General features: G+C 35.7%; 2 protein-coding genes, 7 long non-coding RNA genes, 2 other non-coding genes and 1 pseudogene across 22 annotated transcripts; 8 read left to right on the top strand and 4 right to left on the bottom strand.

The window, feature by feature from the left end:
• Positions 1–1,470: 1,470 nt before the first annotated feature.
• Positions 1,471–3,391, top strand: LOC136999133 (small subunit ribosomal RNA). Its single transcript, XR_010889537.1, has one exon. It is a non-coding gene; the product is annotated as a small subunit ribosomal RNA (ribosomal RNA).
• Positions 3,392–3,948: 557 nt separating this feature from the next.
• On the top strand, positions 3,949–4,103 carry LOC136999171 (5.8S ribosomal RNA). The gene has a single exon (XR_010889572.1). It is a non-coding gene; the product is annotated as a 5.8S ribosomal RNA (ribosomal RNA).
• Positions 4,104–7,012: 2,909 nt separating this feature from the next.
• LOC136998351 (uncharacterized) lies at positions 7,013–7,789 on the bottom strand (annotated as a pseudogene).
• Positions 7,790–51,584: 43,795 nt separating this feature from the next.
• On the bottom strand, positions 51,585–53,339 carry LOC136998355 (uncharacterized). Its single transcript, XR_010888913.1, has 3 exons — positions 53,082–53,339; positions 52,883–52,979; positions 51,585–52,749 (listed from the first exon to the last, which is right to left on the bottom strand). It is a non-coding gene; the product is annotated as an uncharacterized lncRNA (long non-coding RNA).
• An 849-nt stretch (positions 53,340–54,188) lies between these two features.
• LOC136998353 (uncharacterized) lies at positions 54,189–65,490 on the bottom strand. 3 transcript variants are annotated; one of them, XR_010888910.1, is made up of 6 exons: positions 64,770–65,488; positions 59,894–60,061; positions 56,807–57,014; positions 56,319–56,622; positions 55,045–55,152; positions 54,189–54,955 (listed from the first exon to the last, which is right to left on the bottom strand). It is a non-coding gene; the product is annotated as an uncharacterized lncRNA (long non-coding RNA). The 3 variants fall into 3 exon arrangements; XR_010888908.1 differs by having other exon boundaries at positions 54,189–55,152; positions 64,770–65,490; XR_010888909.1 differs by lacking the exon at positions 59,894–60,061 and having other exon boundaries at positions 54,189–55,152; positions 64,770–65,485.
• On the top strand, positions 59,961–62,771 carry LOC136998356 (uncharacterized). 3 transcript variants are annotated; one of them, XR_010888916.1, is made up of 3 exons: positions 59,961–60,045; positions 60,416–60,669; positions 60,758–62,771. It is a non-coding gene; the product is annotated as an uncharacterized lncRNA (long non-coding RNA). The 3 variants fall into 3 exon arrangements; XR_010888915.1 differs by lacking the exon at positions 59,961–60,045 and having other exon boundaries at positions 60,090–60,669; positions 60,758–61,255; positions 61,631–62,770; XR_010888914.1 differs by lacking the exon at positions 59,961–60,045 and having other exon boundaries at positions 60,092–60,669; positions 60,758–60,953; positions 61,042–62,771.
• Positions 65,491–66,465: 975 nt separating the features above from the next.
• Positions 66,466–67,868, top strand: LOC136998354 (uncharacterized). 2 transcript variants are annotated; one of them, XR_010888912.1, is made up of 4 exons: positions 66,466–67,140; positions 67,208–67,394; positions 67,468–67,616; positions 67,759–67,868. It is a non-coding gene; the product is annotated as an uncharacterized lncRNA (long non-coding RNA). The 2 variants fall into 2 exon arrangements; XR_010888911.1 differs by lacking the exon at positions 67,759–67,868 and having other exon boundaries at positions 66,467–67,140; positions 67,468–67,709.
• A 2,538-nt stretch (positions 67,869–70,406) lies between these two features.
• On the bottom strand, positions 70,407–75,977 carry LOC136998340 (uncharacterized). Of its 5 annotated transcripts, none has more exons than XM_067350872.1 (10): positions 75,447–75,959; positions 74,695–75,304; positions 74,051–74,212; positions 73,388–73,480; positions 72,642–72,686; positions 72,401–72,544; positions 71,462–71,524; positions 71,160–71,374; positions 70,900–71,059; positions 70,407–70,808 (listed from the first exon to the last, which is right to left on the bottom strand). In XM_067350872.1, the coding sequence occupies exons 2-10, from the start codon at positions 75,281–75,283 to the stop codon at positions 70,660–70,662; spliced, it is 1,620 nt and encodes a 539-aa protein (XP_067206973.1). In that variant the 5' UTR covers positions 75,284–75,304; positions 75,447–75,959; the 3' UTR covers positions 70,407–70,659. The 5 variants fall into 5 exon arrangements, with proteins under 5 accessions (XP_067206973.1, XP_067206976.1, XP_067206975.1 ...); XM_067350875.1 differs by having other exon boundaries at positions 74,695–75,146; XM_067350874.1 differs by lacking the exon at positions 74,051–74,212 and having other exon boundaries at positions 75,447–75,952.
• A 41-nt stretch (positions 75,978–76,018) lies between these two features.
• Positions 76,019–78,418, top strand: LOC136998358 (uncharacterized). The gene is made up of 7 exons (XR_010888919.1): positions 76,019–76,889; positions 77,272–77,418; positions 77,511–77,614; positions 77,707–77,814; positions 77,907–78,014; positions 78,106–78,213; positions 78,306–78,418. It is a non-coding gene; the product is annotated as an uncharacterized lncRNA (long non-coding RNA).
• A 5-nt stretch (positions 78,419–78,423) lies between these two features.
• LOC136998342 (uncharacterized) lies at positions 78,424–92,176 on the top strand. Of its 2 annotated transcripts, none has more exons than XR_010888906.1 (9): positions 78,424–78,613; positions 78,706–78,813; positions 78,970–79,079; positions 79,585–79,650; positions 80,180–80,437; positions 87,431–89,436; positions 89,761–89,841; positions 89,997–90,230; positions 90,358–92,176. XR_010888906.1 is itself a non-coding variant. In XM_067350878.1 (9 exons), exons 1-6 carry the CDS (start codon positions 78,604–78,606, stop codon positions 87,814–87,816), a joined length of 942 nt encoding a protein of 313 aa, XP_067206979.1. In that variant the 5' UTR covers positions 78,424–78,603; the 3' UTR covers positions 87,817–89,436; positions 89,761–89,841; positions 89,997–90,230; positions 90,358–92,176. The 2 variants fall into 2 exon arrangements, 1 of the variants encoding a protein (XP_067206979.1); XM_067350878.1 differs by having other exon boundaries at positions 78,966–79,079.
• An 852-nt stretch (positions 92,177–93,028) lies between these two features.
• LOC136998357 (uncharacterized) lies at positions 93,029–95,369 on the top strand. 2 transcript variants are annotated; one of them, XR_010888918.1, is made up of 3 exons: positions 93,029–93,315; positions 93,747–93,922; positions 94,000–95,369. It is a non-coding gene; the product is annotated as an uncharacterized lncRNA (long non-coding RNA). The 2 variants fall into 2 exon arrangements; XR_010888917.1 differs by having other exon boundaries at positions 93,029–93,922.
• A 5,137-nt stretch (positions 95,370–100,506) lies between these two features.
• LOC136998619 (uncharacterized) lies at positions 100,507–101,732 on the top strand. The gene is made up of 2 exons (XR_010889205.1): positions 100,507–100,914; positions 101,156–101,732. It is a non-coding gene; the product is annotated as an uncharacterized lncRNA (long non-coding RNA).
• Positions 101,733–120,000: the final 18,268 nt, after the last annotated feature.

The raw sequence follows: 120,000 nt of genomic DNA, 5'->3' as shown, positions 1-120,000 counted from the left end.
AAGCAACACGCCGCTGGTCGACTTAGTCGCGCGTGAAGCGAAAGCAACACGCCGCGTTGGGACTTGGAAAATTTTGCCTCATTGACGTCGGAGGTGCCAACGGTGGATTCAGTGTTTCGAGACAACTAGTGTTTTTTGCATATTATTTTGATTTATTCATGCTTATATATTGCTTTCGTTTTCGTTGAAAGTCAATTGTTTGATCGCTGTTTCGTAATTGTTAAGTTTACTGCGTTTTGCTTCGTATTCGCGCTCAGCGCTTAAGTATCTTTGGTCTCGCCGTTTCACCGCTTTCGCCGTAAGGGACTGTGCTTCGGACCGTGCGTCGCCGACCGCTCGTCCGGCCGGTTGGGTACTATAAGAGATGCGTCGCGCTCGACGAGTCGAGCGGCATACAAACCATCTGATGCGTCTCGTGTCGATTTTCGGCACTTGCAATACGTTTCTCGCGCTTCGCGGAGAACGATTTGCCTTCGCTTGTATATTGAAGAGAAAAGCGTCATTCTCAATGCGAATAGAACGAATGGAGATTATGGTTTCTACGAAACGTGTAAAAGTCTTTATAGATTCATATGCTTGTCACATTGCGGACTTCTCGTCGTGACTTGTGCGCGACTATGCGAGTCCCGCAAATATCCGACTCTCGGCCACGGTTTAGACACGAGACCGTGCCTCCGTGGTTGTACGCAATGAATGAGATGCAATCGCACGGACGCGTCAGACAGTTTTATCGCTCGCGCCTCGTAAGAGGAACGTGCTTCGGACCGTGCGTCGCCGACCGCTCGTCCGGTCGGTTCGGTACTACAAGAGGTGCGGCGCGCTCGGCGAGCCGAGCGAGACGCTTGAAGCGTTTATAGAACGCTTAACACATTTTATTTTTATACCTACGTTCTTCTAGACACAGCATTGCCACGAGTCGGTGTCGAAAGACCGAATGGCTCATATGTGGCGCGCACGCTTAAGCGTGTTGGCCGCGTGATCTCCTCTCTTTCGGAGACGAATGTTGCAGGAGTAACGTCACGCGCTAACCGAACATCAACTCCACGGATGCGAGTGGCGGAAGGAAACGCAGTTTTTTCTTCCCGCTTTACTTGTACACCGTAGCGAAAATTCACGTTACGTGCCTCGATGCACGACGAATATCGTTCCTCGACGTCTCAGCATCGCACGGTCGATCTAGCGTCAGGGCGATGCGACCGAAAGGCCGCACTAAATTGGGAGAATGAGAACAAGTGTGATCTTTTACAGCAACGAGCACCGAAAAAGCCGGTTGTTCTCGACTTTTGAAAAGTCAAATATTATTATGTATAACTTCTCGAAGAGAGAAAATAGTGGAGTGTCGCCGACCGGATCGAAAGATACCGGCGGCAATGAGGACACGCGCGACAATTCTGTCGCTAGATGAAGTACGGCGTTTTCGGACACTCGTGTGAGTCTCTCCGCTCGCGCGGAGTTGACCGAACACGAAGCTCCCTGGTTGATCCTGCCAGTAGTCATATGCTTGTCACAAAGATTAAGCCATGCATGTCTCAGTGCATGCCGAATTAAGGTGAAACCGCGAATGGCTCATTAAATCAGTTATGGTTTATTAGATTGTACCCACATTTACTTGGATAACTGTGGTAATTCTAGAGCTAATACATGCAAAACAGAGTCCCGACCAGTGATGGAAGGGACGCTTTTATTAGATCAAAACCAATCGGTGGCGGACGGGTAACCGCCCGTCCACCGTTTAGTTTGGTGACTCTGAATAACTTTGTGCTGATCGCAGGGTCCTCGTACCGGCGACGCATCTTTCAAATGTCTGCCTTATCAACTGTCGATGGTAGGTTCTGCGCCTACCATGGTTGTAACGGGTAACGGGGAATCAGGGTTCGATTCCGGAGAGGGAGCCTGAGAAACGGCTACCACATTCAAGGAAAGCAGCAGGTGCGCAAATTACCCACTCCCGGCACGGGGAGGTAGTGACGAAAAATAACGATACGGGACTCATCCGAGGCCCCGTAATCGGAATGAGTACACTTTAAATCCTTTAACGAGGATCCATTGGAGGGCAAGTCTGGTGCCAGCAGCCGCGGTAATTCCAGCTCCAATAGCGTATATTAAAGTTGTTGCGGTTAAAAAGCTCGTAGTTGAATCTGTGTCGCACACCGTCGGTTCACCGCTCGCGGTGTCTAACTGGCGTGATGTGGGACGTCCTACCGGTGGGCTTAGCCCCGCGAGGGGCGGCCCAACTAATATCCCGTCGCGGTGCTCTTTACTGAGTGTCGAGTCGGGCCGGTACGTTTACTTTGAACAAATTAGAGTGCTTAAAGCAGGCTACCTTCGCCTGAATACTGTGTACATGGAATAATGGAATAGGACCTCGGTTCTATTTTGTTGGTTTTCGGAACCCCGAGGTAATGATTAATAGGGACAGATGGGGGCATTCGTATTGCGACGTTAGAGGTGAAATTCTTGGATCGTCGCAAGACGGACAGAAGCGAAAGCATTTGCCAAAAATGTTTTCATTAATCAAGAACGAAAGTTAGAGGTTCGAAGGCGATCAGATACCGCCCTAGTTCTAACCATAAACGATGCCTGCTAGCGATCCGCCGAAGTTCCTCCGATGACTCGGCGGGCAGCTTCCGGGAAACTAAAGTTTTTGGGTTCCGGGGGAAGTATGGTTGCAAAGCTGAAACTTAAAGGAATTGACGGAAGGGCACCACCAGGATTGGAGCCTGCGGCTTAATTTGACTAAACACGGGAAACCTCACCAGGCCCAGACACCGGAAGGATTGACAGATTGATAGCTCTTTCTTGATTCGGTGGGTGGTGGTGCATGGCCGTTCTTAGTTGGTGGAGCGATTTGTCTGGTTAATTCCGATAACGAACGAGACTCTAGCCTGCTAAAAAGGCGTACCTTATGGTATCGCGAAGGGCCCCGGCTTCGGCCGGTGGGTTTTTACTACCAACGTACAAACAAATCTTCTTAGAGGGACAGGCGGCTTCTAGCCGCACGAGATTGAGCAGTAACAGGTCTGTGATGCCCTTAGATGTTCTGGGCCGCACGCGCGCTACACTGAAGGAATCAGCGTGTGTTTCCTGGCCGAAAGGCCCGGGTAACCCGCTGAACCTCCTTCGTGCTAGGAATTGGGACTTGCAATTGTTCCCCATGAACGAGAAATTCCCAGTAAGCGCGAGTCATAAGCTCGCGTTGATTACGTCCCTGCCCTTTGTACACACCGTCCGTCGCTACTACCGATTGAATGATTTAGTGAGGTCTTCGGACTGGTGCGCGGCAATGTCTCGGCATTGCCGATGTTGCCGGGAAGATGACCAAACTTGATCATTTAGAGGAAATAAAAGTCGTAACATGGTTTCCGTAGGTGAACCTGCGGAAGGATCATTAACGTTCCGGAGGTCATGCTTTGTCGTCACTCGATACTCTCGGGGACGCGCAGCAGTCGGCAACTGTAAGGACGCGAACACGTTTTAACAGAAACGTTAAAGCGAAACGAAACGAAGAGAAAAAGAAACCGACGGTACGGACACCGCGCGCAAGCGCGTGCAGTCTGCCGAGTGCGAGAGAGAGAGATATTTTGGAATTGACGGGATTGATCTCATCGCGCGCTCTTTGTGCGATTCGGAGCGAGACGCCACGACGGGAGAGAGACGCGATGAATCTCGGCGAGGCGCGAGCCGGTGGTAACCTACGCGGCGAATACGCGACCCTCTCTCCCATCACGGAGAGAGAAGAGCGTTTGCTCGCGAAAATGGAGGGCCGCTCCGAAGTCACGCGCAAAAGAGCAACACGCACAAGCACACTACACACTTTGTGCCGTAGCCCCGCTCGCGGAGCGGCGGTCCGCGCGTACACTCGGGCGCGCGGCCAGGCTGATCAAAGGGCCAAACCTTTTGCAGACTACATAGCAAAGAAATAGCGTCTACAAACGCAATTAGAACGATTACCCTGAACGGTGGATCACTTGGTTCGTGGGTCGATGAAGAACGCAGCTAATTGCGCGTCAACTTGTGAACTGCAGGACACATGAACATCGACATTTCAAACACACATTGCGGTCCACGGATACAATTCCCGGACCACGCCTGGCTGAGGGTCGTTTAAGTACCCCGAAACTGCTTGCGCGCGTGTCGTAGAGACGCACGCGTACGACGGCGACGTTGGACGTTCGCCGAGGCTGCGAGCGCGGGACTCTCCTCGCGGAGTGTGGTCGTTCGTTACCACCGAGGAATCGGTCTTGCCCCCCTGGGCGTCGTCTGAAATGACACGGAGAGAACGCGTGTTAGGCGTGCGCGTGCCCGCGGCTTGAAAGAACCGCAGTGAGGAGGTAATTCGGAACGTGTGCGAGACGAGAGAATGATGACGACTTTCGCAGCCTATGTTGCGGGATGGTCGACGCGGTGCGTCTTCGTTACGCACCCGACATCTCGTACGGGGCAAGAGAGAAATCGCGCATTCCGTCTTCCTTTCCGTTTCACCTCCCGAGGGGCACAAACGCGTCGTGGCGTGTCGAGGCGTCCAAGTTTAGGACAAATCGGCACGTTGTGCCACGTGAACGAATCTGTTCGGTGGTGGGTTTCCGCGTGTCCGAGTCCACGGATTACGAAGCGGACGAAGAGAGATGAAGGAAAGTAAAGCTCCTCGTCGTTGCGTATCTCGCAGAGCGCGCGACGTATCGGAGGAGTATTCCGCCGCCCTTTCTCTCAGTCCGCCCTTCAGGACCGGCATGTTACGTGTCGTGCAATCGCGTCTGGATTTCCCGTTACACGTGCGAGAACCTCCTCTTTCTCCTTCTTCTTTCTCCTCCTAGTTTCTCACACTCTCTCTCTTCTGTCTCTTCTGTTTCTTTCGACGCGCGTCGTTCGTCACGCACGACGACTGCGGCGACGGGTAGAGCGCAGTGTAGAGTAAGAGCGCAGCAGTAGTGGTCGAGAGCAGCGGAAGAAAAGGAAGAAGAGGAATTTTTATTCTGATTTGACAACCTCAAAGCAGGCGAGATTACCCGCTGAATTTAACCATATTACTAAGCGGAGGAAAAGAAACTAACCAGGATTTCCTTAGTAGCGGCGAGCGAACAGGAAAGAGCCCAGCACCGAATCCCGCGGTTCCGCCGCAGGGAAATGTAGTGTTTGGGAGGATCCGGTGATCCCGAGGTGTCGCGTCCAAGTCCATCTTGAATGGGGCCGCTTACCCGCAGAGGGTGCCAGGCCCGTAGCGACCGGTGCGCGCACTCGGGAGGATCTCTCCTTAAAGTCGGGTTGCTTGAGAGTGCAGCTCTAAGTGGGTGGTAAACTCCATCTAAGGCTAAATACGACCACGAGACCGATAGGGAACAAGTACCGTGAGGGAAAGTTTAAAAGAACTTTGAAGAGAGAGTTCAAGAGTACGTGAAACCGTTCAGGGGTAAACCTAAGAAGCCCAAAAGATCAAACGGGGAGATTCATCGTCAGCGGCGCTGGCTTCGCGTCGGTGGGCGATGTTCCGCGGAGCCCTTGCGGATGATCCTACCGCGGACACGCTACCGTGCGTCGATGTCCTGCGCTCGTCGTCGTGCACTTCTCCCCTAGTAGGACGTCGCGACCCGCTGGGTATCGGTCTACAGCCCGAGTGCGGTGACTGTCGCGTCGCCGGTAAAACAGCACGCGGCAAACCGTCGGTCGCCCGGCCGGCTGCCCGGCGGTATCAGGCGATATCAGGCATCACACGCATGGTATCAGGCCGCACTCTTCTCACGTGTGCGTCTGGACCGTCGCAAGCGCGCGCCACGGTACTCGGAGGTTACGGACCTAGCGCCGTCCCCGGTCCTGGCCCGCTGTTGGTCGTACGGAACTCCTTCGATAGGCCTGCAAACGATATACCGGTCGGCGACGCTACTGCTTTGGGTACTCTTAGGACCCGTCTTGAAACACGGACCAAGGAGTCTAACATGTACGCGAGTCATTGGGACTAGCGAGACCTAAAGGCGCAATGAAAGTGAAGGTCGGCCCTGGTTGTCGACCGAGGGAGGATGGGCCGCGTCGCAATGCGGCTCCGCCCTCCCGGGGCGTCTCGTTCTCATTGCGAGAACGTACACTCAGGCCAAAGCGTTCACGTTGGGACCCGAAAGATGGTGAATTATGCCTGGTCAGGACGAAGTCAGGGGAAACCCTGATGGAGGTCCGTAGCGATTCTGACGTGCAAATCGATCGTCGGAACTGGGTATAGGTGCGAAAGACTAATCGAACCATCTAGTAGCTGGTTCCCTCCGAAGTTTCTCTCAGGATAGCTGGCATTCGGCCGTTCCGCCAGGAACGCGCGCGAATCTCATCTGGTAAAGCGAATGATTAGAGGCCTTGGGGCCGAAACGACCTCAACCTATTCTCAAACTTTAAATGGGTGAGATCTCTGGCTTTCTTGAATTATGAAGCCACGAGCATCTCGGATCAGAGTGCCAAGTGGGCTATTTTTGGTAAGCAGAACTGGCGCTGTGGGATGAACCAAACGCAGAGTTAAGGCGCCCAACTCGACGCTTATGGGACACCATAAAAAGCGTTGGTTGCTTAAGACAGCAGGACGGTGGCCATGGAAGTCAGAATCCGCTAAGGAGTGTATAACAACTCACCTGCCGAAGCAACTAGCCCTGAAAATGGATGGCGCTGAAGCGTCGAGCCTATACTCTGCCGTCAGCGGCAAGTTGGGCGGCCGCGCGCAAGCGCGCCGTCACGAAGCCCTGACGAGTAGAAGGGTCGCGGCGGTGTGCGCAGAAAGGTCTGGGCGTGAGCCTGCCTGGAGCCGCCGTCGGTGCAAATCTTGGTGGTAGTAGCAAATACTCCAGCGAGGTCCTGGAGGACTGACGTGGAGAAGGGTTTCGTGTGAACAACCGTTGCACACGAGTCAGTCGATCCTAAGCCCTAGGAGAAATCCTATGTCAATGACGGCGTACATACTCTGGTGTTCTCGACAACGAGACCGAGAGAGAGACCGTGTGACGAGAGACACACGCCCGTCGGGCAAAAGGGAATCCGGTTCCTATTCCGGAACCCGGCAGCGGAACCGCATACAATTCGGGCTCTCGTAAGAGTGTTCGTCGGGGTAACCCAAAATGACCTGGAGACGCCGTCGGAAGATCCGGGAAGAGTTTTTTTTCTGTATAAGCGTTCGAGTTCCCCGAAAGCTTCTAGCAGGGAGATAAGGTTTGAAACGCGAAGAGCACCGCAGTTGCGGCGGTGTCCGGATCTTCCCCTCGGACCTTGAAAATCCAGGAGAGGGCCACGTGGAGGTGTCGCGCCAGTTTGTACCCATATCCGCAGCAGGTCTCCAAGGTAAAGAGCCTCTAGTCGATAGACTAATGTAGGTAAGGGAAGTCAGCAAATTGGATCCGTAACTTCGGAATAAGGATTGGCTCTGAGAAGCGGGGCGTGTTGGGCTTGGTCGGGAAGCGGGTCTGGCTGACGTGCCGGGCCTGGACGAGGTGAACGGTCGGCGTTTTCGCGCCGGTCCCGGGATCTGAGCTCGGTCCCGTGCCTTGTCCTCCCGCGGATCTTCCTTGCTGCGAGGCTTCCGTAGCGGCGTGAGCCGTCGCGATCGTCCTCTTCGGCCGCCATTCAACGCTCAGCTCAGAACTGGCACGGACTAGGGGAATCTGATTGTCTAATTAAAACAAAGCATTGCGATGGCCCTCGCGGGTGTTGACGCAATGTGATTTCTGCCCAGTGCTCTGAATGTCAACGTGAAGAAATTCAAGCAAGCGCGGGTAAACGGCGGGAGTAACTATGACTCTTTTAAGTGCCGATCAATATGTGTCCAGGATGGGTAATGAGATTCCGTCAGGAACCACTCTGAGCCCATTTTTGAATTACATGATTCTGGCTATTTACGTCTTGACCGTTGACGCTTAATAGGAACCGAGAGTACACGCTCGGTTGCCTTATTATTTTTATTTTTTTATTGTTTTATTTTTTTTTTGTTGCACGCAGTGCTGGCGAAGTAACACGCCGCTAGCAACACGCTGTAAAGCAACACGCAAGCAACACGCCGCAAGCAACACGCTGCGAACTTAGACATAGCAGGCAGAGACTGGTAGACGAGAATGGTTACTCGGGCATGGATGCGCAACACAGATCTTTATGGTCTCTCAGCCTCTCCATGTCAAGTTATACACCTACCTCCTTGTGGTACCGCCGAGCGCAGAGCTTCGGCTGTGCGGCAAAATGGTGTTATAACGAGTGCGCCCTAAAGGGTCTTGAGCCTATGTGCCGAGTCCATGGTCAGTTGTAGGGCCAAGAAAGGATAGGCTTCTCGGGGACTCTCAGCCGTCATGCTGTTTGCTTCCCACACGCAGTTAAAATATGAATACAAGAAATATAAATGAATTTCGCCCTGGTTCTCGGATGGCCCGGGCACTGCGTGCTTATGACGCTAGCGATGCAGGTAGTGGATCAGCGTCTTCATATCACGGAAATGCCGGTGGTCTTCCCACGCGGACTCGCGTTGCCACCAATGCGGCGACTAACGATGGGCCAGCCATCTGCGAGTACTGCGGAAGGGAATTCCGGAACAAGCGTGGCCTGGGTGTACGCATTGTACATGCCCATGCCGAACAAGCTAACAGCGCGATCAATGTCGAGCGCGTTAAGGCCAGATGGTCCGAGGAGGAAGTACGTCTAATGGCGCGAGCTGAGGCTTCAGCCACCTCAGCGGGGGTTCTCTTCATGAACCAGTTCCTCCACGAGAGGTTCCCCCATCGAACCTTAAAATCAATCAAAGGTAAGCGTCGACAAGAGGCTTATCGCTTGCTGGTCCAAGAGTTCAGCCAAGAGGTCCCGTAAAACACAGACGGTGACGATGCTGGCAGAAACGGGGCCGATACGATGATGACACTAGTCGCCGGCTCTGCCGCCATTGAGACGGAAAAAGATTCGAATAACGAAGTCGATGTGGCATCGCAGTCCTCACCTCATATTCCCGCTACGGGTGATGAGAGGTTTCGGGAAGTAACGGAGGAGCTCCTTGAGAGGGTTAGACGTTACCGTTGCTATGAGGCTGACGATAGCACGAGATTTTTCGGAGGGAAGGATTGACGTCCATGCCATTGAGAGATGGCTGGGCAAGATCTTCCCGGTACAGACGATGCACTCTCCTCGACGTGCTAAGACTAGAAAGCGCAATCCTCCTGTCATAAGAGAGAACAGGAAGCAGATGAGGATGAGAGAATTTGCCATAGTGCAGTCTCTATACAAGAAAAACCTCAAAACCTGTCTTTCGCATATACTCGACAAAGACTCCACACGCACGCGTCCGTCCGCTGTCGAATTCCGCGACTACTGGCGTTCCGTTATGGAGGCGTCTAGTGTGGCGGATGGAGAGATGAAGGCACTGCGGGAGAGGTACGACGAGGCGAGGCAGGCGGCTGGTTCCATTCGGAGCCTTCCGTCGATTGCCAGAGGGATTCATCTCGAAGGCGTCGATGTGGGCGCGACTGAGGCTGGCAGCCCACCGGTCGATAAGTCCTTGCTCTGGAATCCGATTACGACTACCGAAGTCATGCGGATTTGTGTAAAGAATGGTTCTGCGCCAGGATTGGACGGCATTCAACCACGGGCTTGGAACGCTGTTCCAGCACCTATCCGTGCGTTGCTGTTCAATCTTCTGCTACTTGCAAGGGAGGCTCTCTCCTCGATTACCACTACCAGGACGATATTCCTAGAAAAGGGGACGATGCCAGAACGGCCCAAGTCGTCGGACTATCGACCTCTTAGTATAGGATCCGTCGTGTTGAGGCACATGCATAAGATCTTGGCTAAGCGTCTGTCGGTTCTCGATATTTTTGATAAGAGACAACGGGGTTTTCGGCCGGTGGATGCGGTCTGTGAGAACGTCACGGTCCTGTCTGCCGTGCTCGCAGACGACCGCAGGAGTTGCAGGTCACTTCATCTCGCCTGTGTGGACCTGTCGAAAGCCTTCGACACGGTCTCGCACGAGGCAATTTTTGCAACACTTGAGGAAATAGGGCTGTCGCTGACTTTCCGAGAGTACATAGAGGCCACGTATCAAGACGCATATACGGTGCTGCACGACACCGGTAGCAATGTGCCGAGGATACAACTGGGACGTGGTGTGAGACAAGGCGATCCTCTATTGCCCCTACTGTTCAATCTGGTCGTGGATAGAGCACTGGGGATTCTCTCTGAGGATGTTGGTTATCGTTTCGGCGGTCGGTTGGTCAATGCGCTGGGTTATGCTGACGACATTGTGCTTCTGTCTTCTACCAAAGTTGGCTTACAGGAGAATTTGACACGGCTTCACGAAGCTTTTGTGCGAAATAGGCTGAGCATCAATGTAAAGAAAACCGGAGTGCTTTCTATCGTGGCCTCCGGGATAGATAAGAAAGTAAAGGTGGAAACTCAATCTAGCTTCACCGTGGGGGGAGCGGTGATACCGCAGAGATCCCCAACAGAGGTATGGACTTACCTCGGCAATCCTTATCTAGATGCTAGGGAATACGCCTGCATTCCACCTTTAGCTCACACCATCGAGCTACTTACAAAAGCACCGTTGAAACCTCAACAGAGGCTACGGTTGCTGCGTGACTGCCTTCTTCCTCGGTATTACCACCGATGGATTATGGGGTCAGTCAGCGCCAAAATTTTAAAAGGTGCGGATGTGCTAGTGAGAACTGCGGTTCGTCGCTGGCTGCGTTTGTCCCATGATGTGCCTGCTGGATACTTCCATGCGCCGATACAGAGTGGCGGTGTTGGGTTGCCTCTCTTAAGAGCTTTAATCCCTATTCTGAAGTATAACCGACTGCGGAGGTTGTGTACGCGCTCGTTGCCGGCGGCATCGGCTGCTGCCGAATCCACGTATGTGGCTAGGCAGTTGGCCTGGTGTGAAAACCAGATGCGCGTCCGGACGTACAGAGTCACCACGACCGACGAGCTTCAGTAGCAGTGCGCCGCATGGCTGCACAAGTCGTGCGATGGGAAAGGGCTCAGGGAGGTCGCAAGTTCCAAGCTGAGTTCCTACTGGGTAACGGGTGGTGCCAACTCAATTCCCAGAGCTGACTATGTGCATTACCACTACGTGCGGGCTAACTGTTTACCGTCGAAAGCGAGATCTGCCCGAGGTCGTCCGGAGCGCGATGTGCGTTGTCGTGCTGGTTGTCCCGACACCGAGACACCGGCGCACTGCGTGCAGAGATGCTTCAGGAAGCACGGAGGAAGGATCCTGCGGCATAACGACCTGTGCTGTCAAGTCGGTGGCTTCTTAAGACAGAAGGGATGGCAAGTCGATGCGGTATTAGCGTACTCGATCACTGCCGGTAGGCGCCGACCCGACCTGACTATCGCCAAAGGTGGAGAGGCGGTAGTCGTAGACGCGCAGGTAGCGTCCAGCGAAACAGCGTTGAGTGTTGCTCACGAGCGCAAGGTCGAGAAGTACCGATCGAATGATGATCTAGTGAGCCGCGTGGCGGAACATACAGGAGTGCCTCGCAATAATGTTCGTTTCACCGCCATTACGATCTCATGGCGAGGTGTTTGGAGCCCGGAGAGTGAGTGTGAGATAAGGCAGCTCGGGTTAACAACAACTCAGCTGCGGACTCTCACTACTCGTGTGCTGTGGGGCTCGTGGATGAACTGGCGCAGATTTAACGGTATTACGTCCCGTTATAAAGAATAAGCGGTAACAGACCGCCAGTAGTGCCAATGAGCCATTGTCGCGTCTGTGCATGGATGCGCTGTTCCACGTGCTGTAGCGTATATGTGAATGTAAGAACCACTGTTGGTTTTGAATGTATGAGGGCGATTTGCGACCGCCAACAGTAAACTGTAAGTCCCTTACAATATCATTGTGTGCTAGCCGTGCACCTGAATAATGGGAGCAATGGTAGGCGCACGATGAAACATAGCCAAATGCCTCGTTATCTAATTAGTGACGCGCATGAATAGATTAACGAGATTCCCACTGTCCCTATCTTCTCCGGGTGTGCAAAGGGGTGGTTGCACCGGTCACGGCTGAACTGCTCATCCTGCGTGCGAACCCGCAGGCGCTGCTGAATTTTTCTATCGTCCGGCTTTTGGGGTTTTGCTGGATAGTGGAGAGTATTGTGGCGTTTAGCGTTTCCACGGGCAGCAGGGGTTTTGTTCCTTTCGCGGTTCAACACCCTCACAATGAATGTTCCTATCTTCTACTACTTTCCCCAAGGGCTGTAGTTGCCTAGGCAGCTGCAGTACGGGCCTAGCGCACCCGGGGTACCTGAGCTCGTCCTAATTTAAGGTGTTAGATACCGTGCCGATGAATGCGTGGCCGTGAGGACGTTAATATGCACGGTCTCAAACGGTTCCCTTGGGGCACCTGGCGCAACCCCAGGTGTATTTCAGTCGCCTTACACAGGTAAGGGGGCTCTGCCTGGGCGGACAACGTATACCCACCATTCTCGTGGGACAAATATGGACAAAATTAAAAATAAATTTAAACCTATACTTAAAAGTAATATTAAAACTAGCGAAAAGGAAGAGGACCCTTTCAAAAGACGCGGCTCAGTCAGTAGATCGCCACCGACAAATCCTAGGTTGAACACGCTAGTGACAACAAAATCTGGCTCTGCGTCCTCATTAGAACAAGCTACTGAGGCATATAAACCGCCGAAAACACGAAAGACGAGTGACAGTAGCATTGTTTCGTGCCGAGGACAAAGCATAGATGATGTCTGAGAACCTGGAAACTGCACAATCAAGCAATACGCAACAAAGAGAAAATGCTAACAAGGATAGTGAAATTCTCGTAAATAAAAAACAAAACTTTAATAAAAACATTTTTGAAAGTATCACTATGGAGGAAATAAAAAAAAAAAAAATTGGCATTGGAAGAATTTCTGTTTAACAAAAATAACAAAATTAGCAAAAGCGCTATTAGGTTCATACTCACCAAATAGATGCACCTGAAAGGAAAATTACAAGATGAAATAGTGGGAAGAACAAAAGTACAAAGTACTTACCTGAGCAATTACCTGGACCCGCTGAAGACACCAGAAAGAAGATCCTACGCCCAAGCAGCATCCGCCATGAGATCCAACCTTGCAGCACCTGAAAAAGAAAGAAAAAGAATTAGTAAAAAACAAGAGACATTATTCATAAAACCTATTAATAAAATTGAGGACAAAAAAACAAATGATGAAATTAAACTACAACTAATGGCAAGTCTAAAGGATGTCAAAAGCATGTTAAAGATAAAAGGAATAAAACAAATGAAAAGGAAAGGATTAATAATAGAATTGGACAATAAAAAAGACGTTTAATTGATAAAAAACATAAATTTGGCTAAAAAAGAGTTAAAAGTAGAAGAGCCTAAAAAAATACATCCCTTACTAATAATGTATGACGTAGAAATGGAACACAAAGGGGAAGACATATGCAACGATCTAATTAACAAAAACTTCGACTACCTAAAAGAAGAGGAAATTGTAGAATTAAAAGAGAATGCAACATGCAAATATCAAATAAAAACCAAGGATAACAAATGCAACTAAGTTATACAAATGCCAGGGAAACACGCAAGTAATTTAATTAATAAAGAAAGAGCATACATGCAGTGGAAAATTTACAAAATACGGGAATATAAAAATATAACTAAATGCTATAAACGTCATGCATTTGGCCACATAGCAAAAAACTGCAACTCTCCGGATCAGCTCTGCGAGACATGCGGCAGTGGGGACCACATAAAAAAGGATTGCAATAAAAAAAAATGAATTGCAATGTTTGAACTGTATGAGGATGAGAAAAATGGATTACAAACATCACATTAGGAGTAGGGATTGTCCGGAATTTAAAAAACAGATAGAGTGGTACGATAACAAAATAAAATGGGACTAAGAGTAGCTCAGATCAATGCACAAAGATCGAGAGCCGCAGCCACAAACTTGGAACTAATCATTAAGGAGTATAACATTGATATACTATGTATACAGGAACCCTATACATACAAAGGATTAGTAAGGGACTACACCACTCAAGGATTAAATATAATTCAACCCAATAAAAAAAATGTATGGGTGGCTGCGGTAATGCAAGACAAAGATGTGGAAATTTTCCATAATTCCAATCTAGATTCTGAGCATGTCATGTGTTTCCAAGTGTGCACCGCTGATGATCAGTTTTATGTTGTTAACGCATACTGCCAATTCTCTCTGCAAATTGACCCCATCCTTTGCGATATTGAAAGAATCATAAAAAGTAGCGGAATACAAAGTTCTAATAATGATGGATTCAAATGCCAAATCTAGTTTGTGGTTCTCAGATGTTGAGAATAATAGAGGCAAGAAAATTGAGGAGTTTATCTTGGAGTACGACCTACGGATATTAAACGAAACAAGTAACATACCTACATTTACTACCACCAAAGGTGAGTCCAATATAGACATAACTCTGGCGAACGTAAGAGCCGCCAATATGATCAAAAACTGGAAGGTTGATGATATAATTACTACCAGCGACCATAATCTGATAATTATAGACTTACAAGAGACAGTTAGAGCTAAAACTAGGTGGACAACACAGGACGGATATAATCTAAAAAAGGCTAACTGGGATAAGTTTAAAACGTTAACGGAAATTTATTTTAACGATGAGACAACAAATAAAATTAAAAATAGCAACATCAACGAAGCAATACAATTATTTAATAATAGATTAAAAAAGATATGCAACGGTTCCATCCCAAGAAAAAGATTAACCAGCAACGCGGTTCCCTGGTGGACTAATGAGCTCACTATATTAAGAAAAAAAACTAATAGAGCAAAGAAACAGGCGCTAAGAGCTAAAAAACTAAAACTAATAGATGCAGATGATTATGTGAGTGAGTATAAAAAATTTAGAAATGAATATGTCAAACAAATAAATAAGCAAAAAACTGAAGCGTGGCAGAACTTTGTTACTACTGTAGGGAACGAAGATCCTTGGAGCATCGTTTATAAAATTGTAAGTGATAAAATAAAGAAAAATAAAGGTATTGGGTCACTTACTCTACCAAACGGTCAGCGAACAAACAATTGGTCCGAAACTATGAACGCATTGCTCGAAAAATGTGTTCCTGTAGACGACAATAAGTTAGAAAATGAGTCACATCGAAAAATAAAACAGCATAACAACAGATACTTTAACAGTAACATCGAACCGGACATAACACGAAATTACAACAGCAATTAAGAGATTAAAAAAGAATAAAGCCCCTGGCATAGATGGCTTCAGTAACGAGGTAATAATGGAACTATGGAACAAAAACAAAGCAATTCTGCACATCCTTTATAATAAATGTTTAAGAGATCAAATTTTTCCAAAGGACTAGAAGATAGCGACGTTAAGAATAATCCTCAAAAATGGCAAGGATAAAGACAAAATTAATTCATATAGACCTATTGCTCTGCTGCCATCCTTGGGAAAAATATTTGAAAGAATTGTAATAGAATTACAGCTACATACGAAGAAATGGGCCTTGCTAACACCAGACAATATGGTTTTAAGCCCAAAAAATCAACCGAAGATGCACTTTTGGGTTTTAGAAGCAGCCTGGCGACAAACAAAAAATACGTCGTTGCGCTGTTTATTGACATCGAGGGCGCCTTTGACACCTGTAGTGGCCAGCCATAAAAAGCAGATTGATTGAAGCGGAATGCAGTAGCACTATAATCAAAATCATTGATAGCTATTTTAATAGAAGAAAAGTAGTCTGCAAGTCTAAGTTCAACACAATCAGTAGATTTATGCAAAAAGGCTGCCCCCAGGGATCAATAGTTGGGCCCACAATGTGGAATATCTGTATGGACGAGCTTCTAAATAATTTAAAAAAAAACTATGATTAGAGACGAGGCCGAAGCTATCGCTTATGCAGACGATCTTGTCATTACATTTAGAGGTAACTCTAGAGTCGAAATAGAAAGAATAGGTAATGCTACGATTAAAATACTGGAAACATGGTGTATAAAACATAAGTTAAAAGCTTCGATGTCTAAAACCACGGCCATGCTAATGAAAGGCAAACTGGACGCAGAAAGAATGCCTAGAATAAAAATGAGAGATAAAAATATAAAATTTTCTACGGAGGTAAAGTACTTGGGTATATTGATTGATAATTGCTTTAATTTTACAATGCATGCAAAATATTTAAGAGAAAAGCTAGGTATATTCATAATGATGATCAGAAGAATCGCGAAGGATGAATGGGGTCTTAAGAATACTATATAAAGCAGTTGTAATTCCTATTACCACGTATGGAGCAGCCCTATGGTTCGATAAAATTACACACAGTACAGTCAAGAAACACATAACTGCAGCGCAAAGAACATGCTTACTTATAATAACTAAGGCATGCAGAACAACTTCTACCAGTGCAATCCAAACGATTAGTGGCATGATGCCCTTAGATCTAGAAATTGTACAACGTGGACTAATCAACACAGTAAAACGTAATATCCGGACAAAGTGGAACAACTACACATATGACACAAAAGAAAATCTCAAAGAAATAAATATTAAAGACGAAATCAATTTAATTAACACTGAGGTGAAAGCAGAGGCAGAAAAGGTGGGACATGGATGCGCATGGTAGAACAACATACTTATTTGTAAAAAAAGTCGATTTCAGATTGAAAAATGATTGGTTCACACCCAACAGGTATTGCACTTACCTTATCATTGGATACGGTTCAATAAATTACACATTATTTGACAGAGGAGCAACACAAAAACCAAACTGCGACTATTGCGGTGCAAATGAAACGATGCGGCATATTATTTTCAAGTGCAAGCAATATGAAAAACAGATATCTACAAATAGAGGTATGCAAAGACTTAAATACAGACAATCTAACAAACTTAATAGGCAATAAAGAAAATTTTCTAAAATTCATGGAATTTGCAAATAACGCATTTAAAGTAAGGAAAACTCACCTGGATTCGCTGGGAATCGGGTCCGCCTCCACGGGGCTAGGGACGGGCAACGGCGGAATGGAACATGCCCAATCCGACGGCTAAGTTGACCCGAACGTATAAACATATAAATATGTCGTCTATATCTAACCTGAAAAAATAATAATATAAGATGATAAGACACAAAAAATATTAGAATACAAGCGGCAATAAGCGAAAGCTCGAGCTGCAATAAAATTGAGATATTAAATAAAAAAAAAAAAAAAAAAAATGTCCCTATCTACTAGTGATACTGAGGAAACATCTTCAGAGAGGACAAAGACGGCAGGAAAAACAAAAGGGAGGGAAAGGATAATTACTATGGATGATAGATTTGAAATAAATGAAGAGGAAAAGAAGAGAGAGGACGAGAAGAATGGAGTATCAACAATTGAGGGGATAAACAAGATACACAAAAAGAAAGGAAACAATTGGAGGAATACTTATTTAATGAAAATAATAAAGTGAATAGAATGACGATTAAATATGTTATGATGAGATGGAGAGAATTAGAAAAATATTTATATGAACAGCATTTGGAGGCTGAAAAATGGAAATCGGCTTACCTTGCGGTAAAGAACTCCGAAAAATCGTATGCCCAGGCTGTGGCAAGCGGATTGGCAGGCCCCAGGGTGGAATACGTTCCTGAAAAAGAAAAAGGAAATTAGTTCAAAAGCATGAAGTAATACTGATAAGACCTAAAGATGAAGAGAAGGACAAGCGAACGAATGAAGAATTAAAAACGGATTTCCTAAAGGAACTAAAGGATGTAAAAAGTAAAATAAAGATAAAGAGCATAAGGCAAATGAGAAACAAAGGGCTAATAATGGAAGTGGATGGAAAAGATGACAAGGAAATGGTCAAAAGAGCTGATTTAGCTAGTAAAGCGATAAAAGTCGAGGAACTCAAGAAAATTGACCCATCCATGATAATTTATGATGTGGAAAACAAACTTGGCATGGAAGAACTAAAGGAAGATCTCATAAAGAAAAATTTTCAAGAGTACGACAAAAATGACTTGCAAGAATTGTATAACGAAACTAAGTTTACCTATAGCTATAGAACCAAGGAAAACAGGAAAAACTGGATTGTAAAAATCCCTGGAAAATTTTATCAAAAGTTGATTGATAGAGGAAGAATATATATGCAATGGCGTACATATAGAGTCAAGGAGCATCTAAACATTATAAGATGCTTCAGGTGCTACGGATATGGACATTTCGCGAAATTCTGCAATGAATCTGGCCAGCTGTGTGAAAACTGTGGTGCAAAAGAACATGCAAAAGCAGAATGCACAAGAAAAGACAATCCACAGTGTGTAAACTGCATGAGGAACAAGCGGAGAGAAATTCTGCACAGCGTCAAATACAGGGATTGTCCGGAATATAAAAAGCACTTGGAGATATACAGGAAAAAAATATAATGGAGCTAAAAATTGGACAGATTAACGCACAAAGATCGATTTCGGCAGCGGCAAATCTGGAAATTATTTTAAAAGAACAGAACCTGGATATTCTGTGTATTCAAGAGCCTTACAGCGTCAAAGGCTCTATAAAAGGTTACAAAGCACCTGGGGGTCGATTCTGTATTTAAAATCTAGTGAAAATGTGAAAAGTGAGTGATTCAGGATCGCGCGATTCAGGAACTTTCATCATAGTGGGAATGTGAGTCATCTCGCGGGAGTTTGTTCGACAAAAAATTTCTTGTCGAATAGTGAAATTGGAGTGAAAAATACTGAGAATGCAACAAAACAATAACAGCGTCGTGACAATTTTAAGGTTAAATATCCTTTTGTAAGTATATTTTAAGTATAATTATCACTTTATTACATTTAGAATTATTTTATTAATTTTATTATATCATTGCTTTATTGAAATGACCAAAAGTTAGTGAAATGGCTGTATACATGACTGCTGTTTTATTGCTTGACGATGAAGAGGATGATGAACGCAATAACCGTAATAATATTATGAGAGTCACACGAAAATTACTCAGAGATGCTTTCGATCCTTTTTCGATCTCTAATCATGAATTTCGTAAGCTATACAGGTAAATTTTTATATTTAAAGTCCTTAATAGTGGCAAAGATTTTATATTACAGCACGTAATTATATGCTTTTTATATGTTTTAGACTGACGAAGGATGCAACTCGTGTCCTAATAGAAGAATTATTGCCATTTATGCCTCAGAGAGTACGACAAAATGCAATACCTCATGAATTGCAGGTATTGTATATTTTGAATTTTCCATTTATGTAACATCATTACATTTTTAATAATTTCTGTAATCTTTTTAATTCAATGTTATTTTAGATATTAGCATCATTACAGTTTTTTGCGAGTGGATCTTACCAAAGAAAAGTTGGCCAAGATTTTTTGTCCTGCATGTCGCAAACATCGTTAAGTCGTTCTCTTCATTCAACTGTGAATGCATTAAATTGTGTGATGGATCTGTTTCCCAAGAACAGCTGATAAGATTCAAAGAATCAAAGAAGGGTAATAATATTAATTATTAATTAGTAATTTTATGGTGCATATATAATAGAATAAAGATCGAATAAGTATTAATTTCTATTCAGGTTTATATTATAATTTTACAATTTATTTTATATAATATAACATTCAAAATAAGTTTTTATTGAAATAGATTTTTAAGGATAAAAAAAATGTTAACTTTTACAACAACTATTACAATAAATTTTTTTTTTAATTTAAGACTTTAATGATAATATAATAAATTGTTTTTCAGATTTTTTACAAATGGTGGTTTTCCAGGAGTAATTGGGGCCCTAGATGGCACACATGTGGCCATATTTCCTCCTGAAGCTGAAAGGGAATATTTATTTATAAATAGAAAGTTGTATCATTCCTTAAATGTATTAGTTGTAAGTATAAAAATATTTTATGCTGAAACATATATAAAAAATATACATATATAAAAAATATAATTATAGGCTGCTTTTCATTTAGATACGATATAATATAGTGTCCACTAGTGAGTTGAAAATACTGATATTTTTTTCTCACAATAATGGATACTATGGTTGCGTTCCGAAATTCACTGCCAGTACTAAAAATCTATAAGTTCACGTTACGTATATTATAGATCTTCAGTATTAGCAGTCAATTTTGGAGCACAGTTTTATGTTGCACTGTGCTTTTTTTTAGTGACACAAGTCGACACAAACATCATTCTATTCTTGTTATTCTTGGATGTTGAAAAAAAAAATGATACTTGTGTCAATTTGTGTCACTAAAAGAGAGGAAAGCAGCCTCTGCCTTGCTGGAAAGCAACCATAATAAATTACTATTAATCCAATTGCACCAACGTTATTTTAGTTTTAAGCGAGATTTAAATATGTCTATTTATTTGTAAAGGAAGATATATGACTACTTTTATCTTTTTTTCCAAATAAATAAAGACATATTTAAATCTCGCTTAAAACTAAAATAACGTTGGTGCAATCGGATTAATAGTAACATATATATTGTTTAAATCCGAAATAATATTGATGCAACCTAACTTAAATAACAGATGTGATTTTAGATTTGTGATTCTAATTACGAAATTCTCGCCGTAAATAGTGCTCATGGTGGTCGAACACATGATGCTCGTGTGTTACGATCAACGAGAGTATTTGCTCATTTGGAACAAAGATATAGAGAAGATGAAAGAGATACTTGGCTTCTTGGTAAGAAATTATATTGTCTAATAGTAATATTAATACACAGAAACAATCATTTTTATGCTTTCTTATCTTTTCTAACAATATTTATAATTTTTTTTTTAAATTTTACATTTATCAAACAAAAAAATTGATAATTGGTTAAAAATTGATATTGTACGTTTTAGGTGATTCAGCATATCCCCTTCTACCCTTCTTGCTGACACCAAAATTGAATCAAGTAGAAGGAAGTCCAGGTGCCAAATATACCAATCATCATGTGCAGACTCGCATAGCTATAGAGCGATGTTTTGGTGTTTTAAAAGGTCGCTGGCGTTGTTTGCGAAAGGAACGCGCATTACATTATACCCCACAATTTGCTGGTACATATAATCTCACTTTTTTAATTTTTTTCATTATTCTATAGTTATTCTTGACTAAGTTTATTTTGCTTTTACATTATTTTTTATGTAGATTTAAAGTTGCTATTTATATTTTTTAATATTAATTAAATATTTTCTGTTATACAGCTGTTATTGTTAATGCTTGTTGTGTTTTGCATAACATGGCAATCAAATGGAGGATTCCTGATGATGAAATACATCTGGATGAAATCGATATTGCAGCACCAATAGCAAATGACGGTATTGATGATGAGTGTGGAGAACAAACTCGAAATAGAGTAATCCAGTGGTATTTTACCAATTAATTCTTAACATGCCTATGCCATCCAGTAGCATCACGTTGGTAACTGTTGAGAGTTCAAATCGAGTCAGAATCAGGTCAGAGTATCATTCTATCTTTGTTGTTCACTAAAAATGAAAAAAAGATAGAACGATACTCTAACTCAACTCTGATTTAATTCGAACTCTTGGTGAAAACATAATCGGTGTCACCGAATGGCATAGTATGGATAGTATAGACATCAAAATGTTACTATTCTTACAATTGTTTAGCAGTACTATTTTTTTACAATTTTAAAATATCATTGTGTGGTTCGTGAAAAAATTGTAACTATTTTTATAGAAATATATGTTTACATTTATATAAAAGATACCCTTTATTTTTATCATAACAGTCTTTTCTTTTCAGCAATCACATGTTATATATTATATTGCATATGTAAATATATATTATATATGTATAAATATATATCATTTATATTTTTCATTGCACATATTATATGGACTGAGTTATGCTTAAACGGACCATGTGTCAGTTTTCAATGCCAATTTTTAAAATAGCTTATAAAAAAAAAATAACAAATGGACAATTGATCTGTTAATGCATAACGCATTCCATATATATTAAAAAAGTAGACTTTTTAATTATTCTAAATATTGCGGTGCGAAGGATCCAATAAGTGTTAATTCATCCATCTTGTCAAACAACGATAAAAACAACTTATAATGTTTTTCATAAATTTCTTTTTTAAATTGAAACTCTTCTTTCATTACAGTCAATTTTTCTTCTTTTAACTGCAACGTTCGCTCTTGATAATTACAGTAGTCCGAGGTGTGCTGTTCCAGTAAATTTTTTGCGTTTTGCTTTTTTTTCTTGTTATCTGAAGAAACTAGTTTTAAAAAAAATATTATAATTAATATTAATTTCCTTCAGTAATAAAATGTCGATGTCAAAAGACTGAATAAAATAAAATTAAATAAGATAGAGTTGTCATCAGTCGTTTTTAATAATTAGTTACCTGTGTTATCAAAAGATCTTTTTTTATGCGAGATTGGTTTTGTTGATGCTGAAGTTGATTGGAGTTGACTAGAGTTGACGCAATATACCTCTTTTGGAGTCTGTATATTTTCTATAGATGTAAGTACATTGGAGGATATCTAAAATAAAATTTTTATATATACACAGGAATGTCTTTTATATACTTGTATACTTATATTTTATATACTTATATACACAGGATAGGACTGAATGAAAGCCAGAAGCATTTGGATCCATCCTGTATATAATATTCCTGTATATATACTTATACAATATATATATACTTATATATACAGGAATATTATATACAGGATGGATCCAAATTCTTCTGGCTTTCATTCAGTCCTATCCTGTGTATTCTACACATTTGCAGGAAATAATACATATTTGCAATAAATAAATATATTATGTAAAAAAAAACATTATTACTCACATTTATTGGAAAATCCTCTGTATCAAAGTTTACATCGCTGTTAAAGTTTTGTGGATAATCCTAAAATTTATAAAAAATTTATATTTAAAGTGACAAAATTAATGTTATAATTTTTAAACTCTGTAGTAAAACAATATTTATTACTTCATTAACATCACTCTGCAAAGATGAGGAAGTTGCATCCTCCAATCTCTCGGTACACAGAGTTTTTTTAACGGTCAAGTGCGATTGAGAAGCAAAATTTGGTAACTTTAGAGAAGAGTTTTCTTTCAAAGAATTCTGTACAGATGTTTCGCAAATAGTTCCTCCTTCAGAAATGTTAGATATTCCACTGGCTTCAGATGTTAAAAACAAATCATCTTTGGATGGGTTTGTACTCAATATTGTTGACCTTTCTTCAATATTAGCTGCAAAATTTTTAGATGTTTCTACTCTTTTTGCAAAATTGGACTTCCAATCATACCATGTCTGTGTAAGAAAGTAAAAAATAATTATTAATGCCATATTGTTGTAAAAATAAAATAAGAATTATAATTATTATATATATAATACTACATTAAAAAATTAAAAATTTGGATGCAAACCCCAGATAGCACTACTGTTCAAAAATAATTCAAAAAAAATTTAGAATAGAATTTATTTGTATGTAATCAATTTTAAGTTATTTTTTAAATACATATGAAATTTATTTTATAAAATAAATTCCATAAATATTTAAAGAATACTCAGAATTGATGATATACAAATAAATCCTTTTTCTGTACAGTTGTACTGTCTGGGCCTTCCTTCCTTTAAAATAATTTACTAAAAAGTTATAATTTTCAAACTTTAATAAAACAATATTAATTACCTTATTAACATTATTCTGCAATGATGAAGAAGTTGTTTCCTGCAGTCTCTGGGTACACAAAGCTTTTTTAGCAGTCAAGTGCGATTGAGAAGTAAAATTTGGCAACCTTAAAGAAGAATTTTTTTCTAAAGAATTCTGTAAAGATGTTTTACAAAGAGCTCCTCCTTCAGGGATGTCAGACATTCCACTGGCTTCAGGTGTCAAAAATTCTAATAAATCATCTTCGGATGGGCTTGTATCCAAGGCTTTTGGTGGTCCTCCCCCAGTACCAGCTGAATAACTTTTATATGTTGCCACTCTTTTCAGAAGATTAGACTTCCAATCACGCCATGTCTGTAATAAAAAAAATTATTAATATGTAATTATGTAAAACATATTATTATGTAAAATAAGATCTATAGTATTATGAATAATACTAAATCACACAAAATTAAAAACCTTGAATAAAACTCTTCCCTCCCTCTCTTCTAAAAACAATGTATTAGTATTTTTGATATCTCATTAACATAATATTTGAAACCAGCGAATTGTCTCATATCTCCAAAGGATGAACTATTTATTAAAATTATATCTTGTATATATTTACCTTTGCCCATTCTTTGGGTAACTTTTGAGGACCGACTCCAGCAGAATTCAAAGCTGTTGTAACCTCTTCCCAAAATGCATCCTGTAAAAAAGTATATATATTATATTAGTTCGTAAATTTTATTTACAATTTATTATTTTTATTATTTAATATTTGTAAAAAATAGAAATTTTATTTAGTAACACAATATAACCTATAAAATTACTTACTATTTTTTTTTATTTTCGCGATTATATCGCAATCTGCCTCTCCTAAAGTCAGGATGAGATCTCATAAAGTTAATCAGTATCTGTTTTTGCTTTTCTGTTACATTCATTTTAATAAAAAAATCACAAAAAATATCCACAAAATCAGTTTACACATATAGGAAAAAAGATTTTTTCTTACACTCGCGTGATTCCATAACGTTAAAGTGAAAACGCGAAATCTAGTGATTTCGTATTATCACTATGAAGTTATAGAATCACACGAACAAATTCACATGAGATGGAAATGCGAAAAGTGAGTGCTCTCACATAAATTACAGAATCGATGCCCTGGTCTAAAGATTCTGCAACCAGTCACAAAGGAACCTTGGGTTGCTTCGGTGGTTAGAAGTAGAAACATTGAAATTTTCCAAAACACCTTTGAGGAAACTGAACATATAATGTACTTCCAAGTGATGTCTGAAGGTATAGAATTTTATATAATCAATGTGTATTGCCAATTTTCGTTACAAATAGAACCCATTCTGCAAAGAATTGAGACAATATTACAGCACATAAAACACGCAAACATCATAATAACTATGGACGCAAATGCTACATCCAAAAACTGGTACTCGAAAGAAAGCGACGAACGTGGCCGAAAGGTCGAAGAGTTTATAATTGCAAACAAATTATACGTTATGAACAAACCTGGGTACCCGGCCACCTTCTTTACGGCCAGAAGTGAATCAAATATTGATATAACATTGGCAAGCGGAAGTATGCTTAATAAAATTAGTAAATGGAAAGTCAATAATGAGTGTACTACAAGTGATCATAACTTAGTTATTTTTACAATAAGTATGAATGCTAAAAAGACAGGAATACACAGGACAAAAGAATTTAATACCAAAAAAGCTAACTGAAACCTCTTCGAGATAATGATTAAAGAAAAATTTAATGAAAGTCAGCTGGAGAAGCTAGGAAGCCTACACCCAAATAAAGTAGCTAGACTCATGAATGTTATATTAAACGATGTATGTAGACAAACCATGCCAAGGCGAAACACGTCAAGCCGGGACGAGTGCCATGGTGGAGTCAAGAGTTGTCGCAGCTAAGAAAAATAGCGAACAGGTCCAAGTAAAAGCTTTCCAGAGCTAAAAGGCTGAATCTACCAGATCTAGAAAATTTCATTGGAAAATACAAGGAAGCAAAGAACAAATACACTAGTGCAATAAAAATAAGGAAAAAGAAAGCGTGGAAAGAGTTCGTGACAACAGAAGAAAATAAAGAACCGTGGAGTATCGTGTATAAAATTGCGAGGAATAAAAACAAAAAAGAAAATGTGATCTGTTCACTTGTGAAGCAGGATGGGGCATACACGAAAACTTGGGGTGAAACAATTAACCTTCTTCTGGACAAAAGCATGCCAGAAGATAACCCAGAATTGAACACAGTAAGACACCTACATATTTTACATGAAGTAAGGACGTAAAGAAATAGCAATTTGGAAAACATGATAACTAGAGACGAAATCGTACATGCGATTAAAAGATTAAAAGAAGGAAAAGCCCCTGGACATGACGGATTTAATACCAAGATCATCAAGAATCTGTGGCGTTGCAGTGAGGACGTACTAGTCAATTCAATAAGTAATTGTTTCAGAGGAGCGATTTTCCCAGATATGTGGAAGGTTACTGCAATAAAATTGATACTAAAAAACGAAAATAAAGATAGAAAAATGATGAACTTGTATAAACCAATCGCCATGACTACTACGTTAAGTAAAATCTACGAGAGGATTATCCTTGATCAAATCTTGACAAATTATAAAGAGGCTGCATTAGACAACGAAAGGCAATATGGTTTTAAGCCTGAAAGATCAACAGAGGATGCTCTGATGCGCTTCAGTCACGGTGTCAAAAGCACAAATAAAAAATACGTCATAGTACTGTTCGTAGACATTGAAGGAGCATTTGACAATTTGTGGTGGCCTACAATTAAGGCCCGTATGATAAGGGCTGGATGTAGTAGCCACTTAATGAAAATAATAAATAGTTACTTCAGCAGGAGGCAAGCATTTGTGCAAAGCAAATTCGACAAAGTCGAAAGACGAATGCACAAAGGATGCCCACAGGGGTCGATTATAGGACCAATTGCTTGGAATATGTGCATGGACGAATTGCTTAATAAAATGAGTGATAATTTTAATGATCAAGACGTTGAAGCAGTAGCTTATGCAGACGACCTAGCTATCTTAATAAAAGGAAATTCGAGAAGGAAGATCGAAGAGCTAGGCAAAGGGACAGTAGCCGCTCTGCTGGACTGGTGTGTGCTTCACAAAGTAAAACCCTCGGCTACAAAAACGATGGCTATGACGATCAGAGGAAGATTTGACAAGGAAAGACAACCGATAATTAAGCTAGGAAATGACAACGTAAAATACTGCACGAAATTCAAATATCTGGGAATTTTGATTGGCGACAAGATGAACTTCATTGCTCACTCAAGATTTTTAAGAGAAAAGCTGACAAATTATATGATGTCCATTAGGAGAATGTCCAAAAATACGTGGGGAATTAAGAGCAATATGTTAAAGGTGTTGTATAAAGCGGTTGCTATACCTATAGTCACGTATGATGCCTCTCTGTGGTGGAAAAAAGTAGCTCACACACATATTAAGCGAAATCTGAGTGCAGCGCAGCGGACGTTGCTTCTCTTGATTATAAGGGCGTGTAGAACTACGTCTACAGGCGCCTTGCAGGTATTGACAGGAATGATTCCTTTGGACCTGGAAGTCATACAAAGAGGGCTAATAAATCACATGAAGAAGAACAAGGCATTAACATGGAGGGAATATAGCTATGAGGAAGTAGGAAACGAAAACGATAAAGACATAAAAGCAGAAACGAGGAAGATAAAGAAAGAGGTGCTGGACGAATGGCAAAACAGATGGACAAATGAAGAACACGGGAGACATATGTACAAATACATCAAAAGTGTGAGCTTCGTAAACAAAAGAGGCTGATTTAATCCGGGCAAACACATAATATATACATTAACTGGATACGGCCCGATAAATAGCACACTGTATAAAAGAGGAGTGGTTGACTGCCCGAACTGCCCATTCTGTGAAGAAGAGAAAACAGTGGAACATTTGCTGTACGAGTGCAGCCTGTATACAGCGCACCGAGACCCAACGGTACAGAACAACGAGGACTTGGCGAAGAGGATAGAGAACAAAGAAGGATACGAAAAAATAGAAACAATATTCGAAAAACATATTAAAAATAAAAAATAAAAACATTCAAAAAAAGAATACTCCTAACAGAGCTAGAGAATGAAGGGTCCGCCTCCACGTGGCTAGGGACGAGCAACGGCAGAGAACCCTCTGACAGCTAAGAGACTCTAAGTACAAACAAAAGGGAGGAAACAAAAAACAAAAACAAACAAAGCAGTGATGAGTTGACGCTCGAACTGCACAGCAAGAACAAATGAAAAAAAAAAAAAATGTCCCTATCTACTCCCCTCCAAGGCACCTTGTCGTGGTAGGGGGGCTCAGTACCCGTCGGGCATGTTTTGTCCGTTCCGACGGCGAAGCTAACGCACCCGCGTGCACCAGTGTGTTCTCCTGTGAGCAGATGGAGCTCCCGCCTGTGGGAGCAATGAAATCACTTCCCGGATGTGTTTGAGGAAAGGAGGAACTATGACTTCAGATTCACGAGAAATATGATAGAATGCAGAATTGCATTTCTAAATGATTATACTTGGAAAGCAAGTAGGGGAGAGCACTAGATCCCTATCCTATATTCCCCCTCCAAAATACTCTCTCTAACCTTTAACAAACTAAAACAACTAATATCCAACTAACTCCTCATACTCAAGTAGTTACTAACAAATGTGTCCAATTACTTCTAATTAACGCGTAGATATTATAGAGTAACTAACAAAATTTGAATAACTAACTCATATATGTAAATCTTTACCCGCTTTACTCTATTCTTTTCTGTCACTATTTTTTTGCCTAATTTCGTTTCTCTATCATAGTCGAGATGTGCACTATGTCCGACAAGGGTAAAAAGCCCCCATAACCATCATGTCCAGTGGTTGTCGGAAACAGGGGCATGTCTCTACCTCCTCTACAATTCTTCTTTTTCTTTCCCATCCACACTATAACCCACCTCCCCTGTGGTCTATCTCCCTCTCCGCTGCGCCTTCCCTCGTTCCGAAGTGTGGGTGGGTCTGCGCCCCGGCAGGGACCATGACGTGGGCCTGCTCTTGCGAATGCGCGGGGGAGGGGGCAGGGGCCGCAGAGTAGAGCCTACCGGGCCCTGCGTTGTCGGGCTAGGTTTCGGCCTGGTGCGGCGGCGACGAAACCGGAGGCTTTTTTTTTTTTTTTTTTTTTGTTCTGGGGGTGTGGGGTGTCCGATCGGTGGGCTCCCCCGTTTCATACTAGTTAGGATTTTTCACTCTAAGACCAAGGTGTAGGTGCCGTGCTCAGGGTCTGAATGGCTGCAGGAGTGTTTTAGTTAGGCGGTAACGCAGTCGCTAACGGTCCGCTTCGGGGTACCTGCCGACCCTTCGGTGTATTTAGGCTTAGTGTAGTATAGATGGCTCTACGGCGCTGGACATCCCTTTCACCACACTTGTGGGAACATAAATAAAGTTGAACAATATTCTAAATCAGGTGAGGAGGAGTGCCCGTTTGGCCAGCCGCTTCCGACTAGACAGGGCGGCTGTTAGGGAAGTGGTGGGAGCTCCCGCCGCTGAGTTCCGTGCGCGATTGCTCGTGGGCTCGGTGATGGCTACGCTTCTTCGAGAGCGCCTCACCGTGCTGTGCCCGAGCGAGTCCGCGTTGGACGCGGCGGGGTACAGTCCCAGGTTTGCAGTCTTCGTACTGTCCGCATCGAAATAAAAAAATGTGATAGGATAGCGCGCGTAATAAAAGATCTTCGTACAGCCCGCGTAAAATTAGAAAGGTGCGATAGTCTTGTAGGAACAAATAGTAGGTTAGGTAACGTTAAGCCACGCGAGACAAAAATTGAAAAGAAACGCGTTAGATTCGCGGACCCCATCCAGACCCACCTGGAAAACTCATTAAACGATGTTAGCTCAAACTCGGCGGAAAATTTAGTAACGGCTACGGAGCCAGCGGTAGTTTGCGCGCGGTCCACGGGAATTAGGATACTACAATTGAACATGCGTCGTTCACAAGTAGTATCAGGTGAGGTTGTAACCGGACGAAGCAACTTCGCGGCTAAATATCACTCTATCACTCACCGGTGTAGAATAACGTTTCTCATCTCAACGGTCGCCAGCTAATTTGATCCCTAATTAGCAAGGTTATCCGGTTCCTTGGTCCTGACGTCATCTATCTTGTCGGCGCCTGTTGGCAGCAACCCGTCCTGGCAGACATCTTTCCGCCACAGCGTTCGGTCCTTTGGACTGCGTGTGTCGGTGTTGCTAACCGTCGGAGATGATCTCTTGAGTAATCCAATTTGTGCACTCGCGCACTGGGTCTCAAGCAGTAACTAGGTTAACCGTAATTATGTCTCTTTTTATTTTCAGATGCTGTGCTTCCACCCGCTTCCGGATCCGCTGCTGCGTTCACCAGGTAAGTATAACGAAATGTCACAGTTTATTAATGTTTATTTTTATTTTTACAGCCCCTTTCGCTCATCCCGCTCGAGGAGATTGAGGATTGTTTATAGGAAGATTTAGAAATCACATACACCGCACATTTTTAATATAATAGATTAAAAATAAAATTTATTAAAAAACAAAATATAACAGCAATTTGTGTATTGATTTATAAAAATCCAGACTACGCTGGTCACGCCGCACATGATAATACATTGTAGCGCGCACTTAATATTAATCGCGATGACTCATTTGAGTCATGATTGCTTCGAATAAAAATGACTCGCCGAAAGAGCTCGATACTCTCTCGGTGAGAGTTTCGACATAAAAGCTTTTCTTGGGTTATTCCGGCTTCCTTTTATACTCGGGACCCGTGCGCTCCCTTCTCTTACTTCGTCGACCAATCAGAGCTGGTCGCTATCGAAGCCAGAATCTTCCAATGAGAAAACGAGTTCCTCGGTTACCGACTTTGGACACATGTCGGTAACATTATTAATGTTATTCTTAATTATTTATTTATTTTAGATTTAACTTATGTACTACGTTTCTTAACATGTATTTAATGTACCGTAAATGCTAAAATAAATTAATCGTTGTCAGATCGTATTCTTACTATCCGCTGACTAGCGTATGTAATAAACATAATTTGTTTATCAATTTAATTGATTAGTTTTATTTGGAATACATGCGGTTATGTTTCCGATTGGTAATTATTATCTTTTTTATTATACTTTTTTGTACTTATTTTTAACGACTTACTTGTCGAGGCTTGCCGCTACCTGTTGCGATTTACCTATTACTTATTTTATTTTATATTCTTATTTCTAAGGTAATAATTAGGTTACAGAGGTCTTTTAACGTGTAAATATACACTCACCCGAAAAAAAAGCGGTACACTGAAAATGTGGAAAAAATTCATCAAATTTTAACTGACGATAACTTTGTAAATAATAAAGATAGAAAGTTCTATAAAATATGAAAATAAAGCTTAGAATCTCTACTTTAAGAATCGATTTATTTCAATGTTGCAAGATAAATTTATTGAAAATGGCGGATGACAAAGCGAGAGCATGCAAAATTGAAAAATAATGGTTTGAGTTTGCGACGGTGCATGGTATAAACAAAAAATTGTAGCTTATTGGGATTAAAAGCGTATGAAAGTACAAAATCTCCTCTTTAAAATGCTTTTTTATGCATCTCGATACGATGATTTTTCGCTGAGAGATTCGCATTTGAAGAAAAAGGCAGGTTCTTACTTTAAATGCAAATCTCTGAACGAAAAATCATCGTATCGAGATGCATAAAAAAGCATTTTAAAGAGGAGATTCTGTACTTTCATACGCTTTTGACCCCAATAAGCTACAATTTTTTGTTTATACCGTGCACCGTCGCAAACTCAAACCATTATTTTTCAATTTTGCATGCTCTCGCTTTGTCATCCGCCATTTTCAATAAATTTATCTTACAACATGGAAATAAATTGATTCTTAAAGTAGAGATTTTAAATACAAATAATAATTGGTTATTGCTCTTCCTTAATTAAATTAAAAATCGTTTTAATATTTATAGCCAATAGAGCAAGAGCTGGATCGATTTGCTCAAAAATTCCTTTTATTTATAAATTTCTACAGACGTTTCGGCCAAGGTACGTGGCTATCTTCAGTGTAATACAAATTATAAAATTTAGTACATGATTAGAAAAGCGTTGGTACTATTTTTTGACTAAGGAAACGCATCCTGTTAAAGTGAAAAAACCAAATTAGGGGTATTCTCACGGCTCAAACAAATTATTGAAAAAATTCTGTGTATAAATACCTCTGATAAAACGTGTAGTACAATATTTGTGGTTAGTAAAATTATATACGTGTGAACCCAGCTAGCAAGCTCACGTGATAATAACGTGATTATGAAGTGATTTTGATGACAATGACGTCAAGTGACATAATTGGTACGTTATTTTGACGTCACCTACAGTACCAAAAGTTGACGTCGTCGATATAACATCATCTAGATGTTACATTGACGACATATATATGACTAAATTATTATTATAATATGATGTCAATATAACATTTAAATGACGTCCTATGAACGATCTTATTATTGTGTTAAATCTTTATATATTATTTATTGTTTTTTAAAATAATATAATATATTTAATGTAAGTACACTATTTAGGTAAGTATATAAAAGTATCTACCTATAATTGATAAATTGTTCCTCTTTTATATAATTAATTTGTTTATGATTATATGTATATAATGACATATATAATAATTAAATAATGATATATGACTGCAGTTTATTGTAATAATCTAAAGTTTTTATTATTATTATTATTATTAGACACTGAATAATTTTTATTATTATTGTAGTTATATATAAATTTTTATTTTAATAAAATTTTTAAGTTTGAATCGCAATCTACAGCATTTCGTTTCTTAACATAATAAAATCATTTTTTTACATTTTTTTATTTTTTATTTAAAAAATTAATGAAATAACTATATTATTTACGTCGATATATTATATATATATATATATATATATATATATATATATATATATATGTATAATTCGATTTTTTCGGCATGTTTAATCTATTACCTCTTAGGAAAATTTTGTGTTTTTTAATATTATAATACTTATTATTATATGTATATATTACTACTTGTGTGTCATAATGCAAAGTCGTTACCGTGTACCGTGTGCGCACGCGTAAGCGTGATGTAGGCGATTTTCGTTTGTCTGCGCACCTCTCCTATATCAGCGGTTTCGATCAGCGAGTTTGCATTACTGCACGATCACTATACGATATAATAAGGTGAGATCGGACTCAAACACGCGTGCATGTGGCAGTTAATTTGATTTCCATTTTAATAGTGAGTATAAACATATTGTACAGTGTGTTGCTTGAACTATTGTGTTTTATCTTCGACTGATTTCATGTAAGTAATGCGCCATTTTTGCGCCCACCGGCAAGAAATTTGAGAATAAAGAAACAAATAAAATATTAATTTTGATTATAATTGTTTCAATAGATTAGTTTGCAATTATTTGCAACAAGTCCATAATTATTATAATGGCTTTAATCGGCGTAGAATTTTTATCAGACGAAGAAGGTGGAGGTGGTCTTGGCATTGTGCACAAATCATGGTTAACACCGCTTAAAAAAAAATCATTTTGGCCACAACACATTAAGCAGCAGCATTTATTTGACAAGTGTTTGAAAAAGGGTGAGCAACCAGGTGACCAGTGGCAACTGTATAAAATCAAAAGAGTATTTTTTGAAACAGGTTAGTACGCTTTTATACCTAATTATTTTTTTTTTTTTTGTTCATATAACCTCACTTCCCAGACAGTATAGCATCCAAAAGATGTTCAGAGAGTATCGCGAGAACATTTTTGGGACGACAGGACATCTCTTTGGATATTCTTTTGAATCTGAACATGTGTGCTGTCTTGTTTAAATACTTTCATATACAACATACCTATAGACTATCAACTGTGCTATTTCAAGCAACTTAAAAATTTAATATAGTTGATTGATATATATAGGCGTATGGCCTAATGGATGTGTTCGACTTGGTTGAAATATTGAGACCAATTTCTTAGAAAAATATAATTTATTTTTCCTCGTCAGAGAAGTAGAGTAAAGTACAAGTTTTGTTTGATTTGCTGTTTGAAGTGCGCCAGAGGCGCTTTCTCGGCAAGAGTGTAAGGCCGAGAATCAAAAGAAAAATTGACGGGCGCGGTAAGAAATTACCGGCCGCGTCTTAGTGTGTTGAACGGGTCCTAAAAAGGACGGTTCAATTGAGTTAGCTCGTTGCAGCCCCTTTCCCGGCGTCGGTGGAACTCCGTTCGGGAAGTGGTCTTCCATCTGACAACTGCTCTCTGAGCAGGCTCTGAGCGGTGAAGTCTGTACTGCGATGGATCGAGTCTCTGATGTGCTGGTGGTGGCAACCGTCTCGGCTCTCGGAATTGCGGATTGCTCCGTGTACCGAGGAGAGAGAGGTCTCCGAATTCGGATGTCGCCTTGTGTGAGCGTGTCCCTTGGTGGTCGAGTCAACCGGACGCAGAACTCTAGTGGGATTAATTTCCACACTAGAGACTGAGGAGGTGACGGCGAAAGTGGAGTATCCGCGGGCCGCTTGGTTGAAATGTGCGGCCGATGCTGGGACTCTGTTTTCTTTTTACGCGCCTTGCGAGGCAGCGTGAGAAAAACTGCGAGACTATGTGTCTCTGGTTAGATTCTGCCGAGGCAGAGTACGACTCAGTTCAAGGGCCCTGGAGAGAGCTCGCCTTGAAGCGAGTGAGTGAGGAAAGATCTGCGGAGCAGCTCTTTTATATCTCGTCGATCGAAGCTTGATCGCGAGAAGGCTCTTCACCGCCTGCGCAACCTGGCGGTGGGTCCGCAAGCTTGTAACTGGTAGAAGGCCTGCGGCGCGTAGCGGCGCCGCGGTGTATTATACCGCGTCAGTGCAGCGGTGTGGCGGTGAGCCGCCACAATATATATTCTAATATATTTTTAATTTGTAATTATAAATGAGATTTAACATAAACACTAATCATCTATTTATTATTTTTATTGTTTGAAATATATAGACATCTATTAGATGTGTACTAGTATGTAGCTAAAATATATACGTTGGCTGTATATGCAGAATGTAAAATTACATCTACTCTATTCATATATTTACACATATATATATTGCACATATATAATATTTATCACGGAAATTACTGCGAGTTAGTTGATTATTTGTCTAAATATGTACATACATGGCATTTATATTTTATATTAATTAGCTGGCCTTTGTATGTAGAATGTAGCGATAACTTATCTTAAATTTTATGTATACATAGAGATTATATACATTAAAAATTATAAATGTATCAGGCTCTGATGATTGTTAAAATCAATAAATTTGATAGGAGCGTAAAGAGCCAACAGCCAGATATTCGTGCGAAGGTTATCGTGTATTAATTTATAACCATTGAACAATACATTAAAGAACAAACGTTTCAGCCTGTCATCAGGCCTTTATCAATGTTGTGGCGGCTCACCGCCACACAGCTGTACTGAAGCGGCATAATACGCCGCGGCGCCGCTACGCGCCGCAGGCCTTCTACCAGTTATAAGCTTGCGGACCCACCGCCAGGTTGCGCAGGCGGTGAAGAGCTTTCTCGCGATCAAGCTTCGATCGACGAGATATAAAAGAGCTGCTCCGCAGATCCTTCCTCACTCACTCGCTTCAAGGCGAGCTCTCACTAAGGGCCCTTGAACGGAGTCACAGCTCTGCTTCGAAGAGCGCAACCAGCAAGTCTTCTCGACTTTTCACAGTGCCTGGGAAGGCACGGAAGCGAAAGACTCAGTCTCAGCTCTGACCGCACACCTCACGTAGGATGTACAGCTACGGTCAGCTGACGCACCAGCATCGCCGTCGCCACCACAGACTCTACAGCGGAAAATAATTCCCTTAGAGTTCTGTGCCCGGTTGACTCGGCCCCCAACGTGACACTCACGTTCCGGGGACATCCGAATGCGAAGGCCTCTCCCGCCTCGGCTCGCAGACTCACTTGCGACTCACATCGAGAGCCGGACGGTCGCAGCGCATGGCACAACGGAGACATACTCCACCGCAACGCAAACCTCGCCGCCGGGATGCAACACGCACCCTCGCATGAATCGTCCTGTTAAGGACCCGATTCCAACCACGCAGACGCGACCGGTAATATCTTACCGCGCCCGTCACCTTTCATTCAAAACTCGCGGCCTTACACTCTGCCGCGAATGCGCCGCTGGCGCACTCAAGTTACACACACACCTGTACATACATACTTCTCTCTGACAAAGAAATAAACACATTTCTACACAATTGACTCTATCTCACTTCTCACCAGTCGAACACAATCCATTAGGCCATACGCCTATAAATGTTATTACAAAATCCAATAAATACGCAACGCAAAAATTAAATACAAAAAACGAAGTAAAATTGACATAATAAACTGAAGAGTAGTTAAAACCACGTTAAACTGTAATAAAAAAGAGCCAAATGAGAAAATTCCCGTTACAAATTGAGCGCAAACAGAAAAAACAGAAAAAAGAAACAATTTTTACATACTTGTGTTAAACATAGTAGAAAGCTCGTCCACACAAGATGGAACGAGGTAGGAGAAAAAACTTAGAACCATATAATGTGATGGTTGAAACCTCAATGTACGTGATAGAATAACGATAAATTCAAGCGATGAAAGATTAGTGAGAGGGCGGTGGAGATGGGGGGGACGGAAAGAACAAGGAGTATGGAGGGGAGGGTATAAGTACCTAGGAGGGGAAGACAGGAATTAATATATGAAAAGAAAAACGATACAATTATAACGGGGGAAACAAATTAATAATGGGGAGATAAGAGTCAGGTAACCGTTCTGTGTCATTTTGATTGTTCAAGCCTGCACGTTGTCTTTTTATGAACACCATTTCGGATATCAATCTCTTTCCATAAGGTTCTCCGTCCAGAATTCTCACATTGTCCCAGTCAAAATCGTGAGAAAAATCCAATTTATGTTTGGATATAACAGAGGGGGAACAGCTCTTTTTTATGTCATTCTTGTGTTCTTTAATTCTAGTATTAAGCTGTCTTTTTGTCTGACCCACGTAAGTTTTCTCACAATCTCGACATGATATCATGTAAACAACCTGACAATGTGAAAATTTATTTAAACTGTCTTTCCCCGTCCGTATGAATTGTGTTAGATTGTTAGGAATTGAACATGATAATTATAAATTGAAGCTTCTGGCTATGGAGTTAAAATCTTTATAAACCGAAGGAATGTAAGGAATGGTAAAAAAAGTCTTGAAGTCATTATTGTCATAAATATTGTTTGAACAATTACTAATTAAATTAAAGTCACTAGATTTTTTATGAATTAAAAACTTAAGCCTATTATGTATAGTCGAAAAAATAAAATTGATAGGAAAACAGTTATTAAGTAGGATATTGATTGCAATTGTAAAATTCTTGTTATGAAATTCAGGATGACTTCAAGACTTTTTTTACCATTCCTTACATTCCTTCGGTTTATAAAGATTTTAATTCCATAGCCAGAAGCTTCAATTTAAAATTATCATGTTCAATTCCTAACAATCTAACACAATTCATACGGACGGGGAAAGACAGTTTAAATAAATTTTCACATTGTCAGGTTGTTTACATGATATCATGTCGAGATTGTGAGAAAACTTACGTGGGTCAGACAAAAAGACAGCTTAATACTAGAATTAAAGAACACAAGAATGACATAAAAAAGAGCTGTTCCCCCTCTGTTATATCCAAACATAAATTGGATTTTTCTCACGATTTTGACTGGGACAATGTGAGAATTCTGGACGGAGAACCTTCTTATGGAAGGAGATTGATATCCGAAATGGTGTTCATAAAAAGACAACGTGCAGGCTTGAACAATCAAAATGACACAGGACGGTTACCTGACTCTTATCTCCCCATTATTAATTTGTTTCCCCCGTTATAATTGTATCGTTTTTCTTTTCATATATTAATTCCTGTCTTCCCCTCCTAGGTACTTATACCCTCCCCTCCATACTCCTTGTTCTTTCCGTCCCCCCCATCTCCACCGCCCTCTCACTAATCTTTCATCGCTTGAATTTATCGTTATTCTATCACGTACATTGAGGTTTCAACCATCACATTATATGGTTCTAAGTTTTTTCTCCTACCTCGTTCCATCTTGTGTGGACGAGCTTTCTACTATGTTTAACACAAGTATATAAAAATTGTTTCTTTTTTCTGTTTTTTCTGTTTGCGCTCAATTTGTAACGGGAATTTTCTCATTTGGCTCTTTTTTATTACAGTTTAACGTGGTTTGAACTACTCTTCAGTTTATTATGTCAATTTTACTTCGTTTTTTGTATTTAATTTTTGCGTTGCGTATTTATTGGATTTTGTAATAACATTGATAAAGGCCTGATGACAGGCTGAAACGTTTGTTCTTTAATGTATTGTTCAATGGTTATAAATTAATACACGATAACCTTCGCACGAATATCTGGCTGTTGGCTCTTTACGCTCCTATCAAATTTATTGATTATATACATTAATTTATAAATATTTATATACTAGCTGTATTAAGTCGGCGTTGCCCAGAAAAAGTTTATTATTATATCAAGAAAATTTATATATTTTTTAATCTATCTCTCATTATGTATATCCATATTATTAACTATCTATCTATCCATTGCTTTAACATTGATTTTTAGTGCATGTATTTTTTTTAGATGACTTAATTAAGGCCAATACCAAAATTAGAAAATTGCAGATTACGTCTGACATAGGCAGTGAAATAAAAGAAAATCAAGTAACTTTAAAACGAAAAAGAAAATGTCCGAAACGACTTCAAAGTAGTAGTGAAGAGGAAGAGGAAAATAATAATTATTTAAAAACGAAGAAGTCGTCAGCAATTCTTGCACATCCTCCGCCTGTGCAACCTCTGGTACAACAAGAGATTTTTATGTCTGGTAGGTTTACTAATATGTACTAAATTTATTAATACTCACAATTAATATCCACATGTATAAATGTTATTAATACCCACAATTTTTTATGTTTTATGTTTACCTAGATAGTGGAGAATCCTTGGAGCGTAATCTTTTTGAAGAAGCGGAGAACAACTGTAATGATAGTAGAGGTTTGAATTTTTTGTAATAATGCCTTCTTTAGTGTAATTAATAGTTTTATTTTACCTTATTTTATTTTTTCTAGTAACAGAAGTAAAAAGCACACCTACTCCTCGAAGATTACTGTCTGAGCTTAATTACCGTGGCAACTGTGATAATAGTGGGTTTAAATTTCTCATACACTTACCATATGTTTAATAACTATAGGAAACTCATCTAATTTTGTTCTCTCTCTCTCTCTCTCTCTCTCTCTCTCTCTCTCTCTCTCTCTCTCTCTCTCTCTCTCTCTCTCTCTCTCTCTCTCTCTCTCTCTCTCTCTCTCTCTCTCTCTCTCTCTCTCTCTCTCTCTCTCTCTCTCTCTCTCTCTCTCTCTCTCTCTCTCTCTCTCTCTCTCTCTCTCTCTCTCTCTCTCTCTCTCTCTCTCTCTCTCTCTCTCTCTCTCTCTCTCCCCCTCTCTCTCTCTCTCTCTCTCTCTCCCTCTCTCTCTCTCTCTCTCTCTCTCTCTCTCTCTCTCTCTCTCTCTCTCTCTCTCTCTCTCTCTCTCTCTCTCTCTCTCTCTCTCTCTCTCTCTCTCTCTCTCTGCGCGCGTATGTGTCCATCCGTCACAGCCTTTTTGTCTTGCTATTATATACCTCCGTAATTTGATTTAAAAATCTGAAAAAATTTATCAAAATAGCTCATTTAGTAAGTACTTTCGACTAAAATTATCTCGAAATTGCAATATTACATTTATATAACATATGTAACCATTGTTTTTAACTAGTAATTTTACGAAAAATTGCTTTTAATTACTTTCACACACACACACACACACACACACACACACACACACACACACACACACACACACACACACACACACAAGAGAAAAATTTTAATATTTTTAATTAATTTACGCAACTCTAAGCGCGTGAACTGAGCTTACACTAAAACATTTTTTTACTTTTACAAAATTTTTTTTATAGGAATAAGAATACCTTCAACTCCAAGACAATCTAGGTCTCACTATCATGACAATTCTTGTTTTGAAACTGAAGACGTGTTGACTAATGGTACGTGTTTTCTTCTGTTTAAGTAAAGTAGTGTCTGTTTTTTACGATTAATTACAATTACATTTTTTACGATTTTTACAGAAACTACAAATATCAACAACAAAATTATATTAAAATTAATTACATACGTCAAACGACAAAATGACCAAATTTTAAAACAAGGTGAAGAAATTATCAAATCTTTAAAAAATAAACAAGGACTGCTTGAATCTGCTATCTATGAGCTTCCAGAATTGCCTGTTAGTCTACCGATTAAAAGTTTGGAAGATGTTATTAGAATTGAAGAACATCTAATAGACGATGCCAATCTTTCTACTCTAGTAATTATTTTTATAATTATTTCCAGAATATTGTTTTGTTCTATTACTAAAACATTTTTTTACAGAACTTATATTTATCTACTCATGGAGGACACGACCTAACGACCAAAATCAATACCATTCTTCGCAAAATTTTCTCGAACGAAGTCGCCATAAAATATAGTTTTTTGGGTACAAGAAATGGGAAGAAATCATTTTCTGCATTACGGTTACATAGATTGATAATACGTAAGTTTCTCATTTGTTTTTATTTATATTTATTAGGACTAAAGTAAAATTTATTAAAACTAATAGTAAAACGGAATCTATAAGAAGACTTTAAAAAAAGAATTGAATTGATTGATTGTTTTACTGACAAATCTCAGCAATAATATAAAAATAATTATAAGAAAATTTTTAAATATTTATTATTAGGGATATTTATTACAACAGTTCACCTTATTGCAAAATTTTTACTTATATGTATAATTTTAAATTAATTATATAATGGCGACGATGGTGTTTACAAAGTGATAATTTTTAGGTGCAGTGCAATTTTCGTCACCAAACACTCCTGAAAGTAACATCAACGACAACATCAAGATATGGTTAAAACATTCTCCCCAACGTTTGTCTCTAGAAAGAAAGAAAAATGCTAGATAAAAATTTAATAGCATTCTAAAGGTTTGATTTTTGTTTGATTTTTTAAAATTTATTTTAATTTTATTGTTTTGTTATTATATTGAGATACCAAAATGTCTAAACGTAAAGTTTTTATTAGTAAAAGACAACTGTACCGAAGAGTTGCAAATGATATTAATGAAATTGTTAGGTCTAAGGCTACTAAAACTAAAGTAAAACTACCTTTAATTGATCAATCTATACGAGTAACAAATGAACAAATTAGTGCTGGAACTTCTCATACATTTTCAAGTGATGACGGTTTATCAGATATTAGTAATACAAACAAAAGTAGTAACAATTTTTCTGATTTGGATAATTCTGATTTTGATTTTGTCAATTTTAAATGTGCTGATTTTGAACAAGAAATAGATAATAATTTTTCAACATTTGAAAAATCTTCTACCAATTCTTTGCGGGATTCTTTAAGAAAATGGACTGTATCAAACGTGAATATTCCACATGTGGCCATTAATTCATTGCTGCAAATTTTAGTACCTTTTCATCCTGAGTTGCCTCTTAATGTGAGAACTCTGCTAAAAACTCCTTCAAAAATCAATGTGAAAATGATGGAAACAGGAGAATTTGTGTATATGGGACTTCAAAGTGCCATTAAACAACACTTAACGCGTAATCTAAAATTTTCGGATGCAGTTATTAATTTAACTTTTAATGTTGATGGGTTGCTATTATTTAAGAGTGCCAATACCCAGTTGTGGCCAATTTTAGGGCTTATTCAAAATTCAGACAATAAAACTCCTTTTCCTATTGGTGTTTTTTGTGGAACATCAAAGCCGAAGCCATTAGCTAGTTTTTTAAAGGAGTTTATAGAAGAGCTTTCTTTACTGCTTAAAAACGGTTTTGATTTCAATAATATTCATTACGGAGTTACAGTTCATTCTTTTGTATGTGATGCTCCTGCACGTTCATACCTAAAATGCATTAAATCACACGGGGGTTACTCCTCGTGTGAAAAATGTATTGTATCGGGGAACTATTTTAATGGAAGAGTGATATTTCGAAATGTTAACGCCGATCTTAGAAATGATGATACCTTTAAATCAAAACAAGATGAGGATCACCATGTAGGTGACTCTCCTTTACTTCAGCTTAACATTGGACTTGTGACTTCTTTCCCAATCGATTATATGCACAATGTCTGCTTAGGTGTGACTCGTAAGCTTTTGCAATGTTGGATTAATGGAAATTTGAAAGTTAGATTGTCTGCGAATGTGGTACAAACTCTTTCTGATAATATGACCGCTTTGAGTAATTTCATTCCTAAAGAAATAAATAGAAAACCAAGACCTTTAAGAGAACTAGCTCGGTTTAAAGCTACAGAATTTCGGACTTTTCTTTTATATTTGGGACCAGCTCTGTTGTGCAATGTTGTTGATAAGGCTGTGTACAAACATTTTTTATTATTACATACAGCCATTGTAATTTTATGTTCAAAGCGACATATATCGGTATTGGGTTGTAAGATAGCTTCGCAACTTTTAAGAATATTTGTTGAACACAGTGAACATCTGTATGGTTTGGAATTTTTAATTTATAATGTTCATTGCTTAATTCATTTACCAGCAGATGTCGCAGTGTATGGACCCTTGGATAATTTCGCAGCTTTTCCTTTTGAAAATTTTTTAGGAAAGCTGAAGCGTCTTATTAAGTCTGCAAAACAACCATTAATCCAGCTTTGTAAAAGGTTACATGAAGCGAATTTTGTTTCAAATATAAATGAAAACTTACCTGCAAGTCATTTGTTTGAGCATTGTCACGGACCGACAATCCCATTAATATCATTTTGCAAACAATACAAAAAAATTAATTTTAATAATTTTATATTGTCAATTTATAGTTTCTCTCAGGCTGATTGCTATTGTATAATTAATAGTAAAGTTATACAGATACATAACTTTGTAACACACAAAGATGGCAATACTTCAATTATTGGTAAAAAATTTTGTTCATATAGTTTGCTGTATACTTATCCTTTTAATTCAGATAACTTGAATATTTTTAAAATTGATGATATATCTGGTGATTTAGAACTTTGGCCAATAACAAATGTGCATTGCAAAACTTTTGTTTTTCCATATAATAATTGTTATCTTTCATTTCCTATTTTACATACATTATAGATAGTTTGTTATAAGCATATGTTACATTATTGTAAACTTTTGTAGCAACATTTTCGATAAACTTTGTTTCATTACAGCATTAAAAAACATTATTAGTTCGGACATTTGTAATTTTATTGTTTTTAAATACATTGATACAATTGTTCTTTATTTAATGTATTTTATTTTCCTTTTAAATTTACAATAACATCTCTAATGCGTCATGTAGAGATCTTTTGTTGATACTTTTTTAGTTATATTCACGTCTACCTGACGTAATAAAATGACGTCAATAAGATGTGACATAATCACGTGATATGTACGTTAGAATCACGTTACTTTTATGTCATAATTGACGTAATTGCGAACCAAAAATTCACGTCATTATCACGTGAGCTTGCTAGCTGGGAAGCCACGGACCGTTTAACTTGCAAAATTAGAAAAACAAACCAAATTGAAAGAAATTATAAAAATTAGTTAAAACAAGTAAAAGACATGAAAACATAAAAAAAAAGAAAATAAATTAATTTTGAATATCTATACCTTGAACGGTTCGTCAACGACTATGTAAAAGAAATTAAAACTGTGACATGTGTCCACGGCTGTGAGTGGGACTCGACTGGTAAAGATGTAGGATGGAAAGGAAAGAGGGGATAGGTTATAGACACAAACTACAGGGTGGGGAATTTTTTGAGTATTGGAAGATATGTATCCGGTAATAATTCTGTGTCCTCCTGTTTATTCAGTCCTGTATTCTGTCTTTTTATATGTAGCATTTCGGAAGTTAATCTTTTACTGTAACAAGGTTCTCTGTCTAATATATCAATTTCGTCCCATTTGAAGTCATGATTAAAATCCATTCTGTGGCACGAAATTACTGAGGGAGAGCCTGATTTTTTATTGATATCCGTTCTGTGTTCTTTCAGACACAGAAACTTATCACAAAGTTGAGAGGGACCCAACCAGAAAATTAACCGAAAACGTGCGAACTCTACTTTTAAGATGGAAGGGAAGGGGCTATATCGATAAGCACACATATTTTTATTTATTAAAAACTGACGGGATTTTACCGAGAGCTTATGGTCTATCAAAGATACACAAAACTGGTTTTCCACTGAGACTAATAGTTTCTTCTATTAACAGCCCTATTTACAATTTAGCCAAATACATACATGAATTACTGTACAATAGTTTAAAAAAACCAAACAGTTATATAAAAAATAGTTTTAGCTTAGTCAAAAAACTTAATGGAAAACATATCAATCCTGATACTTGCATTGCTTCACTAGATGTTGTTTCTTTGTTCACCAATATACCGATTGAAAATACGGCCGATAGCATAAAAAAACGGTGGAGTCAGATAAAGGGTCATACTTCCATACCACTCAATGAACTGGTTATGGGTATCTCTCTCATTCTAAATTCCACGTTTTTTAAGTTCAATAATAAAATGTACAAACAAGTTTTTGGTACACCAATAGGCTCTCCATTATCCCCCATCATAGCGGATATTATTCTGCAAGATTTAGAATGTTTAGCCATAGAACGTTTACCATGCATTCCGTCTTTTTATTACAGATATGTTGACGACATCCTTATTGCAGTCCCTAACGAACTTATAAATGAAACTTTTTCCATCTTCAATTCTATACATCCAAGATTACAATTTGCACTGGAAGTTAGTAATAAAAATCAGATTAATTTTCTCAACGTTTTAATTATTAATGACAACTCGAACATTATTTTTGACATTTTTCACAAATCTACATACTCGGGAAAATATTTAAATTTCCATTCACACCACCCTTTAACACACAAAAAAGGCGTTATTATTGGCATGGTTGATAGGGTACTAATGTTATCCCATCCACAATTTCAACAAAAGAATTTAGAAGACATAATAACTATTTTATTAAACAATAGTTACCCTTTAGATTTTATTTTCTTAACTATTAAAAATAGAATAAAATTTCATATACACAAGATTTTTAACAAAAAAGACAATAACAACGCAAATACGAATAATAATAACAAAAGAAAGATTTTTACTATGCCATATGTAAAAAATTTATCGGAACAATTTGTGCAAATCTCAAAAAATAACGATTGTATGTTGGCATTTTCGTGCGACAATAAATTGAACAAATTTATAAAAACTGGAAAAGACTCTCTAGATAGGATGAACCAGTGTGATATTGTCTATAAGATTTCTTGTCGAGACTGTGACGCTACGTACGTAGGACAGACAAAAAGACAATTACGGACTAGAATAAAAGAACACAGAACGGATATCAATAAAAAATCAGGCTCTCCCTCAGTAATTTCGTGCCACAGAATGGATTTTAATCATGACTTCAAATGGGACGAAATTGATATATTAGACAGAGAACCTTGTTACAGTAAAAGATTAACTTCCAAAATGCTACATATAAAAAGACAGAATACAGGACTGAACAAACAGGAGGACACAGAATCATTACCGGATACATATCTTCTAATACTCAAAAAATTCCCCACCCTGTAGTTTTCATTTATAACCTATCCCCTCTTTCCTTTCCATCCTACATCCTTACCAGTCGAGTCCCACTCACAGCCGTGGACACATGTCACAGTTTTAATTTCTTTTACATAGTAGTGACGAACCGTTAAGGTATAGATATTCAAAATTAATTTATTTTTATTTTTATTTTTTTATGGTTTTATATCTTTGTTTTATCTAATTTTTATAATTTCTTTCAATCTGGTTTATTTTTTCTAATTTTGCAAGTTAGACGGTCCGTGGCTTCACACGTATATAACTTTACTAATCACATTGTACTACACGTTTATCAGAGGTATTTATATAATTTTTTCAACAATTTGTTTGAGCCGTGAGAATACCCCTAATTTGATTTTTTCACTTTAACAGGATGCGTTTCCTTAGTCAAAAAATAGTACCAACGCTTTTCTAATCATGTACTAAATTTTATAATTTGTATTACACTGAAAATGGCCACGTACCTTGGCCGAAACGTCTGTAGAAATTTATAAATAAAAGGAATTTTTGAGCAAATCGATCCAGCTCTTGCTCTATTGGCTATATATATTAAAACGATTTAGAGATTTTAAGCTTTATTTTCATATTTTATAGAACTTTCTATCTTTATTATTTACGAAGTTATCGTCAGTTGAAATTTAATGAATTTTTTCCACATTTTCAGTGTACCGCTTTTTTTTCGGGTGAGTGTAGTATTTATTAAATATATAAATTGTCTTACAATTATCTTATAATACTAATCTTATTTTCTAATTTTCAGGTTCGGGTTGTCTGCGCCCCTTCTTCCCTGGTTCGGGTTGTCTGCGCCCCTTTCTCGATTGTCTCTTTCTCGGGCAGTTGTGATACTGGCTGCATACCCTCTTCTCCATTGGGGTCCATTCTTTGGTCAACCGACGGTTCTGTGCCGAGAATAGGAGATTCGGTCCTTTGTCTTTGACGTTTGGTTTTTTCTTGCTTCCAATGTTTGCGAGTTTTGGAAGATTTGCCGTCGCCCTGCTTTTTGACATTTCGGGTGCCTTTGACAATGTCTGGTGGTCCCTGGTATTAGATAGCTTGAAAGATAGGAACTGTTCCAAAAACGTTTTCGGAGTGCTCCGGAGCTACTTCAGCGATCGAAGGGTGCAGATAGAATTAGGGCACGGGAAAGTATCCAAGCAGGCAGCGAGGGGGTGCCCGCAGGGCTCCGTTCTCGGTCCCACCTGCTGGAACGTTATGTTCGACGGGTTACTAAAAGAATTAGAGGAAATAGCTCCGGGACAATATGCAGCTTACGCGGACGACTTGATAACGGTAATAAGAGGAAATTCGCGGAGAGAGTTAAAACTGAAGGGTCAAAGAATCGTTGATAGAATCGTAAATTGGTGCAAGTCCGCAAAGTTAGAAATCTCCGAAAAGAAGACAGAAGCAATAGTCTTGAAAAGCGAAGATATATGTAGAGCACCGATTAGTAGAAGGGGAGGAGACCGTTCGGATAGAAAGCGAAAAACGAACACAAAGAAGGTGCTAGATTTAGCAGGAAGACCCCCAACGATAAAGATAGGAGACAAGAGTATAAAATTTAAGAATTCCGTTAGATATCTCGGTGTCCATTTTGACAAAGGTATGAAAGTAGAGTCTCATTGTGAGTATTTGAAAAGTAAAGTAGAGTCACTATTCGCGAGATTGGGTAAGCTAGCTAGATCAACATGGGGTCTGAAGTATAGGGCGCTCTCGACTATTTACAGGGGAGTGTTCGCCCCGACTGTGGCGTATGCCGCAGCGGGATGGGCAGATCTCTGTACGGAGCGCGATATCAGGAAATTACAAAGTATACAGCGCAAGGTGCTTATACCGGTGGTAGGCGCGTATAGAACGTCGTCGCGGGAATCATTGTGCGTTGTCGCCGGTGCGACCCCTGTCGAAATCCTCCTCCAGGAAAGCAGGGCTAGATATAAAATTAGAAGAGTTAGGGACGCCGAGATAGTAGAAACTGTAGTCGCAGCAACAGATAAGGATGCGGTGAAACGCATTAAGGCAGAGGGTAGGAGGATGTGGCAGGCCAGGTGGAGCTCTTCAACAAAAGGCCGTACCACATTCGTTTTTCAGGGACATTTCTGGGAGGATGGGCGCGCGGTGGATTTAATCTGACCGTTGGAGCGCGCAGGTGCTTACGGGTCATGGCGATTTCCGAGCACGCCTAGCGTCGCTCGGACTCGTCGACAGCGGCGCCTGTGACTATGGCGGCGGTGAAGACACTGTACCGCACTTCCTTCTGGAGTGCAAAAGATTCGAGGCGCAGAGAGTCGCTCTGCGCGATATGATAGAAGCTGACAGTTGAAAATGGCCGGAGGTGGCACTTTTCTTGGTAGAGACTTCAGAGGCCTTTTCCCTGTTCAGCAATTTCTGCAGAGAGTCGTTGTGGATCAAGCAATCCGAATAATAGGTAAGCGGGAAAAAGTAATAAGCGCAGTGCGCGAATTGTAAATAGATTCTGGGCCATTCACTCGGGGTGCGTCAGAGCCTTCGGGCGTGGGAGCGCAGCCTCGTAAACCCCGGTCAACTGCGTTACCGGATGGTTAGGTATAGGAATTAGTTTTCTGTTAGGTAGGTTTTCCAACCTTAATATCCAATGACGTGTTTGTCATGTCCTTCCCATCCAACCATTTCATCCGATCCCATGATCCTCATCCTTATATTCCTTCCCAACAGGGTCAGAGCGCGTGTCCAAGTACGGGACACGAATAAGCAGGCTTCCCCGTGGTCCCCGTGGGCGTGGCTAGGGTGCAAGAAGCGGCGGCTGGGCGCGTCCATCACGGAAAAGTGGGTAGCGTGTCCTGTTCGCTTCCCCGGGTGTGCAAAGGGGTGGTTGCACCGGTCGCGGCTGAACTGCTCATCCTGCGAGCGAACCCTCAGGCGCTGCTGGATTTTTCTATCGCCCGGCTTTTGGGGTTTCGCTAGATAGTGAAGAGTATTGTGGCGTTTAGCGTTTCCACACTCAGGCAGCAGGGGTTTTGTTCCTCTCGCGGTTCAACACTCTCACAATGAATGTGTGCTTGTGATTGTCTTTGTTGCTCCATTATTTCATATAATTCAATCTCCTGGACAATTAAAAAAATTTTGCTTTTTGCCATGTTAAGTGAATATGGACTAAGATTTTTAAGAGTGGGAGCAAGTCCATTAAGAAAAGCGTCGACAGAAAATGTAAATTTTATTTTTGTTTAAGAAAACGTCGTATCTTATATCGATTGCTCCGTATCGACGTAAGACGCGGTAGGTCACACCTCGCAGCACTCATATCGATTTTCTATCGCGGAAGCGCGGAGCGCTTCACGCTAGTGCTTGACAGTTCCGCGCGCGTGTCGTGATTTCGTGCAATTCGGTGAGCGATCGGTCCGTCCTTTTTCGTCGGTCATACGAATGTCAATGTCGCGAAGAAAAAGTGTCGAAAAGTGACGCGACGATAGCCTCGCCACACACGTGCCCGAAAACGCGTTGCGCGTTAAACGCGAGATACGCGGATAGATAAGTCGTACGTGGAGTGCGCCCGTGCACTGGCCGGCGAGGTCTCCCGCGGATCTGATTCCATTCTTCCTGTGGAGTACTGTGAAACAGTAAACAGTGAATGCGTGAACAATCGCAAGAAATGCGCTCGATCGAATAAATCGTTGCGCGATGCACGGGGCTCCTTTGATGTGCGATGTCCCTGAGCGCCGGAAAATTCAGCGCATCGATTGGGGAACTTTTGCTCTTCATAACGCCGAAAGTACGACACCCTCCACATTTTGCCAAAGGAACTTTCGTCTCAGAACAACGTCAGGAGTCTACCCTGAACCGGTTATTCGGTAAGTCTGGGACACCCTGTATATACTTTATTAAAGTGGATGACATTCTACAGATTTTGGTTTTTCTTGCTGCTTTTTTCTTTGCAATGATATGGGCTTCCGTTTTATGGGATCAGATGTTTGTTGTGTTTCGTTTATCTTTATTGGAAAATGTGTCAACTATAATTTCATTATCATCATCTGAAGTTTCTTGTGTTTCCATATTTTTGTTTATTACGTTGGAAATAGTATCGCGTTCCTTTAAGACAGCGCTCAGAATTAGTTGCACATTTCGGGCCGATTTCCGAGACAACGCCTCCTGTTCCCCCACTACCGCTCGGCCGCTGGTGGCCGAGCCGCCGATAGCTCTGGCTCTGGCTTTCGATTTCCCGAAAGATGCCTCAACAACCCAGCCTATTTCTTATATAAAACGCTCCTGCGCCAGAGCTATCGGCGGCTCGGCCGCCAGCGGCCGAGCGGTAGTGGGAGAACAGGAAGCGTCGTCTCCAGTGTTCTGATTAGGGACCGGTTGTATGCGCATGTGCGGTAATGGAGATCCAGTGCCGTTATATGTTGTGTGTTGACCGTATGGCGGGACGTTTTGACATGAGGAGGTTAAGTGACTACAAATAAGGTAAGATTTATTTATTTACAAGCATGGAATCTACGGAGCCAGTAGCTAAAAAACCAAGAAATAGAAAATTTCAATCAATTTCAAAAAATTTTGAAATATTTTAAATGTAGGGGGGTAACGGTGCCTTGTTTAACTTGTATGAGACACTGTACTGACGCCGTATTGCCGCACATGCGCATACAACCGGTCCCTAATCGGAACACTGGTCGTCTCGGGAATCGGCCCGAAATGTGCAACTAATTCCGAGCGCTGCTTTAAGAAATTATTCAAAAAGTTTAATTGGTCTTCGTATTTGTATTTATTAATTTTTTTAGCAGATTGGCCACTTGTTACTTTTTTTTTTAAAAGATTTTCGAAAATTATTTTTTATGTTACTCCATCGAGTCTTACAGATACTGACTAAAAAAAATTTTAAGAATAATGTAGGGACTTGATAAAAACGACAGCGAAATAACTAATAAAAGTATAAGTATATTTGGAAATAATTACAAGTATGTGTTCACTGGCCGACGGACGAACGAGAAATCTGTCTCCGTGGCTCGCATCGGCGGTCAGCCTCATGCTTTTTGCTAAGTCATTTAGCTCGTCTTTCGTATCGAGAGGCGTTTATTGTTTATCAACTGCCTTATATCGGCAAATGTTTTGAAACGCCGATGTCTCGCTCGACCTAACCGTCTCGTTTTCTAACATTCGCAAATGTAATATTTTACTTCTACACTCGGCCGTCCTGCCATTGTAATCTGACCTTAGATTTCGTCTTGGCTGTCGGAATCCTCGAGAGAATCGACTGTTCCTAACCAGGGCTTTATACAATCGGCAGCCGTCGAGGTTTCGGATGGTCCCTCGTGATCACCTATCCTTTTTACCACATATTTATCGTTACGCAATGCTTGAGAATTATTTGATAGGGCCCTAGAAATTTAGCGGCGCATTTCAAGCCTGGACCTAATTGAGTTTTAATCGCTACTAAATCATCTTCGCGGTACTGTCTCGCTTCTTTCCAACGCATTTCTTATCATAAATTCGTTTATTTTCAAATAGATATAGTGGTAGGAGGATCTCAAGCCCAAGTAGATTGTATTTCTTGATATATATTTTTTTATTAAACCAATGTTTGAACAAACGTTTTGGCTGATCATTCAACTATCTTCAGTGTTTCTTTTTATCTGTACTTAAAACTATGTAGATTTAATTCACCATTATTAAGGTCTTTACTGGTGAAGTCACTTATGTGATTGTGAGAAATTGTAGTTGCGGTGTTAATCACAAGTCACCATGTTCTCAACAGATCTCAAGAAATACAATCTACTTGGGCTTGAGATCCTCCTACCACTATATCTATTTGAAAATTACAAGCCTAAACTTCAAGTTTATTCGTTTATTTTCTTCTAGTGTGCGTATTATACATTTTCGCGTTTGTTCTCTCAACTCATCTCGATTTTCTTGGAATATTGCTTCCCATTCGCCTTCGATCAATTCTTTTATCTCAGATCGTCTTTTAATCTCATATGTGTACCGAACATTAGTTGAAATGGAGTTTTACTTGTACTTCGATTCGATACCGCATTTAGATATTGTTGCGTTCGATCTAAATATTTATACCATTCCTCCGGCCGAAGCGCTGTCAATTTTGTCAGTATCGGTATCAAGGTTCGATTTATTCTTTCTACTTGGCCGTTTCCTCGCGGAACGCCCGTGGTAATAAGTATGTTTAATATTTTCCTTTTGACAATATTCACGAAATTTGTTTGATGTAAAAGCAATTCCCCTGTCCAAGATAATTCTTTTTGGATTTCCAAAAATAACGGCCAATTTATTCAATTTATCTAAAACTTCTGCCGAGCTAGTTGATCGCGTCCCGAATAACCACACAAATTTTGAAAATGCATCTACGACTACAAAAATATATGTATATCTTTTTTTAGTTGAAGGAAGTGGCCCAAGATGATCAGTATGATAAGTTTTGAGAGGCACATCACCTTTAGGTATAGGATTTAAATAGCCATTTAGCCTGCCTGCTTTCTTATTTGCTAAAATGCAATTCACACAATTTCGAATAATTTTTTCGATTGTCTTACGCATGTTGGGAAACCAATAATTTCGTTTCATAAGCGCTTCTGTTTTTTCGACCGCAAAATGCCCATTTTCATGAACACACTGTGCTATTTGAGATTGTAAGCATTTCGGCACTACCAATTGTATATCGCTGTCGTTTTCTTTGAATAGTAGTCCGCCTCTCACAACATATCCGTCGCATTGTCGCGTGTCCGCTAGCAAGTAAATATTTTGTAAGTTCGCATCCTCTCGTTGAGCCTTTCGAATTCTGGCTATAACGCTTTCTTCCGACTCATCTATTAGCATACTACATGGAAGGGCCTGCACAGCACATAATATTGCTGCAATATTGCTAAAATATTGCAATATTGCGATAATATTACGAAGATATATTGCAGTAATATTGCACTAATATTGATGCAATATATAATGTCCGCAAAAATTTATCACAGTAATATTGCTGCAATGTCTCTGTAATATTTTTGCAATATCATAATAATATTGTTGCTATGGCCTCATAATATTTATATAATATCATAACAATATTGTTGCTATGTCTCCGTAATATTTGTATAATATTACAGTGATATTACTACCATGTCTCTGCAATATTCCTGCAATATCACAATAATATTGCTGCAATGTATGCACATAATATATATATAATTATTTAATAAATATAAACAATTTCTTTATATTTATTTATTAATTCTTTAATAAACATAATAGCTTATTACATAATATTATTATATAGTATATATCGTATACGACAAAAATAAAAATATGTGTTTAAAATTATTATTTTTTACTTAATTATTTTTGATCAGCTCTGCTTTTTCCTTCTTAGCTCTGAAAAGAAAAAAAGAATCAAAAATGTATAAAACACATGCATAGGTGGTATTACACGTCAAGTAACCACTCTTGTTATAATTTTGACACATTTAACAGTTCACAGTCGTTAAAATGTATAACTGTATAATACCTGTTTCTCGATAAGCGAACAGGTGCATTTGCTAGCCACTTGCCCATTTGTTTATGAATGTAATCTTCTTTACTATTTTTGCTGGCCATTATTGCTTCTGTAAAATACAATATTGATGTTACAAATGAAAATGTTTCCCATATATTATTAAACAGAATCGTAAGTGAAGATTTCAAATAGATCAAAAACGGATACTTGCCAATAATGCACGAAGCTATTTTAAAATCCAGTAAGGTCTTTTTCTTTTGTTTACCCCGCATACTGAAATCTGATGCCAACTCATTTGTGAAAACTTTGGCCATAATATTGTTTGTTAAATCTTCTACATTTTTTCCTCCTCGTTTCATAAGTGCGTCTAGCTGCAAAAATTATTTCTTGTTAAAAATGTTATTTTAGAATTTTCTGTTGTAGTTAAAATTTATTATATGAGAAAAATTAAGCTCATAAACGTTCAATGCTTACAATGAATGTTTTATCTCAATTTTAAAATGTGTAATTTATTAATGACAAAAAATTTAACAATAATTTATTTGCAAAAGAAAATACTGTGCTTTACAATCGTTATCATCATACAAATGTTTTAAAAAAAGCCATAGAATCTATAAAGTGCTGAGGGAATATTTTGAGGATCGTACGTGATATATACTTATAAGAAATTCCAGAAATATCTTTGAATTTCGCAATAAGTTAGTGTATGTGCATATACATCATGCACGTTAATACAGATCCATGAAGTTGTTCACGCAATATAATAATTGAATATACTTTCGTATCATGTGCTTTTCAAGCTTTATATGCAGTTACTGTATTTTGCAATTGAGCAGCTTAGGAGTACGCGAAATACAGTTTTTCGTTTCCAAACACGTAACCAAAAGTAAACATATACAATACAAACGTTTATTATAACGTGATAATCAACTCATTCATATCAAATAAATAAACTTGTTTAAAAAATGAAAATTAATATTTTTTACGTTGTATTAATCATTATTGTCATTACAAAAGTGTAGCCTCTACGTCACATGCCCGTTAATTCAAAATTCTTAATTTTTATCGCGTTTATTGTTTTATAGCATCAAAACTGATTCTCCTTCTAAGTTTAAAATTTGATATTACAAAAGCGTTCAATCGCTTTTATTGTAAATATATATTACAAACGCTTACTATAATAGCACAATCCAAGTTAAATCAAAGTTTATGTAATTCTACATTCTTCTAAATTTTTATCCGTGTAACACATACAATGATGATACAACTGAAGCTAGCAGACAATTTCCAGCAAGCGCAATAGGAATTCTCAACAAAATTTGAATCTAAAATCGATCTCTTAATTTTGTGCGGTATAACACATTTCATTGCATGAAATTTTCTTACGCACTTTTTAAAGCGTTTCCGAGATATTCTGAATAGATTTAAAAAATGTTCAATTGTATAAAAACCTACTGCTTAATTTCCGTTTGCCTGCTATTCCCCTGCTAGTCCCTAGTATTCATTTTATGAAACTTGTTTTACACATTTTTTGAAGTGTCTTCGAGATATCGCGAATAAAATTAAAAAAGATTATTTTGTTTGAAAAATCAAACATTTTTTGCAATTTATACGGAATATCTCATCATCTTTAACTGCAGATATTTATATAACAAGATAATAAAAAATATTTTTTAAAAATTTTCTTGTACATCAAGAGTACTAAAATATATTTAAGAAAGTTTGAAAACGTTAAGTAAGTGTTTGTTTTACCAAAAAAAAAAATTAAAAAAATAAAAAAAATAAAAAGAGTAAAAAAAAGCACCAAAAATAGAATCAAATAACTTTAAAAAACCGTACAATGAATGAAATTTATATTTACCATCGCATTCTTGAAATCTTCTGTTTTCAATTGCTCCTCCAGTAAATCTAAGTCATTAGCATCTTTTAAAGGAATGAAGCTATTAATATTGTTGGCGATCTCAAATTGCCTTTTAGCGTTGGGCTCATGTTCATTCTTTTTCTCATCATCACGAATATGTTTCCACATGCGCCCCAAATCAGCTAAAATGGCGTTGTTCTTTTTCACATTTTCTTCGAGTAGTCCTACATGTACGTAAATAAATGTTAACACATATAAATAAATATTGTTAGATTAATATAATAGAATAATAGAAATGTAATGTATCATTTACTAATAATATAATTAAGTTTTTTGTCCAATGTTGTCCCGTACTGCTTCTTGGCATTCGTACATTTTCCAGTGGAATTTTTCGCCGCAGTTTGTGTGACAACGTGCGTTTCTGTAATAGCTATTATTTCTCAACAGGTAATTTTATGAAACATAAAATATAACAACATTATAAATAAAGAGGAACGTGATTTTTTCAAATTGAAAACGGATAAATCAATCGCGTTACAATAATTACATATTAAAAAGTATCAAATACGAAGATTATATACCAAATTTCATATAAATGTGTAAGAGGCAAAAATAATTGGTCAAAATAGAAGCGTCGAAAATTGTAAATAAGTCTTAATTTTGCGGATAGGCTTTTAGCTAGAATGATTAGCGTGAGTGCGAGACGAACGGAGAAAGTTCTTCGAAATTAGGCAGGGAATTGTGAGAAATCTCGAACCGTTAAGTAATGCAGATTAGATTGCAGATCGCGAGTAAAACATGGAGAGATATTCTAGATTCGAGTAGGAATCGTGTGGAAAAGAAATCTCGTGTTGTAGAAAATATATATATCAGACCAATTCTGTCGCCGCGCTTTTAGCCTAAATAAATTGATATTTTTAAAATTATTTGTTAAATTTTGCCCTCAACATCTTGCGTCAGAGTTTATATCGAATAAAATTAATTCAGAAGATTCAAATTACCTTTATAAACTGTTTTTTGCATATCTATTACTTTTCCATGTTTAGATCTAATGTGAAAATGCGCATCTTTCTATGTCTAACTAATGAGCGGTGCGCAAATAATTGTACGGTGTCCAAGTGAAAGCCACACAAAAATTAATTTGCGGTACTATTAAAATTACTGTAATCTTACAACCTTATTTTATTTGTAACAATTTGGAAATGTTCGAAATTCTTCATTCATGCAAAACTTTGTTTTAGTAATTACAATAAACGTTGACACCAAATTGTATGAAGATCTGATAAAAACTCAGGCACATTAACATTTTTTAACAATTAAAACATAAAAATAAACAATTTTTAGAAAAATTCACTTTTATAAAATGCTGTACATTTATTTCTATGGGAAGTTTATCCTTTAAAATGCGATTTTTCGTAGACAAAAAATTAAAATCACTACGTACTGTTTTTTTCTACTTTCAATAAGATTTAAGATACGTAAAACAATAGTAAAAAGAATCGATTTTTTAATGAAAAATCACTTTGGTTCCCCCTTAATTACATATCAACAATAGTGTTATTTACAAGTAAAGAACAATAAACTTACCAGGATTAAATACTTGTTCAAAAATGGATACATTCTCATTAGTATCTGTATTTTCCATCTTTTCACTCGAAGATTGCACAATACGTGACATGTTTGTAGGTAATTTATTCAACAATTTCTTGTTTGCAGACGGTGCATTTTTTTCATTTACTTCAGGTATTATCGTCGTCTTCACTGTTCGATTCTGATGAGACTTTCCTTCGCCTGCTTCTTTCATGTCTGCTTCTTTTTAACATTTCGTCATCGTCGCAATCGGACACGATCAACGCCAGTTTTACCTTTTCTTTCGCACTTGCCAAATCATCTAAAATGAAATATATTAGAGTAAAATTTTATATTTATAAGATGCCACAAGCATTATAAAATTCTTTTTATAATTTTTCTTAATCGCGATGATTTTTATTACTATAGAATTTCCAATGTTCCAACACTTCTTTAATATACGTAATAAATATGTTTATAAAATACAATAATAAATGCTACTTTACCGACTGCTTTTCCAAAACATGCTCGTATTGGCAATTCTAGCCAGCCACGTCCGACGTCCTCGTTATCTCTAATCGCTTCTTCAATTTCATCATTTTTATATGGTGGCCATTTGCAGACGCTTTTTTTAATATCTACCCATTTAGTTGGAACCGCCATTATTCCGTCATCGAATTCCACAACTTTATACATATTGATTTATCTGATACTCTGTAATTATTTCAAATATTTTACATTGAAATATAAAACTCTACAAATGTCGTACTATAATGAAATTACAAAATAAAAATAAAAATAACACTGGTCGACAAAATCGAACTGCGAATGCGAATACATTTTTATCGTACTTTTCGTCATTGAATCTAAATCCCGTACGCTAATGTAGCAGAGCTTAATTGAAAAGATACAGTTGTAACTATGGAAGTGCCCGTACATTTTTTATATTTTTTGATTTTTAAAGTTATATTATTTTATATTTCCAATTTATTTTATATTTTATTTTTCATTATTGATTAGTGTAATGAATGGAATGATTCGGATAATAACAATCAGATGCGTAGAAATATGTAAGCATATATGTATAATTTCTAGAATAATTATCTTTTGTGAAGTACTGCACATCGTACGTACATTGAAAGCACAACTTGTAAAATGTGATTTGTTTTAAAACAAATCAAATTATTTTGAATTTATTCCACATGCTGAAAAATTCAAAAACTATAAAACAAAAAATATTTACTAACGGAATTTATTACGAATAATCACTTCAGTTCTTAATATACAACACTACGCTAAACAAAATTGTTTTCTTCTGTTACACAGGTTTGAATGAGGATTGGGAACAATGACAGAACATGTTCAAAAGGTTTGCCCACTTTTGAGGCTTAAAAATCATAGATATCTTAAATAGGCATTTTAAAGGAAAAAAGATTCAATTAAATTGAAAATCTGTTACAATAAAAAACCTTTATTAATTGCACAACTTTTTCTTTATGTCAAAGTTTTTTTATATTGTTAAACTTACACCGCTGTGTGAAGGATCGGAAAAACGATTAATTTATTACGTTGATATGGCAACTTCATTAATTTCAAATAAATCCTATCACATGGCCAAGATTTAATTTGTTCACTTTTTTCAATCATTGTTATGCCGAGCTCTCCTGACTCTGTAGGATCTGAATATATATTACCAATCGGAATTAATTGCAAGCCAATAATGTATGTTACATTGTTAGATACCGCAAAATTGACAGCTTCGATCATGGTTCCATCGTTCAATAGACAGTAGCAGTTCTGTTTATTATCACAATTCAGAGAAAATAAATTTTTATGCATTATTTTGTATTGTTTTGTATAACTTTTAACGTTATCAAAAGGACCATCATGGTGGTGCTTTTCCAAATTATAAAGATTTGACTTTCTTACATCACTGGAAGTTATTGCACCATACTCCGAAAGCCTACGAGCAATTTGTTGTAATGGTTTCTCGGACTTTCTAATTAGTTTTGTCAAAACACCAAGGAAATTTTCAAACGGAAAGGCACTGAAGCCATCTACAGATCCGTACTGCCTGACATCAGCTGCGAGATGCAGCAAATTATGTATATTATGACTGACATATTTTTCTCCATATAATATTTCGAAGTTTTCAACAAACTTTTTTAGAAGTTCTTCCGCGTACGTAACATTAGCAACATCAGCACGAGTAAGGATTGGACTGGCTAGGATTGTTATTGCGACATGTAACGTTAAAAAGTGTTCATACAGAGCTGGTTGAAGTTTGGAACGTTCCTGGAACGATTTTTTAAAAATGATTTGTCGCTCTTGTCCTTTTGCAGGGAGGAAGTTTTGAGACCCACAAACAAAGTACAAAAGAGACCGATCCGATACATGCGTCGGAAGACACCCTTATACCCGAAAAACCATCCCCAAAATCACTTAAACCATTCTAGCCAAGCTAAAAATGACTTGTCGCTCTTTTCCTTCTGCATGGAGAAAGTTCCAAAGCCCTCACACGACATGCAAAAGAGACCGATTCGATACATGCGTCGGAAGACACCCTTATACTCAAAAAACCACCCCAGAGCGTCTAAAAAATCCTCGCCAAACAAAAAATAACTTGTCGCTCTTTTCCTTTAGCATAGAAAAAGTTCTGAGGCCCTCACATAACATACATAACAGACCGATCCGATACATGCGTCGGAAGACACCCTTATACCCGAAAAACCACCCCCAAAATCACTTAAACAATTCTAGCCAAGCTAAAAATAAATTGTCGCTCTTTTCCTTCTGCACGGAGAAAGTTCCGAGGCCCTCACACAACATGCAAAAAAGACCGATTTGATACATGCGTCGGAAGACACCCTTATACCCGAAAAACCACCCCCAAAATCACTTAAACCATTCTAGCCAAGCTAAAAATGACTTGTCGCTCTTCTCCTTTTGCATAGAGGAAGTTCTAAGGCTCTCACATGACATGCAAAAGTGACTAAACCGATACATGCGTCGGAAGACATTCTTTTATCCGAAAAACCACCCCCAAAATCAATTAAACGATTCTCCTCAAGCTAAAAATAATTTGTCGCTCTTCTCCTTTTGCATAGGGGAAGTTCTGAAGCCCTCACACGACATGCAAAAGAGACCAAACCGATACATGCGTCGGAAGACACTCTTTTACCCGAAAAACCACCCCCAAAATCACTTAAACAATTCTAGCCATGTTAAAAATGATTTATCGCTCTTTTCCTTCTGCCCGGAAAAAGTTCCGAGGCCCTCACGCGACATGCAAAAGAGACCGATTTGATACATGCGTCGGAAACACCTTTACACTCAAAAAACCACTCCAGAGTCTAAAAAATTCTTGCTTAGCAAAAAATAACTTGTCGCTTTTCTCCTTTTGCATAGAGGAAGTTCTAATTGTATATTAAATTGTACGTCAGTAAGTAATGCGAGGAAAAGAAAAATACGAAACCTAAAATATTCAAACGACCCGCCTTACTCGATTAAAAACGCTTGGCTTTTTAGCATTTATAGTTCGTAGCATTTGTCGCAGGCTGGGGAAGTGACAGAAAATATAGTATGCTACGCACACAGACGCGTGTGCACACGGACGCGGTTCTCGCATCCGTAGCGCCCGCATGGTGGGGGCCGTTCTCTTGATGTTGCTTTGTTGCAGGATGCGTGATCTTGCAGCACTGGGCATGTCCCTGCGGCGTGAACGTCGGTTTGAGCATTATACCAGGTAACATTTTTCTTATCTGTAATTATTCGAAAACTTTTTCAATGCGGACTGTTGAGCTGGTTTATGCATTAAAATTTAAAATATATATGCATTGTGAAGCAGATTTGAGTGCGAATTAGAATAGTAAGTTTGTTTCTCGCAACTACGTATTGCATCATGCTCTTAAAGCACGTGGCGCAGAAACGTGCTTTTCTTATATTGTTATTATATTCTTGTTTTAAATACTGGATTGTTTTTTGTTTTTTTATAAAAGTACGAAGTACATTTAAGATTGTCCGAAATAGTTTATTTATTGTTAAAAGAATTTGTATAAATTTTTAATACCTATAACATGGTTATGTTAATTAGGAAATTTTTATTTACAATTTAGGTTTTTCCAATGATCATAATGAAGGTGTACATAATTGATGCAAGGAAGAAGATATTTATTTTATTACTTCATTTTATATACATATACCTCATTTAATTCATAAATTTTATTTTGCGTATATCTCATTTAACATGAAAAACCTGTGCAACAATGATATATAAATTGCATTTGGGTGATCTAAACATACTGTATTAAATTTTTTTGAAGCCACATTTCATGCATTCAATGTTGACATGTATTACACATCAGAAAAGGTAAGTTGCAATTGTTGAAGCAGTAATTACCAATTTCTCTCATACATTTTGATTTCTTTTATTCTATCTTCTTTGCATGTTGTTTCAGATTCTGTTTAATTTTATAAAAAATGTACAAAGTGCTTCCTCATAAACTTTATTTTGCGTATATCTTATTTAACATGAAAAACCTGTGCAACAATGATATATAAATTGCATTTGGGTGATCTAAACTTACTGCATTAAATTTTTTTGAAGCCACATTTCATGTATTCAATGTTGACATGTATTACACATCAGAAAAGGTAAGTTGCAATTGTTGAAGCAGTAATTACCAATTTCTCTCATACATTTTGATTTCTTTTATTCTATCTTCTTTGCATGTTGTTTCAGATTCTGTTTAATTTTATAAAAAATGTACAAAGTGCTTTCTTATAAACTTTATTTTGTGTATATCTCATTCAATATGAAAAACCTGTGCGACAATGATATATAAATTGCATTTGGGTGATCTAAACTTTAGATCAAGCATTAAAGCCAAGCATTAAATTTTTTTGAAGCCACATTTCATGCATTTAGTGTTGACATGTATTATACATCAGAAAAGGTAAGTTGCAATTGTTGAAGCAGTAATTACCAATTTTTTTCATACATTTTGATTTCTTTTATTTTATTTTCTTTGCATTTGTGCAATTTATGAAACAATTTATAACTTTTGTAACGAGATACTAATTCAAATAACTTTTAACTTTAGTCAAAGATTTTTTAATTTAAAGAAAAAATTAAGTTGAAATTATTTGAAATAGATATGTATAAATTGAGAAACATATTTGTAGAAATTTTTAATATCAAGGAAATTGTGGTGTTAATTTTAAAATTGTTTTCATTTACAAATAAAGTATTTTTGCTGTTTGTAAGGAACTTTGAATGTGTATATAATTGATGCTAGGATGTAAAAATATTCGTTATATTTTTGTTTCAGATTGTTTTTAATTTTATTGAAAATAGCACGAAGTGCTTTCTCGTTACTGCCATTTTACATTTATTTCATTCAAGATGAAAAATCTGTGCTACACAAGAAGCATCTACACTCTGCATTTGGATGTTCTCAATTTATCGCGTCATTACATTTATTTTCGAGTCACACTTGAAGCATTCGATGTCAACGCATGTTACACAGTACTAAAGATATTGTGCTATCCCTAAAGTAATATTGTCAAATTTCTTTCATGCATCTAAATGACGTTAAGTCTAGGAACTTTCAAGGTATATATAATTGATGGTAGAATGTGAAAATATTTTTAACATTTTTATTACATTTGTGTTTTATATCCTGGATTGTTATAATTTCCATACAAAGATAATGGTTTCTATAAGATGTACTGTTTTTTTTAGTAATACGATTGAATTTTTTGAAGTTACATGCAAAAAGTTTTAAGAACAGCATTTAAACTAAAATTGTTGTTTTTTTTTATTATAGGATATTTAATATGCCGTCAACCATACATCATTTAGTTACTTTTTTTTACACTAATATCTGTATTGTCCTTGCTTGGGCTCTTCTGACCTTATATTTTCTCTCATAAAACTTGTAAATGTTTATTTACAAATAAAACAAAACAAAAACTAAAAAATAAATCTTTCTCATATTATTATGCCAGCTTCTCTCAAAAACTAAAATTGTTTTAAAAAATGAAAGGTTATATTATACGAATATGCGCTGAATTATAATAAAACATACTTTTGAAACGCAGATTAGTTACTTCTTGCATGGTAGAAATATATAAAAAGACGCAAATGATAAAAAACATGAAATTAAATATTATAAACATTATAAAATTAAATTCTTATTATCTGTGAAAAATAAAATTAATGTATTTTTTTTAATGAGAAGTATTTCTGAAAAAATATAGTTTTAAGGATAAAAATGATTAAAATGTGGCATAAAACAAAAGAAGTACCACTTTACAATAGCGATATTGTTTTATTTTGTTGCCGATGTTTAGCATTTTAGCCTCTATTACATTTTGTAGCATTAATACTTGCTTTTCTGTGAAAAAAATTTTTTTTGTCTTACAATACAGAAGAAATACTAAAACTATATACATATATACCTATCACGTAAACTTGTTTAGAAAGCGTATCTGAACATAATATCGGCCACATACTTTTCCCCGAGGATTTTCCTACTGTTGCTCCATCGATATTTATAAACAAATCAATATTCTTATCTGTACAACCTATTTCTTCACGTTCTTTTGCTACAGCTAAAACAACTTTCGCAAGACCATTATGCCAGTATTCTCCTTTACCCATTGAATGCACTTTCGTAATTCTAGGGGTCTTGAGGAGACTCCTGCAATCTGCAGGAAAATTTTCAGACGTGTGCTTTCTGAAAATGCGGAGAAGTGCATTGACGGAGTTGGCCGAGGGCTTAAATTCCTTTATCCATCTAATGAAAGCTGTTAAGAATGTCTCTGTATCTGACTCTTCAGTAATGTTTGATTAAAAGTCCAATAATTCGCTTCTATTAAATTCGATTAATGATTCCTCCGACGATTCGTCGTTACTTATATTAGACGCCGAATAATCATTAATATTAATTGTACTATCGATTGCATCATCAAGGAATCCGTCTGTCGCGGTTAAACATTGGGCGATGGAATCGTTATTACGATTGGAATTTGCATCATAAGGAAGTGCTTCTTGTACAGTCATTAAGTTTTGTCTGATATCTTCATTTTCAAAAAAAGACTCTTGTTTAGATGGAAAATGTTAATCTATGTTTTCGTCATCTCTATGAAATAATGCTTGTTCAAAAATTCTGCGTAAATCAGATGCGGTTTGTTGTTGAATTAAACGGCGTTTGTGCCGATCAGAATATAAACGACTAGGTTTCTGAATGCGATAACCATAACCTGCGAAAGAGTGTACTCCTTATTTTATTCAACTTTTTATTTACTTCTTTATTGCAATTATAATGAAAAAACGTTTAAATGTGTGAAACAATTAAAACAATTAAAATTAATGATAATAATCAAAGCAATTGCGAATTACAAAATATTATATTTGAAAGAATAAATGATGCATGAATGCATTGTTGGTTCATTGATTTTCACACTACATTAATTTTTTGGTAACATGAAATTAGTTTTCATACATTTTGAAATCTGTATCTTTTCAATTAAATGTACTTTGATTGCTTTAAAAGAATAATAGCGATATTCAAAATTGTTAATGTATCTTCATTTTTAAGTTCTTGGTATATTGTGGCATGTCTGTAGGGAAAGGGAGAAGAAGAAGTAGTAGTCTAATCATAAACATTTTAGGAAACAGTCAAAAATAAATATTTGTAGTTAACAAAAGATGCCTCGTTGCGATTTTTTCATAATTTTTTCAAACAATTTTCAATATTTTACTGTTTTTTCTAACTGAAGACTACTTCTTCCAAAATCCTGGAAAAAATCAACAAACTTTTTAATTATAATCTTTACAACTAATCAAAATTTTAGCCTCCGAGCAAAATCAACACAATACAAAATCCTCTTAAATAGTTAAAAATTTTTAGAAAAATGTCATTTTAAATAAAAAAAATTTAAAGAAAGATGCTATATATATAATATAGATAGAAATCTAAACAAGTCTATATTCCTGGCGAGTTCTAGTGCTAAAAAACTTACTAAAGATAAATTGAAGACATTCCAAAAGTCATATAAAAAATTATATATCGATTAATCGTGCTTTTATTGTGGCTGCATTATTTCATTATACATTGTCTATATTAACGATTTCTATTTTATTATTTTCTTTGTTGTACTTAATATACTATTGTAAGAGGATATGTAACATAAGTGAAAAATCTAGCAATAACATTGAAATAAAATCATTCCAAAGAACAATGCAGAAAAAACAAGAAATGAATGGAAGAGAAAGTATTTATTTATTAGGTGTTTCTAAAAATTACGATATTCTATTATCTACTGTAATATAAATATATCAATCTACTATATTATCTTGATTAAAAAACAGGTAACTCTTCTAACCTCCATCATCCTTCTAACCTCCTTTAACTTTACATCACTATAATCTTATTCAATTACCTATTTTCTATCTTAACTTACCTCTGTCACTAAAATTCACACGATGAAGGCTCGACCAGAACGACAGGCGCAGCAATACGATTATCTTTTCGTCCGACTTCTTTTCGTCTCATCAGCCTTTGTGACTCTCGTGATCGAATCACGCACGTAAACACACATACACACACACACATGGAAGTATTCGCATGCTAGCTTGGTCGATTGCTGCGCAGGCGCGCCCCGCATGGAATATAAGATATATAGTTACCGCGTTCAACAAAACAACTGCTAAATTGTCATCTTGTCGATATAACATAAAGGCGAAAAATATCTAGCAATATCCCTATAAGCGCACAATATTTTTAAAATATATAAATATTGTTGCGGAACGAATAGTACTGCGTCAATTCCCTGATAGCACAGAAGGTTTCGATTATATTGCAGAGATATAACAGAGATATAACAAAGTCTCTGTTATGTCTCTGCAACATAACGCAACATAACCGAAACCTTCTGTGCTATCACGGTTGGCATTCGTGATCCGCAATAAATAAGAACACAATTTAACAAAGAACACAAACTCAAGCGAATACAAAGAACGTTTAGTCAAATCTGAAAAAATATTGAGCTCTGTTGAAACACGTACAGATTGTGTGTAACGAAGAGAGCGAATATAAGTCATGCTTAAGACAATCTTGAATATTAAGAACGGACTGTGAATACTGCCCTTAATGTTGATTTGTTGGTTCTAAAAATAAGAGCCAATCACATTTGATTGCTACTAAGCGGTTTGTTCTGGGCATCAATCATGTTTTCTAAAAATTACTTTGATTCCCTGTAGAACACTTCCATTGTAATATTGTAGTAATGTTGCAATATTTCAAAAATATATCTTTCTGTAATATTGTTGAAATATTACTATAATATGACGGTATGATATATCTCACTGTAATATTGGAGTGATATTGCAGCAATATCACGATGTGAATATCTCGCTATAATTTTACTGCAATATCGCTATAATATTACAGTGTGATATATCACACTTTAATATTGCTGCAATACCATTACAATATTACGGTATGATATATCTCACTGTAATATTGTTGAAATATCACTATAATATTACATTGTGATACATCAGACTGTAATATTGCTGCAATACCATTACAATATTACAAAATCGTTATAATATTACTGCGATATTACAATATTGCTGTAATATTGCTGCAATATTACGTGCTGTGCGGGGGGGTATCGGCTTAGCGCATCTATATGTATCCCCATACAGCACACAAACGTTGAATCAATATCTAAAAAACGTAGAATTGTAACATTATGAATGTTTCAGCAACGTTGCAAAATATAGATTCAATGTTGAAAAAATATTGAAGAAATGTCTAATGTCCGCTGAATTGCAATGTCTGCAAGACAAGAAACATTAATTCAATATTGATTCAACATTTATTCAATGCAGAATTTATATATATTATGCATTATAATAATGTTTTGAAAAATTGAACGAAATAAATGTTTAAAATTAATTTTTATTTAAATATATATATATATGTATGTCAATCAGCTATTTTACCGACACCAAAAACTTCCATATATTATTGTATACATTAGAGTACATTGATCGTCTGACGTATACATCAACAATAGTTTTAAGACACAACATGCTAGAAAGTATGTATGAAGAATTAACTATAGATAGACTATTTTGACAACAGTACAAAATTATGTACTATGATATATTATTTGTTTAGTACGGCGACATTGTTATTTTATACGAAATTATTTTATCGGTTATTTTGACGACAATTCTATATATTTAATTTTTTAATGTATTAAATAATAAATATGTGAGCTCAGGATATCTGTCATATATGCAATGTAGAAAAACGCAATGTTAAAGTAGCTTTATTATTTATATATAAGTTTTGTACTTTTGCGTTTTTTGTACGGTATGCTTTTGGTAAACAATTAATCATTGTACTGTATTTTGTCAAAAAATCTTTCACAACGTCGTGACATACATGAAGTTTTACTTGCAAGAAGATACAGAATTATTAATTGTTTACAGACGGAATAGCACACGAAAAACAGAAATACATATTTATATAAATAATAAAGATATTTCACATTGCGTTTCTCTATATTGTATACTACATGTCAGATATCCTAACCTCACGCATATCACTGTGTTTTCTATTATGGCGATTTATTATCAAGCATATCTATAAGTTCCCTGAATTTTGTTCCTTCGATAAAATGACATTGAGTAAACACTTTCGTGTTGACATAAAGGAGCTTGATTTTAGCAAAATGGAGCAAGTTTTTAGGTGTATGTAATTAGATACGTTATAATTACCAGCAAGTACATTTTTGTGATAAGATTTATAATACAAGAGTACGTAAAGTATATGCAACATATGCTTAAGAGTATTTCAGCAATTAACCAATTTCTTTTTTTTCAGTGATGAGATCTTTATAGCTTTGCTAGAAATAATGCATTTCTGTGTCTATGCAACATGTATTAGTGCTGGAAAACTTGCTGCGCTGCCTATGCAACTGCAATATAAGATCGTATTTTTCAAAATTGTGTTTTCTGATTATTCACTGAACCTAAAGAAATACTGAATGCCGATTATGACAATTATTCTGGTAAGATTGCTGTACGAATGAGATCTTGTTGCGTTACATATTTGTATTATATGTTGTTTATTTTACTTTTAAGGAGGTGAAAGTAATATTGTTGTGCTTTGTAAGTGGATCCATAAGTCTTCCAAATCTTGTTCTTCCGAAGAAGTGAGATTGAATAAGTATCTCTTTGTGTTAACTTAAAGGAACATGGTTATTTTAATAACACGAAACAAGTTCTTAAGTGTACGTCATAAAGTACATTATAATTAGAAGCAAGTGTTTTTTTTATTGTTAAATTGTTTATAATAAACAAGTATATATAGAATATACACAACATATATGCCTAATAATATTCCAATCATTAATCAATCTTTTTTATTTTCAGTGTTGAGATCTCTACAGTTTTCTCAAAATAATGCATTTGTGTAATTATTTATGCAACACATACTAATATACTAGGAAGATTACGCAAATACAATATAAGATAGAGGAAAAGTTTTCGATGTATTTTTTGCATGGCCCATGAATGTAACCAAATCAGCAACATCGTTATCAGTGGAAACTAATTTAATAACAATAAGTTGCCACGCGTTTCCGTAACCGTGTAAATTTGCTGCGTAAAATTGATTAATTTCCATTGTATTCCTTTGCAAATTTGCTCAATTAAAATACAGGCTTTTTATCTTTTTGTTACAACCACGTAATTCAAAGACGTACAGGTTTTTTTGTGGCACTATGGCTTTTCTACAAAATTGTAAAATTATATTAATACATTTAAGCAGTTTATTTGTCAATAACATAGAAACGGTACATTCAATTATATGCAAAAAACAAGAGTACAAAATAATACATAAATAATAATTATGTTTCAAAATTTCGAGCATCTCTCTTTCTCTCTCTCTCTCTCTCTCTCTCTCTCTCTCTCTCTCTCTCTCTCTCTCTCTCTCTCTCTCTCTCTACCTTTGTCTTTCATTTAGGGCCACTTTTTCCAACGTCGGTTAACTTTAACCGACTGGTAACTTTTCAGAATAGCCAACTTAAAACTCGAAACTTGTATATACATATACATATACAAGTTTCGAGTTTTCAGTTGGCTATTCTGAAAAGTTACCAGTCGGTTAAAGTTAACCGACGTTGGAAAAAGTGGCCCTTACTCTTACACGCAGTCCGGCCAAGTCTACAATTGATGTCGTAAGCTTTAAGTCGACAGAAACTGACCAATCACAGACGAATGAGTAGAGAATAATCTGTGATGATTCGTCAACTTCTTATAGCTTAAGGATTACTATACCTATTGTATGTCCGATCTCTTCGTAACAGATTTCATAATTTCGTATAATATCACTGCCGTGTAACAAATTATTATTTCTTTTACAGAAAAAAATAAAATTAAAATTATCCAGAAAAGCGAAATGATCTTAACAATGACCCGATAATTAATTAATCTCTTTTGTTTACAGACATAAAACTTTCATATTATTGTGATTGCATAAGATGAACCAGTAAAAATTAACTATTTATTAACTATGGCTGCGTTCCGAAATTCACTGCCAGTACTGATAATATACAGTTTACGTGACGTTTATTGTAGATTTTCAGTACTGGCAGTGAATTTCGGAATGCAGCCATAGTTAATAAATAGTTAATTTTTACTGGTTTATCTTATGCAATCACAATGATATAAAAGTTTTATGTCTGTCAATAAAAGAGATTAAATAATTATCGGGACATTGTTAAGATAATTTCGCTCTTCTGGATAATTTTTATTTAAATCTTTTTCTGTAAAAGAAATAATAATTTGTTACACGGCAGTGATATACAAAATTATGAAATCTGTTACAAAGAGATCGGATGTACAATAGGTATAGTAATCCTTAAACCGTAAGAAATTGACGAATCATCACAGACTATTCTCTACTCATTCGTCGGTGATTGGTCAATTTTTGTCGACTTCAAGCTTACGACATCAATTGTATACTTAGCCGGACTGCTTGCAAGAGTATATGAACGATAGAGGGAATTTAACATATGTTTGTTTTTTCTTTCCAAATAAATCATTTCACATATTATGTATGGTTTTTCATTAGTTATGTTTTGCACTATTTCTTTTAAGATTTCTTTTGAGATTGTTTTATTATCTGTGAAAGTAAAATAAGATGAATTTGTTTTAATGTTTTTAAAACTTTCCAGTTGAATTATGTATTATGTAGTGAGTACATGCAGCGAACACTAACTAACAATAACATAACATCAATGTTATAACTTTCCACACAATAATATATTAGTAACGTACAAAACATATTATATTGCAGTAATGTTGAGTGGGAAATTATAATATTGATGTTATGTTATTGTTTGTTAGTGTTTGCTGAGTATATGCAACTTATTACAATAACGTAAGAGCCAAAAATGGAAAATATGATCCTTACCATTTCTTGCTAAAACATTTGCTGAGTATTTACGTCTATCACTATATAACGCTTTAGTAATATCTTTTTTAACAATAATTGTGTTTGACTCACACACATAACAAATTTTTTGATAATACTCAATAAAATATTATTAAAAAATTTGACTACAGCGTGCATTTTCATCAATTTTTATTCAGATTAATTGTAATAGAGGAGATTATCAAGATTAATATAGATTTCTCTCATACACAGCGTACGCATGCTCGCTCACGCACGCACGTCCATGTACGAACACATACGAACATGCACGAACAGACACAGACACGTATGAGTACCCACACAGCACGAGGAACTCCCGGGAAACTCCCGGGGAGCTCATAAAATTTTTTGTAAGCTTAAATTAACCTTCAAAAGAACTTGCATGGAGCTTTCTGGGAGCTCCTATGTCCGCTTTTAAGAGCTCACTGGAAGCTTTATTTAAGCTCAAAGGAAGCTCAAAAATCATGTTTTAAGAGCTCCCAGCGAGCTTTAAAGTAGTTCCCGGGCAACTTCCAAATAATAATTATAAATAATAATAACAATTATTATTATTAAGAATTATAAATATTATAAGAATAATGAATAGATTTCCAATAAATTTTTATTACAATATAAATTTATTTTTATTACAAAAATTTATAACATAAAATAAAAGGAACATTTTGAACAACATTTTGAAACATCGCATTTTAATGATAATAAATTATAATAATAAAAAAAATAAATCAATACATATATATATTGCTTGTTTCATGAAAGAGAGAGAGAGAGAGAGAGAGAGAGAGAGAGAGAGAGAGAGAGAGAGAGAGAGTTAATAAATTGCACATTATGTGGATTCAGTTCTTTTCTTGAGACGTAACAGCCGTGGATCCCACATGGATGATATGTTTTCTTTTCCATCTATCACCAGCATGGTGAAACCATACCATAATTTTTTTTTGTATCTCATTCTTCGTCGTATTGGGATATTCTTTTATAACCGTCTCTGTAAAATTATAATATATCATTCTTTAATGAAATATATACACAATAATGAGAATATATATGCATAACACATGTATAGATAAATTATATACCAATGAGAATTTTTGCCATTCTCATCCCTTGGAAGGCAAATGTATTTTTCCGTCCTGTCCATGAATAATCACGTGCCAACTCATCCGAAAATATGGCACTCAAAATGTTATTCACGTGTTTGGTTGCAGTTGTACCACCAATTCGTATTATAAAGTGTTTCTACAACATAATAAAATAAGTATTAATAAGATCGTTAATATATAATTTTAATTTTTAGCTGACTATAACATATCGACTGAAATACTTAAGATATACTCACAAATTGTTCACAAACAGCATTACATGATATTAGTTGGCTTTCGAATGCATCTACTGCATTTTTCGATTCAAGGTAGAAGTCCGGCATTGCATCTATTTCAGTCTGTCTTTGTGACAGGTTGCGAGTTTTACTTTCCGACCGAGCCACTTCAATGAGGTAATTAATTTTCTTTTCCAATTTCAAGAAGCGTTCCCTATGCTCCTGTCGGCAATATTCTGTAAATAGCGTGTAATCCAAAATAGCGTATAATTATATGTATCAAAAATGCTGTAGAAAATTGGAGGAAAAGCAGATATTCTTACCACAGCAGGAACACTTGGCTATTTCCTTCTGGATAATTTTCTGAGGCAAATTGTTAAATGACACTGAAAGGGGAAAAATATATATATTTAAAATGTTAATAACAGTTTATCCAGGGCTGAATTAATGAGTCTGAGAAAAAAGCACACAGAGAAGAAAAAAACATTAATTATGTGCTAATAATGGAAAAAAGGGACCATAGATAATTATAATTAAAATTACAATCTTGAATTACGGTTTTATTAATAACGGAATTACTGGTAATTTGAAATTATATTAGCAATTATCAAGTATTAATAGTAATCGTACATTTTTCTTCATATTTCATTGTCAATGTACTATAGTTTTAGATAGTTTTAGATAATAATTTTAACTATAATTACAGATATAATTCCCTAATGGTAAATTTAATTTTTTTTCTTTATACGTCGTTTTTTTATTTTCTCTTTTTTTTTTAATTTGTATTAAAATTTGTCATTTTATTAAAAAATTGTAACGTATATTTAGTTATAACTTTTAAACAAAATTTAAAAAAAATGGCTGAATGTTTTATAATTCTTTTCTTTACAAAGAGAATAAATTGTCACACGTCATAATTAATCTTATGGTCAGACCTGTGTATGCGCCAACCGTCGAAACAGCTAAAATTTTGTCACATTTTCTTTCATACACATCACAATGTTAATACCAAAAAAGTATACTTCTTAAAAATACTTTTCATGCAGCATATGTAGTACTAATAGTAAAAAAAATGTATGCCTAATTTCAGAGGAAAGTATATAAAATAAATAAATAATAGTGATCCAGGCCCCTTAAGCTGCAAAGTATCAAAACTATACATTTCTCAACTGACTGCAATTTCAATAATTTGCCAAAAAAGACATAAATAGCTACACCGGATAGCCACATACATTACCACAATATTATATAGTAACATATACCTTTGTTTTTGCTCAGGCTTGCCTGCACTTGAACCGGTCGGCGATCTTTGAATGATGTGTTTCCATCATATAATGTTTCCTCAAAGAGTTCTTTTTCTTTCTGATCATCTGTATCTGTATCTGCTGTATATTCTTCAGTTGTCACTATTAAAAAAATATTTTTATTATTTACACATATAACATGTCTAATTAATAAAATTGAAAAATAAATAACGTTTGTTAAAATAAAAAGTAAAACTACCTGATTCGTTGGAGTTATCCTTGACGCTTGACTTACTATTTGAATCTGCAAAAAGAGAATTTTCACTATACTACATCTATAATCACATTGACACATTTACGCGTATCCGCACGCATGCATGTATGTTCATAGTGATAAAAAAATATGCATATTATTTACAAACGTCGGTAAATAAATCGATTTGTTTTTGCAATTTTAATTAGTTAACAATGTTTCTTTTTTGAACCATGTTTATGTTCAGAAAAATTTATATATAATTTTTATTTTCAAACTTTAGCGTGATTCTTAAAATTATTTTTATTTGAATTTAAAAATTGTTAGAATCGTGAATCGTATAAAAATAATAAAAGTACAAATGATAAGTAGTTATAAAAATATAACAACAAAATAATACAAGGGGAGTGAAACGATAATATTTGGATTTAAATTGAAATAAACAAAATTCAGAAAGTATGTTAATTGAAATAATACGAATGTAATATTAGTACAAGAGTACCATTCAAAAGTTAATAAAAACAAATACAGGAATGTTGTTAAAATGTCTAAATTTAGGTATAATTATGGAATTTAAATAGATTATAATGATAAATATGTAATAATTGTAATATTAAAAAATAGTGGTTGAAAATAATTTGTTGTATGATATACTTATAATTTGTTGTATGATATATTTATGTAACGTGAAAAGCTTATGCATGTGAAAAGTTGCACATAAAGGCAAAGTGGAAAATAAATTTGTATTTTACCTAATTGTTTAAACCTTTTTTTCTTGTTTGTATCATTTATATAACCTGACGGAGGCAGAGTATTCAGTTTTTGCTTATAGCGTTTTTGCTTATCTGAAAAAAAATATAAATTACTTTATAGTCAACCAATATTTGAAAAAGAATATGTTCATTTCATTAACTAATTACGTAATTACCAATTACGATATTAATATTATATAAAATATTAATAATAAGTATTTCTATATATAACAATTGGATCTACGTATTTCTTAATTTTTAATTTTTTTCTCAGCGTTTTACAGTTTAGAAATATAAGAACTAGGTAATAAGGATTATGACTTAATTTATACCAATTGTTTGGTACGTGTACCAAGTATTAAATCTGTTTCTTTGATTGGTGTAGATTTTACCCTAAACGATTTATACCAATTGTTGAAATAGATTTTGTATTTGGTACATGTACCAAATGATCGGTGTAAACATAGTCTATATATGTCAGAAAATGGACAAAACTAAGGGTTATTGGTATTCATAGTCTGTTCTTACATTTATGATTGTCTTAAGTATGATCTTAAAATACTTTGTACCAATCAGAAAGCCATATTAGTACCTTAAGACAATACTTAAAATGATCTTGAAACAAAAACGGACTATAAATTCCGCCCATAGGTATAAGGATACCTGAGGAACTACTTTCTTCGTCGTTACTTTCATTTGAAAGAACTTTGCAAGACTTTGTGATTATTCTTTTTCCAAGGGGTTTTGGTGTCGTGATAACGTTTTCATCTCCTGTCGACCACTCTACGGAATCCTTCTCCGCTTGTTTCGCAATAGTATATGTCTCTACATAATTATATACCAAAAATATCTAATAATGTTTACAACAATAAATGTACGATAAGTGTACGTTTATTACACATAATTCATCGATTTTTTATATTTATCTTATAATGGTAATCTTATATCTATCGAATAATGGTAATCTATTTATTTTATCTATTTATTTTATTAATTGTTGCCAATCAACAAATAAATCGATTGATAATAATAATGCAAACTTCTTGACTCTTATTGATGAAATAAAACATTTAAGCTAAATTTCTCGGCGGAGACGCTTTAATTAATTACTGTTATTGCCCATAGATATCATTGACAATTAGAATTTATTGAGCTTCGTAATATACATAACGTATATTATTTGTACTCATTTTTAAAGAGTGGATAATAATACGCGATATGCATTAATTAATTTCAACCTAAATAGTTGTTATAAAAATCCAAATTTTATATCATATTTTTTCACTATTGTATAGAAATCGATTTACCGTATGGTCCCCACAATTTGTGAAAAGGATGTATGTCCCAATGGTCTTCATGCGCTATACCTTTAGCAATTGCTTTTGATAAATTAACGGTTTTTGGTGGCCACCAACACAGACGTGCAACCTTCCGTATTACAGTTTTTCTAGGAGTACACAGTAAAGTGCGTGCATCCTTTGGTAATTGTTCCATGGGTAAATAAATTCTTAATATTATTAGCAAAGCTGATAAAGCCACATGGCTTATTCCAAATAAAAGTGCCCAATCGCACAGTTTTGCGGCCAAACATTCTTCGTTACCAATAACATCTTCCTCATCTACATCCATATTAATATTGTCGTCTATATCTATATTATCTTCTATCTCATCCATTCTTTCTTGTGAAGAACAACTTGTACATGTTTCTCCAATACTCTCATTCTCAGATTCCGCGATTAATTCGTTTTCGACACTACGGCTTTCAACATTTATGTCATTATTTGTAACGTCAACCTCAGATACCGAAGCAGCATTATTAACATGTACAACTACGGCTGCAAGTCGTCTACGTTGCTGTCTCTCAGACAATTGTAAAAAAGGTTTACGTTCGTCCATTGCTTTAATGCTACAATGTTGCTTTGAAAAAAATATATTTCAATACATCAATTATTGCATAAAGAGACCTTGCACCGATATCTTTCATCTTTTTGCAATATATAAAGCTCTCTAACCTTAAAAAACTAACAAATGATGAAAATATTATAGTTATAGTACTCACCTTTTGAAAATCCCTGCCAAAATCCTTGTACCTCTTGCACGTCTTGCCTCACGCAGATTTCACACACAGGTAAATATATAATTTGGAAATAAATTATGATGAATTATCGAATATCTAACACGTGCTTGCGGCTCGTGGGATTGCGAAATGGCGGCGGCGAGCAGTGTTACTAGACAGGACGTCTTCTTTCGCGTATGCGCAACGCATACAATTAATTCCAGCGGCGCAATATTTAACACATTGGATTGCATATTATACAATTCAATATGTCAAAAAATGCTGAATAAAGTTAAATAGTCAAATTGAAACAAAATTTTTATTCTATAAAAATCTTACAGGTATTCCAGCTCAACAAAATAAGCTGCCTAAGAGTTTATTTTATCGAATTTTATAAGCTCTTCCGGAGCTCAGCAAAATGAGCTCCCTAGGTGCTTACTCCCAGGAAGCTTAAGGATATAAACTTCCGGGGAGCTTATTTTGTCGAATTTTGTAAGCTCCCCCGGAGCTCAGCAAAATAAACTCCCTGAGTGCTTTATCGGAGCATTGTGCTGTGTGGGTACGTTCCCTTAAATTTAAACGCAAATAACTACGACTGAGATTGAAAAATACCGGACATATAAGTAGTTAATAAATAGTTAATTTTTACTGCTTCATCTTATGCAGTCACAATAATATGAAAGTTTTATGTCTGAAAATAAAAAAAGATTATTTAATTGTCGGGATTGTTAAGATTATTTCGCTTTTCTGGATAAGTTTAATTTTAATTTTTTTCTGTAAAAGAAATAATAATTTGTTACACGGCAGTGATATTATACGAAATTATAAAATCTGTTACAAAGAGATCGGATGTACAATAGGTATAGTAATCCTTAAACAGTAAAAAGTTGACGAATTATCACAGATTATTCTCTACCCATTCGTTTGTGATTGGTCAGTTTTTGTCGACTTAAAGCTTATGACATCAATTGTAGGTTTGGCCGGACTGCGTGCAAGAGTAAATGAAAGATAGAAAGAGTTTAACATTAGTTCGTTTTTATTTTTTAAATAAATCCTTTCACATATGATGTATGGTTTTTTAGTATTTATGTTTTGCACTATTTCTTTTATAATCTACAGTTTACGTTACGTATATTGTAGATTTTCAGTACTGACAGTGAATTTCGGAACACAGCCTATTTATATGTCCGGTATTTTTCAATCTCAGTCGTAGTTATTTGCATTTAAATTAAAGGAAACGTACTCATGTGTATCCGTGCCTTTTCGTGCATGTCCTATGTGTTTGTACATGTACGTGCATGCATGAGCGAGCACGCGTACGCTCGTGACTGTGTCTGAGAGAAGTCTATTTTAATCCTGATAACCTCCTCTATCAAAATTAAGTTGAATAAAAATTCATTAAACTGTACGCTTTAGTCAAATTTTTTGATAATATTCATTATGTGTGTAAGTCAAACACAATCGTTGTTAAAATGATACTACTAAAGCGTTATATAGTGATAGACGTAGATACTCAGCAAACGTTTTAGCAAGAAATGATAAGGATCATATTTTCCATTTTTGGCTCTTACGTTATTGTAATAAGTTGCATATACTCAGCAAACACTCTAACAAACAATAGCACAACAATATTATAATTTCTCACTCAACGTTACTAAAATATAATATATTTTGTACATAACTATTATATTATTGTGTGGAAAGTTATAACATTGATGTTATGTTATTGTTTGTTAGTGTTTGCTGCATACACTCATTACATAATACATAATTCAACTGGAAAGTTCTAAAAACATTAAAACAAATTCATCTTATTTTACTTTCACAGATAATAAAACAACCTTAAAAGAAATAGTGCAAAACATAAATGATGAAAAACCACACATCATATGTGAAAGGATTTATTTGGAAAATAAAAACAAACTAATTAAATCTTTGGAAAACGATGTTCAAACAAACGTTCAAATACCTTTAGGTAAGATCTTTTAATATTGTTAAGTTTTTATGACTGTTATTTTACCATAAGCATTTGATAATATGTAGTCTTGTTTTTTACTTTTATATTAGATATTAATACAAAGGTAGGATCTGTCGATGAAAATACACAGAGACGGCTGCACAAAACGAAGGCTGTGAATCGTTTGAAAACGAAAACACTCGAATACGATTGGGTGAGTTTCTTTAAAATTGGCAAATTTCACGATTGTTATTTTATCGTAAGTATTTGATAATAATGTGGTCTTGCTTTTTACTTTTATATTAGATATTAATACAAAGATAAGTTCTGTCGATGAAAATACACACACAGAGACGGCTGCACAAAACGAAGGCTGTGAATCGTTTGAAAACGAAGACACTCGAATGCGAATAGGTGAGTTTCTTTAAAATTAGCAAATTTCACGATTGTTATTTTATCGTAAGTATTTGATAATAATGTGGTCTTGCTTTTTACTTTTATATTAGATATAAATACAAAGGTAGGATCTGTCGATGAAAATACACACACAGAGACGGCTGCACAAAACGAAGACTGTGAATCGTTTGAAAACGATGACACTCGAATGCGATTAGGTGAGTTTCTTTAAAATTGGCAAATTTCACGATTGTTATTTTATCGTAAGTATTTGATAATAATGTGGTCTTGCTTTTACTTTTATATTAGATATTAATACAAAGGTAGGATCTGTCGATGAAAATACACACACAGAGACGGTTGCACAAAACAAAGGCTATGAATCGTTTGAAAACGAAGACACTCGAATGCAATTAGGTGAGTTTCTTTAAAAGTGGCAAATTTCACGATTGCTATTTTATCTTAAGTATTTGATAATAATGTGGTCTTGTTTTTTACTTTTATATTAGATATTAATACAAAGATAAGTTCTGTCGATGAAAATACACGCACAGAGACGGTTGCACAAAACAAAGGCTATGAATCGTTTGAAAACGAAGACACTCGAATGCAATTAGGTGAGTTTCTTTAAAAGTGGCAAATTTCACGATTGCTATTTTATCGTAAGTATTTGATAATAATGTGGTCTTGTTTTTTACTTTTATATTAAATATTAATACAAAGATAAGTTCTGTCGATGAAAATACACACACAGAGACGGTTGCACAAAACGAAGGCTGTGAATCGTTTGAAAACGAAGACACTCGAATGCGATTAGGTGAGTTTCTTAAAAATTGGCAAATTTTACGATTGTTATTTTATCGTAAGTATTTGATAATAATGTGGTCTTGCTTTTTACTTTTATATTAGGTATTAATACAAAGGTAGGATCTGTCGATGAAAATACACACACAGAGACGGCTGCACAAAACGAAGGCTGTGAATCGTTTGAAAACGAAGACACTCGAATGCGATTAGGTGAGTTTCTTTAAAATTGGCAAATTTCATGATTGTTATTTTATCATAAGTCTTTGATTATAGTGTAATCTATAAAATATCAGTTTGTATTGCTGCTGATTTATAATAATTATTGCGTAATTACATAGTTTTTAATTTTATGTCGATATTAGGTAGCTTTATTAGAACGACAAACTTTGTCAATGAGAATGAAAACAACGGAGAGGCAAATACGCAAAGCAATGACTATAATTTTTTGGAAAATTCTGAAGTTCTAATAACTTTAGGTAAGTTTTTTAACATTAAGTAATACTTCCGTCTCTTATCTCTTATTTTTTATATGAAACAGATTCATTATTGAAATTTGCGTATGGCACTTAATATTTAGTAGTTTGTGTAACTGTACAGTATAGTATACAGTATAGTATACAGTATAGTTACAGTATAGTTACAGTATACAGAGTTTCTAATTTTAAATAATACAACTGAATATCTCAAAAAACTTTGGAAATATAAAAAGATGTTTTAAATAAGATTTGTATAATTTCGAGAGAATCAAGGAATAATGATATGTAGGTAGTTTATCTTCGATTGATGTAGAAAAGTTCTGTGAAAAGGTCATTTTTTAAATAAAATCACATTTCTTTAAATATTGATTCCAATTCCCGAGAAGTCAGTTATGTGAATTAAAATTGAACATCTTATACATATATACATATATGGAGAATGTATTATTTCCTATATCGTAATATTTATTTCAATCGTATTTGTAAGTTTTATTGCTATTTTCAGATATGTTTTATGATGTCACATCTACCAATTTTGATCATTGTGTGAAGAAATTAAATTTCAGCGATTGTATGTAAACTGTTCGATTGTAATTACCGTACGAGAAACATTTGAAAGATACGATACGTTTATTTGTAAAGAAAGAATGAAACGTTTGACAATCGTTACTGTTAAAATATTGCGTAGATTTTTCAGTGTATTTATTAATCATTTGATTAATCGATTAATCAATCAATTAATCAAGTTTATACGTTTGTAATAATCTTTGAGGATATCAAGCGTAAATTGTTTTTGCTTGTTTATTTTACATTTACAGTTTATAATTTAATCTGAAGCGCTTCAAAATTCAATACAACCGTTCGTTATAATAATGATCTTATTGAAAATACATATAAATATAATTTACAAATTTACAAACGTTTCGATCTATATCTGATCATCTTTAATGAAATTTAATGCTGTCGTTGTCTACTGGTGTCAAAAAACTCCTAAAACTCTTAAAAAAAATTTTTTTTCCAAATATTCCTCGTATGCTTATTGATTCATACAGTTTTTCGATTTAGTAATAAATTATATTTCTGTTTACAATATTTGACAGATGCAGCAGATGTATGCATACCTACCATTATTCAAAATACGACAACGTGCAATAAAGAAAATACGAGTATAACGTGCAATAAAGAAAATACGAGTATAACATGCAATGAAGAAAATACGAGTATAACGTGCAATAAAGAAAATACGAGTATAACGTGCAATAAAGAAAATACGAGTACAACGTGTAATAAAGAGAACATTAATCTAGTACCACTTTCAGTGCTATCTCCAATATCATCCCCAGTACCTGCATTGCATGGTATGTACATTTATGTTCTTTTTTAAAATTACTTTTGTATATTAGATACTTTTGTATATTAGTTTTTTAGTTTATTAGATAAATTATATTGACTAATTTGCACCCGAGAAAAAATGGTATAATATGGTCAGATGTAAATATATATGTAAAGAAAGTATACTTTTTTTAATGCGAATTGGCCGCGCTTCTCATGCTCCGCGCGTCTTCTGATTGATTACCGTTGGATGGAGCGATATGTACGATCACGAGGATGATTGTAAATAGACACGGACACACAGTTGGAGAGAGACAGATAGTCATTACGGAATAAAGCACACGTGCAATTTACGGATAATTAAAGTTAAGAGTAAATTAAGTAGTGTGAATAGAGAAGCGGTAATTGTAAACTTTAATTGTCGTTTCTTTGTTTACAGGTAAGATTGTAAATAGTGTAAATAACAATCGTTAAGTAGTGAATAAAATTCTCCTCTTTGTTTACAGAGAAACACACTTTGGTTGAAAATTTACCCCGTACAAATAGTTGTCTTATAAAACGACAATTTTTGTTTATAATGTCGAGAAAATTGCAGTTCGCATTTCAATATGTGGCATCGCCGAGGGACAAGAAGACAAGTATTATCGCCATAACCTCAATTAGAACAGAGGATGACAAGGAATATGTGTTGCCACAAGAAATGAGATTTGTAAGCGAACATGAAGATCTGATGAAGACAGATGTTTACAAAAGAGTAAAAAAAAGTTTGACTCAAAGAGGTCAAGACAGAACAGTGTGGATTACACTAACAAAAGAAATGGAGCAGACATACTTTGATGAAGAGGGTAATATAATGTTTAACGACTTATATTTAGAACAAATAATAAAAACAGATATAGTAGAATCCACTCAGAAAAAAGAAAGTCAACTTAATTTAAAACACATAGCAGAAAAATTCATGATTGAAAAATTTACATCTAAACACTCAAATGCAAAACAATGGCTGGAGACATTTGAGAAAGAATGTAGAAGGTTTGAAATCAATGAAGATAATACAAAAATCGAAATATTGAGACTATTCCTGGACAAGTCATGTTTAGATTGGCACTCAGCAACCCTCACATTATTGACAGTGGAAGCTGGATGGTCTGAATGGAAAGAAAGATTTTTAGAATCATTTGCAGACAAAGGATGGACTACAGGAATATATGCTATATATTATAGGTATAAAGAAGGTTCACACACATTGAGTGAATATGCTATGAGGAAAGAAAAGCTGCTACTAGATATGGACAAGGACATCAGTTCAAAAACCCTAGTATTGCTCATAGCAGCAGGATTACCTGAATTTGTTAGAAATAAGATAGACAAAGAAAATTGTAAGAACTCGACCGAATTATTGCATGAAATCAAAAAATGTGAAAATTTAGGGAATAAAAATAGTTTTACGAAAAAGAAAGAAGACAAATACGACAACAAGAAGAAATTTGAAGGAAAACAGCCATGCAAGAATTGTGAAAGCCTAAATAAAGGCATTAGATATCACCCTGAAGACTCATGTTGGTTTAAAAGGAAAGAAAGAAATGAAGGTAGAGTAATAGGCAGCAACTCAGTCATAGAAGTAAATCTAAACACAGAAGAAAAAAACGAATAATCACACCATTGATTAAAATAAAAATATTATTAGAAGATAAATTAGAGGTAAAAGGAACATATGATCCAGGTTCCCAAGTTTCCCTAATAAATCCAAAATTAATTAAAATAGAGAAAAAAACAGAAGATGTAAATAAAATATTTTTAAAAACAGTCAATGGTGTGACACATACAAAAGGTTTAGTAACTATAAAAATAAAAATCTTTGACATAGAAGAATACATTGATGTATTCATTACAGAGAGGGATGATTTTGAAGATTTCATCATAGGATTGGATATGATAAAAAAATTCAAATTAATTCAAGATGAAAATTTACAAATATCACAAAAAAAAATAATGATAGATACAAAAAAACAGAAGACTAAAATAGATAATAAAGATAATAAAACTAAACAGTGTTCAATAAACTTTAATGAACACATAGAACCAGATGAATTTCAGATAAAGCTAGAACATCTAGATAATATAAAGAAAATTAAGATAGAAAAACTAATAGAAAAATATAAAACTGTATTTGCGAAAGACAAATACGATATCGGCACAGTAAAGGATTATGAGGCAAGAATTGAATTAATAGTAGACAAATATTGCAGTAAAAGACCATACAGGTGTTCAATAGAAGATAAAAAGGAAATAGAAACACAAGTGGCAAAGCTATTAGAAAAGAATCTAATTGAAGAATCCTACAGTCCATTTGCGGCACCAGTGACACTTGCATATAAAAGAGATGAAGGAAAAAAAAATCGCCTGTGCATTGATTTCAGAGACCTAAACAAGAATATAGTACCACAAGCTCAACCATTTCCACTTATAGACGATCTAATAATTAAAACTAGAAACTGTAAATATTTCACAACACTAGATATAAACTCCGCCTTTTGGTCAATCCCACTCCGAATCGAAGACAAAAAAAAGACTGGTTTCGTAACGCAAGAAGGACACTATCAATGGACGTGTTTACCATTTGGTCTTAAAACGTCACCGGCAATATTCCAAAGAATCCTGAGCAACATATTAAGGAAACATAAATTAACAGAATTTACAATAAATTATATCGACGATATATTAATTTACTCAACAAATTTTGAAGAACACATCAGACATATAGAGCAGGTATTAGAAGCAATTATAAGAGAAGGATTTAGACTGAAATTCAAAAAATGTTCATTCGCTGCGAATTCAATAAAATACTTAGGACACATCATAGAAGATAACACAGTAAGACCAATAAAAGATAATCTAATTTCAATCCAGAATTTTCCAACTCCGAAAACTCAAAAAAATATCAGACAATTTTTGGGAAAGATCAATTTTTACCATGAATACATACCAAATAGCTCAATAACGCTAAATCCATTACATAGATTATTAAAAAAAGATATAGAATTTATATGGTCAGAAGAATGTGAGAAATCTTTTACAAAAATAAAGAAATTATTATGTGATCAACCAGTTCTAGAAATATTCGATAAGGATTTGCCAATAAAAATTTACACAGATGCATCGCTAGAAGGAATTGGAGCAATACTAAAGCAAGTACAAATAGATGGACGAGAAAAACCAGTAGCATATTTCTCGAAGAAATTGAATGAGGCTCAAAAAAGAAAAAAAGCAATATATCTGGAGTGCCTGGCAATCAAAGAAGCAGTGAAATACTGGCAACATTGGTTAATTGGAAGAACGTTTGAAGTATACTCAGATCACAAACCGCTTGAAAACCTGAACATAAAGGCGAGAACGGACGAAGAATTAGGTGAATTAACGTATTACCTGTCACAATATAATTTCAAAATAAAATATATACCGGGTAAAGATAACGCTGAAGCGGACTGCTTAAGTCGAAATCCGGTACTAGAACCGACTGAAAACACTGAAGAGGCTCTAACAATAGTAAATATGACACAAATAGACGAAATAAGAACGGACCAAGAAAAGAACGAAATAATACGAAAAATGAAACCAAAACTAATAAAAAAGAATGGAATATTTTATAAGAAAGTAAAAAATAAAGAGAAAATAATCTTGTCAGAAGAATTGAGCATCAAATTGATGAAAGACATACACAGGGAATGGTGCCATACAGGCATTAGACAAACTATGAACAGGATATGTCCCTACTATACATCAAAGAATCTGACAGAAAATATTTAAAAAATGTGTAAGAATTGCGACATATGTATAAAAAATAAAACAAGAGGCCAAAGCAAATTTGGATTAATGTCTCACTTGGGACCAGCGACTGAACCATATGAAATAATGTCTATAGACACCATCGGAGGATTTGGAGGACGAAGATCAACAAAAAAATACCTCCACTTATTGGTCGACCATTACACGAGATACGCATTTATTCTAACCTCAAAGACACAAAACGCCACAGATTTCATCAAATTAGTCAAAAACGTGTTAGAAACAGATAAAATTGGGATGATTCTAACGGATCAATATCCGGGAATAAATTCAACAAAATTTAAAGAAATTCTAAAAAAAAAGAACGTTAAACTGATATTTACAGCAGTTAATGCGCCGTTCTCGAATGGTCTTAACGAGAGACTAAATCAGACTCTAGTTAATAAAATAAGATGTAAAATAAATGAAAAAGAAGGAAAAAAAGCTTGGACAACGGTTGCTAGAGAATGTGTAGATAAATATAACAAGATAGAACACTCAGTCACTGGTTTTGCACCAGAGTACTTATTAAATGGCATAGACACAAGTGTCATACCAGAAGAACTAAAAAGAAAGAGAAACAAAGATGATTGGACCAGGGATAGAAAATTAGCTTTGGAAAGGTCAATACAATCACATAATTATAATAAAAAACTGTATGACAAAAATAGAAAACATCAGGAGTACAATGCAAGAGACATGGTATATATAGAAAACGGAAACAAATTAAACAGGAAAAAACTAGACCATCTGAGAATTGGACCATTCGAAATAATAAAAAAAATATCAAACTCCCTATACCAAATCAGAACTAATAAGAAGAAATCAGAAACGAGTATATTCCATATATCAAAACTAATACCAACAGAAAAAGAAGACACAGAAGAAGAAGAAGAAGAATAAATAACATATCCAACATAAAAGCACCCCAACAAGTCGTACCCTGGGGGGGGAAGATGTAAAGAAAGTATACTTTCTTTAATGCGAATTGGCCGCGCTTCTCATGCTCCGCGCGTCTTCTGATTGATTACCGTTGGATGGAGCGATATGTACGATCACGAGGATGATTGTAAATAGACACGGACACACAGTTGGAGAGAGACAGATAGTCATTACGGAATAAAGCACACGTGCAATTTACGGATAATTAAAGTTAAGAGTAAATTAAGTAGTGTGAATAGAGAAGCGGTAATTGTAAACTTTAATTGTCGTTTCTTTGTTTACAGGTAAGATTGTAAATAGTGTAAATAACAATCGTTAAGTAGTGAATAAAATTCTCCTCTTTGTTTACAGAGAAACACACTTTGGTTGAAAATTTACCCCGTACAAATAGTTGTCTTATATATATAATTGATTATAAAAAGATCTGATAACATATATAATTTTATATGATCATATATAATCATCAATAATTTTAATATCGCCCATGCAATGTCCATCATAGTGACCGTTCTGAAACTAAGTTTACGAATAATTTATATAAAAGTCATTTAATACGTAATGTAACAAAATATCTTTAAAAGTTTTAAAATTCTGTCTGTCATATGATGCACATGTGCGACTAGTTTCTCTATACAATGATAGTATAATGACCAACTCCGTTACAAAAAAATTAAATAAAAGGATTATGTCACATGTCAATGCAGCTGTCATGACCTTGATCTCGATGCATAATATAAAGATATATCTTGATTGAAATTTGATTATATTTTAAGCAGTTGTTACGTGTTATGTTTTGAATAACATACTTACGTAGATATAAAAATATTATTACTCCTGTTTTTCATTTTCTTTGCAGTTTCTTGTATATTTGCCACATATTTACACGTATTTGTATCATAAATAATATATAGGACTTCATAAGGAAAATAATAAAAAATAAATTTAATTAAGCCTGAAATTTAATATAGTGTTCAAAGTTATATACATTTATGATTAATGACTTGTTCCATCCTAGATCTAGTAAAGTAAGTCCGAAGGATGTCTACTCTGATTTACATACAAGATTGATATGAGGGCCATTTATACATATATAAATCTTGCAAATAGAATAGGCATATTCTTTGAACTTGCTTCACTAGATCTAAGGCAGAACGAATGATTGATCGCGGATAATACAAAGTGTCTCATGGGAAGCTGCTGAAATTAATTGTCATTTTTAAAATGCATATCGACATCAAGAAAAGTAAAATATCTTCTAATAGAAGACATTTAGCAGTTTTATTTACACACAAGCTAAAAACGGATATTTTTATCATTAAATAAACATTTATTTAAAAAATGTCAAATTTTGTTAATTTTAATGGTGTGTATTTTCGAAGTGCATACCATTAAAATTGTAAGAAAAATTAAGTCGCTTTTGGAAATTATAAAAAATTTTATGTAACAAAAGTTACAGTTATAGTTATAGTTTCCGGAAGAGAAACTATAACTTTATTTTTGTTATAATTCTGACAATGCACATTTCAAAAATATATATTGTTAAAATAAGCGATATTTGGCATTTTTTATAAACGTTTATTTAATGATAAAAATATTGTCTTTAGTTTATATGTAGATAAAACTGCAAAATGTTCTCTGTTAGAAAGTATTATATTTTTCCTGCTTCCTATATGCATTTAAAAATAATAGCTAATTAGTTTCAACAACTTCCCATGGGACACTGACATACAGGATGAATCATCAAACGTTAGCTCCTTAAATAAATCGTAAAATACTTGCTATATGAAAAACTTATTCAAACAAAAGTTGCATGGTATCAAAAATACATATAGTACAATAATCATTTTTTTGCTATCTTGCTTTTTATCGAGAGATACAAAGGTCACCTTCGATTTTTTTAATGGAATGCCCAACATTTCTTTCCGGATTTTGATAAAGTATCCAACGCTGAGTAAAAAAATATTATACCGGATAGGGTATACAACTTTTGTGGAACAATTTTTTCATATAGCAAGTATTTTAGGATTTATTTAAGGAGCTAACATTTGATGACTCACCCTGTATATAGTTTTCTGTAAAATTTTTGTAATATATTTACAATATCATATTTCAAAAATTTCGAAAAAACAACAATAAAAATATAAGCAAATATTTATATTTCTGCTATTATAAGATGCATCCAGATCAAGGACATTACAGCTATATGTTATCCCCAGCTGTATGTATTCACTTAATATACTTTTATATCTTAGATAACGTTGACAAGAAAAATAGCAGTGAATCGGAGTATTTGCCATCTGAAGATGAACTACGTTCACTGGAATATGATTACAACAAAAAATTACAACAGAAAAAGAAAGTAGTTTTAAATACAACTGTGGCCTCAGTATCAAGTGGAGATGTCTCGATAGGAAATATTATATCTGCATGCAACGATGAAGATATGTATGTAGAAAAGTCTAATACAAAAGCGCTAAAACAAAACTATTGTTATTTCTGTTCGAAATTACAAACACAACTTCCGCGCCACTTGGAAATTGTACACCGCAATGAGCCTGAAGTTAAAAAGTTTGCCATGTTATCTAAAGGCAATCCGGAAAGAAGAAAAATAATAGATATTAGTAATAATAGATATTAATAATAGATATTATTCGTAAAAATGGTAATTTCAAATTTAACACAAACTCAGAAGTTAACAATGGAAAACTTATCGTATGCAGACGTCCTAACGAAAAATATAATAAGTCTGCTACAGACTTTATAGCATGTGGAAAATGTAAAGGGTTTTTTACAAAACAAACTATACGACATCATTCTCGAAAGTGTCTTAAAAAAGATTTCAGCAAAAATAAGTGCATCATGATTATGGGCAGAAGAATAACTTGCAGAATACACCATTTGGCAAGTGAAACATTAGCGAAAACAGTATTTCCAGTAATGAGGGAGGACGAAGTAACAAGGATTATACGATATGATGAATTGATAATATTATATGCAAATAAACTATGTATCAAATATACAGCACAACACCAGCACGATATGATACGCGCAAGATTGCGCCTTCTTGGTCGATTCCTTTTAGCATTAAGAAATATAAATACAAGTATTAAAGATTTCAAGTCACTCTATCATCCGAGAGTGTACGACGATTGTATTTCCGCAATAAATATAGTAGCAGGATACGATAAGGAAGAAAATGTTTATAAAACTCCAGCGGTAGCGGCTAATTTATCTACATTGCTTAAACATGTGGGAAATCTACTTATTATAGAATACATTAAGACAGATGCTTCAGAGAAAAAGAAATTAGTAAAAGATTTTTTGAAGCTTTTAGTCGTAGATATTGGAACAAGTGTTAATAAAACTGTCATCGAAACACAGTCAGCGCACAAAAGACGTAAAAAGATGAATCTCCCGTCAATGCAAGATATTCAAAAATTGTATAAGCATTTGGAAAAAGTAAGAAAAGAGACTTACATGACATTAAAAAAGTCTTTTTCTTATGAAAATTGGGTTTCTTTAGCAGAGGTAACACTAACTTCAATCCATGTATTCAATAGACGACGGGCAGGAGAAATAGAGCGAATACTTATCGAAGATTTTAAACATTATGAAAAAATAAATAAAAACATGTATAGCGACATATATGAATCATTATCAGAAGAGAATAAAAAAATAGCAGAAAATTATAGTCGATTCTGCATAAGAGGGAAATTGGGACGTACCGTGCCTGTATTATTGACGAATGAATTGCTGAAATGTATTAACACGATTTTACAATTTCGTAAAGAAGCCGAAGTGCCACAAAAAAATCCGTATGTTTTTGGACTACGTGGTTCTAATAAAAATAGATACAGGTATCTTAGAGCTTGTATTTTAATGCGCAAATTCGCACGAGAATGCGATGCAATTGAATCATCAAGTTTACGCGGTACGATTTTACGGAAACACGTGGCAACTTATTGCATACAATTAAATCTCTCTGATATCGATGTTTCTGATTTGGCTACATTCATGGGACATGCAGAAAAAATACATCGAGAACATTATAGACAACCCTTGGCAAGCAGAGATATTCTTAAAATATCACAATATTTAGAGGCGGTCCAAGGTAATGCACAAGATTTGAATGAATCTTCATCAGACAGCGAACACGAAGAAGATGAAGAAAATGAAAAAGTAGAAGATGACAATAATAATAATAACGACAACAATAATACATCGACGATGTATATGGACAAAGAGAATTTATCTTTAAGTAATTATATTAGAGCTAATTTTCCATTTTTGCCTAACTGAAAATATACTAGAGAAGAACTAAAGATGTTACATAATATTTTTCACATTATCGAAAAATGACAATATTTAATTTTCTAGTTACGCACGGTTTGATCTCGAAAAAGAAACATTCCATGTAATAACTGTGTGCTAATGATTTCTTGCTTACTAAATACATTGTTTGCTGGAAGATTTCAAAACTATTAGAATATTATTAAAATATTATTCGTAACAAGTTCAATTTTTCACCTTGCGCATGTTTATTCGAAACTCATTTTTAATTGCGACAAAATATTTATTTCAGACGTACCCTCACATAATACATCTATTGATGGCATAATAATTGAGAATGAGATACAGAAAAATAATAAACGGAAAAGATCCAGTAAGTATTTTACTTCGATTAAAATTTATATTTTGGTTGTGCGCATTTTATTATTATTTATCAATTTGTTTAATTTATATCTATTTTTATGATTTATCATCTATCAATTTCAATATGTATATACATTACTTTAATATATATGGTCTTCCTTCTAGCATCTCCTTATGGCAAAACCAAGAGGACGCGCTGGACAGAAAAAGAAAAAGAAACAGTCCTTCAAGCATTTGCTATACATATGGGCAATTTAACGCTACCGTCTTTACGAGAAATTCAAGAAATAAAGAAAAAGTACAAATGTTTATCTCACCGAACATCGCCGCAAATAAAAACATGGATACACAATAAGCAAAAAACTCTACGGCAATCTACATATGAATGATGTCATTATGGTAATTGCAACTGCTTTAATTGTTGTTTACTACAAGATATTAATTTTTATGAAAAATGTTTAGTTTTTTTATTATGTAATTAATTCAAACATGCCTTCAAATTGATAATTTTCATGTATTCTTTCAGGATGTCATGGATGTCACAACAAAACGATGACTGAAAATTAATTAGTAGTACTGCAAACAGGCGCCGCGGAACTGGGGGGGGGGCAGAGGGGGCGACCGCACACCCAAAGATAATTCAGGGGGGGAGGGGCGTAGCCCCCCTGAAATTTTTCTGTTTTCTTCAAGTATTTTATGACCAAAAATATTGAGTATCAAATATTTACATCAAAGATGAAAAAATGGGTTATTTTTTTCTTTTTTTCTTCTTTTTTCTTGCTTTTTTTTTTTACTATTTACTCATTCAATTGAAATACACTATATAACAAAGAAAATTAAGCGCATTAAGTTAATTAGAACAAAATATTTTTTGTACATTTATACTACCCACTAAGTGGCCTATTATTTGGTGTTTGAATGGAGTTACATATATATACATATTATGAATATATTATGTATCCCCTTTATAAATTTTGCCCCCTCAGATAAAAAATACTTCCGCGGTGCCTGACTGCAAGCAAAAAAATCATCTTTTAATTTTACATTGTATTTTTATTCAGTCAATGCATTTTGAAACATTATTTTCATTTTAGAATACTACTATATTAATGTAATACAATATTATATGTAATTAATAATTATACTGCACCTTTTGGCAAATAAAACTTTGGTATTGCTAAAATAACCAAATTCCTTCCAGTTAGCATAAAAGTACGCTTACTCAATCATATCATTCACTTCGTCGGAAAATTATAAGATTGGAATAGAGTGAGAAAAGGGGGGGGGGAAGTGGGAGGGAGGGAGAGACTCTCTTACATATAGTATTGACTTTTTAGTATCAAACATATCGATATATTATGTGTATTTAATAAGATACATTATATTATAATTTGGAGCAAGCATTTTTTATACTTTTTATAATGATTATAATACAAGAAGTATACAAACGCAACGTAAGTCTGACAATTTTCCAATTATTATTCAATTTCTTTTACCTTTAGTGAGATCTTAGATTTAAAATCTGTATTAAATATATATAATGTTATATTTTATCATAAGTATAAGATTATAATGCAGTATTGCTTTTTATTTTTATATTAGGTATTAATACAAGGTAGGATCTGTCGATGAAAATACACATAAAGAGACAGCAGCACAAAACAAAGCTATATATATATCTTTTGGAAACGAAGACACTCGAATACAATTAGGCGAGTTTCTTTAAAATTGAAAATTATGATTACTATTTTATCGTAAGTATTTAATAATAATATGTTCTTGCTCTTTACTTTTATAAATAAAAGAGATTAATTAATGATTGAAACACAATTAGGCATATATGTTGCGTATACTCTATATATACTGTTGTATTAAAAACAATTATTGTTTAATACTGTTGTATTAAAAACACTAAATAAAACACTTGCTTTTAATTATAATGTATCTTATTACATACACAAAAGAAATTGTTTCATGTTACTAAAATAACCATGTTCCTTTAAGCATAAAAGGATGCTTATACAATCACACTTCTTCGAAAGAACAAGACTTGCAAGACTTACAGATCCGCTTACAAAGCACAAGAATATCACTTGAACCTCCTTACATTAAAAATAATCAAAATATAACATAAATATGCAGCGCAATATTAAGATCTCATTCGTACCGCAATCTTATCAGAATAAATGTCATTATCAGCATTCAGTCTTGCTTTACGTGGAATAAATAGTCAGAAAACATTGTAGCGTATGTTTCTAACACTAGTATATGTTGCATAGGAAAAAATTGCATTATTTCCAGCAAAACTACAGATTTCACCACTGAAAATAAAAGAGATTGATAAATGACTGAAATACGATGAAGCATATGTGTTACATATACTTTATATATGTATACTTGTATTATAAACAATTAAACAAAAAAAACACTTGCTTCTAATTATAATGTATCTTATTACATTCACTTAAGTACTTACCCCGTGTTGCTAAATTAATCATATAGTTAGAAAATATGATCCTTGCCATTTCTTGCTAAAACGTTCACTGGGTATCTACGTCTATCACTATATAACGCTTTGGTAATATCTTTTTTAACAATGATTGTGTTTGACTTACACACATAACAAATTTTTTGATAATATTCAATAAAATATTATTAAAAAATTTGACTAAAGCGTACATTTTTATCAATTTTTATTCAGATTAATTTTAATAGAGGAGGTTATCATGATTAATATAGATTTCTCTCATACACAGTCACGAGCGTACGCATGCTTGCTCATGCATGCACGTCCATGTACGAACACATAGGAACATGCACAAACAGGCGCGGACACGCATGAGTACGTTTCGTTAAATTTAAATGCAAATAACTACGACTGAAATTGAAAAATACCGGACATATAAATAGTTAATAAATAGTTAATTTTTACTGGTTTATTTTATGCAATCACAGTGATATAAAACATTTATGTCTGTAAATAAAAGAGATTAATTAATTATTGGGACATTGTTAAGATTATTTCGTTTTTCTGTATAATTTACATTTAAATTTTTTTCTGTAAAAGAAATAATAATTTGTTACACGGCGGTGACATTATATGAAATTACGAAATCTGTTTTGAAAAGAACGAATGTACAATAAGTCTAGTAATCCTTAAGCCGTAAGAAGTTGCGAATCATCACAGATTGTTCTCTACTTATTCGTTTGTGATTGATTAATTTCTGATGACTTAAAGCTTACGACATCAATTATAGACTTGATCTAACTGCATGCAAGAGTAGTACAGGACAGATTGGCTTGTACTATTGTGTTTTAGTAAGTCCTGTTGCAGCTAAAAAGAACAAACCCAATGTATTATATTACATACACATGAAAGCTTGCTTTATGTTGTAAAATAATAATTAAACTTCTTCAAATTGGCAAGAATGCTTTCTCAATGTTACTTTGTATAAAGAACAAGATTAGGAAGTCTTACAGAAATGTAAGTAGAATGATTAATTGTTTACAGACATAACAGCATACAAAAAACAAAAATACATATCTATATATAAGAAATAAAGATATTGCAATCCTACGTTTCTCTACATTGCATGAAAGATATCTTAACCTCACGTGTATCATTGTCTTAATACTTCATTATCGTGTTTTTTTAATATCAAACATATCTGCAAATCTTTTAAATCTTCCCACGAAGTGACATTAAGTAAGCATATTTTGTGCTAACTTAAAGGAATTTGGTTCTTTACGCGAAATGTGGCAAGTGTACGTAATAAGATAATAAGATAAGATACGTTACAATTAGAAGCAAGTATTTTTTTGTGCAGTATAGTTTATAATACAAGGGTATGTAGAAATATATGCAGCATAAACTTAACAGTATTCCAACCATTAATCAATCTCCTTTATTTTCAGTGATGAGATCTCTACAATTTTGCTCAAAATAATGCATATGCTGTCTGTACAACATGTATTAGTACTTAAGGGGAAAGATGTAACTGCAATATGAGATCGTAATTTTAAAAATTGTGTTTTCTGACTATTCACTCAACCTAAAGGAAGAATGAATGCTGATGATGACAATTATTCTGGTATAATTGCTGTACGAATCAGATCTTAATGTTGCGCTACATACTTATTATCATATTTTGTTTATTTTAATTTTAAGGAGGTGAAAGTAATATTGTTGTGCTTTGTAAGTGGATCCATAAGTCCAAATCTTGTTCTTCCGACGATGTGACGTTGAATAAGCATTCTTTTGTGCTTACATAATGGAGCATGGTTATTTTAGCAACACGGAGCAAGTTCTTAAGTGTATGTAATAGGATACATTATAATTAGAAGCAAGTACTTTTTTTGTTTATAATACAAGAGTATATATAGAGTATGCGCAACATATATGCTTAATAATATGTATTTCAGTCATTAATCAATCTCTTTTATTTTCAGTTGTGAAATCTATGCAGTAATTTTTCAATTATATGGAATAATGTATTTTTGGATGCATAATTACTTCAAGTGATTTACATAATTCTTCGCAAAATGTCTATACCCATTGCTGTAGCACAGATTGACTGCAGCATTCACATCCTTTATCAGTGTATTTGTGAAAAGAACATTCAAGACCACTTTCAAAAACATATGTAAAGCATGTGAATTTATATCTGGCATAAACAGGAGTATACTTCATCTCATGATCTGTTCTTTTTTTACAAACTTTATTTGCCAAGTGTATAAACAATTACTCCAATTAATAAACTTTAAATTCTTCGCTATCTTCTTGAGCTGCATCACTTAACCGTATTAACAAAGATTACTATTTCCATATAATTATTTGTTGTATAGTTATATAGAGCAAGTTTTTAAATGTATTTAATGAGATACATTATAATTAGAAGCTAATTTTTTTTTATTGTTTAAGGCTAGATTGCACAAGCATTATTTTGAATTTAAGCGAGACTTAAATATGTGTCTATCTTTATCTTTTTTTTTAAATAAATGAAGACAAATACATATTTAAATCTCGCTTAAAGCCAAAATAACGTTGGTGCAATCGTGCCTAATTGTTTATAATACAAGAGTATATATAGAATATACACGAAATATATGCCTAATAGTATTCCAGTAATTAATCAATTTTTTTTATTTTTAGTTGTGAGATCTGTGCAGTTTTACTAAAAATAATGCATTTTTTGCAACATATGCTATTGTGTTTTCTAAGGGTTACGTCCCATGGCTTGTATTTTTCGCGGAACGCGTATCGCGTAACCAATCAGTAGCATAGTATAAATGAAATGATGTTTTGTTATGCTTATACAAAGCTTCTGATTGGTTACGCGATACGCGTTCCGCAAAAAATACATACCATGGGACGTCACCCTAACTATTCACTCAACCTAATAAAAGACTGAATACTGATGATGACAATTATTCTGACAAAATTGATGTACGAATTCTCAATCTTTGTTGTTTCTATTTTCATCGTTAAAACTTATTGATGTATTAATATCTAATATAAAAGTAAAAAGCAAGACTGCATTATTATCAAATACTTATGATAAAATGTAACATTATTTAATATAAAGTTTAAATTTAAGATCTTACTGAAGATAAAAGAGATTGAATAATAATTGGTAAATTGTCAGACTTACGTTGCGTTTGTATACTCTTGTATTGTAATCACTATGAAAATATAAAAAATACTTGCTCCTAATTATAATGTATCGTATTAAATACTCATAAAAACTTGCTCCATGTTTCTAAAATAATTAAACTCCTTCAAGTTAATAAGAAAATATGCTTTCTCAATGTTACTTTGTTGGATGATCAAGATTTGCAAATAAATACATATTATAGATATGTTTGATACTAAAAACCCAATAATATCTGTAAATCTTCCAAATCTTATAATCTTCCAACAAAATGACATTGAGTAGGCGTACTTTTGTGTTAACTGGAAGAAACTTGATTATTTTAGCAATATCCGAAGTTTTATTTGCGAAAAGGTACAGTATAATTATCAAGAGACACGGTAGTGTCTCGCGCCAAGTTCACGCGCAGCGCAAGACCGACCGTGTATCTTTACGCGAGACGGAAGGTTCAGATGAGCCGAGATTATCGGACCTCAATAACGGCTGGGCCGATTCAGTTGGTAATAGGTTTAATCGAAAGCGCATACCCAAATTACATAAGAAAAATATGCTTGTTTTTGCTCTGTGTGCTTTATAAATCAAGATATATGCATCCAAAGTCGAGAAATCTAAAAAATCATTATTTTTCTCGGATGTCACGCTAAAATGTAACGCATGTCTTATTGGTCAGCGTCGTCAGCACGCAACCAATCAGAACGCACTCAACTAATGCGTTCAGATTTCTTTTTCTAAAAGACGTCTTTCCTTTTCTATTTCTAATATGGCAGCGCTCAGACCTGTCAGCTCGCAGCTTTGATGATATTAATTAACGTTGATATAATTAATATCGGTCGTAAAATGTATATATAACGTGTTGTGGAGACGAATAAAGATAGTGTATATCAAAATAATAGTATTATTTATGAAAAAAATTTTTTTCGATCTTAAAGTGCAGAAGTGTAGCAAGACATGTTGACAACACTCTTAGGCTGCGTTCGGAAACACACACTGTGTGCACACCAACACACAATAACCGTTCGGAAACACGTTAGTGGTACTTAATGTGCATTCGGGTGAATCGTTCGAAAACGTTGAACGAGTACCACCAGTGTGCCACGAAACCACTCGCCGAAAAAGCAAGGGGAGTCAGTGTGATTCAAGAGTAACGTTTTCGAACGTAACCTTAGAATGGCAAAGATATTCACTAGGAAAAATAAAACTGCTTAGCTTTGAAAATTATATACAAATCGCAATATATGAACCTACATACATTTATAAATTTGCATTTGTCGTATAATGTAGCGACTGATATGAGTACATATTTTGTAATTATATAATACTTAGAAGTGCGTGCGCCAAAAAATTCCTGAGATTCCTAGATTGAAATTAAAAAGATTGATCGTGGGACAAGGAGATCGAAACGCGAACACAATTAGATTTTAGTGTCACTATAGATTGTCCGGATGACACGATCGAAATCAAAATATCCATCAACGCACAACCAACTGTTCGGAAACACTCTACACCCGAAGGCACACGATATCCCCACTACTTCTCCACTGAAAATCACCACACTACACAGAGTGTGAGGTTTCCGAACGTAGGCCTCAGTATTCTGTGGTTAGTGGACAGACAGAACAGAATGAAATTGACTGGAAATGATAAATATTGTTAGAACTAATTTAGTATACATAGAACAAAAATATTAAACTTTGATATTTAATTTTATTTATTTTGGACAAATCATACACTAAAGTCTCGAATCATGTGCTTTTTTGACAGAAAGTATGATAAAATTAAAATTTATACAATCATACTAATTATCACTATGCCTTATGTGACAATTGTTTAGAGACTTTAGTGTATGATTTGTCTAAAATAAATAAAATAAAATAACTCAAAGTTTAATATTTCTGTTCTATGTATACTAAGTTAGTTCCAACAATATTTATAATTTCCAGTCAATTTTATTACAATCAAAACAAAACAGTGTTTTACCTTTCAAAAAAATTGTTGTATATATTAAATAAAAAAAACTGTCGTATATATATTATTAAAAAAAAAGAAATGATATCTATCAAAAAATTACCTTTTTTAAAAAAAGGTAAAAAAAGGCGCCAAGTACACGTTCTTGTTACAACTAAAACAAAACAGTATTGTTTTACTTTTCAAAAAAATTGTCGTATATATTAAACCTTTCAAAAAAACCTGTCATATATATTAAAATTTTCAAAAAAGCTATCCTATATACTTTTTACAAAAAAATATGATATCAGGAAATGGCACCAAGTGGGACTAAAGAACTATGAAAAAACTTGTACACTATTTCTATAAAACTCTTCTATAAAACTCTTGTACTTAAAGCTGTTGTATATATAATTAATTATATTATATATTATATTTTATCATATTTTACATATATTATACTATATATATTATATATATTATTAGATATACTATATATATTGTAAAAAAATAAAAAAAATATTTAAAAAATAAAAATATTTATTAAAAAACGCAAAAAAACTTGGCGCTGCTACAGTAAACTACATGTTAATTTCATCACTTTGAGGTGTAGCAGCGCCAAGTTTTTTTGCGTTTTTAATAAATATTTTTATTTTTTAAATATTTTTTTTATTTTTTTACAATATATATAGTATATCTAATAATATATATAGTATATATAGTATAATATATGTAAAATATGATAAAATATAGTATATAATATAATTAATTATATATACGACAGCTTTTAGGGTAGGATGGCCAGAAAATGAATGGTTTACGAGATATTTTATACTTTAATTTTACATAAACTATAAAATTTCTTGTTATTCATTTTTCAATTATCTTACCTTAACACTTTTATGCACAAAATAATAAGAGGAATCAATTGGTGTAAAAAACATAGTTGTCTTTAAGAAAAAATATGTAGCTGAAATGATATATCATATTTTTTAACATTTTATAAACTCTCCGAATTTTGTTTGGGACAAATAAACATTGTATATTTTGTTTCTAACTTAAATTATATCAAATAAATGCGTTTTCGTTAAGATGAAATAAGTTTTTACAATAATACAGTTTTTTTTAACGTCGTCAAAATCGCCACTGTACTGCATGTCGTCAAACTATACAGTGTCGTGAAAATCTCCTTTTCACTATTACGGGTTAATTTAACGACAGTCGCCAAAGTATACGATTAAACGGTAAAAATTTTAACGACGGTCGTCAAAGTAGCCAGAAGTCGTCGAAGCTGCCAATGCGTGCCTAAAATTGTCGTCGAAGTATACGATTGACATACATATATATATATATATATATATATATAATTATATTATTATTTCTTATTAATAATTATTGTAATAATTATTATATTATTTCAAAAGATAATAATTGTTAAATGTTGTTTCTACGTTATAGCAACATTTAACAATCAATATAGCAAAATCAACATAGATTCAATGTTGAAAAAACCTTTATACTTCAACATTCAACATTGCAACGTCTCAGCGACGTTATTTCAACTTTCTGTGCTGTGTGGGATCATATTTTTGCCTAGGCAATGTACTATACTATAATCAAATTCTTCAAGTAACAAAGCCCATCTGGCGACGCGAACACAGAGATCTTTCTTATTCATTGTCAATGAGAACGCCTGGCAATCAGTAACAATTTTAAAAGTAATTCCTAATAAATAAATTCTAAATTTTCGCAGCGCCTTTATTATCGCTAACGTTTCCAATTCGTAACTCGTGTATTTCATCTCGGCATCGGTCGTTTTTCCGCTCGCATAATATATTGGATGTAGTGCATTATCGTCGTCACATTTCTGAAATAATACCCACATAGCAAAGATCTCCCCAGGACATCCCAATTTGATCGAAATAGTCCCAGTTTGATCCAGAACAAAACGTTATCCGTAGGATTACCTGAGGATATCCCGTGTAGCATGTCCTGTGGATATCTTATGTACGATCTCCGCAGGACATCCCATTTTGATCAAAATGATTCGAATGATACAGATCGATAATAAATAGTTATTCGTAGGATTTCCTAAAGATATTTCTAGCACAAAAAATATACGTACATTAAAATTGCTGTTTCTTCAAATTTAGCAAAAGATTTCTTACATAAATATTTTTTAGTAAGACATTTTTTTGCTTAATTTGAACAGAGAACAAATTTAATTTTGTGTGCATGCGTAAACACACATATAACATACAAATATAATTTTAATCCGTCCATTTGTTAAGAGCAAAGTACAAGTATATATAGAGAAAATATTTATTTCTATTATATGACGATACTAGAACTTGGTCATCGAGTTCTTGGTTCGAGAAGCCAGTATATACAGTGATGGAAGAAAGTTCCGTAATGGTCAAATATCTTGGAAAATAATGATTATGGAAGAAAATGTTCAATACAAAAGTTTTAGTATATCAAATGGTCTATTATATGGTTATATTGAAATGACCTTCATGTGACCTTGAAAGACACCGCGAAGGTCAACTTTGAAATCTTAAATAGAATCTCCTATTTTCTATTACATATTCTTAAAGCTGGTGTTAAGACGTTTCCGAAACAATATAATAAAATTATTTTTTATTAAGTACTTTTCGAGTTATGAGGCTTGAAAGTTACAGCATTTTGACATAAAATACAAAATATCTTGTAAAACATTCAATTTTCAGAAATCTTTCAGAAGAAAAAATATGTAATTTGCAACATGCAGCTGCATATTTTTTTTTAAAAGCAACAATGTTTTCTTTATATCAATTGATTCGTCTCATTATTTTATGCATAAAAGTATTAAGGTAGGATTCCTGAAAATTGAATGTTTTACAAGATATTTTGTATTTTATGTCAAAATGCTGTAACACTTTCAAGCCTCATAACTCGAAAAGTATTTAATAAAAAATAACTTCATTATAGTGTTTCGGAAACGTCTTGACACCAGCTTTAAGAATATGTAATAGAAAATAGGAGTTTCCATTTAAGATTTCAAAGTTGACCTTTGCGGTGTCCTTCAAGATCACATGAAGGTCATTTCAATATAACCATATAATAGACCACTTAATATATTAAAACTTTTGTATTAAACATTTTCTTCCATAATCATTAATTTCCAAGATATTTGACCGTTACGGAACTTTCTCCCATTACTGTATAAGATTACCGCTTTTTGATTACCTAACCTTTCTCGAATCGACAACTCAAATCAAATTCTAGTGTCGTAGATCGGTGAACATTGAGATTAACGCAGACAGTGAAGTGTGAGTTTTGTGCTATGATTCTCCCTTAAAAAACGGAAAAAGGCGCATAAGCGATAATATAAGGCGTCAGGAACTATTAAATTGACAGATAATTATTAAAATCTAAAATTATTATATCATATGCAGGTCATCTTTCTAAATATATATCATAAATAAGGTTATGTTTGAGAGATGTTGGTTAGTAGAACACCGCTACTACAATTTTTATTTATATATTTTATATTAATTTTTGTGCTATATATATATTTATAGCACAATTATATATATATATATATATATATATATATATACATATATATATATATATATATATGTATATAATTTTTACAAATAAGTTAGTTTTACGTATGTAATATTATGTATATGTATAGTATAGTGAAAATAGGATTCAATATTATTGTTTTAAATTATATTGCAGGAAGAGTTTGCTTATTTACAGTAAAAAAAAGACTATAGATACTAATATTTAAGTCATCATTAATTATTGCGTAAACAAGGTAACATAATATTCTTAACTTATGGCATAAACAAGGTAACATAATACATGCATCTTTAAGAATAACTAGTTCTTTGAAAAATGACAAGAATTATGTATATGTAGGAAATATAAATGTTTGTTTTGTTAATAAATTTAGTGAATGTAAGTTTAGTGAATATATACTACGTATATATATATATATATATATATATATATATATATATATACCCACACATACAAATACATAAACAAACACTTAAACACATAGATATTTACACTAATAAATCTATACATAATGCATATACATATAATACATACATTAGATTTAGTTATTAAATTATAAAAATTAGATTAACTTTCCATCTAATTCATTAAACATCTGGTTTAAAAAAATTAAAAATATATTGAGAGGTATATGTTTATATTTATGTTATATAAATGTTTATACGTATTTGTAGGTACAGTTCAATTAAAATACCCGCAAGCTACTGAGCACGAAATTTCGGAACCAATTAAATCATGACTTCGTCATGCAATTGAAAAAATAAAAAAACTGAATGCTGCACAATAAAATATTTAATACTTTTTTTTTATATTTTGTTCATGTGTATAAATTATACATAATATTAGCAATTTTATGTATAAAATATTATGTATGTAATATTATTCATATTAAGTTATACTTTTTAGTAATATCAAGTTTATTAATTTATATCTAACACTGTGACTAGTGCAATTTTGAAATGTACAAGACGTATCTTTAGTTTTCGTTTTTATATATACAAATTTTATTTTTATCGTGACTATTTTTACATTATATAGTAAATAAAAAATTAAAAAAAAAATTACATATTTTATAATAAAATGTGCTTCAAATGTACTATTATTTATATTACTTATACGTACTTTACCTTTTTTGAAATGTGTCTATTCTTAAAATAATGTAATATATTAGAAGCTTTTATTTTTAGAAATTTTGCTAATAATCTTTCCTTTATGCTCATAAAGATACTTACATGTCAAATGTCTATATAAAATATTTGAAAAAAATATGTATTTTGAAAAAATGTTTCAAAAATTCTTTAGTTTTAAAGGAGTAATAAAAAATAGTAATAAAACAATATCTTGATAGTGGTGTCATTAAAGCGAGATTGTCGTAAATTTTTAAAATATAAATAATAATTAATATGAAACTTTTCGAGAGAGAAAGAGAGTGACGTTACTTATTAAGATTACTGTTTTATTGCTTCCTTAACTTAAAACTAAACAATTTCTGTTTAAATCTTTAAAAAAAATATATTTTTTAAAGGCATTTTAAATAAACATTTAAAATAGATATTTTTCTGGGTGGTATTTATAGTCCAATTTTATATTTAGAATCGTCTTATGATTTCATTCAACTAATGAAATAATGTTGCGCAACCATTTTGTTGATTGAATGAGGTTTTAAAATGATTTCGAATATAAGATCGGATTATTAACACCATCCTATATTCAATAATTTTATTTGGATTTTATCTGGATAAAAAAAAATATCCAGGGGACATTGTTGGGATCTAATTTAATCATATGTAGGATATCCCAGGGATATCCCAGGGATTTATTTTTGGATGTCCTACGGATATCTGAAAAGCGGACATTCGGATATCCCACGGATGCCCTACGGATATCCTACGGCTTTGTACAGACATCCCAGAGATATCTGAAAATCCTTTACATTACATCCCACGGACATCCGTAGGATGAAATTTTGCTATGTGGGTATAGCGCCGTAACCGTACATGGAGGCATCCGTGTATAATTCCGTTTCTGCTTTTTGTTTATATAATTTCAATACTGGCTTAGTACTTAATATGAATTTTAATCGATCAAAAGTTTTTTTTTTTTTCACACCAAATTCAAATTTTGTATCCGCTTTCAATAAATTACTCAGAGGTCTGGCAACTAGCGCATAATCTTTAATAAATTTACGGAAGTATCCCGTTAGACCTAAAAAGCTTTGTATTTGCTTCGCGTTTTCCGGCTGCGGAAATTTCATCACGGCTTCGGTTTTACTTTCGGTAGGGCGCACCGTACCTTTCTCAATAATATGACCTAAAAATTCGATTTTAGTCTGTAGAAATTGACACTTTTTCCAGTTAATATTTAATCCAAAGTCTTCGGCAACGCACAAGGTTTTCTCAAGATTTACTAACGCGATTTCAAAATCCGTGGACGGAATAATTAAATCGTCCATGTATGTCAAAACCACGCCGTCTTTAATCAAATCCCTAAATACCCAATTTATGAACTTCTGGAATATTGCCGGAGTTACATAAACCGAAAGGCACGTAAAGGAATTCATATTGACCGTCTGGAATTATAAAAGAAGTATACCTTCTTCTCTCCTTTTCCACCGAAACATGGAAAAATCCGTTCTTCAAGTCAATTGTACTAAATACCGTAGCTCCTTGAAGAGCATCCAACTGATTGTCAATTAACGGAAGTGGGTATCGATCTTTTATTATCCTTATGCTTAACTGCCTATAATCGACACACAACCTTGTTTCCCCCGTCTTTTTTTTTTACTAAAACCACTGGACTCGCGTATTCTAAAAGCGATGGTTGGAGATACCATTGGCCAGCCACTCGTTCACGTGCGCGTTCACCTGTTCCTTCTCTCCGGGTGACAAGCGCTGAGGTCTCTGATATACTGGTTCATTATCTCTAAGAACTATATTCATTTTAATTTCTATCTCGTGCTTTTTGTTAGGATTATACTTGTTTGCGTTTAATAATAAGATTCTTTATTTTATTTCTATTAATTTTTTGTGTGAAAATTGAGTTGCGTAGTCAGTAGTTCCGGCTGCGATTTAGTAAGAGAAGAGGCCGAGTCGCGGCGCTCCGCGAGAGTTTCAAGCGAGGCTTGTAAATGAAAGGATGCATTTTGTGTGCAATAAAGACTTGCTATATAAACGTGTAGATTCAGTAATCGTAAATAAACAGAGTGCGAAAGAAACTCTGGACGCACTCGCAAACATGGTCCTTCGAGCCGGATCAATTGTAAATTGATCGGAACACATACGGAAGATCGGTGTGGCAACGACAACGGTCGGAATACGAGATCTCATAAGCAACCTGTGGATATCCTGCAAGCATCACGCGGGTGTCTATAAGAAGAGAGTGATTGTCCAATACAAAGGAAATCACATACATTAGGCCGCAAGGCAGCGGTAGAATCTTAGCGAAGATTCTATATTACAAAGTCGAAAATACATTCCTGCAAGGCGGACGAGTCCATTTCACCAGCGAGGCGGGCGAGTCTATTCCTGCATACGTGAAGACCGAGGGATCTCAACACGGGAAATCGAACCAAAGAAGCAAAGGATTCTCATCGAAAAGAATGTAGCAAAGCAAAACAAGAGTAATCGAAAGCGTTAAGTCACTAATAGTCACACTGTTTAAGATAAGTAAAAGCAAAATTCAGTAAATTGTTTAAGCGTGAATAATAATCATTAACGTATAACCATGGCATCTTCAGTCGAAGAATGTTTAGCTAAATTGAAACAAAGAAAAAGAATATTAAAAGTTAGTTTAACGCGATCTGAAAATTTCTTTAAAGATATTAATTCGAGTAACGTTGACATTGACGAGATTGAATTAAGAATAAGCAAAGCAGAGGAGACATGGAAATCACTATCAGAAGTCCAAATGGAAATAGGTCTTTTAGATGATAATGCAAGCGATGACGAGTTAGACAAAAAGTTAGAAGGTTATGAAAACAAATTTCTTCACTTAAAATTAATTGCTACAAAATTAATAAAGAGTCACATAGGAGTAGCTATAAGTGAGGACAGATTAAACCAAGTAGGTCAAGAAGTATCAGATAACTCGCAGAGAAATACACGTAACAACAATAATAATTTTGTTAGGTTGCCCAAAATAGAGTTGCCTACCTTTTCTGGTCTATACGAAGATTGGTATGCTTTCTTTGATGTGTTTAATTCATTAATACATTCAAACGGTTCGTTAAATGACGTACAAAGATTTCATTATCTAAAGTCGGCATTAAAAGGCGAGGCCGCAGAAACTATATCTTTGTTAGAAATTTCGGGCTTAAATTACGAGAATGCTTGGACTAGATTGCAAGAAAGATATGACAATCAAAGATTAATTATTCAAACGCACATTAAGGCAATATTTGATTTACCTATCGTAAGAAAAGAAAATGGTACGGTTATCAGGCAAGTTCTAGATGGTGTATTAAAACATACTCGAGCTTTACAGGCATTGAAGAGACCCACTCAACAATGGGACAATTTGCTTATTCATATAGTGATCGGCAAGCTAGATATCTTATCAATAAAGGAATGGGAAAATACGTTAGAGCCTACGCTAATGCCGAGTTTCCAGGAATTAATATCATTCTTGAATAAAAGATGTCAAACGTTGGAAGCGATCGCAAATCGAAGTCAACAAAATCAAGTAAGTACAAGCTCACGTATCACTGGTCGCAATAAGATCACAGCCGCACATACTACTACGAGTAACGTGAGATGTTCTTATTGCAAAGATAATCATCAGATTTATCGATGTAAAGCCTTTCAGGTTCTATCCGTGGCAGAACGTACTAATTATGTAAAGTCAAAAGGGTTGTGTCTAAATTGTCTGCGATATAATCATATGGCAAAGGATTGTGTAGCGAGTAGCTGCAAAATATGCAATAAAAAACACAATTCTCTATTACATTTGAAAAATGATAAGGATAAAGAGAACAAAGAAAAACAGTTGAAACAAAGGTCAGAGCAAGACGCGAGTAAAGATAAAGATAAATTAAATAGTGTTTCATGCAATCATACTAAATTGGAAGAAATCAGTAAATTAAAGCAAGTGTTGCTCTCTACCGCTGTAATAAAAATAAGGGATAAAGACGGTCAATTCATTGAAGCAAGAGCGTTGTTAGACAACGGATCTCAGTCAAATTTCGTTACAGAAAAATTCGTAAACAAACTAGGAATACGCGGTAGCAAAACTCAAATAAAAATTAATGGGATCAATCAGCAAGTTTCTAGTGCATTAAAAATTGTTGATTTAAATATATCTTCGAGATTTGACTCTTTTAGTACGGATCTAAAATGCGTAGTTTTACCATGCCTCACACAGAATTTACCGACTATTAAAATAGATAGATCTGCAATAGATATACCTAACAATATCAGATTAGCTGATCCAGAATTTTATGTATCAAGGGAAATAAATTTGTTGATAGGCGCGGAAAAGTTTTGGGACCTCATCTGTGTAGGGCAGATAAAACTCGGTAAAACCAAACCCACGTTGCAAAAATCCACGCTTGGTTGGATAATATCAGTAGTCATTGACGTACACGATAACAAAGGTTTGCAAACGGCTTGCAATTTCAGTACAGAAGAAGATTTGTATAATGCGGTAAATAGATTTTGGCAAGTAGAAGATTGTATAAGTCAAGAAAATCTAAATGACGAAGACAAATATGTGGAAGAACATTTCAAGAATAGCTATGATAGGAACGCAGAAGGTAGATTTATAGTAAAGTTACCCGTGAATCAAAAGGTGGTAGATCAATTAGGAGAATTGGAAGATATAGCGATGAAAAGACTTAAGATGTTAGAAAGAAAATTTACAAAGGCTCCTAATCTTAAATCAGAATACGTTAATTTCATGAAAAAATATATCGAGTTAGGACATATAAGAGTAGTTAAAGAACCTTTTAACGGTTCGCCTTTCTCGACGCCGCGGATCTGCTCGCCGGAGTCAGGATTCGAGAGAAGGAGGGAAGCGTGATCAATCACTCCGTGAGATATATTAAAGCTTCGTTTATTTAGTTGTCTGAGGAATACAATGCGCGCTTCTGCGCGGACGATCTCTCTTACGTCTACGGCGATCACTAAACTAACGATAACTACACTTTATATAATACAACCGCGTGCCGGGAGAACCCTGGTCTCAGGAGAGGGAGCACCCGTCTCCGTTAAGACGGCCTAGCGCGCCACGCGCCAGGAGAACCCTGGCTTCAGGGCGGGAAAACCCGGCCCTGTCGGTGGGGAAATCGGAGAGACCGAATGCCGGGAGCAACCCTGGCAGCAGAGCGGGAGAACCCGACCCTGTCGGCGGCGGAATTGGAGGGGTCGTTTACCGGGAGCACCCTGGTAAACGAGAGGACGAGCTCGTCTCGGTCGGCAGCAATCGCCGGAACGCCGAATACCGGGAGCACCCTGGTAAACGAGAGGGAGAACCCGCCTCGGTCGGCGGCGATCGCCGAACTGCCAAGTACCGGGAGAACCCAGGTAGCAGAGCGGGCGCACCCGGCTCTGTCGACGGTCGCGGAAGTCGGAGCAAGTATATCTCGGGAGCACCCAGAGATGTGGTCTGGTCGGATACCGGATCGGGACAGGGCGCGAAGTGTCGGCCGAGCTGGCTTATATACCCGGCTTGGGTCTCCCACTCTCGAGCGATAACGGTGGGAGCGGTCCCCACGCTGGGGAGCTACATTGTCGTCGATACTGGTCGCGCCTATGTTTTGGTTGGTAGGGACGATGAGTGATAGGCGCATCGTCACAACCTGCATTAAATGCAAAGAGAATTTTTCTTCCTCATCAAGCCGTAGTAAGAGAGGATGCTTCAACAACAAAAACGCGGGTAGTGTTTGATGCGTCTAGCAAAGATTCCAAAGGTTTGTCTTTAAATGATGCATTATACAAAGATCCAATAATTCAATCCGATTTATTTTCAATAATTATGAGATTCAGGTGTTTCAAGTACGTGATATGTGCAGATATAAAAAAGATGTATAGGCAAATCTTAGTTCATAAAGATCACACACCTTTACAGACGATTTTTTGGCGGGAACATCCTAGCATGCAAGTGCAACAATTCGAGTTACTCACGGTGACATATGGAACAAAACCTGCTTCGTTCTTAGCGATAAAATGTTTGCATCAGTTAGCTGAACTAGAGAAAGAAAACTTTCCTCTAGCCTCAAAATCCATTCTTACAGATTTCTATATGAACAATTTGCTAACGGGTTTCGATACGGCAAGGGGTTGTAAATTTAAAAAATCAGATAACTGAATTGCTATCACGCGGAGGGTTTGAATTACACAAATGGAAGTCTAATATAATAGCTAGTTTAGAGCTAGAGAAAGTCGAAAGCAAATCGTTAGATTTAAGTAAAGAACAAGAGTCAAAATTATTAGGTATTCTATGGAATCCGGACAAGGATGTACTATATTACAAAAGTCCGTTGGCAAAGTTAGAAAATAAAGTAACGAAAAGAATTATGTTATCTGAAGTGTCTAAGCTATTTGACCCTCTAGGCTTAGTTGGTCCAGTTATAACCGCAGCAAAGATTTTAATACAATCTTTGTGGGCGTGCAATATAGGATGGGACGAGTCGGTACCGATGAGGATTCATAAATCTTGGTGCAAAATAAAATCTCAATTGTATCTATTAGAGTATATAGAGATTCCCAGATTAATAATTTCAAAGGAAAGTATTTCTGAAATACAATTACATGGCTTTTGTGATGCAAGCGAACAAGCTTACGGTGCTTGTATATATCTAAAGGATAATGAAAGAGTCGCTGCTTTACTTTGTTCTAAATCCCGAGTAGCCCCGTTAAAGGCATTATCACTGCCACGGTTAGAATTGTGTGGAGCTGTTCTCTTGATAAGGCTGATGAATAAAGTAGTGACCAGTTTAAACGTGAGAGTGTACAAGCGCTATTATTGGACTGATTCTAAAATAGTTTTAGCCTGGTTAAGTTCGCCTGCTAAAAGGTGGAAGACATTTGTCGCTAACAGGATTAGTGAAATACAAGATAGCTCGACATCTTCTGAGTGGCATCACGTGAAATCAAAAGAAAATCCCGCTGATTTAATTTCTCGAGGAGTTACTCCTGAACAATTGAAAGGTTCGGATCTTTGATGGAAAGGTCCTAAATGGTTGGATTTAAACGAAAATGAATGGCCATTAGAAGATGTAGAGTTATTAATGGAAGCTTTACCTGAAAGGCGTGCGGAAATAACGGTTGCGGCTGTCGCATTACAAGAACCGATTATAAATTACAATAGATATTCCTCGCTAAGCAAGTTATTACGAATTATTGTTTATATACTAAGGTTTTTTCATAATGCAAGATGTGATAAAGAAAATCAGAAAAAAGGCTGTGTATCCGCTTTAGAAATAAAAGAAGCTCAACTAGTTTTAGTAAAGATGGTTCAAAACGAAGAATTCAAAAATGAAATAAGACTGTTAAGGCGTAAAGAAAATGTTCCTAAAGCGTCCAGATTAATCAGTTTAAATCCGTATTTAGATAAGAACAATATTATAAGAGTAGGAGGAAGATTGGAAAATTCACGACTGCTTGAAGAAGCCCGACATCCCATTATTTTGCCGTCTTCTCATTTTGTTACTAAATTAATTATAAAGGATAAGCATGAAAGATCATTTCATGCAGGTGTTCAGGCAACGCTGGCCTTCGTAAGAGAAGAATTTTGGCCTATAGCTGGAAGAAGCAGAGTCAAAGGAATTATAAGAAAGTGCGTGAAATGTGTTAAAGCATCTCCTGTGCCTAGTCAGCAAATCATGGGACAATTGCCGACTTGTAGGGTCAATCCAGTCAGACCTTTCTAGAATACTGGTGTAGATTATTGCGGTCTTTTCCTAGTACGGAATAGAGTACGACGAAACAGCAAACAGTATAAAACATATGTTGCTGTATTCGTATGTATGGTTACAAAAGCCGTGCATTTGGAGTTAGTAGAAGACATGACTTCTGAGGCTTTCATTGGAGCGTTGAAAAGATTTATTTCCAGAAGAGGAAAGATAGTAAACATGTATTCTGACAATGGAAAAAATTTCCAAGGCGCAGATAATGAACTGCAGTGTTTATTTGAAGACACGGAATTTCATAAGAATCTTCAACACGCAGCTTCGGAAGAGCGTTTAACCTGGCATTTTATACCTCCGAGAGCTCCTCACTTTGGAGGATTGTGGGAAGCAGCTGTGCAATCCATGAAAAAATGCTTGAAAGGTGCTGTTGGAAATGCATCGCTTACGTTAATGGAGATGACGACAGTTTTATCTCAAGTAGAAGCAGTTTTGAATTCAAGGCCGTTAACACCTTTATCCGAGATCCAATGGATCTAAACGTATTGACTCCAGCTCATTTCTTGATAGGAGATTCGTTGACGTTCTATCCAAAACCTGATCTTCAGGAGGTACCTCTGAACAGACTTTCTCGTTGGCAACTCGTAGAACGCTTGAAGCAACATTTCTGGTCTAGGTGGTCCAAAGAATATTTAACTATTTGTCAAGGCAGAATCAAATGGAAGACAGAGAAGCGAGTTATATTTCATATTGGACAGTTAGTGCTGTTAAAGGAAGATGAGACTATGCCATTAAAATGGGTGCTTGCGAAAATTGTTGACGTTCATCCTGGTCAGGATGATGTAATAAGAACTGTAACTGTGCGTACCAGTAAGAGTATTTATAAGAGGCCTATTGTAAAGGTTTGTCCTCTACCTCCAGAAGATTGTGAAATCGACAAGACTGGTTAATTTGATACTTTATACTTTATTTTTTTTAATTTCTCGCCGTACATCAAAATAGTGTTAAGTTGAAAATATGAATATTTGTCAAGGCGGGCGGCATGTTTGCGTTTAATAATAAAATTCTTTATTTTATTTCTATTAATTTTTTGTGTGAAAATTGAGTTGCGTAGTCAGTAGTTCCGGCTGCGATTTAGTAAGAGAAGAGGCCGAGTTGCGGCGCTCCGCGAGAGTTCCAAGCGAGGCTTGTAAATGAAAGGATGCATTTTGTGTGCAATAAAGACTTGCTATATAAACGTGTGGATTCATTAATCGTAAATAAACAGAGTGCGAAAGAAACTCCGGACGCACTCGCAAACAATACTTATCGATTAAAACTTTTATAATGCCTCTATGTTCGGTAGTCACGTGAGATAAATCGATATCGCTATCTTCGCTAATACAATCTATTTTAAATATTTCTGGAAGACTATCCGATGCTTGCATTTCCGAACGCGGTTTTCGCATCGTAATTTTCCCTTCTTCAACATACAAATTTACTTGGTCAAGGAGATCGGTTCCCAAGAGCAAATCGTGTCGCATCAAGTCATTTGGCACCATTGACAGGCTTATCGTTAAGTTTTCGTCGTCAATCTCGATTTCCGCATTAAATTGGCCCATAGTTTTATGATTTTCTGCGCCTATACCGTGAAATATGATCTCTCGACGTGTCAAGCTTGGCAATCCTAATTTTAAATACTGCTCTTCGCGTATCAACGACAAATTACTTCCCGTGTCAATCAAAGCAATTAGATTTTTACTAACAATTTTTACATTTTTATAATATTTACGGCGATCCTGTCTGGAAATATCACACATATTTTTGACTTCGCTAACGTTCTTTCTCTGACATTTTGCCGCAATGTGTCCGAATTCTCCGCAATTAAAGCACTTCATACCTTTTGCTTTGAAAAAGCAATCTATTGCATAATGACCCTGTGCCCCGCAACTATAACATCGCCTTACGCTTTTTGTCCCATCCTGTCTCTCCCCCTCGCTACTTCCTTGCGTCCGTTACTCCCTCGTACTCCGTTGCGGACCCTGCTGACTCCTTCCGCGCAATGATATTCTCTCGAACGCCTCTAACAATGCTCTTCTGGTTTTAAGTCGCTGAACTCGTGCCTGATCTCGCAGCATCGGATCGGGAATCCTTTCGATTATGTATTCGATCATCTCGACTTCGTCGATCTTCCGATTACCCATTATCACCTTTTGATGCAGGTACTCATTGAAGGTCTCGTCTCTTCGCCACACGCGTTGTTCGAATTGCCTTCTCGCGTATACTCTGCTCGGTTCGTGAAAGAACATATTCTTCAACTCGACTAAAAGTTCATCGATAGTTATTTCTGTATAACTCGGATTCGAGTGGAACCATTCTTGCGCTCTGCCTTTCAGACGTGATCCAATCATAATTCTTGCCACATCATCTGTCAATCTATATGCATTTCGCAGGGATCTTACACGGTTTTCTCATGCCGCAAACATGCTACTGTCACCCTCAAAATATCCCAATAGGCCCGTAATCGCGCTCACGTTCATTGCACCCGATTCATTTAAAATTATTGGACTTCTAGTTGCCGTATCGCTTGCCGACTCGCACCCGTCAATATTTGCGTTTTGCGATCGCTTTAACAGTTCGATCTCTCGTCGTGCCACCAAGAGCTCTTGCTCTATCACTTCCTTCTCTCTTCAACAAAGTTCCATCTCCCATCGAAGATATTCGGAATCGTCGGTATTCGCACTCTGTTCGCTCGTATTCTCAAAATTCTCAATTCGTCTCTCTGCCCTTTCTCCCGGTACTCGCATCCATTCGCCCGTCGGATTCTTGTCTAAAATTCTCGCTATCAACTCAGTTTTTACACCTCCTATTGATAGGCCCATCTTTCGCAGTATTTCTTTTAATTCGCTGACTGTAAACTCATTTGGGGTTTTCTCCACATTCGCCATCTCTCACTTGCTACTTCTCGTCAAAAATATCGTCACAACTCAACTTGTTGTTTTTGTCGAAAATTCACCGTCTTCGTAATATCGTTTTCAGTAATTTTTATTATCGCTATCGCTCACTGTCCCCCGCAACGTCAATTCACGTCAGATCCCGGACGAGCCCCCAATTTGTAGGGACTTGGTAAAAACGACAGCGAAATAACTAATAAAAGTATAAGTATATTTGGGAATAATTACAAGTATGTGTTCTGGCCGACGGACGAACGAGAACTCTGTCTCCATGGCTCGCATCGGCGGTCAGCCTCATGCTTTTCGCTAAGTCATTTAGCTCGTCTTTCGTATCGAGAGGCGTTTATTGTTTGTAACGGTGCAGCCCGCAAGCTGCATCGTTACGGCTACGGACCATCCATCGTCCGTAGCCCACCAAGGGCGCATCGAGCGCCGATAAAACTTTGTCGAAAACAACGGCGGTCAATCGCCGAACGGACCCCCACATCTGACCGTTAAAAACCGAAATTCCGTTAGTGGGGGCCTGCCGCCGAAACCGCCGATGCTTGCCGATCCGAAGTCAGTCGGCCGCCAGCCGGGTATAAAAGAGGCCCGGTTGTATGCCTTTTCACCAGATCCTGTTCGCTGCTAGACAGCGAACACCACTCTACGAGCGTTTTCGTAGTCCGACCGAGCGTACTCGGCTTCTATGCCTTTTCCAGCACACGAGTGTTCTCGTGTACCGCCGAGCGTCCTCGGTATTCTTGCCTCAGCATACGAGTGTATTTGTATACCCGCCGAGCGTACTTGGCTCCTCTAGGAACCGATCTTTGTACAGTGGGCATTCCCACGTACCTAGCCGGATCGCCGTTCTAATTCCGCCTTCGTACGAGCGTCCTCGTACTCCCGCCGAGCGCACTCGGCCTCTCTAGGCACCGATCTTCGTGCAACGGGCATTCCCGTGCATCAAGCCGGATTGCCGTTCTAGTTCCGCCTTCGTACGAGCGTTCTCGTACTCCCGCCGAGCCTAATCGGCTTCCTGATCCATATATCGCGTTTCTTCGCCGGGATTTCGAATCATAATCCGTCCGGCAGGCAAAACCGCGTCGACCAATCCGCGCCGCCGAGCAGTCCGCATCGATCTATTATCGAACGGACTCGCGACACTCTACGAACGCACTCACCGACAGGCGCTCCGTCGTGTGCCAACTGATACGACCCGATCACACAACGCTTGCGCCGATTGTTCCGCCGATCGCACTAAGACGCCTTACGTCAAACTTTATCATATTTCGCCGTTGCTTTTATAATTATTTCACCGTTGCTTTTATACTTATTTCACGCTGCTTTTATACTAATTTTACCGTTGCTTTTATACTTATTTCACGTTGCTTTTATACTAATTTCACCGTTGTTTTTATACTTATTTCGCCGATACTTTTGTACTTATTTCGCCGTTGCTTTTATATTCCATTCGCCGCATCTTTATATTCTTTTCGCATCGCAATCATACATCTCATTTATACAAATCTCGCTACATTTATCGCAATCATACATCGCATGTAAACACAGTCATCAGACTCATTATTTGAATAAACACATCTTATTTATTACTAATATTCACGTGCATTCTTCCTGACGTACCCCCAACCGAACGAACCCGGATTCCGGCAAGCTATACCGCGTCCGAAAAAGCTCACACGGTTTCATGTTTATCAACTGCCTTATATCGGCTAATGTTTTGAAACGCCGATGTCTTGCTCGACCTAACCGTCTCGTTTTCTAACATTCGCAAATGTAATATTTTACTTCTACAATAATATACAGGGTGTCCCGTAAAGATCGTAACAACGCTTAGGGGTATATTTCTGAGTTAATTCTGAGCAAAAAATTTTAATACCAAAATACTCAGGGTGTGTCATGGTTTTTGAATTAGAAGCATTTAAAATTAGCGAATAAGATAGCCTGAAATTTGCCCGCTCAGGTGTGTTCAACGTACAGTGATAAAAGCGAAATTGACTATCGCTCCCCTGTTGTCAGTATTAATATTCGGAAAATAAATTTGCTAATACATATTAACATAAATATTGTTTACGCAATTAAGATTTTGTTGAAAATATTATAAAGAAAAAAATATTATGATACACAAAACGCAAGCTGTCAAAAATTACATTTCTTTGACATTTCTTTTTATCTTACAGATATTTGTACAATAAAATTATTAAATAATTGAAATGGTTTTACAATATTTTATTTTAATAACAGTTAAAAATAATTAAATAATATTGAATATGTAAAGACTCTTTACGCATAATTTTGAGATAATAAATGTTGTACCTTTGAGTAATGAAACGCATGCATTTCATTTTCTTTTAATATTTTATGAACTATTGTTTTTGACATTCCAACTTGACAACTAATTTCACGAATACTCATTGTAGGATTTTCTTCTACATTACGTAGCACTTCTTCTTTATTTTATCATAAATGAGTAACATATCACAATATTCTGTACAAATATCTATAAGATAAAAAGAAATGTCAAAGAAATGTAATTTTTGACAGCTTGCGTTTTGTGTATCATAATATTTTTTTCTTTATAATATTTTCAACAAAATCTTAATTGCGTAAACAATATTTAAGTTAATATGTATTAGCAAATTTATTTTCCAAATATTAATACTGACAATAGGGGAGCGATAGTCAATTTCGCTTTTATCACTGTACGTTGTACACACCTGAGCGGGCAAATTTCAGGCTATCTTATTCGCTAACTTTAAATGCTTCTAATTCAAAAACCATTACACCCTGAGTATTTGGATATTAAAATTTTTTGCTCAGAATTATCTCAGGAATATACTCCTAAGCAGAGATCGGCAAAAAATTAATAATAAATTAATATTATTTAATTATTTAATTAATTATTTATCACAGAAAAATATTTTCTGATTACTTAAATAATCAATAATCAAACTCGAAAATTATTTGATTACTTTATCAATCAGTAATTAGAAAATAAAATTTTTGATTACTCGTGAAACCGTGTGAGCTTCGGCGGACGCGGAGTAGCTCGCCGGAATCCAGGTTCGGTCGGTTGGGGGTATGTCAAATAAACCAAATGCTTGTTTATAACAAAATAATGAAACAGCGTTTATTGAGAAAGATGTTGATATGATTTGTTTCGAATGATCTGCTTCAATGCTCGTGTGTACATGCGAAGCGTGTGCGAAATGAATTCGAAAGAGTATACAAAATAGCAAAATATCGGTGCAATCGGTATATTAACAACGGTGAAATAATTAATAAGTGACAGCGAAATAATTTTTTAAAGCGGCGTGAAATAAATACAAAGCAGCGTGAAGATAAATGCGAAGTATCGTCAATAGTGAAATAATTATTTGAGCGACGGTGAAATAATTATTTAAGGCGGCGTAAAATAAATGCGAAAACAACGTGGAAATAAATGCGAAGTATCGGCAATAGTAAAATAATTTATAGGCGTATAGCCTAAATGGATTGTGTTCGACTGGTGAGAAGTGAGAGAGAGTCAATGGTGTAGAAATGTGTTTATTTCTTTGTCAGAGAGAAGTATGTATGTACAGGTGTGTGTGTAACTTGAGTGCGCCAGCGGCGCCTTCGCGGCAGAGTGTAAGGCCGCGAGTTTCGAATGAAAGGTGACGGGCGCGGTAAGATATTACCGGCCGCGTCTGCGTGGTTGGAATCGGGTCCTTAACAGGACGATTCATGCGAGGGTGCGTGTTGCATCCCGGCGGTGAGGTTTGCGTTGCGGTGGAGTCTGTCTCCGTTGTGCCATGCGCTGCGACCGTCCGGCTCTCGATGTGAGTCGCAAGTGAGTCTGCGAGCCGAGGCGGGAGAGGCCTTCGCATTCGGATGTCCCCGGAACGTGAGTGTCACGTTGGGGGCCGAGTCAACCGGGCACAGAACTCTAAGGGAATTATTTTCCGCTGTAGAGTCTGTGGTGGCGACGGCGATGCTGGTGCGTCAGCTGACCGTAGCTGTACATCCTACGTGAGGTGTGCGGTCAGAGCTGAGACTGAGTCTTTCGCTTCCGTGCCTTCCCAGGCACTGTGAAAAGTCGAGAAGACTTGCTGGTTGCGCTCTTCGAAGCAGAGCTGTGACTCCGTTCAAGGGCCCTTAGTGAGAGCTCGCCTTGAAGCGAGTGAGTGAGTAAAGATCTGCGGAGCAGCTCTTTTATATCTCGTCGATCGAAGCTTGATCGCGAGAAAGCTCTTCACCGCCTGCGCAACCTGGCGGTGGGTCCGCAAGCTTATAACTGGTAGAAGGCCTGCGGCGCGTAGCGGCGCCGCGGCGTATTATGCCGCTTCAGTACAGCTGTGTGGTGGTGAGCCGCCACATAATTATTTGAGCAACGGTGAAATAATTATTTTAAAGCGGCGCAAAATAAATGCGAAAGCAACGTGAAAATAAATGCGAAGTATCGGCAATAGTGAAATAATTATTTGAGCAACGGTGAAATAATTATTTTAAAGCGGCGCAAAATAAATGCGAAAGCAACGTGAAAATAAATGCAAAACTATAAAGTATGACGTGAAAGAGCGCTTGTCGGTGAGTGCGTTCGTAGAGTATCGCGAGTCCGTTCGATCGTAGATCGATGCGGACTATTCGGCGGCGCGGATTGGTCGACGCGGTTTTGCCTGCCGGACGGATTACGGTTTTAAAATCCCGGCGAATAAACGCGATATAAGGACTTAGGCTGCCGATTACGCAGGAGTACGAGGACGCTCGTACGAAGGCGGAATTTAGAACGGCGACCTGGCTAGGTGCGCGGAAATGCCTGCAATACGAAGTTTGGTGGCCTAGAGGAGCCAAGTACGCTCGGCGGGTATACGAATATACTCGTATGCGGGAGTCAAGAATACCGAGGACGCTCGGCGGTACACGAGGATACTCGTGTGCTGGAACAGGTATAGAATCCGAGTATGCTCGGTTTTGACTACGAGGACACTTGTAGAGGGATGTTCGCTGTCTATCAGCGAACGGGATCTGGTGAGAAGACGTACAGCCGGGCCTCTTTTATACCCGGCTGGCAGCCGAATGGTTTCGAATCGGCAAGCATCGGCGGTTTCGGCGGCGAGTCCCCCACAAAATGGAATTTCGTAACGGTCGGGTGTGGGGGATTTTCGGCGGTTGACCGCCGTTGTTACGATAAGAAATTTATCGGCGCTCAATGCGCCCTTGGTGTGCTACGGACGATGGACGGTCCGTAGCCGTAACGATGCAGCTTGCGGGCTGCACCGTTACACTCGATTAATCGGTAATTGAACCGAAAAATTATTTTATTACTTCATCAATCAGTAATCAGAAAATAAAATTTTTGATTACTCGATTAATCGGTAATCAAAGCGTGAAATTACTTAATTACTTTATCAATCAATAATCAAAACATAAAATTTTTGATTACTTGAATAATCGGTAATCAGGAGGAAATAATTTCAATTACTTTATCGATCAGTAATCAGAATTGAAAAATTTTGATTACTTGATTAATCGGTAATCAGAAGGAAATAATTTCAATCACTTGATTACTCAATAATCGAGGTCTGATGTTTCTTGATTATTTTAGTTAATTAATAACCAGCGCAAGGCAGCAATTAGAGCACAATTAGAGAAATAAGGAATAAATTTAACAAAATATTTTTCTAATAAAATTAATTGAATTAATTAGAACTTTTTATGACTGATAAAGGAATAGTTCAATTAACAAAATAATTTCTCCGTTTTCAATAAACTAATATGTTTAATGTGAATAAAAGTCTGCGTTTATTTAAAAAAAATATTTGCAAGATCCAGTGATTGCTTCTCTCAATGCAATATCTAAAGTAAATATTTAGTGAATTGTGACGATGCGTTTCACACACCATCCCTAAAGAACCCGACCGCCCGAAAATAGGCCCGACGCCTATACCCACGAGCGCTCGCGCCTATGCGACGCCCCAGCGTGGGGACCGCTCCCACTGCGCGACCGATACTCGCGAGTGGGAGGTCCGAGCCGGGTATATAAGCCGGTTCGGCCAGCATAACGACACCTGTCCTGATCCGGAATCCTGCCTAAGCACTGCCTCAGGAAGCTCCCGAGGCAATCAACCGCATCTCCGCTATTCCTTCGACGAAGAGAGGTTGCTCCCTCTTCGAAGCCAGGGTGCTCTCGGCGTTCGACTTTCCGCTATTCCCGCCGACGAAGAGAGGTTGCTCCCTCTTCGAAGCCAGGGTGCTCTCGGCGTTCGACTTTCCGCTATTCCCGCCGACGAAGAGAGGTTGCTCCCTCTTCGAAGCCAGGGTACTCCCGGCGTTCAACTTTCCGCTATTCCGCCGACGAAGAGAGGTTGCTCCCTCTTCGAAGCCAGGGTGCTCCCAGTGTTCGGCCCTCGCCGCTTCCGCCGACGAAGAGCGGTTGCTCCCTCTCCGCGACCGGAGTACTGCCGGTATTCTGACGCGTAAAAACTAGTACCCCCGCACGCGAATTGTAAAGGTTCCCGCCTATCCTCTCGCGACGCGATACACGCGACCAAGCAACCACTGTATATATATATATATATATTAACTGATGTTTTCGAGGACATTTTTTATGAAAAAACACATTTTTTGAGGACATTTGTATTTATTGAGGACCGTCCTCGTTCGTGTATCTATATATTGATGTTTTCGAGGACTGTCCTCGTTAGTAATTATAACGATACATCGCCATTTTTGAGGACACCAAAATGTCCTCAATAACATATTTAATAGCACATGTATTTGAGGACAATCCTCAGTGATGATGTTATAAGGATATTGAAAATGTTGTAAAAATATGTTATAAGGACATTTATAATAATCGAGTGATTCAGATGCGAAGTGATACAAATCTAAAAAACAAAAATTTGACAAACACTTTTGTGTTATATAATTATTTTTTATTTTTTTATTGACAATGACAAATCAGTATTTTTTTCCAGAGTTATTGACATATGCGAATATTTTTCACAAACATAAAATGTTTTTTAACCTAAAACATCTAATAATTTACTTGATTGTACATTGTTAAAAACAAATGAGGAAAAAAATGGAAAAAAATGTTGCAAAAAGTAGGTGTTAAACATGAAACCACCAGCACTCTAGTCACTCGCCTTATTCACTTGGCCACGCTTGCTATTTGGCATTCATTTTCGACTTTCGACTCAGAAGATTACTCACATGTAAAATTTTTTCCATTTAAAAATTTAAAG

Source organism: Linepithema humile, chromosome 3 (assembly GCF_040581485.1).
Source record: "Linepithema humile isolate Giens D197 chromosome 3, Lhum_UNIL_v1.0, whole genome shotgun sequence".
NCBI lineage: Eukaryota > Metazoa > Arthropoda > Insecta > Hymenoptera > Formicidae > Linepithema > Linepithema humile.
The sequence above is the reverse complement of the archived record's forward strand: the minus strand, read 5'-3'. Positions and strand labels throughout refer to the sequence as shown.

Coding starts and splice junctions, on each gene's coding strand:
- LOC136998340 (XM_067350872.1), bottom strand. CDS start 75,283: ATGGACGAACGTAAACCTTTTTTACAATTGTCTGAGAGACAGCAACGT. Junction 73,481..74,050: donor CGAAGAAAGTAGTTCCTCAG/GTATCCTTATAC, acceptor ATTTTTTTTCAG/ATAAGCAAAAACGCTATAAG. Junction 71,525..72,400: donor AAGCCTGAGCAAAAACAAAG/GTATATGTTACT, acceptor TTCCCCTTTCAG/TGTCATTTAACAATTTGCCT.
- LOC136998342 (XM_067350878.1), top strand. Junction 78,814..78,965: donor AGACACTCGAATGCGATTAG/GTGAGTTTCTTT, acceptor TGTCGATATTAG/GTAGCTTTATTAGAACGACA. Junction 79,080..79,584: donor TGAAGTTCTAATAACTTTAG/GTAAGTTTTTTA, acceptor TGCTATTTTCAG/ATATGTTTTATGATGTCACA.